Source organism: Pelobates fuscus, chromosome 11 (assembly GCF_036172605.1).
Source record: "Pelobates fuscus isolate aPelFus1 chromosome 11, aPelFus1.pri, whole genome shotgun sequence".
Lineage (NCBI taxonomy): Eukaryota > Metazoa > Chordata > Amphibia > Anura > Pelobatidae > Pelobates > Pelobates fuscus.
The window spans coordinates 135,171,548-135,315,726 of record NC_086327.1 but is presented as its reverse complement, the minus strand read 5'-3'; the positions used below and the strand labels follow the sequence as shown (position 1 = coordinate 135,315,726).

The window sequence follows — 144,179 nt, the reverse complement described above, 5'->3', positions numbered from 1 at the left end:
GGGAAACGGCTGTATCTACCCTCGGGATTGCTATATCACAATACTCCTCTTGGTTATAATCACTTGCTCTTGTAAGAGCAGCCTGCTACACTCTCTGGAGTTGGTGAGGTCTGTCCACTGGAAGCTGGATCCTGGTCTTAGGTCCAGGGTGGGTGGAGGACGGCGAGACCCCAGCCAAGCTGTATCACTGGAAGCGGGCACTACAGTGCTGATGGTGCCTGGTGGAATGCTTGGAAGTACTCGGAGGTACCAGGAAGCAGTAATTGGCGGAGGCACCAAGTCAGGGTGCCAGGTAGTCCGCCACACACACACACTGCTACAGATCGTACTACTCCCACTGATACACACACTACTACACATCGTACTACTCCCTCTGATATACACACTATTACACATTGTACTACTCCCACTGATACACACACTTCTACACATCGTGCTACTCACACTGATACACACACTCTTACATCGTACTACTCACACTGATACATACACTACTACACATCGTACTACTCACACTGCTACAAATTGTACTACTCACACTGATACACACACTACTCACATCGCTCTACTCCCACTGATGCACACACTACTCACATCGTACTACTCACACTGATACACACAGTACTCACAAAGTACTACTCACACTGCTACACATCGTATTACTCACACTGATACACACACTACTCACATCGTACTACTCACACTGATACACACACTGCTACACATTGTATTACTCAAACTGATACACACACTACTCACATAGTACTACTCCCACTGATACACACACTACTCACATCATACTACTCACACTGATACACACACTACTACACATTGTACTACTCACACTGATACACACACTACTACACATTGTACTACTCACACTCATACACACACTTCTACACATCGTACTACTCACACTGATACACACACTACTACACATCGTACTACTCCCTCTGATACACACACTATTACACATTGTACTACTCCCACTGATACACACACTATTACACATTGTACTACTCCCACTGATACACACACTTCTACACATCGTGCTACTCACAATGAGACAGCCACTAGAGGCTCTGGAGGCTGGCTTAACCCTCAGTATAAACATAGCAGTTTCTCTGAAACTGCTATGTTTATAAAAAAAAAGGGTAAAAGCTAGCTGGACCTGGCACCCAGACCACTTCATTAAGCTGAAGTGGTCTGGGTGCCTAGAGTGGTCCTTTAATTACACTCAACAAGCTGCTGCAGGGTCTAGCACACTATAAACACAGCAGGCGATAATACATTCTAAATTAAGCAGAATGTGCAATAAAGGCAGGCTAAACATTAGATTTCTCGTTACAGGAAGTGTTTAGGAAAGACTATGATGGTCACATGCAAGGAGGTGTGACTAGGGCTGTATAAACAAAGTGATTTAACTTCGAAATGGCAGAGAATTGAGCAGTGAGACTGCAGTGGCATGATCTATACACCAAAACTGCTTCATTAAGCTAAACTTGTTTTAGTAACTATAGTGACCTTTTAGAAAAAAATAAATATGTTAACTAGACTTGTGCACAGCAAAAAAAGTCACATATATTGCTACACACTCCGCTACACATACAACTACACATCGTACTATTCCCACTGATACACATTGTGGTGAACAGAACCTCGTCACGGGCTTTTGGAGAAGCCTGCTTGCCAGCCTCCTGCCAAAAGACTATGGGCCAGGTCAACGACTGTAAAGACCCATATTGGATTTTCCCTGGTTCCCCTGGTTTGGCTCTTTCCATAGAACCAAACGCTAGCTCACTGGCAGGCATTTGCATGGACCAAAACTGCAAGTAGACTTCAGGGGGACTTAGTGCTACTCACACTGATACACACACTCTTACATCGTACTACTCACACTGATACATACACTACTACACATCGTACTACTCACACTGCTACAAATTGTACTACTCACACTGATACACACACTACTCACATCGCTCTACTCCCACTGATGCACACACTACTCACATCGTACTACTCACACTGATACACACAGTACTCACAAAGTACTACTCACACTGCTACACATCGTATTACTCACACTGATACACACACTACTCACATCGTACTACTCACACTGATACACAAACTGCTACACATCGTATTACTCAAACTGATACACACACTACTCACATAGTACTACTCACACTGATACACACACTACTCACATCGTACTACTCACACTGATACACACACTACTCACATCATACTACTCACACTGATACATACACTACTCACATCGTACTACTCACACTGATACACACACTACTACACATTGTACTACTCACACTGATACACACACTACTACACATCGTACTACTCCCTCTGATGCACACACTATTACACATTGTACTACTCCCACTGATACACACACTTCTACACATCGTGCTACTCACACTGATACACACACTCTCACATCGTACTACTCACACTGATACATACACTACTATACATCGTACTACTCACACTGCTACAAATTGTACTACTCACACTGATACACACACTACTCACATCGCTCTACTCCCACTGATGCACACACTACTCACATCGTACTACTCACACTGATACACACAGTACTCACAAAGTACTACTCACACTGCTACACATCGTATTACTCACACTGATACACACACTACTCACATCGTACTACTCACACTGATACACACACTGCTACACATCGTATTACTCACACTGATACACACACTACTCACATAGTACTACTCCCACTGATACACACACTACTCACATCGTACTACTCACACTGATACACACACTACTCACATCATACTACTCACACTGATACACACACTTCTACACATCGTACTACTCACACTGATACACACACTGCTACACATCGTACTACTCACACTGATACACACACTGCTACACATCATACTACTCACACTGATACACACACTACTACACATCGTACTACTCCCACTGATACACACACTACTACACATCGTACTACTCACACTGATACACACACTACTCACATCGTACTACTCACACTGATACACACACTGCTACACATACATTACTGCATTAACACTAATAAACATGCTTCCACTCACACTATTACATACACAAACACGCACAAACTGCTACCAACACTGTACACACACTTCTACACATGCTACCCACACTGTACACACACACAGAACTGCACAAACACGCTCTACACAAACACACTCACACACACAGAAAAACAAACATATACATTCACTCAGCCATTTACACACACTGCACACACACACTCAATCTATACAACGTTTTCATCCTATTTAAATGATTCAGCCTTTTTCTCAGTTTAGGGGAGGATTGGGGGATGCGTGAGAATTTTGTGCCTGCAAGCATTTGTGATGTAGCTTTATTACTATTTGTGGCCAGAACAAATTTCAGGTTTGTTCAAAATAGTTAAGTGGAAAGATTCTCTAAGTCGGCTATATTTGACATTTGCCTGTTTTGTGCAAAATAAAAAATAAAAACCACTGGGAATTTTCAATAATTCACACCCCAGAAAAAAAACCCAGTCTGTCGAGAATTGACTCCAAACTCAGCTCCAGGATTATTAACCCATCAAATTCTGAGGAGTTTAACTAAAACCCGAAGCTTAGTGGACTATAACCAGCAGGTTTAAAGAAGAAATGAAACCATTCCGTGCCACTGACTATAATAGAGCCTTTTCTGCCACGGATTTCCCAATTTCTCTCCTCCGTCCGTAGCTCGAGCAGTTTATGAAATTACAAAGCGTCTGATAACGGGGTTTGCCCTGCTGCTTGTATGGAGTGCGATGTTATATGAACTCCCTCCTATCAAGGTACCGGGGCAGGTAACACATTGCGTGGCTTATTCCGTAGTAAATGAGGGTGTTAGGGTGTTTTCAGCATTCCTGCCAAAAACGTTTTATTCCAAGTATACAATTACACTCCTCACACCTCTTAATACACAGGTGCAGGATGCACCCCGAGCTCACTGGGGAAATGGGGAGTCTCACTGCAAAAATATTTCCAACCATTAACCCTGTCTGTGCTGGAGGGAGTGTGCACTGCGATGCCTTCTGAAAGGAATTCATTTATTTAATGATTGGCCAAAAGAAGAAGAAATTAAAAAGAGAAACGGAACGATTAAGCTGACTAGAGAGCAATTAATTTTCCGCAGATTAGTATGCAATTATGTAATGCAGGGCCGGATTAACATTCGGGCTGGTGGAGCTGCCCACTGAGCTGATGGAATAAGCCCATTAATTAAAAAATATATATATATTTTTATTTTTTTTACATGCTCTTGCTTAAGTATGGAAACTTAAGAGGGATGTAGGGGAACAAAACTAGTGTTGACTGGCTGACAATGAAATGAGTTAATGTAAAGCTGACTTTGCACACTATGCAAATGTTACATAGTTACATAGTTACATAGTTACATAGTTACATAGCTGAAAAGAGACTGGCGTCCATCAAGTTCAGCCTTCCTCACATATGTTCTCTACCGTTAATCCAAAAGAAGGCAAAAAAACCCAGTTTGAAGCACTTCCAATTTTGCAACAAGCTAGGGAAAAAAAATCCTTCTTGACCCCAGAATGGCAGTCAGATTTATCCTTGGATCAAGCAGTTATTATCCTACATTGAAATATTCTGTTTTTGCAAGTATGCATCTAGTAGCTGTTTGAACATCTGTATGGACTCTGATAAAACCACTTCTGCAGGCAGAGAATTCCACATCCTGATTGTTCTTACAGTAAAAAAACCTTTCCTTTGCCTTAGACGAAATCTTCTTTCTTCTAGTCTAAACGCATGACCTCATGTCCTATGTAAAGTCCGGTTTGTGAATAGATTTCCACACAATGGTTTGTATTGGCCTTGAATATATTTGTATAATGTTATCATATCCCCTCTCAGGCGACGTTTTTCTAAACTAAATAGGTTTAAATTTGTTAACCTTTCTTCATAGAACATATGTTCCATTCCTTTTATTAATTTTGTAGTCCGCCTCTGCACTTTTTCTAGTTCTTGCCGCTTCAGTCTTTCTGTTCCCTTACTTCTACACTCACTACAACCACCTTTTCTCAGTCCCAGACTGTATAACAGGAGCGTCTACTTGCTAGTAAGAAGGTAAGGAAAGGAGCAGACAAGAGAGTGCTGGGGGACAGTCCTTAGAAAGCATGGAGTGAGCTCATCATTAGACGTATTTATGCCAAGCTCAGGGTGCTGTCTGCATAGTATGCCCTTGGTTGGTCATCCTGCATGATTGGCGTGCATTCTAATTCTTCGTGAAGACATACCTCCCTTTTGGGCATGTTTGTCCCTTTGGGCTGTCCTGTTTACGTGATTCACATCAGTAGCCCATTCTTTTACCCCGCCCACCGAAATCATGCTTCACAGGACTCTGCTCGGAGGTATGGATTTACTTGAAAAATGAATGCCAGACAGCATAGGGTATGTGTTTTCTGATAGTTATATCCTATAACCACCACCAGATACATGATTCTTGGGAGCTATAACTGGTTTAGTGTTTTCTGTCGCTAAGATTTTGTAATTAGACCCTTCATAATTGTCAGCACCAGGCCCAATGGGTTCTTAATCCAGCCCTGATGTAATGTCTAAACCTGATACCTTTCGTCCTTGATTTAATCAAACATAAATAATGCTCTGATTTCACAGAAACAGGAAAACGATATCCTCATGGTCTGCTTAGTGAGAGGATTCAAGTTTATTTGGTTCTGCTGGATCCAGCCTGGGTGGAGAAGAAGGTAAATGAAGTTATGAGTATTATCAGTAATTTTATGGATCAGTGAAGATCTGAAAGAGAATATATGACATCAAAAGATGCACTTCGTAATAGTAGTGCTGCCGTAAAGACCAAAATATACGCAAAATGCACATTTATGGAACTGCGCACACAGAAATATAGTTTGAAATCTTACAAGGCTATGTAAAATCACCTACCTTGGCGAATAGATGCCATACTATGTTTAAGCCAACCATTACTTCAAAGTACCCCAGTAGTGGGTCCTACGCTAATCTTAACCTCGGGAGGTAAACATGCTAATTGCAATACTTACTGCTTAAACTGCTTCAATAGTTTGAAAAAGATCTCAGTGGAGATCGAAACATTGCACTCTGATTCTGTTTTCCAATGAAACTGCTGCACAAGAACCTGAGTGCATGGACCATACTTCTCATCATTGGACTAAGGGGGAACCATTACCAGGTCTGGAAGCACCAGGACCACTATATGAGTCCAATGATTCCTCTTTTTATTTAAATTGCTCCAATAGACTTTTCTCAGATTTATACTTTCTTGTGGTCAGGTTGCCTGTAATGTGCCTAAATTCCATATTTATTTCCCAGGTTAATTGGCCTAGTTTCATAGAGTTTGACTTTGTGCAACGACACTGGACTTCCTCACGCTTTGAATGAGGATATCCAGCATCAAGCAAAACCCCCTTAGCTAAACCCAATCGTACACATTAGGTTTAGTCCTGACTGAATCCATTGAGTCAATGCTGTCCAATGGGGAAGGCCTAATGCGAGTGCATGCGCATTAGGTTGCCCCATCGGTTGAGGTCGGTGGAAGAGGAACAGAATACAGTGCCAAGGGTCATCGGCGCTGGACTCAGGTAAGTGAAAGAAAGGATTTTTTTTCCTCTTTCATGAACGATGGGAGGGACCATAGGGCTGCGGGGGCAAAGGGACACTTAAGTGTTAGGAATACATCTTTATATTACTCACACAAAAGTGTCAATTTAATGTGTTTACAGACAGAGAGAACTGGCCCATTAGTAATACCAAAATGTGTATTTTATTTAACTGGATCTCTTCTCCTGAATGGGTGTTTGTTGAAAGGAACACAAATTGAATACTGAAACTATTGCTTTCATTAAGGGAGGAAAATGTAGATTTACCTCAAAGAGAAATCTAGACACATTAGCTAATTATACTCATTATTGTTCAGTTTTCTACCCTGTATGAAATATAATATAATCTGCAGAAACATAAAGGGTGTAATCCCTAGCAATCTCTGAGCTAATCCACACATTGCTGGCCTTTACCAACTCCCATAGTTACTTTTTTTAGTTAAATTATGAGCTTCTGTAGCATTATCATCACAATATTGACTTATCTGTGCGTTGTTCCAATGACATCAAGGTCCTGCCTTGCAGTTAACCTCACACGATGCAGTTACCACCACTGTGACACAATGTTTGACCTAGATCCTCCTGTGCTGTGTGTTTCCCCAAAACATCTTCAGCTTTAGGACAAGGACCTTCATTTTACTTTGTCTCAATCCACAAAATATTTTGTTATATGCCTCGAGAATCTTCCTAATACAGTGATTTATATTTCGAAGGAGGTCCAAATAAATTTCATGAAAAATATGGTCCTGCTCCCAATTCCTCTGAAAGATTCTCCGGATTAGCCTATAACATTTTCAGGTTTTTACAAAATTCAAATTTTTTGTAAATTAAATCTGAATGGAAAAACTGAGGCAAAAAATGCTGGAAAAGTGTAAAAAGTCTCCAATTCGCATTCGCCATAGTCACATTGATATTTTTGGATTTAAATTGCCAAATGTCAGCGTTTAGTGAAGAACCCTGACTGTCTTCATCTCAACTGTCTCTGAGTTCATGGAAGTTTTCAGCCTGTTTTCAGAGGTTCAAAGTTTAACCTCATGCTGAAACCGACATTATAAATGATACACCACCATCACCTACCAACCCACATACCAGAAAAAAAACAAAACAAAACAAAATAAAAATAAAACCCCCAAATCTTATATTACATTATGTTAGCATGATATTTTAGTAGGATCTTTTAGATTAGTGTTCTTTAGATTTATTTGACAATGTTTTCATTCAATGTTTCGTTAGTGATGACAGATTGACACTATGTTATTTACCTGATTTTTCTTTAATAGATTGTGGGGATTGAGTGTCATGTTTGCCTTCCTGCAATTATTTCAAAATGCCCCTGTCATCTTTCCATCCTGAAGAAGGCCTCTTAATGATACTGCCGGCTCACACCTAAGCCATTTTGTAGTCAGTGTCTCCAATCTGGATCCATTGAGTTAGCCTCATTGTAATGTTGACAGTTCTATTCATGAGTCCTCGTCAGCGAGCCGACTTATGTCAACATCTGCTAAATAATAGATTCTCAAATTTAGAATCTTCGCAGGAATACATTTTAAAGCCAGTCTGATATCACCTCCACATCCATCTGTCATGAACACAACTTCCATCATTCAACACACCTTGCAGCCTCCGATTTTAATCTCACAATCCTCACCTTCTGTGTTAATCCATGTCGAGAAGGTGTTGTCACTGTTTTTACTGAGTTCAAGTTGTTTGTATTCTTGCTTAGTTGTATGATCAAACTTCATATGATTTGTGTGTGTAGATTTGCACAATCTACCTGTCATGAACCGTGGGCTCACTAAATAAATAAAAGGGCCTGACATTCAACGAATAACCCAAGCTACAATCTTACACATTAGGTTTAGTCCTGACTGAATCCAGGCTCACTAATGGTAGAGGTGATGGGGGGCAAGAGCCCAATATGGAATCAGTGGCCACAAAGGCACTATAAACATTTCATCTCATTTAAGTGGTTATAGTGCTTGGACTCCACTGGTGATGTCCCTCCATTCAGTGTGAAACCATTTCCAAGCAGTTTATTGCTAAATAAGGGTGCCTGGCTTCCCATAGCTCCTCCCACACTGGAGGCGTGGCTAAGACAGCGATTACACACTTCCTTCTATCCATTCCAAATCTCATCACAATGGGTGCTGTGATAGGCTCAAAACAGTCAGCTGACACTGGAGGCCAATCACAGCCATCCATTGCTGCTCATTCTAATACTTCCTCGTTGGCATCACAGAGAGGGATGGGCTACTGTGACGTTTTGTTTAACATTAAAACATTAACAGTGGTGTTCCCTAATATGATGAAGGACATTTATAGAATTATAATCCATATGTTAATGGATACGAAGAACATGATTGCCAAGTAACGGAACAGAGAAAAGGGTATAGCAAGGTATACACATTCTATGAATAAAAACATAGAAAAATGGGAACACTGGATTAGAAAAATAATTTATAACAGTGGTTGAAATGTTAATGTTATATTGTTTAGGTTTTATGTAATATGGGTACTGTATGTAAATTTTTAATTGGCATGAGCAAAATATAAACTACCTGCAAACCACAACTACAACTCGAGTCAGACATTCAAAGCATTGATCTCGGACTAGAGATGAGCGGATGGGAACAGATACAGTTAAATTAGGACATTGACATTTCCTGCAGCCATTTATTCCTAACACTTAGTATTATGAACATTCCCCTAAAACATGAGAAACCTTCGGGACTGGAAAAGTCAGTGAATCACATTTCCTCTCAAGGCGGTCTGAGGATTGTGGGAATTGAAGTTCACAATCATTTACAGGGCCGAGGGTAGATTCACTGCCTCAAACTATTAAAATGTAAGTGTTTACACCTGCAGGGCTGAGCTTTGTTTTTTTAAAAAACTATAAAACCACAAGATCGTTATCCCAGATAAGGCATCATCTTATATCACACCCCACCCTTGCAGAGAAAGATGGACGGGTACGTCAGGAGAAAATGTGTTAAACCACAAGATGAAACAGATTTGCTGAATTTTCCTGGCTCTGGGAAAGCTAACCATTTGGGAAATTACTGAACTGATTAGGGGTTCCTGCCCCCCCTTCCGCCCCCTCCAAAGTAATCTGCCTCATAACAGCTGGAAAAATAAAGAGAGCAGAGTGATGTGGGGTGTTATCTGTACCGGATCCCAGGGGTGGGGGCTTGGATTGTCAAAGTAGAATCAGCTGGTTTTAAACATTTAGCCAATTTGCCGCTAGCGCTAGATAATCTGCCCTGAGGATGACTATATGCTGCCAGTACGGTCAGAGATAGAGCAGTGCGTATTTAACCCTTTCATGACAAAAAAATAGGCAAGCCCCATTGCATCATGGCAGCTCTGGCCAATCCCCCAGTGATGTAAGGGTTAACACGATCTATATTACGCTGTCATTGAAGTGAACATTACTTAAACGTTTTATTTTCTCACTAACAGTTTATAGAGAGAGAATTATTGGGTGTTAGGAAATGGCTCATTATCTATTTAACTCACTCATTTAATATCTTAATATTATTTATACAACACCATTTGCCATAGAGCACTTGGTGGGGGGGGGGGGGAGGGGGATTACTGAAATGCACCTGCTGTTAAGCATTCCCATGGAGACATTGACAATAATTTCGATCTCTGTGTAGCCTTGGTGGAATTTTTTATGTAGTCATCTTGTCACTAACATTTAATTCACACAAATAGATCTAACTCACATACAGGTATTGGGCCAGTGTGTAGTTGGGCACAGGACTAGATTAAGAGCCCATTGGGTCTGGTGCTAAGAATTATGATGTCCCTAACTACAGAATCTTATCGATAGAAAACACTAAAACAGTTATACCTCCCGGGGGTCCTGTATCTGGTGGAGGTGGTGCTGTAGGTAGACTAACAGGATGCAGCTATAAGAAAACACATACCCTATGCTAAACCCTCACTTCCATCTGTCAGCCAAATCCATACCCCCTAACATCAGCGTATGGTAAAGCAGGATGTCAAGCGCAGGGTAAAATGGTAGAACACTGACACGAATCATGTACCAACCCAGAAAGGTGGAGAGTCTGCCCGAAGAATTGAAATGTCAGCCGGGCGTGAATGCATGTCAGCCGGGCGTGAATGCATGTCAGCCTGGCAGCCAATTATAAAGTCTGGCTAACTAAGGATATACTGTGCAGACAGCGCTGTGAGCTTGGCGTAAATGCGTCCAATGATGCGCTCGCTCCACGCTTTCTGGTTCACTCCTCTCCTTACTAGCAGGCAGAAGCTCCTGTTATACAGTCTGGGACAGATAAAATGTGTATGCAGTGAGCGTAGAAGAAAGAGGACATGTCACAGTGTTAGACAGACTGAAGCAGCAAGAACATTTGCATAGTGCGCAAATTACCTTAACTAATTCCATTGTCAGCCAGTCCACACAAATTGTATCCCCCTGTAGGCCTCCTGAGTTCCCATAAGTAATTCCCTCTGCACAAAGCAGGAGCATAAAAATAATAGTAAAGAAAAGAAAAAAAAAACATTCTATGTATTTTTATCAATGTGTCGGTTTTGAGGGGGTGGGCCTGGAGCTTCATCCCCATCAGCCCTTGTTGGATATACATAATAATCATGGATTCTGTAGTCCAAAGACTTCATACAGGCAGCCTATAATAAGCTTTAGGGATGTGCATGGGGAAAACATTTGGTTTGGTTTGGAAATTTGGGTAAGTAAAAAAATTTGTCTGCTTCGGCAATTCGAACCAATGGCATTCGGTTTGGTTTGGTTCGGCACTTCCGAAACCGAACATCGGCAATTTGGAACTTTGGCAATTCGGAACTTCGTAAGCATATGAATGTCCGAATTGCATGACATGAATCACACATGTCTAGTAAGTGATTGTGGTGGCAGTACTGACCCTGGGAGGCAGGAGCCCTATAGATGTGTAAGTGGTTGAGGTGGCAGTCTGGGCACGGGGTGCCCTAAAGATGTGTAAGGGGTTGTGGTAGCAGTCCTGGCACTGGGAGGCTCCCAGTGCCAGGACTGCAACCACAACAACTTACACATCTGTAGGGCTCCCAGTGCCATGATTGCCACCACAACAACTTACACATCTATAGGGCTCCCAGTGCCAGGACGGCAACCACAACCACTTACACATCTACAAGGCTCGCAGTGCCAGGAATTAGCGTATTGGTCAAGATTCCTGTCATCATTCATGTAATTTTCCTTCCCTCTCTCTTGTTTTGCCCCTTTTCAGAAATCTGAAGCACTTCGCAACTTTGGCACTTTGGTCATTCGTGAGCATCCGAATGTCTAAATTGCAGAAAATGTGTCCGAAAGTACATTCGGAACGAAACAAATTGCACATGTCTTATGAGTTTATTCCTTAGCATGACGTACATATATACTGCTTTCCTAAACTGCATTGAAGCAAATACCTCCAGCGTTTCTGTTTTAGCTCAAAGTAATGCTGCCACAATGTGACTGGGGTAGGGCAAGGGTAAAGGATTTCATAGCCAGCCACCCCCTATCCACACTCTCGCTGCTCGAGTCACCATCAGGGACTGGCTACCTGTCTAACATAAGTAATAGGTTCACCTCCTGCAGACACAATGTTACATTTTAACAGACTCACTGGAGACATGTCACTGAAGTTATATTGTCTGTAATAGGTCCTATTTAGAAAGCCCCTTATCAGAGAGACAGATTGCTGATGGCTATTGTGGCGTCATCCTCTATCAGGTAACTTCAAGCCCACACTGAGTATGTGTAGATACATTATTCTTTCAGTCTCAACAGAGTGCAAACAAAAATGATATGCTAATTAAAAAAGACAAGTATTTTGTCTTAACGGAGGAAGAATAAAGTTTCTCCTCTGCCGGCAACAGGGTTTGGTTCTGGGTCACCATCAGCTTCAGAATATACAATCGGTATCCACTGATTGCATCGGGCAGCGAATGCTACACGTTGCTGTGTGTGGATCGTCTCAGTATGGTGCACATTCTCCGCATTATTTTTTTTATTTTTTTTTTTTAATAGAAAATATATTGAAAATGTTGTTACTATGGTATAAAAAAAAACATAAAGTATAACAATGTATTTTCTACTAAACATTATTATTAATTCACTAAACTGAGAATTCAAAGGGAATAGTTTTGTCCTTAAATTTGAAATTCAGACAATATACCCCGAGTATATATTTAACAGATAGAAAATAGAATAACACTTGTTTACACTAGTGATAGCCGGGTGTATACTTGGGCAGTTAATTATCGCTACATACTGAGCTAACACAAACTGACACAAAAAGTGTGACACAAACCTAATGGGAGGGTAGAGAGGGCAGTTGGACAAACCAATAAGATCTGCTTGGGTAGAGGTGGCACGCTATGTGTAGGCTGCGATTCTTCTTTGTCTTACTAGAAACGTTTCTTATGCAGACCATGAAAATCCCCTTCCTCTAGGTAACAGCTATATTTAGAGATCTAAAAGGATATTTAACACCGTACGTCCTCATACGAACTCATAAACAGTGAAAATAACAGGACTTTGCGTCGCTCAGGCACAGCACTTGGAAGGTTCATTTGCTATTATTTACCAAGCTAGTCCAGGCATAGGGAGGGTTTTGAGTTCATTCCATTTTGTTGTATCCATTGACGTTGATGTAAGTGAGCTCCAATAAGAGTCCAACGTGTCGGCTTAACATACAGTTACCAAACCATAGTTTTATAGCACATTCACACAGTCCCACATCGATAATTCTAACCCCACGTAGATTTACTGGCAAGCCTGATATTATTTACCATATCGCTGACATTAAATAATAAACCTGCTGATACGGATTAGATAAAATGTCAGTTATTGATAAAAATCATGCAAAGCACCTGTCAGTCAGTGCTGCTAATTCACCTAGGACCTAGGATAAAAAAATAAAAATATATAATGTCATAATGAAAGAAATCACAGCTGTTTCCTGGATCTTATACGTGTAATATAACGATATATCCCAGGACCCACAGATAGCTGGAAGGCTTGTTAATGCTCTCTATAGACGTGTATTATTGTATTATATACGTGGGTTTCATTGTTTGATACATACTGCAGTTTCAGGCCAGTTTACAGCTCTTCCGATGCCTAAATGATGATTGATTCTGCTTTGGAACGCTAAAATGAATGTATTAAATCAGAACTATCTGAATATATCGTGTTGGAATTTCACTGAAATTCTGTTTCCACTAACGAAAAACGGGCTATGCGTGTCTTATTTATGCTTCCAAATAATGTCAGTAAAGAGTAAAATTAGAATATATTGGGCTCTGCTGTCACTAGGATCAGCTGATGGGTGCAGGCCCTCTGCTCATGACCAGAACATCGTATTTATCCACGGTGTAAGATGCTGCAGTGCTCCATCCGCCATACATGACTCTCCCAGGCCAACCATCCAACAGACAAGTCAGCCTGGGGGAGATCTCTGCAAAAAAGCATTGTTCCGATAATTGACAGATCTGCTTATCAGGTGATTCCAATGTGATGTTAAATCTTTAACAGAAAAACTATGAAAGAAACATTGCATTGTGGATCTGTCATGTTTCGTATAACGCGTGTTTAATTCAGTCAGAATTCAGGCACTCTGTGCGGTTTTGAAAAGAAAGAGAGAGAGAAAGAAAGAGAGAGAGAGCGAGAGAGAGAGAGAGAAATAAAGAAAGAGATAGAGATAATTAATTTTCCCCAGCAGTTACTTTCAGGACTAGATGATAACATTCTCAGCCTAGTATAAAAGCATCGCGGAGTCGGTGACGCAGGGTTACATTAAGCTGTCAGTCCTCGCAGCCCGCAGCACATTATTTAGCATTACCTTGTATGGAGAGAGATAATTGATTTGCTGCCGGCTAAACATGACTTTTGTTCATAGACAGAAAGGTAAAGAAACAGGCAGATTGTAAACAGAACAGGACGTTCAACTTCCCAACGAGAGACATGTTTTAAAGCGTGAACAGGTGATTTACAGGATTTACAGTGCCTAAAACGAAGAGAGATTCTTCCCGGAATGTTCCAGGATCTGTACCGTAATAACATGATAATGTGTCACCATACAGCCACACGCACAGCACCATCGGAGACAGGCAGAGTACATCTAGGCCAAAATCTGCACCATCTAGCTCAAGGGTGGCCAAAAGCTGGATCACCAGTAACTGCAGGATTACAACTCCCATAATACTTTGCCGGCCTTAAAGACATTGCTTTTAATTGCAAGTATTGGCAGCTCTCCTGAGTAGTTATAGGAACATTATGGGGTCAGACATGTAAATGTGTATTCCTGACCCTATAGTGTTAAAAACACATGTTAGGGGCCCGCCCCTCCTTACCCTCCATGAAAAATGGTAAAAACTCACCTTTATTCCAGCCCCGCACAGGTCCACCAGTGGTGGCTCCACCCCTGCTCTTTCCTGGCTGAGATAATCAGCATTGAATAGTCAAGCCAAAGCTTTCGAAAACCAATAGAATGTCCTTATAGTTTTTCCAGATTCCGTATGACACCCCTGCTTGGTATTGCCTTTAAACATATAGTGCAGGTATAAGGTATAAGGTGACAAACTTGGCTGAATGGGCATGTATTTAGAGATGAAAGTTTAGACAAAGTCAACTATGCATAGATACTCAGCGTGCAAATTAATAAATATATTTTTCTATCTATAAATACAACAGAAGGTGTAGCGCTACATACAGGTAGAAAATTGTCCAAAATCTTAATGGTTGTCACTCCTAAAAAAATCCCAGAGTTGATGATATAAGGGCCATATTCTGAAAGAGAGATTAAATGTTCATAGTGCAAAACTGTAATTCAATATTAAAGATATTACTCTATATAAGGAACCACTCACATATTACTGAGCTTACAACCAAGCTCAGGGATAAACGCTCTCAGGTCCGTAAAGGCGACCTTTCCCCTTCTTCAATCCAATACGTATCCCAGGATGTGCCTAGAGCTCAAACAGAAATATATATGGTGCAATATAGTCTGGAATCCGTATTTGCGTAAGAAATATAAATATTTATACTCACAAGTATGGAGCCACTCTTTAGACTCTTTACCGACACGTTGTGTAGTTAAGGACTACACTCCTATATAGCAGGAACCAATAGCCCAATATGGAAAATCCAAATATTTTATTAACCCCTTCAGGACCGAGGACGGTTCAGGACCGTCATCGGCATTTTTGCATTGCCGACCGGTGACGGTCCTGAACCGTCCTAACGGTCTTAGTTACTTACCCGATCGCCGTCGTTCCCCCGGTGGCGATCGGCGTTGCTCCTGGTGTGGGGAGTGTGCCTGCAGCCCAGACAGTCTCCCCATGGCGGATTAGGACCCCTGGGGCCATGTGATCGCTCAACAGAGCGACCACATGGTCACAATAGATGTCCTAGTGTCTGCCTGCACGTCGACTGTCTGTGCTGACAAGCAGTCTCCCTGCTAGTGTAAAATCAAAGAAAAAATCAAGTTAATGTTAATTAAAAAAATAATAATATTATATATGTGTATATATATGATATATAGACATATATTATACCTATATAATATATGTCTATATATCATATATATAATGTCATGCTAAGTGTATTTTTATATTAATATGTACATATATTAATATAAAAATACACTTATAATTAAATTACACACATATATATATAATATATATATAATAACTATATATATTGTATATATATATATATTATAAAATTCAAATAATAAGTAAATTAAATTAAATAAATAAATAATAATAATATTTTTTTTACAAAAATTACATATCTATATGAAATTTTATTCTAACTGTATCAAAATACACTTAGAATGAAATTGTATATATATCTATGTATATATAAATAAATAAAAATAATACGAAATATACATATGTCCATATACAAAATTACATAAATAATTATATAAATATACACGTAGACTTCAAATATATAAATATGCATATATATTTAAATTCTACGTGCGTATTTATGTAATATTTTTACATAATTAAGTCATTTTATTAATTGCAATTTGAGGGACCTGCCTGCCAACGCAGGCCGAAATTCCAGAGAATTTAATTTGCTAGCACTGTATTTTACCCTGTAACTTTCTATGACACCCTAAAACCTGTACATGGTGGGTACCGTTTTACTCGGGAGACTTCACTGAACACAAATATTAGTGATTCAAAACAGTAAAACCTATCACAGCGATGATATTGTCAGTGAAAGTGACTTTTTGTTGCATTTTTCACACACAAACAGCACTTTTAATGATGATATAATTGTTGTGATATGTTTTCCTGTTTTGAAACACTAATATTTGTGTTCAACAAAGTCTTCCGAGTATAACAGTACCCCCCATGTACAGATTTTATAGCGTTTTTAAAAGTTACAGGGTCAAATATATGGGTCAAATATTTTTACATTGAAAATGGCCAGGTTGGTTACGTTGCCTTTGAGAGAGTATGGTAGCCCAGGAATGAGAATTACCCCCATGATGGCATACCATTTGCAAAAGAAAACAACCCAAGGTATTGCAAATGGTGTATGTCCAGTCTTTTTTAGTAGCCACTTAGTCACAAACACTGGCCAAAATTAGCATTCAATTTAGTTTTTTACTTTTTTCACACACAAACAAATATGAACGCTAACTTTGGCCAGAATTTGCGACTAGGTGACTACTAAAAAAAGTTACAATTTCACTATTGATAAATTTGAAAAAATGTATGTTTTGAAACCGCAATATCCTACTTGTACCTATAGCCCTATAACTTGCAAAAAAAAAGCAAAAAAGCATGTAAACACTGGGTATTTTAAAACTCAGGACAACATTTTGAATCTATTTAGCAGTTTTTTTTATTTGCTTTTGTAGATGAGTAAAAGATTTTTCAAGTAAAAGTAAAAAAAACATGTATTTTTTAACATTTTTCATCAAATTTTTATTTATTTTTTAAATTAAATAACATGAGATTATATAAATAATGGTATGTAAAGAAAGCCTTTTTTGTCCTGAAAAAAACAATATATAATTTGTATAGGAACAGTAATTGAGAGAGCGGAAAATTACAGCTGAACACAAACACCACAAAAGTGTCAAAAGAGGCCTGGTTGCAAATGTACAACATTGCAAAAACAGTCCAGTCCTTAAGGGGTTAAGGTATTCTGAATCTAACATTCTAATGGCCAATTAGAATATATAATAACAAATATACTTCAAAACAATTTAAAAAGAATTGGATAAAAAAGGGCATAAAGGTGATTACAATGTAATCTTCACTATTCTTGCAACATTGTTTCTATAAAGATATAATATATAATATATCTTTATAGAAATAATGTTGCGAGAATACTGAATATTACTTTGTAAATCCTTGCTATATGAAAAAGATATTACTTATTATTATTGTATTCTATGTTTGTAATTACGGCATATTGTTTTTTTACAGTGGTTTTTTTTACAGTGTCTTTTTCCAAATAGTTGCAATGAGGACTCTTTTTGTTTTTGATTTTGATTTTTATTATTTTTTTCTGCCCTTTAAATTGTGTTGTGGACCCAAGCGAACACTCGATGTGGGAGATCGAGGTTCGGGGAGACTGCAGGGCTAATAGAGTTAAATTTGGATGACGTTGTAATGGATCGCCTGGCAACCCGACTGGGTACCTCCGTTAAAGGATGCTCCTAGCGCTCCTGAGGACTTCAAGCACTGCAGCAGACACCACAACCACCGAATATGAGAAGCATAGGAATCCTCTCTAGCATATGAATGCTGTATACAGCCGAATAGGAAAAACCATGTGAATAGGTTTACACTCCTAGCAGTCAAACTGGAACAGCATACAATAAATCCTCCCCCAATAATGAGACGACACTTCACTTTGAGGGTTAAACAGGAACTCCAGATTTATTCACACACTGTCTTATAAAGGATTCTCCCATGCAAGGGAGGGATTTACAATACACCAATCACACAATGGTTACATCCCACATATTCCCTCCCCTTAGCCTGGGAGGTAATCCAATTATACATACATTTTAAAACATACTTTTTAACCAACATTCATAACTCTAAAACCATACATCCAATTCACATAAAAATTACATATTCACAATCAATCCATTCAGGGGAACATATCAAAAAATGGCATGAATCAGACCAGGGGTTCAGAAGTTAGTAAAATATCTTTTGGGCCTGGCTGGCACATGGCTATCTGGGCCAGACCGGTTTCAGAGTCTTCTATCCTGGAGATAATTGAGAAGTAATTCAATTATCTCCCAGGACAGAGACAAGACTCCATTATGCACATGGTGAGCACAAAGCATTAAAATACTATAAAATACACAAAGTCACATTTTATACATAAAACACAGACATGTCACATATCCCCAGATAGCTGCGATCTGAAAGCACAAAACTACCGAATAGCGCTCAGATCCTATTCACACAGTTCAATTGCCATGGAGCCGAAGTCTTTAACTACACGAATGGGCTCCATGGCATAGCTATCTGGGTTAACACATTCACATAAAGTCGGGTCCATAGTCCAAAGGCAAGAGGCGGGCAAGCAGCCCCCTCCAAGGACACGTGGCGAGGTCGGTTTCGCCACAGACGTCATATGCAGAAGTAAATCGCAATGAGAGGGAGGCTTGGAACGCATACAGTAACAGCCGAGGAAGAAGGAACATCAGCACGCCAAAAGACAGCTGAACGCCATGTTCAAAATTATGGACAAGGTATAATAGCAGGACTCCAGATAGAAGGAGGAACGTATTGTGATTTTTACCTAGCTGAGGAAGCCGATAGAATTTTGGCGAAACGCGTCCTGGGGACTTCAATACTATCACCTTTATGCCCTTTTTTATACAATTATTTTAAAATTGTTTTGAAGCAGCGGTTGATATACCTCTTAGTTTCGGGTGGGCTCGATCACCTTACTCCCCCCGTTTGAGGTTAACGCCCGCTTCCTTGTATACGTACTTTTATGTGTGTATGTCGTATGTACTCCCCTTCTGTTTGGGGATACTCTTTATGTAGTACACGGTATTAGTCACATCTTCTGCCTCAGCTATTGCCCGTTGAGACATCAGCACCTTGAGACATTAGTACCTAGTGACTTATTATCAGTTTGTGTTTTAGTTTATTAATAAAGTATTTACTGTTCCCTCTTTGTTGAACATTGGGACAGACTCCTTAGTACCATATTGGGACAGATTCGTTTCGTTTTTTTTTTTCTCTTTTCATTTATCTACCTAGGGTTATACCCTTATCTGCTCCCTACCTAATTTCTCTTAAGATCTTAAGGGCTAACTCCTCTCTTTCTGTTTTGAAGTATATTTGTTTTTATATATTCTAATTGGCCATTAGAATTTTTGATTCAAAATACCTTAATAAAATATTTGGATTTTCCATATTGGGCTATTGGTTCCTGCTATATAGGAGTGTAGTCCTTAACTACACAACGTGTTGGTAAAGAGCCTAAAGAGTGGCTCCATACTTGTGAGTATAAATATTTATATTTCTTACGCAAATACGGATTCCAGACTATATTGCACCATATATATTTCTGTTTGAGCTCTAGCCACATCATGGGATATGATTTGGATTGAAGAAGGGGAAAGGTCGCCTTTACGGACCTGAGAGCGTTTATCCCTGAGCTTGGTTGTAAGCTCAGTAATATGTGAGTGGTTCCTTATATAGAGTAAAAACTTTAATATTGAATTACAGTTTTGCACTATGAGCATTTAATCTCTCTTTCAGAATATGGTCATTATATCATCAACTCTTAAATTTTTTCGGGAGTGCAACCATTGAGATTTTGGACAATTTTCTACCTGTATGTAGCGCTACACCTTCTGTTGTATTTATGTTTTTGTGATTAGTGTATGAGGAAAGATTGCACTTGGTGGTACAGCAGCTATTATAAAGTTCTTCTTTGTATATTTTGTTTAATTAAGGTGTCTATAGAGCGCCAGTATATATTTCTATATTTTTCTATCTGTATGTCTGTCTGTCCATATTTCCATACATCTATCTGTCTCTCTCTGTCTGTCTATAACACACACAGAGTCAGATTTGTGTAAACTCACATTCACCCAGGAATGTTGGATATCTGCACTACATTCCTATATTCTGTCCCCTCGGGCAGCGTACGTTTTGTTGCTTGTTAAATTACATTTGCTGTATCTAAATTGAGTGCAATCAGTGTGTTGTGTTTGAGAGGTTTATTTCTCATGCTTGTTACAACCAGTTTACGTCCCCACAGAATACATTTCATTTCACTCTCCTTTTTCACACTTTGTGTTACAGTGTGTCCAAGCAGACCGTGTTCTCAATCTAGAACAGACGAGTGTATCGTGTCCTTGGTTTGGGGGTTCCCTGGCTGCCAGAACGTTCTGTATAAAGTAAAACAGTTTCTGGTGTGCGGTTTATTTCCCAGGATATGTACAGACTCCCAGTGCTTCCTAAACATGATACAGCACATTATGGATGATACAATAAACCAGGAAATGTGGGAAATAGGGGATATTAAATATTAGGGCCTGAAGAATCGTGAAATAGAGACACTGACAATAAAGAAACCGTATGGTCTGGTTTTACTCCTAGGATTAGTAAATAGACCCACTTTATTTGAATTCTGTGCAATAACGATCATGGAAATATGCAACAGATCGCAAAAATGAGAGTCCTCAAAAATGGAAGAGGAGCATTATAAGCGGAACAATTTAATTTAATGAAAAAATGTTAAATTGTTTCCACTTGAAAGAAATATGTATTTGAGAGAATATGGTGATATATATATCAAGAAAATAACAATAGAAAGTGGTCAGCACTAATCAAAAGAAATTAAACAGTGTGGGTTAGGCAGCAACCCAATGCAAGGGTTTCCCTCAAAATACCCTTGGAGACAATAGAAGACAGGAATACAAAAAGTAGGGTAGGGCTGCACCACAATATATCTCTATATAATCCACAAAGTCTTATGTCAAATGCTTGAGACCAATAAGGTTTAGGAATCAGACGAGGATATTCTTTTTGCTTCACCAGTGTCCATATATGCAGAGAACGGCAATAAGAAAATAAAAAAGCCAATAGTGCATTAAATCTCAATGAGTATAGGTAAAATAAAAAATAAATGGGGTTGCACTCACATTTGGTAGAGCTTAAGCCAGCTCTGGTGAGTATAGCATACAGAGTGGTATAATCCCAGTTTAAAGGATATAGAGTGAGTGGTCTTGGTGGTTGAAGAATCAGGAACCCAAAACGAAAAAAATAAAAGGCAACAATAGTGCTCTCAATAAAATAGTGAATAAAATATAATAAGAGTAATATTCACAAACATAGAGCAGGCTAACTGCTCTATGACGACATCATAGGTGGTATGACCCCCACCTAGAATTCTTTGGAGTAGAACAGGGTAAAAGTTGTAGATGCCAGGTTGACAAAAAAATGTATAAAATTATAAAAGATAGTGGCACAAGTGGTAAAGTGACCAAAGTCTATTTATTAATTAAAAAGCAAATATATCATACATCCAAACGCGTTCCACCATAAAGGCTTTATCAACGGAGTAAAAGAGAGTAAGCCTGGTGATAGGCAATGATAACATAGTAACATAGTGAATATCTAAGGGAAGGGATATGATTTATATTAAGATATAAGGTTAGGAGACAGCATAACGTTTCTAATATTAGGACAGTGGCACTTAGTTATCAAAATAAAGCTAAAATAGAATAAGATTAAATAGAATTAAAGATAGTATGTGTGTGGAAATGTTTTTGTGGAAAACATAAGCCGAGAGGGTTATAAACATATAATATATAAAAAGTAAATATTAAGAAGCAATTATTAAAAGACAGAAAAAACACTAAAATCGGGTAGTACCCCTTTAAGGAGTGCTCCCAATTAACTGGTATAGATGTTAGTGGACATGCCTAAAACAGACAGGAAAAAATAATAAAAAGATATACCAGTGAGCTTGATATGAGAAAAATAGGAAATAGAGGAGTGGGTGTTAGCAACTATCAAAACAAGGTACACTGAGTGTACGATAAGCTACCAAGTATCATGGCCAAACAAATGTTACAATTAAACTTTATTAGCTGTTGCCCAAATGATACAGTTTTCTCAGTGTACTTTTACAGATATTGCTGCTAATCCCTATAACGTTACTGGGAGACTGCTTCGAGGGCTATAAAACAGCGAAATTAATTGTCCTTGATATTGGAGCGATTTTACAGCCGAAATAAATATTATGACCCTATTGGAGCAGACATGCCAGTAATACAGGTGTAGTAAAGGGGGGGGGGGAGAATAAGGTAATGTTGCCTCCCCTGCAGACACCTATAATGAATATGCAGGCAGATAAAGGGAGAAAAGGGGAAAAGTTTTCAACTCCGAAACGCGCGTCGGGTCTTTTCCTCAGGATATCCCTACACCTCACTAGAGCACTCACCGTGCACTCACTATGCACCTAAGGGAATCCGTCATTGCACTTATGTTTTGTATTACTTTGTAAGCCGATCATATAATTTCTTTACTGAGAATAGGAATTTCAACAGGTAGTTCATTCTTATAGGGACTTTTACTCCTAGCGCTAGTCTTAGCACAGAAAACCCACGAAGGTGTTATAAGGAGTTTGCAGGGAACTAGCATAGTAGTGCTTTCAGCCTATATAGGACTCAGATAGATACTCCTTGGCTTTTGAGTTAGCACCTTTAGCTGCCCTCAACGACTAGGGGAGAATCTCACACAGGTTCCCCTTTTCTCCCTTTATCTACCTGCATATTCATTATAGGTGTCTGCAGGGGAGGCAACATTACCTTATTCTCCCCCCTTTACTACACCTGTATTACTGGCATGTCTGCTCCAATAGGGTCATAATATTTATTTCGGCTGTAAAATCGCTCCAATATCAAGGACAATTAATTTCGCCGTTTTATAGCCCTCGAAGCAGTCTCCCAGTAACGTTATAGGGATTAGCAGCAATATCTGTAAAAGTACACTGAGGCAACTGTATCATTTGGGCAACAGCTAATAAAGTTTAATTGTAACATTTGTTTGGCCATGATACTTGGTAGCTTATCGTACACTCAGTGTACCTTGTTTTGATAGTTGCTAACACCCTCTCCTCTATTTCCTATTTTTCTCATATCAAGCTCCCTGGTATATCTTTTTATTATTTTTTCCTGTCTGTTTTAGGCATGTCCACTAACATCTATACCAGTTAATTGGGAGCACTCCTTAAAGGGGTACTACCCGATTTTAGTGTTTTTTCTGTATTTACATTTTCCGGGTTCAAGCCCATATTAGGTGGAACTGGTACCACCTCCCTGACCTCTTTCCCTGACTCTAGACCTCCTTTGATGGTTGGGCATAGAATCCAGGGAAATATTTATCTCTTATCAAAATTATTAAAAGACATATTATTAAAATATATTATTAAATAACATATTATTTTAAAAAAACATATTGTTAAAACATATGACAGGAGAGAATGCATAGGTCAAATAAAGTTAAACAGATCAAAGTCTGTATTGAGACCATTAGGAGTAAGGGTCTGTAAATTAAAAACCCACTCCATTTCTCATTTTCCTAGGATATTTTTCATGTTACCACCTCTCCACGGAGTAATACATTTTTTATACCAATACATTTTAGGTACCTAGGATATTTGTTGTGTATAATGAAATGGTTAGAGACCGAGTGGTTGAGGTACCCATTTGAAATGTTGCGGCACTGTTCTCCTAGTTGTATCTCAAGGCTCCTTGTGGTCATTCCAACGTATTGGAGACCACAAGGACATTCTAAAAGATTAATTACTTTTTTGGAATTACAGCAGATGAAGTCTTTAATGGGGTATTTTTTTGAGTTCTGTTTGATTTGAACTGGGTGCTTTTGGATATTGATGTATCAGTACTTGTACATACTTTGCATTTCTTACATTTGTGAAAACCTTTAATTTTAGATAAAAAAAAAACCAGGGAGATGGTTGGTGCCTATGGATTTTCTCTTTAGTAAAATTAGAAGTTAAAATAGATTTGAGGTTTGGGGCTCCTCTGAATACAATATTTGGATGATTGGGTATTATTTCTTTCAGGGTATCATCTTGTTTTAAAAGATGCCAGTGTTTCTTAACTATTTTCTTGATTATAGTGTTATTGTTATTAAAACCAAAGATAATAGGAAGGGTAGGTTGATTGTCTTTGAGGCTCCCTTTGTAGTTTAAAAGGTCAGTTCTTTCTTTGTTTTTTATAATGTCTATTGTGAAGTTGAGATTAGCTGGTGAATAGTGTTTTTCAATAAATTTGTTTTTTAAATAATCCGCCTGTTGGTTAAAATCCTCGATCTGAGAGCAGTTTCTATGTAGTCTTAGGAATTAGCTATTTGGTGCACTCTCTATCCATGGTTTATAGTGACAACTGGCTTGATCGATGGCTGTGTTTGTGCATACTTAAAAAAAAAAAAAATGTTTTAGTGTTGATAAGTCCATCTCTGATAAAAATGTCCAAGTCTAAAAAATGAATAGCTGTTTTACTAAATTCACTTGTTAAAATATTACCTCTGTCGTTGGTGTTTAAATTATTTTAAAAAGAGTTAAGTGAATCCTCTGAACCTTCCCATATAAAAAAGAGGTCGTCGATATATCTTAAATAGGTAACCAGGTTTGCCCCCCAGGTATGCTCCCCCCAAATGGCAATGGATTCCCAATCTACCATAAAGAGGTTAGCCTAGCTGGGGGCAAACCTAGTTCCCATGGCTGTACCTCTCTTCTGGAGATAAAAACAATTAAAAAAAAGAAGTATTTGTTTTTTTAAAATAATCTCTATGCCTTATAAAATAAAATTAATTTGAATTTCTGGCATTCTTTTTTCACTTATTAAAATATTTCTTGACAGCCTGACACCCTATGTCATGTAGAATTATGGTTAGGTTGCCAATTAGGTTGCCAAATAAAACTTTGTACAAATCTAAAAAGGGACATGGAGTCATTTAGATAAGACTTCATCTGCTGGACAGATGGTTGGAGGAGGATCTCAATATATTGGGACAAATTGCATAAAATGGAGCCAATGCCTGATACAATTGGTCTCCCTGGCGTTTTTTTTTGTTTTTCGTTTTAATGAATTTTTGGTAAAAAGTAAATCACAGGAATTTTCAGATACTTTATATCTAGATAGTTTGTTTCATGTTTATTAAAATTTTTAAAATCCACGCCTTTCTTTAAAAAAGAAGATAAAACAGCTTGGATTCGGGGTGTGGGGTCTGCTGTTAATTTTTCATATACATTGATGTCATTCAACTGTCTGTACAATGAGCTGCCTGGTGACCTGTTCTTCATAGGTACTATGACATTTTAATACTTTTAATAATCATCAGCAACAGAAGTGAAAGGATAAACACAATGGATTTTAATGGATTTTCTTTTCAAAATTACTCTGTTACAATGACAATTGCATCCACACCGAGACTGTAAAACGGCAGTTAAAAAAACCTTAACTCATGCCACATCACACCGTGTCACGTGATTCATCTTGCCCCATTCATGAAGAAGACTACAATGTGTCACTGAAATGGTAAAAAGTTACAAAATACCCAACTGTCGTGTTCCATGACTCGGTATATCCACCATCCCTGTCTCTTTCTACGGAAGTAGTACTCTTAGAATGTTTAATATATTGTATACTGACACGGTTAACTCCTGTTTCCTTCAACAACAACAAAAAAGGGCAACTCATCAACATAATGATGTAACTTGTTTAATTTCCTTGTGCCGAACTGTCATTTGTGCAATCTAATGGCAAACAAAAATAAAGAATGAAAAAAAACAAAAAGTTACAAAACACTTAAGAAATGATTTTTTTCAATGATCTGTTATTAATGCATTGTTATTGAAACCCAGGAAAGCCTGATGTTCGTGCTCTGTGGAATTTGACAGACAATGCGCGGTATTGATGGCTGATCTTACTCATTAAGATGTCAGTTTTGTGGAATGGCACCCTTTATACAACACTATGTGTTTCAGAAATGCATCTATAAGCACTGGGATTATCAGTAACTAAGAATGTCTCTTCACTGACATAACAGTCTCATTCATAGGATCGTGTGTGTCATAGCTCAGTAATGTCGTCTATAAGCCAGTCGCATTAACGGCTCTCATACACTGGGTCCCAAAACAAAAGTATCTCTATGTGTGTAATCAATATTTTATTGAACTATTACTATTATTATATTTACTCTATCATCAGTTCAATTATTATCCTTTGGGTCAGCTGTTATATCCAAGTCATGCTCGCTTTAGTTCAGTTGGTTTTAAATGGACTGTAGAAAGAATCTCCATTTACTTTACCCGGTTAATCCATTTAGAGTTATTCACTAAAGTAAGAATTCAAAATGAATTGAAACTGAATATCACATTTAAGGTAAAAAAAAAGCTGTACTGGAAGAATTATCTACGTTGCCTATGATTGTGGGCTCTAGCATGCTACAAACAGAGCAGGACATATAAAAAGATTCTAAATTAAAGGTGCAATCAAGGAAGCTAAAAGAAAACTTAGCTTTTTTTCAGGAAGTGTTTAGGAAGGCTAGATAAGTCACATGAAAGGAGGTGTGGCTAGGGCTGCATAAACAAAGGGATTTAGCTCATAAATAGCAGAAAAATGAGCAGTGATACTGCAGGGGCATGATCTATTCACCAAAACTGCTTCATTAAGCTAAAATTGTTTTGGTGCTTAGAGAGTGTATTTAAATTAAATAACCGTGTATTGGGTCGCATTCAATGCTTGTAATGTGAAAATTTTTTGAAACATACGTAAAATAATAATGATGATAATATATCCTAAAGTACCGACTCCAGAACTTTTTATTACACTTGTGTCCCCGATATTGGGGGTCTATAAAGACTATTTGATGACGGTCGATTCACATTTCAAGGGCTTAATGTCTAGCGAGCGGATTAATTATTGTTTCAGTTCAGTTACAGTAACACGTCTAGAAATCAAAAGATCATGTGTTTCCAACTTTTCTGCCAAAACCAAGCCATGATTGAAGTTGTAAGGTGATCGGAAAATTAAATTTTAGCTTCGTTTTCAATTCACACACCCACACACCCATTTCTGTCTCCTAAAAATTTGGTGGCCAAAGACTCATCTTGGATTGTCTGCGTCACCGGTCTCTATAACGCACTTTATTTATAAGGCTGCCAAGACACTGTCTGAGACTCTTTTGTCCCTGCTTGAATGGGAAGGGGTACTCGATACATTGTAAGGGCTCGGTGTCAACATAAACAATGTTATAAATAAAACAAAGCAAAAGCTACATGATGATACATAATATCATATTCAAATTAGCCAGTTCTCACCTATTGTAAGAAAACTGTCTTTAACTTTGTCTTTTATCTATGAGCCATTGGTGTCCCCTGTGTGAACTGTCTCTGAATAAACATCTCTCAGTAAACTGATAACAGCTTTATCATTGTGATGTCACCGTGTGCTGATGACCTCACAGGCATCTTGATAATGCTGTCCTTGCAACAATGTATTAGCTCATTATGATGTCATCAGATTTTTATCCCATTATGAAGCATTCTAGACAACAGGTGTGTACGTTCGTTTTCTGTACAAAGCTGTTCATTAAAATCTCTTATAGAAATGATATAATATTACAGAATAAAGCTATAGGCAGCATGACAACTCACAGACAAAATACCCGAGTGCAGCTGTCGACTTGAATCAACGCATCTTCCCTGAGCTCTGTGAAGGATATCCTGAAAAAGCTGTCATTCAGAGTGAAAAAACAGCAAAACAGAAGGAAAAGAGTACTCACCTACTTGGGAAAACCAACATGGGAAGGAAAAATAAGAACTCGGAGCTGACAGTCAGATCCCCAACACCACCGAGATTTACTCTCTTATACCACTAGTTCTTTTGATTCTTTAGTTTGCCTTATTACGTTTATCTTTTCTCACACAGCTGACAGCAGCTTTTTACTTCGTTAAACACTACCATGTTCTCAACGCCTTGTGAGATAGACACACGAGGATCCTTCACTCCTATAACGCTTCTGACACCATTATACACACATAGGGTTACGCCTGGCTGGGCCTCTCACTATGCCAGACTATGCCAGACCATTGCTTTGTACCTAGCACACAGTAGATTTACCACTATACCTCCCCCGTCCTTCCCCGTCTTGTATGCCATTACCTACTTGTCTACACACCAGAGCACGGCTCAGGAGGGGGATTCCACACTGACACCACTACAGTTTGTTTAACATGACAGTTTTATGTGGACTCCACCTATATTATTGGGTACTTCTTTGCTACCTTACTTTTACAAAACATAAAAAGGGGCAGAACATCTGGGGCATTGGTGCTACATGTTAGCTATTTGTGTGTACTAACCTCAAACTTTCTGATCCTGTAATGCCGAAATCTTGCCTCAGCTATGAGATATGTCAGCACTTAAAAATGTGCTATTTCCTATGCCACTGTTTCACCTGTATGTCTACATATACGCTGTTGTGGCGTTTGTTGCTGTTATGTATTCATCTGCACGATAAAAAAATAAATACCTGAGTGTTCCCTGATGGCGCCATAAGTATCGTTTTATGGCGACCTTTGGAATCATCGTTTTGGTTTTTAATTCATTACAATTTGGCGGTTAGTTGATAAAACACTGTGAACATGATGAAAGTGTGATTTTTTTTATTTTTATATTCTTTATTTGTATGGTTTTGCATGAATTCAGGTAAAAGGGGAGAGGGGTACAAAAGGGATAAAAAAGGAGGGATACGGGTGGGTTGGTACAATGCATTTCAGTGAAATTAGTACCATCGCTTTCAGACATAGTGTTACATGTGCTTGTATTGGTAGTGGTTACGTGAGTTGTCCATTGTCGTTGTGCTTCCTATGTCTGTGTGCGCTGTATTGAAAGCATGAATTTTAAAGTATAATTTATTTTTAGTTCGATTCTTCATGTGCAGAATTATATTTAAATGAAAAGAAATGATTAAAGAAAATAACTGCATTCATAAAAAGGAGTATTTTACATATCTCAAGAATTCTTCAGTTACATAACTGAGTTAGCCATTACTGCTTTCACTAGAAGGCTATTCCAGGTATCTACTACCCTTTCTAAATCACTGTTACTGCTCTCGCTGGAAGGCTATTCCAGGTATCTACTACCCTTTCTATATCACTGTTACTGCTCCCACTGGAAGGCTATTCCAGGTATCTACTACCCTTTCTATATCACTGTTACTGCTCCCACTGGAGGGCTATTCCAGGTATCTACTACCCTTTCTAAATCACTGTTACTGCTCTCGCTGGAAGGCTATTCCAGGTATCTACTACCCTTTCTATATCACTGTTAGTCTTTACTGCTCCCACTGGAAGGCTATTCCAGGTATCTACTACCCTCTCTATATCACTGTTACTGCTCCCACTGGAAGACTATTCCAGGTATCTACTACCCTTTCTATATCACTTTTACTGCTCCCACAGGAAGGCTATTCCAAGTATCTAGTACCCTTTCTATATCACTGTTACTGCTCCCACTGGAAGGCTATTCCATGTATCTACTACCCTTTCTATATCACTGTTACTCCTCCCACTGGAAGGCTATTCCAGGTACCTACTACCCTTTCTATATCACTCTTATTGCTTCTACTGGAAGGCTATTCCAGGTATCTACTACCCTTTCTATATCACTGCTACTGCTTCCACTGGAAGGCTATTCCAGGTACCTACTACCCTTTCTATATCACTGTTACTGCTTCCACTGGAAGGCTATTCCAGGTATCTACTACCCTTTATATATATATTGTAAAGCGCTACGGAATCTGTTGGAGCTATATAAATGGCAATAATAATAATAATAAAAATAACAACACTGTTAGCCTTGACTGCTCCCAACTGGAAGGCTATTCCAGCAATCTCCTAACAATTCTATATCACTGTTACTGCTCCCACTGGAAGGCTATTCCAGCTATCTCCTAACCATTCTATATCACTGTTACTGCTTCCTCAGGAAGGCTATTCCAGGTATTTTCTACCCTTTCTATATAACTGTATTGAAAGGATTTTATATCACTGTTACTGCTTCCTCCGGAAGGCTATTCCAAGTACCTACTACGCTTTCTATATCACTAGTAGCCTTTACCACGTCCACTGGAAGGCCATTCCAGGTATCTACTTCCAATTCTATATCACTATAACCGTTACTTCTTCCATTAGGAGGCGAGTTCAAGTAGCAACTACCCTTTCTATCTCACCTTTAGCCTGGAAATCGAGCCAAGCAGGGTAATTATCAGGGCATCGCAAGGGACTAGCAGATTTCAGGGTAAAACAAGCTTAGTTTGAAACATTCCCCATTTTGCCAGCTCAGCTGGTTTGGCATTACATTTCCTTTTCTCTGGTGGGTTCCTGACAATTCTATTTAGTAAATAACCTTTCAGATATCCTCTACCGCTTTAATTTTGCACACTAGAGAGGGCAATATGAACACCAGTAATTAATAGTAAGCTCCTAGGACAAGGCATGATTGGTAAAGAAAAGTGATGACAATAATTGCAGGGGAATGGACAGTTGGGCCTGTGGCTGAACCTGCTGTCATGCAGTTTGGGCAAACATTCCGCTCTCATGTGGTTTAGTTTAAATCCCCTGATTTTGATACAATTAGACAATCTTGTTTTCTTTTTGAAGGAAGAGTGCGTAATCCAGCAAGAGTCTGCTAAGCACAAACTGAAAAAATATGTACAATTCTATTTAAAAGGCATGTAGCGGCTGCTTCCAATCTAGTAAATAGGGCTTTGTGATTGTTTGGGGGGGATTTTTGTAAGACATGCAGTGTGGCAGGGCAGTGTCAGTTATAAATGGTGGCAGAAATGGGATTGCCATCAGCAGAACTTTCATCCTTGTTTATTAGAGATTATATTGTAATTCAGGTTCATAACATTATAGCTGACACCAATGCTGCTTACCCAGCCCCTCTCCAATTACTTATCTGAGTAAATTAGAGTTGTAAAAGTTAATGTGATAAAAATATATTATATATTAATCAAGTCCAACTATATAACCAGGGAGGCCGCGTTCAGTTTTTATTAGTTTTTTAAATTAGTTTTCCAGTTTTTCCAGCGGTCTCCATGTTATTATTACCTAACTAAATATCATTTTTCTTATTGACCTGGCAAAGATGGATGCATAGCCCTAATCACTGAGCTAACTCACGTGGTCCAAGATTAGATTAAATTATTATGATATTATTATATTATATAGATTAATATACATCACAATTAATACGTAAGTAACAGATAAAGTTATTTGTATATTGCTGTATTCATAAAACCCGTTAATTTGATCAGTATTTTCTCGTTACCTTTGTGATATGGCTAGTTGCCCTGTTACATAATAACTACAAAAAATATATATATTTTTTCTAAATACTGTAGACTTCTAGTCCACTAGAGTATATCACGCCTGACTCCTCTCTTTGTGCAAGCATTAAAGAAGTCTTTCTTTATAAACATAATGAACCATAATTACTACCCAGCACATAATGTGTCCATGTTTACTGAGAAAAATCATTGTGATCAGAGTATCTGTGTCAACAGACACCGAGCAGGTATCTCTATACTCCTAACAGAGCTGTTATCTGTTATTGGAAAACAGGATGGAGGCATTTCAAAAATATTTTTCTGAAGATCTTAAGATGAAGTGTTGTTTTGTACATAGCAATTATCCTTTCAGTAATTTTACAAAAATGTTGTGGTAGCCCTATGATTTGGGAAAAATGTTCACTCCGATGTATAATGTTTATCTCATAGAAAAGGTGTTAAATGATTTAAACGTACCTGTATCAAAAAAGGGATTGTTTATCTGGGACTAGTGACAGTCCAGTATCTAGGAGGCTAGGAGTTATTTAATGTGGATCCTCGATAGATAGAAATGAATCACTGTTCATCTTCGAAGACTGTTTTGAGAAGGTCCAAGAAGGTCTGGTGTTGATTTCCAACAATCAGTAATGGACAAAAGCCCTCAAAGACACAATTGTTTCCAATTGTAGCTCCCTGTATGGTCTGCTAAACAGCGCACATTGCGCACATTGCTGTATTGTTCTGTGTCCCGAGACATTGTATTTCCAGCTGTGACTGCAACAGAAAACACAGCAACATAAAAGCACAAAATGAATACATGCAGGATATTTACCAATACAGTGTATTCCCATATATAAGAAGTAAATAATCAGGGAATTAAGGCACTTTTATTCCAGGTTATAGAAATATTAACAAGAAATAGTGATTGTAAAATTGATTTGCCACAAGATGTAGAGATTGATCAGAGCCACACGTTCGTTTCCTGTAAGGCCAACGCAGTCTTTCTTCTTTCCGAGATTGATAAGCGCCAATTAGAAAGCAGGATTAACATGTAAACTAGTGACCTGCCAAACAAACCCTTCCTGGATAAACACGTATTATTATATTATCACAGATCCTGATCTCCCTGGTAGTTATATAGGTAACTGAATAATATTTAACCCTATGAGTGTCAGAGCAGTCTATTGCTTTTTGTTAGAGTTCCCAGGAGTTAAAGTCCTCTCCGCCTCTCACTGATCTGAGAATTGGTTAATACAGATTATTGCTTTTTGTTAGAGTTCCCAGGAGTTAAAGTCCTCTCCGCCTCTCACTGATCTGAGAATTGGTTAATACAGATTATTGCTTTTTGTTAGAGTTCCCAGGAGTTAAAGTCCTCTCCGCCTCTCACTGATCTGAGAATTGGTTAATACAGATTATTGCTTTTTGTTAGAGTTCCCAGGAGTTAAAGTCCTCTCCGCCTCTCACTGATCTGAGAATTGGTTAATACAGATTATTGCTTTTTGTTAGAGTTCCCCGGAGTTAAAGTCCTCTCCGCCTCTCAATGATCTGAGAATTGGTTAATACAGATTATTGCTTTTTGTTGGAGTTACCAGGAGTTAAAGTCCTCTCTGCCTCTCACTGATCTGAGAATAGGTTAATACAGATTATTGCTGTTTGTTAGAGTTCCCAGGAGTTAAAGTCCTCTCCGCCTCTTACTGATCTGAGAATTGGTTAATATAGATTATTGCTTTTTGTTAGAGTTCCCAGGAGTTAAAGTCCTCTCCGCCTCTCACTGATCTGAGAATAGGTTAATACAGATTATTGCTTTTTGTTAGAGTTCCCAGGAGTTAAAGTCCTCTCCTCCTCTCACTGATCTGACAATTGGTTAATACAGATTATTGCTTTTTGTTAGAGTTCCCAGGAGTTAAAGTCCTCTCCGCTTCTCACTGATCTGAGAATTGGTTAATACAGATTATTGCTTTTTGTTAGAGTACCCAGGAGTTAAAGTCCTCTCCGCCTCTCACTGATCTGAGAATTGGTTAATACAGATTATTGCTTTTTGTTAGAGTTCCCAGGAGTTAAAGTCCTCTCCGCCTCTCACTGATCTGAGAATTGGTTAATACAGATTATTGCTTTTTGTTAGAGTTCCCAGGAGTTAAAGTCCTCTCCGCCTCTCACTGATCTGAGAATTGGTTAATACAGATTATTGCTTTTTGTTAGAGTTCCCAGGAGTTAAAGTCCTCTCCGCTTCTCACTGATCTGAGAATTGGTTAATACAGATTATTGCTTTTTGTTAGAGTTCCCAGGAGTTAAAGTCCTCTCCGCCTCTCACTGATCTGAGAATTGGTTAATACAGATTATTGCTTTTTGTTAGAGTTCCCAGGAGTTAAAGTCCTCTCCGCCTCTCACTGATCTGAGAATTGGTTAATACAGATTATTGCTTTTTGTTAGAGTTCCCAGGAGTTAAAGTCCTCTCCGCCTCTCACTGATCTGAGAATTGGTTAATACAGATTATTGCTTTTTGTTAGAGTTCCCAGGAGTTAAAGTCCTCTCCGCCTCTCACTGATCTGAGAATTGGTTAATACAGATTATTGCTTTTTGTTAGAGTTCCCAGGAGTTAAAGTCCTCTCCGCCTCTCACTGATCTGAGAATAGGTTAATACAGATTATTGCTTTTTGTTAGAGTTCCCAGGAGTTAAAGTCCTCTCCGCCTCTCACTGATCTGAGAATTGGTTAATACAGATTATTGCTTTTTGTTAGAGTTCCCAGGAGTTAAAGTCCTCTCCGCCTCTCACTGATCTGAGAATTGGTTAATACAGATTATTGCTTTTTGTTAGAGTTCCCAGGAGTTAAAGTCCTCTCCGCCTCTCACTGATCTGAGAATTGGTTAATACAGATTATTGCTTTTTGTTAGAGTTCCCAGGAGTTAAAGTCCTCTCCGCCTCTCACTGATCTGAGAATTGGTTAATACAGATTATTGCTTTTTGTTAGAGTTCCCCGGAGTTAAAGTCCTCTCCGCCTCTCAATGATCTGAGAATTGGTTAATACAGATTATTGCTTTTTGTTAGAGTTCCCAGGAGTTAAAGTCCTCTCCGCCTCTCACTGATCTGAGAATTGGTTAATACAGATTATTGCTTTTTGTTAGAGTTCCCAGGAGTTAAAGTCCTCTCTGCCTCTCACTGATCTGAGAATTGGTTAATACAGATTATTGCTTTTTGTTAGAGTTCCCAGGAGTTAAAGTCCTCTCCGCCTCTCACTGATCTGAGAATAGGTTAATACAGATTATTGCTTTTTGTTAGAGTTCCCAGGAGTTAAAGTCCTCTCCGCCTCTCACTGATCTGAGAATTGGTTAATACAGATTATTGCTTTTTGTTAGAGTTCCCAGGAGTTAAAGTCCTCTCCGCCTCTCACTGATCTGAGAATAGGTTAATACAGATTATTGCTTTTTGTTAGAGTTCCCAGGAGTTAAAGTCCTCTCCGCCTCTCACTGATCTGAGAATTGGTTAATACAGATTATTGCTTTTTGTTAGAGTTCCCAGGAGTTAAAGTCCTCTCTGTCTCTCACTGATCTGAGAATTGGTTAATACAGATTATTGCTTTTTGTTAGAGTTCCCAGGAGTTAAAGTCCTCTCCGCCTCTCACTGATCTGAGAATTGGTTAATACAGATTATTGCTTTTTGTTAGAGTTCCCAGGAGTTAAGTCCTCTCCGCCTCTCACTGATCTGAGAATTGGTTAATACAGATTATTGCTTTTTGTTAGAGTTCCCAGGAGTTAAAGTCCTCTCCGCCTCTCACTGATCTGAGAATTGGTTAATACAGATTATTGCTTTTTGTTAGAGTTCCCAGGAGTTAAAGTCCTCTCCGCCTCTCACTGATCTGAGAATTGGTTAATACAGATTATTGCTTTTTGTTAGAGTTCCCAGGAGTTAAAGTCCTCTCCGCTTCTCACTGATCTGAGAATTGGTTAATACAGATTATTGCTTTTTGTTAGAGTTCCCAGGAGTTAAAGTCCTCTCTGCCTCTCACTGATCTGAGAATTGGTTAATACAGATTATTGCTTTTTGTTAGAGTTCCCAGGAGTTAAGTCCTCTCCGCCTCTCACTGATCTGAGAATTGGTTAATATAGATTATTGCTGTTTGTTAGAGTTCCCAGGAGTTAAAGTCCTCTCCGCTTCTCACTGATCTGAGAATTGGTTAATACAGATTATTGCTTTTTGTTAGAGTTCCCCGGAGTTAAAGTCCTCTCTGCCTCTCACTGATCTGAGAATTGGTTAATACAGATTATTGCTTTTTGTTAGAGTTCCCAGGAGTTAAAGTCCTCTCCGCCTCTCACTGATCTGAGAATTGGTTAATACAGATTATTGCTTTTTGTTAGAGTTCCCAGGAGTTAAAGTCCTCTCCGCCTCTCACTGATCTGAGAATTGGTTAATACAGATTATTGCTTTTTGTTAGAGTTCCCCGGAGTTAAAGTCCTCTCTGCCTCTCACTGATCTGAGAATTGGTTAATATAGATTATTGCTTTTTGTTAGAGTTCCCAGGAGTTAAAGTCCTCTCCGCCTCTCACTGATCTGAGAATTGGTTAATACAGATTATTGCTTTTTGTTAGAGTTCCCAGGAGTTAAAGTCCTCTCCGCCTCTCACTGATCTGAGAATTGGTTAATACAGATTATTGCTTTTTGTTAGAGTTCCCAGGAGTTAAAGTCCTCTCCGCCTCTCACTGATCTGAGAATAGGTTAATACAGATTATTGCTTTTTGTTAGAGTTCCCAGGAGTTAAAGTCCTCTCCGCCTCTCACTGATCTGAGAATTGGTTAATACAGATAATTGCTTTTTGTTAGAGTTCCCAGGAGTTAAAGTCCTCTCCGCCTCTCACTGATCTGAGAATAGGTTAATACAGATTATTGCTTTTTGTTAGAGTTCCCAGGAGTTAAAGTCCTCTCCGCCTCTCACTGATCTGAGAATTGGTTAATACAGATTATTGCTTTTTGTTAGAGTTCCCAGGAGTTAAAGTCCTCTCCGCCTCTCACTGATCTGAGAATAGGTTAATACAGATTATTGCTTTTTGTTAGAGTTCCCAGGAGTTAAAGACCTCTCCGCCTCTCACTGATATGAGAATTGGTTAATACAGATTATTGCTTTTTGTTAGAGTTCCCAGGAGTTAAAGTCCTCTCCGCCTCTCACTGATCTGAGAATTGGTTAATACAGATTATTGCTTTTTGTTAGAGTTCCCAGGAGTTAAAGTCCTCTCAGCCTCTCACTGATCTGAGAATTGGTTAATACAGATTATTGCTTTTTGTTAGAGTTCCCAGGAGTTAAAGTCCTCTCAGCCTCTCAATGATCTGAGAATTGGTTAATACAGATTATTGCTTTTTGTTAGAGTTCCCAGGAGTTAAAGTCCTCTCCGCCTCTCACTGATCTGAGAATTGGTTAATACAGATTATTGCTTTTTGTTAGAGTTCCCAGGAGTTAAAGACCTCTCCGCCTCTCACTGATATGAGAATTGGTTAATACAGATTATTGCTTTTTGTTAGAGTTCCCAGGAGTTAAAGTCCTCTCCGCCTCTCACTGATCTGAGAATAGGTTAATACAGATTATTGCTTTTTGTTAGAGTTCCCAGGAGTTAAAGTCCTCTCAGCCTCTCACTGATCTGAGAATTGGTTAATACAGATTATTGCTTTTTGTTAGAGTTCCCAGGAGTTAAAGTCCTCTCTGCCTCTCACTGATCTGAGAATAGGTTAATATAGATTATTGCTTTTTGTTAGAGTTCCCAGGAGTTAAAGTCCTCTCTGCCTTTTACTGATCTGAGAATTGGTTAATACAGATTATTGCTTTTTGTTAGAGTTCCCAGGAGTTAAAGTCCTCTCCGCCTCTCACTGATCTGAGAATTGGTTAATACAGATTATTGCTTTTTGTTAGAGTTCCCCGGAGTTAAAGTCCTCTCCGCCTCTCAATGATCTGAGAATTGGTTAATACAGATTATTGCTTTTTGTTAGAGTTCCCAGGAGTTAAAGTCCTCTCCGCCTCTCACTGATCTGAGAATTGGTTAATACAGATTATTGCTTTTTGTTAGAGTTCCCAGGAGTTAAAGTCCTCTCTGCCTCTCACTGATCTGAGAATTGGTTAATACAGATTATTGCTTTTTGTTAGAGTTCCCCGGAGTTAAAGTCCTCTCTGCCTCTCACTGATCTGAGAATTGGTTAATACAGATTATTGCTTTTTGTTAGAGTTCCCAGGAGTTAAAGTCCTCTCCGCCTCTCACTGATCTGAGAATTGGTTAATACAGATTATTGCTTTTTGTTAGAGTTCCCAGGAGTTAAAGTCCTCTCCGCCTCTCACTGATCTGAGAATTGGTTAATACAGATTATTGCTTTTTGTTAGAGTTCCCAGGAGTTAAAGTCCTCTCCGCCTCTCACTGATCTGAGAATTGGTTAATACAGATTATTGCTTTTTGTTAGAGTTCCCAGGAGTTAAAGTCCTCTCCGCCTCTCACTGATCTGAGAATTGGTTAATACAGATTATTGCTTTTTGTTAGAGTTCCCAGGAGTTAAGTCCTCTCCGCCTCTCACTGATCTGAGAATTGGTTAATACAGATTATTGCTTTTTGTTAGAGTACCCAGGAGTTAAAGTCCTCTCTGCCTCTCACTGATCTGAGAATTGGTTAATACAGATTATTGCTTTTTGTTAGAGTTCCCAGGAGTTAAAGTCCTCTCCGCCTCTCACTGATCTGAGAATTGGTTAATACAGATTATTGCTTTTTGTTAGAGTTCCCAGGAGTTAAGTCCTCTCCGCCTCTCACTGATCTGAGAATTGGTTAATACAGATTATTGCTTTTTGTTAGAGTTCCCAGGAGTTAAAGTCCTCTCTGCCTCTCACTGATCTGAGAATTGGTTAATACAGATTATTGCTTTTTGTTAGAGTTCCCAGGAGTTAAAGTCCTCTCCGCCTCTCACTGATCTGAGAATAGGTTAATACAGATTATTGCTTTTTGTTAGAGTTCCCAGGAGTTAAAGCCTCTCCGCCTCTCACTGATCTGAGAATTGGTTAATACAGATTATTGCTTTTTGTTAGAGTTCCCAGGAGTTAAAGTCCTCTCTGCCTCTCACTGATCTGAGAATTGGTTAATACAGATTATTGCTTTTTGTTAGAGTTCCCAGGAGTTAAAGTCCTCTCCGCCTCTCACTGATCTGAGAATTGGTTAATACAGATTATTGCTTTTTGTTAGAGTTCCCAGGAGTTAAAGTCCTCTCCGCCTCTCACTGATCTGAGAATTGGTTAATACAGATTATTGCTTTTTGTTGGAGTTACCAGGAGTTAAAGTCCTCTCCGCCTTTCACTGATCTGAGAATTGGTTAATATAGATTATTGCTTTTTGTTAGAGTTCCCAGGAGTTAAAGTCCTCTCCGCCTCTCACTGATCTGAGAATTGGTTAATACAGATTATTGCTTTTTGTTAGAGTTCCCAGGAGTTAAAGTCCTCTCCGCCTCTTACTGATCTGAGAATTGGTTAATACAGATTATTGCTTTTTGTTGGAGTTACCAGGAGTTAAAGCCTCTCCGCCTCTCACTGATCTGAGAATTGGTTAATACAGATTATTGCTTTTTGTTAGAGTTCCCAGGAGTTAAAGTCCTCTCCGCCTCTCACTGATCTGAGAATTGGTTAATACAGATTATTGCTTTTTGTTAGAGTTCCCCGGAGTTAAAGTCCTCTCTGCCTCTCACTGATCTGAGAATTGGTTAATATAGATTATTGCTTTTTGTTAGAGTTCCCAGGAGTTAAAGTCCTCTCCGCCTCTCACTGATCTGAGAATTGGTTAATACAGATTATTGCTTTTTGTTAGAGTTCCCAGGAGTTAAAGTCCTCTCCGCCTCTCACTGATCTGAGAATTGGTTAATATAGATTATTGCTCTTTTGGCAAGTGAACGCAGCTTCAGTTGTTGGAACATACGGTTTCGTGGGAAGGGTTTTTATTTCCCCCGTTTTGTCTCCATCAAGCTGCCTGTATTTCTGGCATGTCTCCTGGCACGCGTTTTTGTCTCACGGGATCTCTCAGTCCTATGTAGGTGGCGATCTCTCCATTCTAGACTCCTCTTCATTCCTTGGAGGTGGGGGGAGGGCAGGTGTTGGGAGATAAAGTTTGAACTCAAGCACTTCTCACTGTATGATGTGAGATCTCTCTCTGGAAGTTTACAGAAAACGAATGTCTTCAATGCCTCAAATGACTGTCACACACAGCTTACTTGGTTTAACTATGGCGATTTGTCACTTACTGTCACTCTCTGATATGTGGCACTATGCGGTCTCTTTGGCACTCTCTCTCGTTCTCTCTTAGGTGCAGTATATGCCGGCTACTCTGTCACTTTCTGTCACATTCTCTCAGTGACTTTTTGTCACTCTGTCTGTCCCACATCCTCTGTCGCACTCAATGTTCCTGTCTCTGTGACACACTGTCCTTCTGTCTCTCTGTCTGTTTAGCACTCTGTCTCTCTGACTCTGTCCATTTCTCTCACACTCTCATTCTGTCTCTACCATTATTTCAAAACTAAAACAAAAACACATTTTGATCTGACACCTTTAATTCACCCCAGAAGACGTGTCTGTACAATGCTGCAGAATAGGATTGCATTTTATACAAAACAAACACAGGATCGAATTTTGTTTTGGAAAGCATGTGAACATCTACTGAGAGGTGTGGATAATAAACGAGATCAACAATAAAACCATAGCCTTGTAGAATTTAAACATTTACTGCCAAGCCTAGACTTAACCAGGAGCTCTTTGATCCCAGAAAAAACAACATCACAAAATGAAATGTTATGTTGGGAAGCGCATGGGTGGGACGTCATTATTACAGATTGTGTCTGGTATTTAGCCTCACCCCTAGCTTTTCTCACCATTCTTAATTATTATGGCAAGTCTGTCATGATTTAAACTGCCCCATAAGTGATAGGATGATATATTCCTCAAGACCCACAGGCACGACCCTTTGTTCTCCAGCAGATTTTTCTGAATCTTCACTTGCTTGTAAAGATAAATTGATAATGCTTGAAATATACACTTTAGAAATGCGCATGAGATGGTTTTAAATATGGTTGCAGAGTCTCATTGTGGACAGAGGTCAGACTAATGATCTGTCAAGAATAGAGTTTCCCTAACACGCAAACCTAAAGGTAACAGTAAAGATACACATACCGGACCTTAGAGTTGCCGGGTTAGTGCCTGACACCAAAAGAGGGACACCAGAGAACCAAGTCGGGAGAGCAGGACAGATCCCGAAAAAGAGGGACTGTCCTGCCGAAATCAGGTCGGCTGGGAGGTGTGCATATCCAGATTTCATTAGCAGGCCCACAGTAATTATCAGCTGCAGGCCCATGAAGTAACCCAGCTGCAGCAGAAAAAGAAGAACAGACCAACTCAGAAAGGGAACTTCCAGACATACAAATAATTCTAATGGAGTCAAGGCACCTCAACAATCACTCATTCATCACAAGAGCATCCTATAAACAAGACAATCAAATACTATAGAATAGCTCAGCATCATTAGTTAAATTGACCTGTGCCCCTTGTGAAGTTTTTAGTTGCTGGGATTAAAGATTTAATCCCTATAGGCTCCTCTCCGCACTTGAGGACTCACTCTGGCGTGTAGTGTCTTTGTATGGCAGTTTGTCGATTTGCACACACAGAGCACTAAGAGATGAACAGTGTGCGGCCAGCTCATCGGTCCTAAATAGACATGTGGATGGAGTCACTGGAACCACTGGGTTATTAACCGTTAAACTGCCCATTGGATGTGAAGTCTCAGCTGTAAACCTATTCCAGTAACTCATACACGGAATATAGTGCCCTGAGCAGGACTCTCGCAGACTGTATCACAGCCTCCTGTTTCTAAAACCAGAATGTTACAGACATTAGTATCACCACAGTTACATGAAATGTCTATATCTGCTTCACATTTCTTAGTATAAGGTTCCCTGTAAAGTACTCTCTCGCCTCTTCTTCCTGCCGTCCCATTCCTTCTATCAGAAGTGGAGAAATAGTTTGTCAATTGTTAAAGCACCTTTCCAACCTTAAAGGGACACTCTAAGCACTTCATTGTATTATTGCAGCTTATTATATTGTTACAGCTTATTATATTATACCAGCTCATTGTAACGTTACAGCTTATTACATTATTAAATCTGCATTGTATTATTACAGAGTATTATATTATTACATCCTATTGTATTATAACAGCTTATTATATTATTACATGGTATTGTATTATAACAGCTTATTATATTATTACAGCTTCATTGTATTATTCCAGCTTACTGTATTACTACAGCTTATTATATTATTACAGATCATTGTATTATTACAGCGTATTGTATTATTACATCGTATTGTATTATAACAGCTCATTATATTATTACAGCTTATTGTATCATTACAGCGTATTGTATTATTACATCTTATTGTATTATAACAGCTTATTATATTATTACAGCTTATTGTATTATTACAGCTTATTGTAGTATAACATATTATTGTATTATTACAGCGTATTGTATTATTACATCTCATTGTATTATAACAGCTTATTATATTATTACAGCTTATTGTATTATTACAGTTTATTATATTATTACAGCTTATTGTGTTATAACAGTGTATTGTATTATTACAGCGCATTTTATTATTACAGCTTATTGTATTATTACAGTTCATTGTATTATTGCAGCTTATTGTAATATAACAGCTTTGTTGTATTATTACATCTTATTGTATTATTACATCATCTTATTGTATTATTACAGCTCATTATATTAGTACAGCTTATTGTATTATAACAGGTTATTGTATTATTATATATTATTGTATTCTAAGAGCATATTGTATTTTTACGGCTCATTGTATTATAACAGCTTATTGGACTATTACAGCTGATTGTATTATTGCAGCTTATTGTATTATAGCAGCTTACTTTATTATTACAGCCTATTGTATTTAATATGTTATTGTATTATGGAAGCTTATTGTACTATTACAGCTTGGTGTCTAGTTAGTCAACTATAACATGGCTTATTGTACTATAGCTGATTGTATTATTACAGCTTATTGTATTATTACAGCTCATTGTAATATTACAGTGTATTATATCATTACACTTTACTGTGCTATTATTATTATGATTATTGGTATTTATATGTCAATGTATTGTGCTCGCTTTACAATCTTAAAATATGGATTTAACAGCAAATTAGGCAAACTATTACAAAAACAAAATGTTAAATATACCATATTGTATGATTATAGTTTATTGTGTTATTACAGTTTATGGTATTACTATAGCTCATTGTATGATTACAGCTAACTGTATTATTACCGCATATAATATTATTAAAGTTCTGTGTATTATTGCAGTTTATTGTATTATTACAGATTTTATTCCATTACTACAGTGCATTGCATTATCACAGCTCATTGTATTGTTACAGCTCAATGTATTATTACAGCTTATTATATTGTTACAACTTGTAGCATTATTACAGCTCATTGTATTATTACAGCCCATTGTTTTATTATAGCTCATTGTAATATTACAGCTTATTGTATTATAACAGTTTATTGGATTATTACAGCTTATTGTATTATTGCATCGTATAACATTATTACAGCTCATTGTATTATTGCAGCTTATTGTATTATTACAGCTTATAACATTATTACAGCCCATTGTAGTATTACAGCTTATTGTATTGTTACAACTTGTACCATTGTTACAGCTTATTGTATTATTACAGCCCATTGTTTTATTATAGCTCATTGTTTTATTATAGCTCATTGTGTTATTACAGCTTATTGGATTATTACAGTTTATTGGATTATTACAGCTCATTATATTAAAGCAGTTTATTGTATTATTACATCTTATAACATTATTACAGCTCATTGTATTATTAGAGGTTATTGTATTATACAGCGTATTGTATTGTTACATCTTAATATTATTATAGCTTATTGTATTGTTACATCTTAATATATTACAGCTCATTGTATTATTACAGTTTATTGTATTATTGCAGCTTATAACATTATTACAGCTCAATATATTATTACAGCTTATTGTATTATAACATATTCTTGTATTGTTACATCTAAATATATTATTACAGCTCATTGTATTATACAGCTTATTGTATTATAACAGCTTATTGTATTGTTATATCTTAATATATTATTACAGCCCATTGTATTATTACAGCACATTATTGTATCACAGCTCATCTTATTATTACAGTTTATAGTATTATTACAGCTTATAACATTATTACAGCTCATTATATTATTACATCTTATTGTATTATACAGCTTATTGTATTGTTAATATTTTATTGCAGCCCATTATTTTATTATAGCTCATTGTGTTATTACAGTTTATTGTATTATAACAGCCCCTCCCCCCTTTGGTTACTTACCCCCAGATAACATGCATCTTACACTTTTGAGTTGCATTTGGAATCCAACATGATAATGGATATGCACTTTACAATGAAGAAATTAAAATTGCCGCTTCAGAGAGGAGAACACTGGGAGCCACGGAGAGGAGAGCACTGGGAGTCACAGAGAGGAGGGCACTGGGAGCCATAGAGAGGAGGACACTGGGAGCTACGGAGAGGAGAGCTCTTGGAGCCACAGAGAGGAGGGCACTGGGAGCCACAGAGAGGAGGACACTGGGAACCACAGAGAGGAGAGCACTTGAAGCCACAGAGAGGAGAGCACTGGGAGCCACAGAGAGGAGGACATTGGGAGCCACAGAGAGGAGGACATTGGGAGCCACGGAGAGGAGGACACTGGGAGCCATGGAGAGGAGAGCACTAGGAGCCATGGAGAGGAGAGCACTAGGAGCCATGGAGAGGAGGACACTGGGAGCCACAGAGAGGAGGACACTGGGAGCCACAGAAAGGAGAGCACTGGGAGCCATGGAGAGGAGGACACTGGGAGCCACAGAGAGAAGGGCACTGGGAGCCACAGAGAGAAGGGCACTGGGAGCCACAGAGAGAAGAGCACTGGGAGCCACAGAGAGGAGAGCACTGGGAGCCACAGAGAGGAGAGCACTGGGAGCCACAGAGAGGAGAGCACTGGGAGTCACAGAGAGGAGGACACTGGGAGCCACAGAGAGGAGGACACTGGGAGCCACAGAGAGGAGAGCAATAGGAGCCACAGAGAGGAGAGCAATAGGAGCCACGGAGAGGAGGACACTGGGCGCCACAGAGAGGAGGACACTGGGAGCCACAGAAAGGAGAGTACTGGGAGCCACGGAGAGGAGAGTACTGGGGGCCACAGAGAGATTAGTTTTGCCTAACTGTTCTAAAATTATTTGACAGAAAACACCGGCGAAGCACCTATAATCTCACAGCACCATAGCTTCACAATGCATTATGGGATTATAATGGTGTTGGGGGGATCGAGTTCTTCTGGCAGGTTTGAGGTTAATATTCGGAGCTGCAATAATCCCCCATGAAACCCCTGTATTAAGTGTTCAACCCTAAATTACCACATTCCACTCATAACAGACAATACTGCTTATAAGTGATAGTCTGTTATGTATTTGGTTTATGATGCTGATTTACAACCTGTTGCTTAAACAGGACATTTTGCTTCTAACAATCCTCGCTAATAAAACACTCTCTTATAGAATACTCTTTTGACACAAGCACATTTTTTGGCAAAGATTCACAGAGGAGAGAGAGTTGGAACCGCGCTGTGTGATCGTTACATGACCCCTTTTGAAATGCTCTGGAAAAATCCATACTTCTTAAAGCCTCTGTGAAAAAAACACATTTCGATAAAATCTGAATTAATTTTATATTAAATGCATTTTTCCTATTGCTGCTTTCAAGGACTAACTGGATGGCTTTAGAATTTAATTTGAGTTTAGTCGCCCAGATATCATGCAGTTCGGAATCGGAGTGAGCCAAAATGTCAGGGCGGAGGAATCTAGATCCCAGTTGTTAAAAGAGCTCACTGGCCGATAATACATTAGTAAGGAAATATTTTTAAGGGTCGTTTACACTAAGGCAGAAGGTCCCTAAGTGCACCCAAACGTTAAGGGACCGTGGGAGCCAATCGCAGGCCAGTTTTAAGTTGTTTGCTGAAACGTGGTAAATTTGCTTAGAAATTATACAAAGTAACAAATAACAAAATAAACACCATAACCTCACACAGTGGGAAAATGGTGCTCAAAAGTGGAGCGCTAAAATCGTGCACTTACCCCTCGAGGTTATAAAGAGGAGTGTACAACTGTGATGGAATCCTAAATGGGTATATAAGGTAAAAAATATAGGGTAGTACTGTATAACAGATGTACTTATAGAATATTTAACAAGAACGCACTCACGTGGTTCAGAGCCTATGAATGACCGGCTCTGATCTTGTATGCAGACGTGTACTCTAAGGCGACACACACCTTTCTTGTATAGAACACAACCTCAGAAAGGGGAACAAAAGCGGAGAGAGCAGGGAAGCCGGACCAACCCTGGTGTAGATACCTTTGATATATTCAATTCACAAATTGCTAATGCAAATAGTTGCTCACCTTCTAAAGAGCCTGTAACTCGGCTCCCAGCGTGTGCATAGGTATATCAATAAAGGGTGATATTAGCCCTTCTTAGTAGCAGAGAGTGGAGTTCCTTCAAACCGGCTCGTAATAAAATATTTATTCAAGTATAAAATACATACAAATAATGCCGGTGTCGGTCCTCCGTCCAATTGGACGGAGGACCGACACCGGCATTATTTGTATGTATTTTATACTTGAATAAATATTTTATTACGAGCCGGTTTGAAGGAACTCCACTCTCTGCTACTAAGAAGGGCTAATATCACCCTTTATTGATATACCTATGCACACGCTGGGAGCCGAGTTACAGGCTCTTTAGAAGGTGAGCAACTATTTGCATTAGCAATTTGTGAATTGAATATATCAAAGGTATCTACACCAGGGTTGGTCCGGCTTCCCTGCTCTCTCCGCTTTTGTTCCCCTTTCTGAGGTTGTGTTCTATACAAGAAAGGTGTGTGTCGCCTTAGAGTACACGTCTGCATACAAGATCAGAGCCGGTCATTCATAGGCTCTGAACCACGTGAGTGCGTTCTTGTTAAATATTCTATAAGTACATCTGTTATACAGTACTACCCTATATTTTTTACCTTATATACCCATTTAGGATTCCATCACAGTTGTACACTCCTCTTTATAACCTCGAGGGGTAAGTGCACGATTTTAGCGCTCCACTTTTGAGCACCATTTTCCCACTGTGTGAGGTTATGGTGTTTATTTTGTTATTTGTTACTTTGTATTAGGACGAAGGGTTCCTATTTTGGTGGTAGCTGCTACTGTACTACTGTTGTTTCTAAATTGTATAAGCGCCTACTTCACAGATATCCACACATTAGAAATTATACAGTTGTATGTTTTACAGAACTTCGAAACAATGTTATTCTGGGAAACCTTTTGCTTTTTGGCAAGCGTGGAAGGGTGGGGATCGCCTGGCTGTCATTCCCCATGTCTAAAAGTGGCATTGAAGTTTGAGCACCATAGGCTGGAAAGCATGATATCATCGTGATGTCACTTCCAGCCCATCACAGCTGTGCACCTCAGCCTAGTTTCTGATTTGTTGTAGTTTACTCCTCGAGGCACATTACCACTAATCTCTACTCTGGCATTCACAGGCAGGTGTCTTTTAAGCACAAAGTCACTTTTTTTGTGGTTTCCACTTCGGGATCCTAATTCAATTTTCTATCTGCAAAAATAAGTAAAAGATTAGGAGTCGCTGGGACAGCATCAAAATCTGTGGCTCAGAAAGAGCTGGGTTTCTACCAAAACATCTGGGGAAGATCTAGCATTGCCAACTAAAGCAGAGCTCAGCGCTGAAAACGGCGTGTCTGTGTAATTTGTCCCATATGCTGCAGGACGAGAGTTTCAGGGCATGTACACACTATCCATGGAACTGTCAGCTGAAATGAAATATACTGTACAACGTCTTGGGCAGGCCAGAGGACGGAGATAGGACTCACAATTCCTAACAGTTTCACTGAATCAAAGAGGTAAACAAACCAATTAGGATTTACTAAAAGAATATAAAGGACCAATAATTAATACTCCCCAAAAAAGCAACCACTGACCCAAAAACTGAGCCTGCCTTCCTCACATCCCAGGAAAAACAATTCAAATAAATAGTCAATCCAACGTGATGGACAACACGTAGACGTGTACCAGTTCAGCACTGGAAATATATGAAAAAAAGGAGATAGCTGCACAATAACACATTTACTGCAGACGTATAGTAAAATTAGCCACTGGTCCTAGAAAAAACAGTACTATATCAGACATCAACAGCATCAAACACAGAATGGAAGCTCTGTACATCAAATACAAAATGGAAGCTATGTAAATCAAACACAAAATGGAAACTGAATTATGTCTTCTGTAAATAAAAACTTGTTACATCAGGAATGTAGCCCCATGTAACAAAAGTACAGCATCGTGGAAAGGGGCCTTGACAGGGGTAGGAAGCGGGCATTAGGAGGAAGCTATGTAGGAATTGGTGGTTTAGAGGTTTATATTGGGCTATATAAATAGGCAACTATCTTAGGAAATTCACTTTTAACTTGCCTACCTGGCTGAGTTTGTGCGCACCTTGTGTGTTCAATTATTGGGCTCCGTAGGTGTCTCTCTTTTGTGTTTTGCTGCCGGATGGACGAGGTGGAGAGGATGCTGGGGATCAGGACGGCGGCGAGAGATCATAGGGCAGACTAGATGCGGGCCCAGCTCAATTCCATGCTGGCTGCAGTGGCATCTCAAAATGGCAGCGGCTGGAGGCGTCCGGCACAGGCCAGAAGTCTCCTATGTCAGCTGAGCCTGGGCCAGGTCTCGAGTGCACGTGAATGGGCGGATCATGAGGTGGCCGGAGCGGGCTGGGAGGCAGACGCGGGTGCTGCATGGTCGAGGCTCCGCCTTCAGGCAGGCCAACATTGCCTTGGGGGGATCTGATGCGGCAGGTGGCTGCCCGGAGGTCCAGCAGCGTGGCCCCCATACAGGAGAGGGCCTCGCTTGGAGCGGGGGGCGCTGCGGTCGGCAGCGAGCCCTCAGGAGCTGGGTAAGTGACGGGGCTGGGAGGGCAGCCCCCACCAAGAGCACAGTACATGGAGGTCAGGCCTGCTCCAGGGCCACACGGAGCAAGCAGTGCACATCACAGGAGCAGGCAAGTGCAGGGGGTCAGGCTATTCTGGGAGGGGGGGGCTTCCTGGGACCCTTTATCAGGCAGTGGGCCTCTCCAGTGGCTGGGGTGCTGCTGGGTTTGCGAGGGGACCCCCTTGCTAGCTCCACAGTTTCTGGGTCCAGCGCCCCATGTAGGCAGCCTGCTGGGGGGGGCGCAAGACATAATGGACTTGCTGCAGCCAGGCGTTCTGGTTTGGTGCAGGGAGCTAGCAGCCCCTTTGGAGGGGTGGGGGCCACGCCGGGCAAGCTTGCCCCCCTTCCTAACACGGATTTGCCCGTGGTTAGCCTGCGTGGGGATTCAGGCCACGGGGCATATGGAACGGTGCAGCTGTGGGCTGGGCGAGGTTCTGCTGGATAGCGTACTTGGGCCCATGGCGAGTGGCGAAAGAAGGGTAGCAGGCAGGTGGGTCAGTCAGACCACGCCTCGGGGGGATCCTGGTAGGGCCGGAAGGCAAGGGTCGAGCGATCTCCTGGAAGGCATTGGCAGGGGAGGCGTAGTTCATGCGGCAGGTCACGTGGGTCCTGGAACACCAGGTCCCCTCATGGTTTGCCAAGTGGCAGTTCAGATGGCGCTGGAGACAGGAGTGGATGGGCTTCATCTGCATATCAGCGGGGGATCTTTCTGTGAGCCCCAGGCGAAAATGGCAGGGCTGGTCACCTAATTGGGATGGCAGGAGCCGGAGCCCATGGGGCAGGGTATCAAGGCCCCCAGGGAGAGGAGGACAGTCGGGTAGCAGCAGGAGTCCTTGAAGTCAGGCAGATGCTCCCAGGGAGAGGACAGGAGGGTAGCGCGGGTACAGTGCACTCTGCCCAGGATTTCTCATTCTCGTTACAGGTCTTGGAGCCGTTCCTCTTCTGGGCGTTCTCAGCATCGGGTGGGCAGGGGGCTCCCTGGTTGGCATGAAGGCGGCGGATGTCGAGCATCCTGGATCCATTGGACTGTGTGGAGCAGCCCCGGGGCCGGCCATGGATGGAGGCTTGACCAGTGAGTGTGACATGGCACGACACTCTCACACGTGATGAGCACTTTGCAGTTATTGCTTAACTCATTAAGGGCAGGGGGTGAACAGGGGACAAATGTAGGCCAGGTTTGGGCACATGTGGCAGGTGTCATGGCAATTGCGGAGTCAGGAGCAGGTGACACTCCGGGGGGCAGCTCAAGGACAACGGAGAGGGCGTTGGAGGCTAGGAGCGAGAGGTTGTGGTGTTCCGGATGCCGCCAGGCAACACGTTTAATTTTCTTTTACAGGGCCATTAGGGGTACATCTCAAGCTGGACGTGAAGGAGAACTTGAGGAGGGGTGAGTTTTGCGAAAATTTCTTGCTTCTTCCATTGGAGGGCTTTATAGACTTCAAGGGCGAAGACCATGAAGACGAGAAGGAGAACTAGGACAAACTAAAGAGATATCGTAAGATACCAAAATTTGTGATTGGTTGTGGGTATTCTGCATCCTGGCTGGTGTACTCGATGAGAAGTCGCCGGCGCTGTGAACATCAGTTTCGGATGGTGAATCCCGGAGCGCAGGAGGTTAGGCACATGTGCTCGGACAAGATGTTGCAGCTCGGGGCGTCCTGCTTGGGGGATACCTGAGAGCTTCATTGGCACTGGGCACGTTGGCTGCATAGTAATGTCTGGGAAGCATGGGAGAGCTTGTGGGCTGGCATGGATCAGGTGCTGGTGGGGGATTGGCAACTAGATGCCCTGCTGTGGTTTACATTCAGGCTGTTGGCTGGGGGGGACTTCCCCGGTGGTGGTGGATAGGAATATAGCGGTGCTAGCCATTTGGTTCAAGCTGCACGGGTGGGAAGACCTAACAAAAACTTTCATGATTTGCCAGGCGCTCAAGGGGCATCGGAAGGCCAGTGTCTGTGAGGGTGTTGGAGGATCTTATTTGAGTGGTACTTGAGGTTTGTTTTGGTGGTTTTCAAGGGCTGTTTGTAACGGAATGCGATAGTATAGTCCACGATTTCCGTTGGTATCACAGGTAATCCACAGTCAGAGTTAGAAAGCACGGCAATATTCCCAATCCTCCCAATAACCGGACGAAACACAGTTTGGGAGTCAACTAACTGGCTTTATTCACAGCTGGCATATTTATACAATTCCCCATGCAAGGGGTCTCCATACAGTGAATCCAGGGGATTTCTCCCATCATGCAATATACTTTTCCCAACAGGCTTTGCTGCACGAGAGGGATACTCCCACTAAAATGGACGATTAAGTGGATTATCCCCTCGTGCAGCAGAACTGACAATTTGTATTAAAATATGGCTTTTACGTTTTATTCGGCAGATTTATGGGACCGAACGTTCGGTAGATAGCTGGGATCTGAGCGCATCTTTTGGGAGAATACCGATCAGCTCCCAGCTGAATTGACCGAACGCCGCACGAAATACGTTTAACCATCGAGTTCGGTTTAAAACTACCGAACACCGATGGGGAACACAATGTGATGAAAGCGGAACTCCCGAACGCTCTGGAAGTCCAGCGGTGTTCGTATCATTGAGTAACCGTTTTTAGTACCAGGCGCTCGACGACCGAACACCGCTGGAGAGACAAAGGATCCAAGATGGCCGACCGCCGCATGGTCGGTAGTCGAACGACGGCCACCTAGGAGAGCCTTTAATTACTGATTGCAGCATTGTTGCAATCGGTTAATGAGTGCCACACGACTCTAAGCGTGTGGTCTACCTGGGGAGCCCGTATTCGGTTGGCGAACGGCCCGGATAACCGCAATTCGTCAACCGAAGGGTTTGCATGCTGGTAGCTTAGGGCTGCCAGCATGCGAACGGTCAGAGAGAATACACACACAATATAAAATATACAGTCCCCCCTTTCAGCCTATGGACAACCTTGCTATATCACAGTCCAGAAGTGGCTAGGTTTGCCACACTGTTGTTTAGTGCATCATTTCTATTGGTGTTTTTTGGGGCATTCTGGACCGGGGAATTGGTGAGCACTAATCGGGGGACGATGGGGGGTATGCAGGTTTCAGGTGTGTGCATGCAGGTGCAGAGACTCGTTCTTCACTTGGCCTGGTCCAAGACCGAGGTCAAGGGTTTGGGCAAGGACGTGACGCTGTGTCCCCTTCCGGGATCACCGTTGTGTCCAGTTGCCACGGCATCGCAGTATCTGGCAAGGAGGCCGACGTTTGGGGTCGGAACATACTCCCCCTACCTTGCACTAGTAGCAATTTCCTAAACATGCAAAACATCAATTTCTGACCCTTAGAGGACAAGCCTAGCTTGCCTTCATTTACCTTCATCGTCGTCAGATGAAAAGAGTAAATATAAACTGCCAAGTGTAGGAGGAAAAGACTCACCGAATGGCACAGCCACCTGAAAACCCATGTCCGGAGGAACAGTAACACCCATCTGATACAATCTAGCCACTGGAGGAACGGGGCCAGTTGTCTCTTTCCTCTGTGGTAACTGAACTTGACCTACTGACCCTTTGGATAAGGTGCGAGCGAAGGGACGTTCCATGTTTCTCAGCACCTCCTGCAAAACAAAAGATAAGATGGGAGCACTGAGGGCAGAAGCCATGTATGTACATAGTGGGCATTGGATAGCATTCCATTCACCCCCAAAACCCGTAACTTACCCCATCAAATAACAACAGACAACTTCTTGGGAAAAACAGGCCACAGCATTTATTAACATAACCAAATACTGTATAACTCCTTAAATGTATAACATAATAATAAATATCATAAATTAACATAAACACTTTTCATCCAGTCATACAGTAACCAAAGAAAGAAACCGTCCTTGCCAATCTAACTTCCCCAAGGCTCTCACATCCCCCCCTCGGCATAATAAAACATCTTCCTTTTCAGGGCTCCCCACCAGATGGTTTTCCACTTGGTGGGGCCCAACCATAATGCTCCCCACCGGTCGACTTACAACCCAGTGGGGACACGTCCAACCTGGTACCTCCTCCAGGTTCACCATAGGAGACAGGGGGAGGATGAGACCCGGCCATTACCCCCCTTTTCATCTAATCTAACAAACCATCCCTTATTGGCAAGGACATGCCCCCGCCGCGCTGTGACAACCCCCCCTGGGCCCAAAGCAGCAAAGAGGGGGTGGGCGGGAAACTTGTTGCTGGCCCGGCTCCTAAGTGGCACTGAGGTCAGTCTACTTTATCACCACCCACTTCCTCACATCTCACACTCCCACACGTAGCACATAGCCAATCATACATCATCCATCCCACACTCATACATGTGCCCCTGTCCGCTAAGCTGCGAACTCTCCCTGGGGCCTCGACAGCCGCTGGATAAGCATAAGTAGAGACATGAGAAGGGGCGGATAAGCAGTGGATGTAGGGTTAACAGTGTTAATAGAAGACACAGCAGAAGCGCTACCTTTCGCTTCTACCCCAAGCGGAGCGTGCATGGTACTGCTGTTATACCCTGCTACGTGGGTGACAACCCATGCCAGCAGGCAAAAACAGTGGTGGCATTGAACCCACAAACAGTCTTTTGAGTAAGGGAGAATGGAGCAAGCGAAGGTAAATTAACAGAAGACGTACACCCACTAGACACTGCTGAATAAACTGGCAATGCCAGCCCTGGCATGCCCCCCCAAAATTACAGGACTCCCTTAGGCCCAGATCCAAAGTCAATGGAGAGTTAGTGAACACCACAGCCATGTGACCCTGTAGGCAGCAAAACCTGTGATAGAGAGGCCTGGGTAATTCTGGACCCAGTAAAGGTAAGTTTAGGTTTTACTCGCGGCAGCTGCTGGACATTGCCCCCCCCCCACTTCCTTCCTTCCCAGGAGCTCCCAACTTACCCTTCTTGGGCCTGGAATATAGCGGAGGACTTTCTTGCAGCTGTCCGGATGTGAGGGGCGCGCGACCAGAAGTGACGCCCGCGTCACTTCCTGCATGTCTGGTGGCGCCATTAATTAATTAATGGCGCCCGCGGAGGTGCCACGTGGTACTGCTGGAGTTGACTGAAGCACTCCGGCGGCCACAGACAGTGGGGGAGTTGAGGGGGCAGCAGTTCCCTGAAGAACCCCAGGAGCCTCATGGGTTGCGAGCTGCCTGGGGTCTGCCACATCCAAGCAGCTAGGAGGCTGTTGAAGAGGAATTCACCAGGAGAGAACTTCAGGAGCCAGCAGGAATCAAAAGGAGGAACAGGAAACGGAGGAGCCTCTTAAAAGGCAAGTTGAGCCCCTCCCACCACGCTGCAACATTTCCTGCCTAACTCCAGTCCCATTAGAAGACCCATTACTTACATGTCAGGCCCTCTAGGGGGCCCTACACTCTCAGAACTGAGCAAAAAGCTTTAGCAGGTTATGTTTCTGCATTCCCAATTATCTGGGTCAATGGGTTTTTAAAAGCAAGTGTCCTAGAGTGTTGTTACTCAGAGACAGAGAGAAAGAACACTAGACGGAAATCATTTAGAGAGCATTTTCCGGGTTCTACACATGTTGACCTTGTTGCCTCCTGTGCCTGTGCAACATTATCCTGGCTTTCATATTGCAAGGGAGTACTCTACAGGACTTACAACTGGCACACATACAGAATGCTACCACTTAGCATAGGAAAGCTCTAGAACAGGCTTCCCTAAACTCCGGCTTTCCAGATGTTGCTGAACTACAACTCCCATGATTCACAGCCTATCTATTTCATTCATAGAGTAATGGGAGTTGTAGTTCAGCAACATCTGGGGGGAAGGAGTTTGGGTAAGCCTGCTCTAGAACATTAATATCTCAAAATAAGGTCCTGCCTTGACTCAATTATCTCCCAACTGATATTAAAATGTAATATTAATAAAATGACCACAAACATTCTAATATTTTTGCATTTTGTTATAATCCTTCCTGTGTAACAATTCACGTTTTTTGTGCTGCTTCCATTTTTGTGCACATGACAGCAAGATTCAAGCCACTCCATCCTATGCGCAGATACCTACGGGACGCCATATTGAAATAAATTTAATTGTTATTTATTCTGCCTCCCCCACATTGATTAGTCAGAATCAGGGACGGATTTTCCTATAGGCTAACTAGGCTTCAGCCTAGGGCCTCAAGATCAAGAGGGGCCTACATTCAAATTATTAGCAAAATTAAAATTACACTATTCTAAAAACAGTGAACACTAAAACACTGAACCGAAAATGAGGAGAAATTCTACGCATATGATATGACTAGTGGTGTGCTAAGGAAGGGGCGGGGGGGGGCGGTCCGCTCCGGGTGCCACTTACTAGGGGGGTGCCCGGGGCAGACTGCAATGCCCCTTCTGCCGCGATCCCTGAGACCGGCGGTCTGCAGCTCCGCAATGTGCAGAGCTGCAGACCATGGATCTCGCGTGCACTGCCCAATCAGAGCGTTGCCGCGGGTTACCACGGCAACGCTCTGATTGGGTCTCGCGAGATCCATGGTCTGCAGCTCTGTGGAGCTGCAGACCGGAAATGAGGGCCACCGGACCACCAGGTACCCCACCGGACCACCAGGCAGCCCCCACTGGACCACCGGGGATTTAAGGTAATTTTTTTAGTCACCCCCCCCCTCTCCTCATCACCCCCCCTCCCTCTCCTCATCTCGACTTTTTTTTTTTTATTTATTATCCGTGCCACATTTTTTATAAAGGTTAGTACCAATCACAACATGTTTCATTTAACATATTGATATCTATCACAGAAATTATGTATTTTATTGTCTCTCATGTAATTTACAAACTTAAAAATGGGAGGTGAAAGGGCCTCATAAGTGGAATACCCTAGGGCCTCTTTTCATCTAAATCCGGCCCTGGTCAGAATACAAACAATGGTGAAGGTTTGCAGCAGAAGAAACAGGAAAGAGTTGTGCATAAGTGAATCCCTAAATGATAGCTGTAAAGGATTACTCAGTGATTTGAAGTGGTCATGGTGCTTGAAGAATGTATGTACAGCGTTTCGCCATAGAAAGCTGTACATGTGGAGTTTAACCTCTATGCTGCCAGAGGTGCAACTCCACCTCCAGTAGCGCCAAAAGAGTTCCAGGCTGGCGAAAGTTAATTCCGTGCATAACGTCATCTGGAGCTTGCAGCCAATCAATGAGCAGCAGGATTGGCCAAACAATGAGAGGCAGGATCGGCCAATCAATGAGGGGCAATATTAGCCAATCAATGAGCGGCACGAGCGGCCAATCAATGAGCAGCAAGACCCAAGTAAGAATCAAAATGGTTTGCCCCATTACCAGGATCGGGGTCAGGACAGAGCCCACTAGTGCAGGCTGTGGTGGTTATAATAATAATTCGAGTAACCCTTTAATGTCTTCAAACTTTTACATAGTTTTAAAAACTAAAGAAAACATTTGTAAATTTTGTCTTCAAGTGCACTTCAAAAGGATTAAACGTATGTGATCTAAACAATGTAGACATAAATAAACAATGCATTCAAATACATAGAAAAACCTACAATGTGAAGTGCACGCTTTGTGAAAAAGGGAATGTAGGAAAAGTGAAAACAATAGTACAATAGCAGTAATAAAGAAATCTGTCTGGAGAGTGACTCACGTTCACATGATGGGATATATTTCTGCAAAGTGAAGCAAATGAGGTTTTGTTTCTGCACATGAAAAAAACCCATTTGATGTCTCTAATAGCCGCAGCGAGGTAAACAGTGAGTAAGCCAAGGATCCATGCGTAAGTGGTTCTGATTTGTCTTGTGGGTAGATTAAAAGAAAAACAAAGATCAGCTATTTGCAGAAGGTGATTCAGAGGGCAGAGTAAACTACTTTATTCTGTATAATGCCCATTACGTCTGCAAAGTCCTCCTTACAGTGCATCAGAACAAGCTGGCTATTTATTATAATAACTATACAATATTATACAAACAGTAATGACAATGCACCAAAAGTCCAGGACCTCACGCATTTAGAGGTTTGACATGACTTAAAGCCCTAGTTAGAGGTTCCTAGAACAAAGCTTAAAGTCTTTACTATTTCACGGAACCTCTACAGACACATTTGGGTTCGGTTGACCCAAGACAAGCTGCTGTCCAGGTCCACGAACAAAAGGTTTCCACTTCCCCTGTTTATGTCAAAAAGCCAATGCACAAACCCTAACTTTAATATTCCTATCCACACATGAATATACTACTCACACAAACAGCAAACCTACACACACACACACACACACATTTATATAGGCAAACACATATGTACACACACTTATATTTCTTAGCGGTTTGCAGCTGAATTTGTTGTTCCCTTAATGCCTGATGTGCTGCCCCTTTCAAAGTGTTGCCTGTGTTCCATGAACCCAGCCACACACCTCTAGGGCCTGTCCTGTTTCCAGTGGAGAAGAAGTGTTTAAGCAGACAATGATGGTGAGTTTGTGGTAGCCACATCCTTCTGGTAGATATGTTGTGTGTGTTTGAGTCATTCATCTATTGAAGAAATTATGAAATTGCTTTCACTGAAATTAAAGTCTGATCTGACCTAAACTCATTTATCTCACCAATATATTGATGTTAACATCATGGTGAAGGAAAGGGTTGGTCACAAGTGACTCGTCAAACATTTCCTGGTGTGTGTTTTGGGCCCTAGTGTGGTTCTTTTGCCCTTGATATGTTTTATGGGCCCTTTGTGTGGTTGTTGGGCCCCTGGTATGATAGTGTGGCTCTTTGGCTTCTGGTATGGTGCTTAAGCCCTCCAGCATTTCTAACACCAAATTCAGATATATGTTTTGGTCTTTGATCTGAAATAGCCTGTAAACAGTGCTATCCGTGGAGGCTGGTCCACATTGCAGGTCGGACAGTAATGTTCAGTTTCTGTTGCAATAAAAAATCTACTGGCATGGTAAGTGTGACAAGTTCCTTATTTCAAGTGAGTTTGCCATGAGTTCCTGGAGGAGTCTGCTTGCCAGCCTTCTGCTCACAGACTATAGACCCTGTAAAATGTGATGTAAAAGTCTCCTTTGTGTATTTGGACTATATGGTTCGGGAACCAAACAGCCGCATGAACCGGAGACCACCCTGGAGCTTGTTAAGTCTAATTGATACTTTGTAGCAATTTACTTTGTAGCAGTGTTCTAAGTGTTAATCTTGGTGGCCGCAATTCCTATGGACAACCACGAGGTGGTGGCCATCTTGTTCGCAAGAACACAGGTAGTATTGTTTGGTCGTCGAGTTCATGGAACCATTTTCGGACACTGAAACTCCCGAACACTGCTGGACTTCAAAAATCGCCTGTGTTCGGTTTTATAACACTTAGGAAGACACTGTTCGGTGGAAACATTCCCACGAACCAGGGGATCAAGCTCCAGGGTAAGACTATTGACGATGTTTGGTAGTTTGTTCGTTTTTAAACTACCGAACTAGACCGACCATAAGCCCTGTGTCACGGCTTACCTTGGTGGGAGTCCAGTATGCAGAGATATGCTCACCCTTACAATTAAACACAGGCCAAGGTGGTCAAGGAAGAACTCACCTGGCCTGTGAGTCTGTGCACGGGGGCTGTTCAGGATAACCAGGTCGAAGTACAGACAAGGACTAGAGCAGGAGAATCGTCGTGGGTAAGCCAGTGGTCACAGGGTGCCAGAAATCAGGATAAACGAGTAGAGAGCCGAGGTCAGAGGATGCCAGAGGTCAGGGTACAAAGAAATAACAATCCAAGGTCAGGAGAACACTGGAACACGGAACAGCAATACTCGAACCAGAGTCAAGAACTGACACTGCCCTTAGGGAGGGGCAGTGTCTTATACCTTGTTAATTAGGTATCAGATTCAGCTGGAGAGTTACTGACAGGTCTGAGCCTTGTGAAGTCTAGCCCCCTAGTGCTGCAGGCAATTCAAGAATAAACAGGAGTTATCCAAAGTCCTGAAATGGCTCAGAGGTAACATAGCAGGATACAGTCCAGAAGAACCACGGTTCAAGTCCCGTGTTGGCCGCTTCTGGGGTGACCACATCTGGCAGTCGGGATGTCACGGTGGCGATCATGACACCCTGATTCTCTGGAACTGTTTTGGGCATGGGACAATGCGAGCGGTCGGTCAAATTCTGATTTCTAGGAAATTCCTGAACCCCTGAACTAATCTGGATGAGTTTTGGATATGTTGGCCACCCAGATCAGGGCTATCAGGGGATGTACCTTTTGTGGGGTTTTATGTATTTTTAAGGTGGGGCATTTGGGAACAGTGTGTTTTTTGTACCTGGAGATAATTGAGTTTAATACAGTGCTTGACTCAATTATCTCCCAGGCACAGGGGAGGGATTATCTTGCTATGTGTGGGAGTGTCCTGGATCTGAGAGCCAATGTAATTGTGTATTTGTTTTTACTGTGGTTTACTCTCAGGCCCAGGGGGGAGTGCCCCTTGCATGGGGACCTGCATATAAGGCCAGTTATGGCTGCCAATAAAGGTATTCCAGCTTGTACTCCCAGAACTATGTGTCGTCTGGTTACTGGTAGGGGAAATGGCTATTCAAGGTTCCAGCGTGGAGGATTCAACATGGAAAGTCCTTGTAAGGACTGGAGCTCCCAAGACTGAGTGTCGTCCAGTGCCTGGGGTTGTCTAGAGCGAATTCCCCATTCGGCTCCAGGAGGGAGCGGTTCCAGGACCCCAGTCAAGCCACGGCGACTGAGGGTTAGAGTGCTGAGGTTTGTCCCCTGTTCCAGCTAGGAAGCGGTCCTTTGGTGGAGGCACCCAGTCAGGGAACAGGGAGCTCCGTTGCAGTAAGAACTAATGATAAATGTGTGTTATGTTTAGTTCTGCAGCTTCTTCCCATCTTATTAGTGGCTGAAGATCTGCTGAGAGACTGAACAACTAATCATGTCAAGATGTTAAGGGTATTATTTTATTATAAACCCCCTTTTCTGAGTAAAAATCCATCAGGCATGTTTGGTCTGTTCTTTGCATTGGGCCGCCAGATCCTGGATGTCCTAAAAGCTCAGCCTGTGTATAGTCCTGTTTTCTAGTGCTGTTATTCGATAACAACATCAAGTGGTGGAGACCAACCTCTATAGAGTGGTTATTATTTCTAAATAAGTATCTCTATAGATTTATGCTGTTAAATACGACATAGCCTCTCATAGGGTCAGGGAGTGAGTACATGGAATTAAATGTGTCCAATAAATCACTTGGCAAAGTCAAATATTAAGGACACAGTCTTCCATCCCCATTATACCTAATGTTCACTAGTCACCTCTGCGAATAATATGTGTAAATATGTGACACATGATGAAGTAGGTGGAAGAATCTTTAAAAAGAACAGGATATCCATCTTACGAGATATGCTTTAGACACGATCTTCCCACCATATGTGACCTTTATAACCAGAAAATCACTGCAGCGAAAAGTATCAATGATCAATGACAGCAATGATTGCCAAACATATTCTTCAAGAACAAAGGTCTACAAGTTTGACCCCCTGTAGTTCTGGACTATGCTTCCCAAAATCTTGGGGATTGTAATCAACAACAGCTGAAAGACTAAGCATGCAGAGCCCTGCTGGTGGGCCAAGAACATCTATCAAAGATATCGTTTATAATTTTACAGTTACTTTAAGGCTCCGTCATGGTATTTTTTCTACTTACAGTTTTCTTTTCTCTATGCCTCTTGTATCTTAATGATAATACCCCCCTCTTTGCCTCTTGCCTTTATTTATATTTATTATTTATTATGTTTTCTTCCTTGCACCGCATCCCCATACCAAGGAGCTGCCATTTTGTTTTCCTCTGTTAATGATGTCAACAATATTAATCTATAGGATTAATTTTACAGATGGATTGTGGGTAAATTAGCAACTGAAATGGAACCTTCATTAAGTTCCGCAAATTGCCAACATTTGCCAAAGATCACACTCCCTATGAGAAAAAGTAGTTCCCACTTTATCTTAAAGGACCACTATAGGCACCCAGACAACTTCAGCTCAATGAAGTGGTCTGGGTGTCAGGTCCATCTAGTTTTAACCCTGCAGCATTAAACATAGCAGTTTCAGAGAAACTGCTATGTTTACATTGAGGGCTAGTCCAGCCTCTAGGGCAGGGGTTCTCAACCTTGTCCTCAGGACCCCCTATCAGTCCAGGATTTGGGGATTACCTGGGTGTGTCTAAGGTGTTTAGAAAAAGGGGGAAAAAACACCTTAGACTCTATGGTGTTTCTTTTTTCTTTTTCTAAACACCTTAGACACACCCAGGTAATCCCTAAACCCTGGACTGGTAGGGGGTCATTGAGGACAAGGTTGAGAACCCCTGCTCTAGGGGCTGTCTCACTGACAACCACTAGACACCGCTTCTGCGGTCCTCAATGCGAAAATCGCATTGAACTCACGCTGGACGTCCATTGAGTAATGATTTCCTATGGGCCGTTTGAATGCGCGCGCGGCTCTGGGAGAGAGGGCCCGAGGGAGGGGGGACCTAATAACCCTATAGTGCCAGGAAAAATAGTGGACCTTTAAGTATAACCAAACAACTAAGGTGAATTTAAAATAAAATTATAAGGTGAATTTAAAATAAAATAAAAACAAGGGAAAGTATAGTGACAACAAAGGATTCATTGAAAAGCCAAACCTGCAAAGTGACAGAGCCTCTTTAAATTGCTCAAGTAGTGCAAAACCCTAAACCTCACATTTTAGAGAAGGATAAATTTACAAAATACATGGCAGCTAAAAAGGGTGTCCTTTATCTTGTAAAAACAATGATCAAAGTAAAATGGCTGGATCTCTTCCTTGCCTGAGTGCCTGAGCGATTTCTTCCATGACACATATATCTAGATTGCTAAATTGGAAACTTCAAGGGCAGAGCTCTCCACAAAACAACACATTTATGTCGAAATTTGTAACTCTGTTCTATATGCATCAAGCTGCTGAAATGTTTGTATAAATAATATCATCTAAAATAGACCTGCTCCTACAAATATCATTTATATTAAAACCAACTGTCTGTCTCTTTGATATTAGACATGTGGGGGGCACATGCTAACCTAATCGCAATAAGTAAAATAACAACATGAAGAGCAGTTGCAGTAATGAATTCTACTATTTTGCTCATTTTCTTCTTAAGTGAAAAGTGTGAAGGGTCCTACTTTTTATTTTATTTCACATAAAGTGAAGGTTTAAATAGAAATTGACACTCTTATAAATTAAACTGGTTACACCCCCCTGACTTTCAATCAGACAGCCGGTCCTGTTACTTCCTGGTTTATTTAGCTCAGTGGAGCTAAACTCAAGAGGCACCAATTGTTCAGAGCACCTGCCTTGCAAAGACTTCTCATTGAGCTGCATAGGGAGTCTGTGATTGGACAGCCACAGAGATTGGTGCAGCTAGAAGGGAAGGGCCTGTAAAGGCTGCAGAAAAGAGCAAGAGATCTGCAGCTTTTTCAAATTGTTTTTAGATGTGCCCCCAAAATAATGATTACAGGGATAATGTAGTCACTAAAACAACTTAATTCATGAAGCATTCTCACTTCTCAATTATCTTCAATTTAGGAGTTAAATCACTTTGTTTATGCAGCCCTAGTCACACCTCCCTGCATGTGACATACACAGTCTTCAAAACACTTCCTGTAAAGAGTCAGCTAATGTTTACACTTCCTTTATTGCTTTATTACAAATTCTGTTTAATTTAGAATGTATTATCTCCTGCTCTGTTAATAGCTTTCTAGACCCTGCAGGAGCCTCCTTTATGTAATTAAAGTTCAATTTACAGAGCAGGAGATACAAACTTTTAAAGTAAGTTACATCTGATTGAAAGTGAAAACATTTTTTTTTGTCTTGCAGTCTGTATCAGTCACAGCCAGGGGAGTTGTTATCACAGCTAGGGCTGAATAAACAGCAACAAAAGTAATGTAACTCATAAATGACTGCGAATTGAGCAGTGAAACCTCAGAGGCATGATCTATACACCAAAATGCTTCATTAAGCTTTATGTTTTAATTAAAGAGACACTATAATCAATCCTAGTTGTTTTGGTGACTATAGTGTCCCTTTAGTTAAATCTGGCATGTTTTCATTTTTTGGTATATCTACTAAACAGTGAATTTTTTTTTATTTTTTTTTTTTTATTTTGGCAATGGAGTCTTTCTAAACATCACAAAGCAAGATTGCTATTCAATAAAATATTATATATTTATAAACAGTAAAAACGCATGATAACTAAAAGACTATATAATTATCTAAGTAATGTTTAACTTGCCAGAATAGCTTTAATTTGTGAATATATTTGTGCATTTCTGAAATTTACTAACAATTCACTTTATGAATCATGAATACTGCTAATGCTACATTTACTGACATTTTGATTTGCGGTTTATTTATCTGTGATATTCCCACCGCTATCTTCTCTGGCGTTTTGTTTTCTTGTTACTATGTATAGCATACTGTGTATCATCCAATAACCAGTCATAGTAGAGTGTACATTATAGTAATTGGCTATTGTATGGGGGAAAAAATGTGCCCATAAAAATTCTACCAGAGGCAATAAGTGTACGTTTTCGCACATTGCAGAACATTTGTAGAACCATAAAGGAGAATTCAGTTTGGATGGTATTATCTGTGGGGTTTTTTTTTTTTTTGGGGGGGTGGGGGGGGGGGGAGTGGGTTGGATAAATGTTGAATTTTCACAGGAAATCCATCAATTTGTACTAAATGCATGAACCTTGTCTCATATTATTAATTTTATACCATCTATTCTAATTTGTTATATTTCTGAGCGCGGATGTCTCTCCAAGTCTGGGTTTTATCGGCTGTCTGTTCCACTCTACTGAAAGGATGACGTCCACCAGGTAAGCTACGGTTTATAAACAGAATATTATATATTATTGAATATTAAATGTAAGAACTGTGTTATACAGGAAGAACATGGAGTGCGCAACAAGACCTCGAACCACATAGGAATCTTTTAGGCAGTGATACAGTATGAGTGAGATAAAGACTTATCCCCATCATCCAAAACGACCATCACATAGCAATAGATGTGGAACGCAGCACAGAGACGATACCATCACAATAATACAAATTAGGTTCCCAGGATTCATCACTCCCATGTGCCGATCAATAAGTACTGCATGGGTAAGACTCATGTGTACAGACAGGTACATGGAGATTGTGGCATTTAGACAGGAAGTGCTGGCAGGGGGGTGGGGAGTATTTGCCTTTTGGGCGGCCACTAGTATGGAGAGAATTGTGAGATACTGACACACAGCACAAAGTAAACTATTATTGTAACTGTTATTATTATTTCCTTTTAGTGTTGGTATAAAACTTTGTTTAAAATGTAAGAAAGAGAGTGGAGTTTGCTGGTTTTGCCCCAAATTGGGCTATTTGTTTGTAGTTGCCTCCAAGCTAAATGTAGCCAGTCCTTCCCTGCGATAGACCCCTCAAAGCAAATTTAAGCCCCCATAGGTCCTACGCTCTGACACTTTATTCTTCATTTCATTCGCCTTTACCTCCTCGTCCTAGATTGCAAGCTCACCTCTTTGCTTCTGTATCTCTCGACAATATTTTGTTGGAAGAGAAAATAAACTGAACCAGATACTCAAGGATAAAAGCCAAAATAGCAGCTTTATTTAGAGCAAAACAACAGCAACGTTTCGACCCAGCAGGGTCTTTGTCAAGCTTGAGTGGGTGGATCTATTATTATTATTATTATTGTCATTTATATAGTGCCAAAAGATTCCGTAGCGCTTTTCAATATTATAAGAGGGGGGATTTAACTATACATAGGACAATTACAAGAAAACTTACAGGAACGATAGGTTGAAGAGGACCCTGCTCAAACAAGCTTACAGTCTATAGGAGGAGCTTGCAGTCTATAGGATGAGCTTACAGCCTATAGGACGAGCTTACAGTCTATAGGACAAGCTTACATTCTATAGGACGAGCTTGCAGTCTATAGGACAAGCTTACAGCCTATAGGACGAGCGTACAGTCTACAGGACGAGCTTACAATCTATAGGATCTACATTTATTTTCTATGTCTCGAAGTGAGACCTGGCCGTCCTCAGGTCCTGTGCACCCTGGAGAGTGCGATATCCATTATCTTTTCGACAATATTTTGTTGGTCAGTTACTTGCTGTTATATATTTGTGATTGCACTTTATTTCACCAAGTCCCTGAGGAAGTCCAGTCTAAGGACGAAACGCGTAGGACGTCTTATGGTGACATGCTGTTTATTTTATACCTGAATGTAAGTTATTAAAACTTTTTTTACTATACTCTGGAAGTGCACTACAATTTTTGTATATATTTTTTTCTTCTGAGATATATACACCCATTCGTTGATGAATAGGTGAGGAGGGACAACACATTGGATATTGAAGGAAAAGATACCTTTCAAGGCTGTTTTAACTCCAACAATTTGTGAGTGACCAATTGTAATTGCATATTAACACTAGTCCCCACACAGTTATACGCTATGTTTCTTTATTTTGCTTGTGTTTAGCAGATTTTCCCCTACCCTATTTGCACTTGCTGTTATATATCTGTAAGGCTCTACAGACTATGTTGGTGCCATAGAATTCCTAATAATAATAATATGTTTCTGTTTTAATGCTGTGTAAATTCTGCTATCCTCTCGAACTTGCCTTCCTCTTCACAAAGAGTAACGAGAACACAGGGAAACTAAACCAACAAACTGGTAATTGGAAAAATATTGAAAGGCTTAAAGAGCAATGAAGAATTTTAATCCTACCTCTTATCTAAAAAAAAAAAAAAAATAATCAGACATTTAACCACCTTCCCCCAGACAAACAATGAATTAATCCGTCATTGCCCTGCAATTCATCTTGTCTAGTATGTTTCACTTTTTTTTTCCTTTTTACTTGTGTAATCAGCAATTCATCCTAAAAACAGATCCTTTACTAGTAATTGGAATATAGAGGGGCAGAAAAGAATTAGTTATCCTTGTGATTGGGCTTAATGAAGAGAATTAACCTTATCACCAGGGATCAGCATTCCAAGATGCTTGGCTTAAATGTACTTGAGGTCCTATCTGTCCCATAATAGTAGATTAACCTGTGACAGGGGAGAGACCACCCAAAAATAGACGACACTATTCTATCTGGAGTTGCAAGCTGTGCCGTTGACAAGCACTGGTGATAGACTGTCTGGGATAGGACTTGCCACTTAGTAAACATTTAATGTATAGAGTAAAGGTTCCTGGATAGTAAGGAAGGAGATAAGAGATTAAGAAAGAAAGGTGAAACAAAATACAATTTATTTATACGGTATATGTACCAGGAAGGAGCGCACTCACTGGTCTAGGCCCAGGGGAGATAGCGCAGCTAAGCGGACAAGGGCACATGTAGGAGTGTGGGGATAGATGCATGGGATTGGTTGGGAAAGAGTGTGTGGGTGGGATTATGTTCTGTGTAAGTTAGTGTGGGGGAGGTCTTACCTCAGTGCCACTTGGGATTCGGGCCAGCAAACAGCCCGCCCGCCCTATTGGTATATTTAGTCACAGCTAGCCGGGGGTATGTCCTTGCCAATTGAGTTTGAGGGGTTACGTTTAATTATATGGAATGAGATGAACAAGTTTTTAAGGTCTTAACCTCTCCTGCTTCAAAGGGTTAACCTTAGGTTACCTGGGGTGTCGTGCCCATCGAGCGTGGATAAGGTCGGCTGATGGCAGGCATTGGAAGGAAATGATTTAGTTTGTGATAATAAATGCTGTGGCTGTTTCATCCATACTAAGTGGTCTGTCGTTATTGGGGGGTTTAATGGGGTTCGTTTTTGTTCTAGGCTGCATCGCGATTCCCCACTACGTACATACATGTTTCTGAATAATTCCGTTTTTTATTAAATGAGGTTACAGGATACATAATGGATTCTGGATTCTCTTCTGCAAATCTGTAGGTTCTCACAAAGCAGGTAGTTTCCTAATCTCTGTCCCTGGACCTGCCATCGTTTGAGACGTAAAATGAATGGAATGGATTATGAGGGCCACAGTCAGTTTTTTAAATAGTCACCAATTATGTTTGGTTTTCAATCCATAGGACTCGGGTAGATGGAGGAGATTGTGATTCAGATCTTCCAGCACGTGGGACATAGGCCTTGATTTAATTAGTCTGAATCAGAAAAGATTCCAATCTGGAGCAAGAAAAACCTTTTCAAATGATTTATCTTCAGACGTGACCAAAAAAATTGGATTTTTGTAGAGAAATCATTTGAAAAGTTATTTTTTTCTAAATATTTGTAATTTTTTTCTGTTTCTGATTCAAATAAATTAAAATCAAGACCACAGCAGTCTCACGTTGGACACATACTAAACAGGATCTGAGGGTTGGGGTAACCCCAAAAATACGCTGCATCGTCTGATATTAACGATCTACTTAAATAACTGCGTGGCCCTTTATCAGCATGTAAAGCAGCAAGTGTGAGCCTTAGAACTCAACCAGAAATCCTCGTGTTTCATACAAATTGGCATCGTCCAACTTAATGGTCTTCGTTTATTGATCCAAGAACAATGAAAGGCTGCGCTGATCCTAGCTAGGATCTATCTCACAAACTAATCGTTATTTTTTTTTTTTTAACAATTCTGCATCTCGGCGTATTAATTGTATGAATTTCCTGAATAGCAAAACCATCATGCTTCTTTATTTTGCTATAGCATTGACTGCAATCTTTTTCATATGTTGGTTTATGGAATGCAGATAATGTTTTTTAATACACATGGGAACGTGGCTGCCTGTTTCATAGTTTGTGGTTGTAAAATTAATTGCCGTACTTTTTTTAAAAGTCCCCGCAAAATGTATTTCACCAGTATCGGCAACGCTGACTAACTAGGAATAGAGTCAACCTGTAACAAAGCAGGGTCTGACATGCCCATGTTCATTTTAAGGAACCAGTAGGCACCTCAGTTGGCAAACTACCATTCCAACGATGCTCGTGGAAAATCATTAACAGACATATGGGGTCCAGAGGTTGACTACCATTCAACTCTGCTTCTAGGCCATAATAAGCTGGAGATCTGGACCCATTGCATATGGTTAGTTTAACCAATTATACATAGTTTAATATTACTAGCAACAATCATTTTTAACATTAAAATTATTTTATATAAAAATAATTCATTTGTTGATTTGGATTGTCATTCCACAACACCAGCATCATTGGATTTTTTTTAAAAGTTATACTTTTTCACATTTATTTATAGTATTTTATGTTCGCTTTTTATTTCTTGGTGGGGGGGGGGGTTGTTTGTTTTTATTACCAGGGCAGAGCCCCTCTCTTTAGTAATTATTTGCTGACCCTTTAAGTAACAAGCAGTTACTGTGCCTTTAAGAAGACTTACTGGCACTGTGTATTCCCAGAGAATGTTACAGATTGACAAGGAAGCAATGAATGAAACAGTGTGTTCTATGCAGTACATATACCAAGATTTGACTTGGATTTGTACAAGTTTATTGTATCCTTGCACATGTCTACAGAGAGTATACACAGTATACATACATATATACATACAGCCCATAACTTGGCTTTTAAAACTCCTTTTGCTACATCACAAACAATGCAAAAGAAATGTATAAAATATAAAACTAAAGAACATAGAAATGGAATAAACACACTTTCTGCTTTTTTTTTTCAATGTTAGTCACATTTTCCGTGTCGTGGATTTGGTGTCCATATTCACTATATCTTAAAATGAAAGTAGAATGATCCAGAATTGGGCATGCGTCAAATTGGGATAATGAGAAAATAACCTTTATAATAGATTTCATTTTTTAATAATATAATAGAACCGTTACTATAGAAAAAAATAGTTTCTGCCAAATTTGAAAAAAGCTCTGAAAAAAAAAAAGGAAAATTAAAGTTTACAATTTGTGATGTTTACTATTTACTTATAATTCCAAGAAACCTTCTAGAGATGGCAGCTAAATTTAGTAATTTCAGTCTTTGATATTTGTGGCATTACATGGGGGATTTGTGATTTCAAATCCACCTGATACAAAAAAATCTACTCGTTCTCATGTGGAAATCACATGTTGTATTCACAAGGTGTTAAAACATGAACAACAAAATGCATAGGGCTTACCATCTAAACACAGAACTGTGGAGGTACGACAACTGAATCACATATAGGACAAAATAGCTACATTGTGAAAACAGTTTACAAAAACAGCTATTAATCTTACATTTTTTACATTTGTCAAATTCACTAATTAGTGAATTAAAACTATCGTTAGAAAAGTGCATGTTTCCTATCACTAGAAATGGCAAGTAATGTGTGTAATATATAACATACATTTACTATGAACTATGTCAAACAAGCACAAAAGCACCAACAGGTGACTCCGAGACGTGACAGTTCAGTGTGTCACAAGGCTGGAACTCAAAGGGTTACATTTTAACTCCTTGCATCCTTAGATGCTGCATGGTAGGTATGTTGTAGCTATGTTTTCTACAGTACAGGTAAGTTCTCTGTGTCAGCGATAGCCCGACATGGTAACAGAAGTGGAGATTAGACTTTAGCACCTTAAAACAAGAAACTCCAAATTTGTATTAAAAAAGAAGGCTCTGTACGTATTAAGCTTTGTACCATCTGCTGGAATGCAAATATGAGACAGGTTGTATGAAATACTATTGATATATTATATCACAGCCCTTTTAATTACAGTAAAGAGGCACTGTAACCGCTTCATCTCGTGTTTATAGCGTCTCCAGCACCACCCTTCCATTCAGCGTTAAACTGTTTTCAATGTTATAATTCAAAAAGAGAGGAATCATTGGCCTGAGCAGCAATGTGCGGCTTTGATTGGCTGAGAGTGTCAGCTGACTGCTTTCAGCCTATCGCAACTCCAATTTCTGGTATGAATTGGTATGACTAGAAGGAAGTGCATGATTTCTGCCGTATTCACACCTCCAGTGGGGCCTGGACTTATTTAGTGCTAAACTGCTAAAAATGATTTAACACTGATTAAAGGGACAGAGCCAGGGGTCTCCAGGCACTATGAATGACTCAATATGATTAAATGGATATAGTGCCTATAATGTCCCTTTAAGTCATGTGAGAGTTATTTGGGGGTTACTAATGCTGAGTGCCACAATTAAATGTAAATTAAATGTCTTAATCTCAGCATGTATAAACACAATAAAGCCTCTCTCTTCTCTCTATCATCCTATTTATGAGGTACACGGAGGTAGATTAAGAAGGAGATTTGTATATCCCTGCACTTACCATAAAGCTTTGTAATAATCCATTTAATAATTCACATATGCTACATAATGATAGGCTGAACATATCATCATAAAGTACACAATAATCCTATCTATTCCAACATATCAGACTGGAATTATCTGCTGGGTCATGTTTCAAACACAACAAATCGGTCTGATTCTTTGGGGGGTACAATAGAAGGTCTATGTCTTTTTTGGTTGAATTCGGGATTTCTCCATCAACCTTATTACATTTAATTGTTCTTATACTTTATTTCAAAATATTTTCAGACGGCGAGCTAGTATTGCTTCTCTACACTGCGCACTTAGTTAAGTCGTATATTTTTTTTACAAAATGACTCATATTATGTTCTATCTTTACCATTGTATCGTTTCAAACATTTTTCAGTAAATTAAAATTGGATAATAAGAGAGTAATAGTACTTCTACTTTTCAATTAAAGATGTAAGGACACCTAGAACTTTGAAGTGTCTCTAAGATTTTGAGACTGGACTGGATCATTAACATATACCTGAGATAATTTGGCTGATTCCATGTGCACAAAAGTGTTGACAAAACAATGGTACCGGTACCGGTCCCTATATCGGGTAAATTCTTCACAAAACCATGTGGATCATTACAACCTCCCCAGAGTTTTTATTTTAAACTCTAGGAAAGTCTCAGATATATAGACCTTAGTATAAGATATTTACAATGCGGGATTGTCCAGCATCAACGTTAAAAAAACAATTGTAGTAACAAAACACACTAGTAAGAAGTGCAAAGCGATAGCCTGGTCTTCATCTACATTTTCCCTCACTTGTTTACAATTATCCTTCTGCTTTGGAGTTAAAAATGCAAAATGTGTTTCTTTGGTCACAGTACATGGAGCGACGTCAAATCTAAACCTTTTAATTGTGTCACTTCTCCATTGCACGTTAATTCAGTGCTGAAATCTGGGTGACGAACACCTCTCCTACTGAGCACCACAGTTTAATTAAGCTGCCTTTTGTCTCCTTTCAAAGGAGTCAGCATCGATGAAGATTGCAAAAGTCCAATTCCTGAGGCTTCCTCTTCAAGTGACAATGCTCTCTGGGTAAGGTTACCCCTCCACCTGCGCTACATCTCAGTTGCCGTCTTTTAAACCCTCGACCACAGCTTTTGGAGCAGGGTGTCCATGCCCCAGCCTCCCACATTGGACATGGGTCACCACACATTCTCATGTCCGTTGGCCGCAGAGCTGCCAGGCAATCAGATGCAAGTTGTTCCCAAGGGTCACGGCACTCAACTGATCTGGTCTGTTGGCCATTGCCGCATGTAACTGAGCAGAGACCCCAGTTACCTGATGTCCATTGTGACTGAGGTTTGACTCTTTGAGAAGGAGGGGGTAGACCTTCCAAGCTATTGCTTATTGACTGTCCGACTTTCCCATCTCTTTTTTCCCTGGGGATATAAAAGGAATATCTCAACCGCGGAGGAGTCATTTTACCGACACATAACACTTCTATTGTGAGTGGCTCCTGAATGACATTGGTAGCCTGTAATACTTCCACTGCAGTACCCGTACCACTGTATTTCAGCAGGCTCCCTTTAATAGGGATATCACGCTCCACCGCCGATACAATGTAATTTCCGTTCAACAGATAACGACTCTGGCCATTCTTTACTGCGAGATAATTGTCATCATTTATCAATCCTTTATACCCCCGCTGACGTACATCCACATTACTGGCACCAGCCGGGACGGTCACCACAAAGTTATAGCCATGTCTGCAAAGAAATATATAGGGAAATATTTTAAAATTAAACTTGGAGATGAAATACATGAGAAATAATGAATCAAAAATATAAAAGACACTTTTGACAGCCAAGACAGAGTGAGTTCAATACAAGGTGTCTGCAGAATGGTCAAGTCTAAATTCAGCAGATCAGAGAACAGTGGTTTTGCAGACCATATATAAGTTGCGAAGACAAGTACCCCAAAGGAGTCACATTTAATCTACAAAGCACTGGATATGAAGGGTATTTGCCGAGTAGTACTCTGAATTTTAACTACAGAGCTAATGTCTGAACATCCGCTGCAGAGTAATCACTATTTTAGGTCGCAGAGTTGTACCCCGAATGTTACCAATGGTGCCTCCACCAATGTTACCAATGGTGGAGGCACTATAACATACTCAGCATTTTACTTACAATGAACTACTCATAAAATCTATTTACAGACTGGTGGTCCAAATTATAACTTCAAAACTACCCCATGAGGATTAAAGGGACACTATAGTCACCAAAACAACATTGGCTTAATGAAGCAGTTTTGGTGTATAGATTATGCCCCTGCAGTCTCACTGCTCAATTCTCCGCCATTTAGGAGTAAAATAACTTTGTTAATACAGCCCTGGACACACCTCCCCTGCCTGTGACTTATGCAGCCCTCTAAAACACTTCCTGCAAAGAGTCATCTAATGTTTACACTTCCTTTGTTGCAAATTCAGTTTACTTTAGAATTTCGTATCTCCTACACTGTTAATAACTTGCTAGAGCTTGCATTAGCCTCCCATATGTAATTAAAGTCCAATTTACAGAGCAGGAGATAAAAAAAAATTTTTTTATTATCTACCCTTACTAATGTACGCACAGACAGAACAATCTTGATTTCTAACCACAGACCCACGCTTTGCATATCACATCTGTTTTACAAGATATAAAAATGTGCAGGTATATTGCTTGCCATGTTCGAAAATGTTTGTTTGAATATGCGTGAAGTTGCTGTTGTGGCAACGCACGTACGTTGTTAAAGTATGCACAACAAAAATAAAGAATTTCAAAAAAAACTTTTAAAATAAGTGACATCTGATGGAAAATAAAACCGGGCAGAGGAGGTGTGGCGAGGGCTGCATAAACAGAAACAAAAGTGGTTTAACTCCTAAATGGCAGTGAATTGACCAGTGAAACATCAGAGACATGATCTATTAACAAAAAAAAACGCTTTGTTAAGCTAAAGTTGCTTTGTTGACTATAGTGTCCCTTTAACTGTTTAGAGTTACTCTCAAGGTTAAGGCCAGACTAGCTGAACTAAAAGCATAACTGACTTAGAGAACTCTCCCATTTTTTTTTTTCACCTGGAGTTTGAAATTTAAGTTGAATTTTCACTTTAGTGAGTAAGCCTGTCCTGGGTTTTGGCTACAGAAAGCAGCCTCATGCTTTGCATTCACCAAGCTTCCTCTGAGGTTTTATACAGAGTCACCCCGCAATGGTTAGCTGCACAGGGATACCCAGAGTCTTAGGTCAGAGAGTTGTCACAAGGTCAGTTTGTTTTTACTCAATACACAAAACAGAGACGTTTACTATTAACAGATAGCTACTTCAATATGAATACGCCGTGTGCCCTTACTTGATCTCCAGGTTAAATTGGATAGAAACTCTCAGAGAGTCTGCTAGACATTTTTCCCATATGATATATGCTCCAAATCCTTGGCCTTGCTTCCATTTAGGAAAAGGACGGTGTAGCTCTCCAGAGCCTTATACTATGGAACATTTTATTGCCAAGATATAGTTTATTAAAGTTTTTCGACTATAGATTAATCTTGTGTCTCCAGAAAAGGAATTCTGCAGCATTCACAAACACATAAGTAAAAAAATGTTTTTTTTTTGGCAAAATACAAGATATTTGGACGTGTGTGCGTGTACGACTGTTTGTGTGTGGATTCTTGTGAGCCTGTCTGTGAGGTTTATTCACTAAACACCAAATTGTACTGAATTGATAACAGAATTGCAAAATTTAGGCAAAAAAATGTTTATTTGGAAAGATTATAAAACGTAGGCTTTAGTCATAGCTTTGCTTTTATAGCCTCAGTTGTTTATTTTATTTTTCCGTTTATTTTATTTTAATGTTTTGTGAATGAACGCATGTGTGTGCTTCTTTGTGTGTTTACACATTTGTTTGCATATCAATGTGTGTATATGTATTCCTGTGTGTGAATTAGTTTGTTCATGTCTTTTTGGTTGTGTGTGCATACCTGTGTGTGCCAAATTGTCGGTGAATTGTATGTGTATGAATTCGCGCCTGCTTGTGTAATAGTGTGTATTTCTGTGTTCTATGCATGAGGACCTCCAGCTTCGCTGGAATCCCCATAGGAAAGCATTAAATAATGCTTTCCTATGGGGAGGTCTAATGCGTGCACGCGGCCATTGCCACGCATGCGCATTAGGTCTCCCCCGCCGGCTGACATCGGCGGGGGAGGAGCGTGGGCGAAACCTGACTCAGCGCCGAGGGACATCAGCGCTGGATTCAGGTAAGTCACTGAAGGGTTTTAGGAAGGAGGGGGGCACTACAGGGTCCTGCAGTGCCAGGAAAACCGATATGTTTTCCTGGCACTGGAGAATCCCTTTAAGTTCTGGCTCAGAAATAAACATATTATTGATTTCGGTTTAGAATGTATAGTAAAATTGTAAATGTCTTAGGTCTGAGACGACTGCTGAGGTGGATTAACCCGGTAGGGTTGACAGATATTGGCAATTTATGAGAGAACCTTTGCATGTGAAAGGTGGAGATATAATACAAAATTCAATTTAATGTTGGTCAGTTAGTAAATCATAATCTACACATCACTTTAAATATCACGGATTCACAAGAAAAGTTTGTAAATATTTTTCTTGACAATTGAGTTGATATAGCTTTTATATGGATACGGATATCCATTGATGCTAAATTCTGCTCTGCGCGGGTGGGTCTTATTCCATTGATTTAGATCAGTAGATACAATATGACGACAGTATCTAAAGTAAGAACGGACACATATGTACTCTAGTTAGCTCCTCTCTGTGATGTCTGTTTCTCGTGGGTGGGTTTAACATTTAGCTCCACCCTTCACCCTTCACTTCACTATATTCAGATTATCTTTATCACCAGGCTATATTCTGTCCTGATTTATAAACATTCAATGATCCAGTTATTAGTCAGAGCAGAGTTTTTGTAGTAAACAATGCAAAACATAAGTACCTGTACTTCCCATTTGAGGATTATGATTTGTGTACTTTACATTTCAGCACAATGAACTATCATTGTTTGTTAATGTAATACAGGAATGTGCTTGTAATTGAATTACTGAGTCTCAAAGAGAAAGCCCAAATCACGCACGGAGGGATGTTTGAGCTTTAGAAGATAGATTGAGGATCTTGTTCACTCACATGGGTTTGGTGAAGAGGCCAGAGACCTTCTTGCAGCTCTTATTGTCTCCTCCGCAAACTCGACATTTATCAAACTTCTTCTTAGAGCCAAGTTGTCCGTCGCAGCCAGCCTTGATGCATTTTCCCTGCACACAGACCGACGTGGAGTCTGGGGTACATGGAGTTCCATCGACAACCTGAAACAAGAGTAATAATCAGCCCCCATAGTAAATCTGCCTAATACAATAAACCTGTTATATTGCTGCCGGCAGAGCAAGAGAGCAGAAGATCAAACCTGGGTAGACTCATGGGGAATTGATCAGTGACTTACAATTTTAGATTTTCTTTCAGTCTGACTCTGACTATATTAATAACCATGAAGCGGCACTGTCCCCTTCCATCCAAAGGGAGTATTTCAGAAATATTAATTTAATTAGTAGGTTATGGCATGGTATTTCTTGGATTGTCAGTTTGCCCACATACCGTGTTTTTCCATGTATAAGTCTATATTTTTTTCTAAAATTGGGGGTAATCTTATACATGGAATGTCACTGCAGGGGTTAAAAAACAAACACTTGTGTGAGGGGCCTAAGTTAAGATAGCCCCTGCCGCGTTTTAATGTGCCACGGCCCACACACATACCTGGCATCCCTCCCACCGATCCACTTCTGACATGCCACACCATAAAAGGAGTAGCCATATTAAGGTTTGCTCCACCTCAGCTAGGTCTTGCTTTCTAATTGGTGGAGGAAATGGGGATCAGGGAGCAGAGGGAATGCTACTGTGATGTCCCAGCATGCCCTCACACCACCTGCTGTATTGTGGGAGCTGTAGTATACCAGTATGCACTATAGAGCCAATAACTTCACAGAGTACCGTAGCACAAGGAAGGCATGAGAATCAGAAGTGTGTTGTTCTCCTCAGAAGTCACCTCTAAAATATCCAAGTTGTTCCGGCCATGAGAAACAGGTTCAGGTCAGTTTAACTCACCTTCCCTGCACCCCTCAGCCACCGCACTACCAGCAGAGCAGTCACCGTCGGAGGTCTTTGCAAATTATACAAAACCCCAGCCGGTGACAGAGCCGCTTTAATAGGGTTTCCTTACTAAACTAGGAATTGTTGTTAAATGTACAAGTTAGAGGACAGAATAATTTGCAATTTAGTAAATAAATTCTTATAGAAAAGCCTGATATAACTGTATATACTGATATAACTGTATATACTGATATAACTGTATACCAATGTCAAAAAAATGTATCTCGCCTTAAATATCCTTCTCTAGAAGTGACCCACAAAGAGAAAGCCATTCATGGTACAGGATTTGTCTGGGAGTTTAATTAAGCTTGTCGCTACAGGATTGCATGTTCCTTTCTATCCTCGTAATCATAATTGAGCCTAATTAATTGTGTGGAATTGTTAGGATAACCTGACCATGGAAACACAATGCAGCTGATATGATCCCCTGTAATGTCAGCGGGATGCCTGTTAATCCATCTTGTTATATTGTGCAGCATTTTCCCCCTGTGCTCTTAGTGATCAGCTTACCAGGGTCATCATAGAAAAATAAAGAAAAACCCCACTAAATTACCTGTTAATTCTTCCACAATGCCAAGGAACAGACACAAGTAAAACAATTAAAAATGTAATAAAAGTAAAACGCGCTGTTATATACAAAAAATTATCTGCTCGTATCACTGCTTTGTCCCAGTGCCGAGAGTATGTCTTGGATCCTTCTCCGTGTCCTCTGACGTACGTTAATCCTTAATCATCTCCATGCTTCATTTTACAAGCATTGCATAGGACGCAAATGAACTAAAATCACTTAAAGCTACCCAATAAAAATTCTATAAATCAATATGTAACTATAAAAATTTTAGTACAATTTCTACTTATTTTTCCATCTCTTCATTTGTTCTCCAGTTTCTGTTCTAGTCTGTCGATCTGTTTACGACATTGTTGCTCATAATGTCAACTGCAAAATTTACAGTTCTATTATTTGTCTGTTTCTTTATTGCAGTTTCTCCTGGTCTTTTGTATTGTTTGTCGTGTTTTTTGTTGTTGTTGTTTCTTTTACATTTTTCCCTTAATTATTTTGTTTTTCTTATTGATTTGTGTGTAGAGGGTTCAAATCCACTTCTAAACACTTTGAGAACTCCACCCATGTCTCTTAAACATTAAGCCAGTAGACAGCTGCTTAGAGGTCAATTCATCCCTTAGCTCAAACATTGTGTGGACTACAAATGTCCAAACCTTATCCTGCAGACTATAATTCCCATAATTCTGTATCAGCCAATAAAAATTAACCAAAAAGAACCATAAAAGAATAAGGATGGCTCCCTCATAAACCATAAATGACTGACGTTGAAGATAGAATTGGCTCAGTATAGAGCAGAATTAGTTATATACACTCACCTTGGGAGCCAACACATAGAAGTACCCTGTGCCATTGGCTCGACAGATCAGCTTGCATTTATCCCTTGGTGACACTCCTGAATATTTCGGAACCCACCCTACAGTCGTCGTTAATCGATTAGTACTTTGGTTGAAACCATTGAAAGTTTCACATTGCTCTTCACGAAAACTTTTACCTGTAGAACAAGACAAATGGAGAGGAAGAAATATTTTAATATTGTTATTATTTACATTTAATAAAAGGCAAGGGATGAATTTAATCCTTAAGACGCCGGGCACATGGAGAATAATAAATCGATAGTGTTGTATGTTGGGATTGTAGCGTTTGTATTGTGTGTATGTGGGTACTGCTCTCTCCGTTATATAAGTGCAAAGACGGATTCCGAGTTATCGTGATGGTCTAGCTGTTACAAACATATGCTTTCGCTTTTAAGCAAATGAGAAAAACCAAAACCTATTTGAAAGCTTTAAACAACGACCTTTGGCAATGACGACAATGACAAAATAAATCAGTGGATAAAGAGAAATATATAGCATATATTTACTTGATAATTTCTGTCAGATAAATGTTTATTTTTGTGTGGAAATACATATTTATAAAGAGTGAGGTCAGAAAATTATGAAAAATCAATATCCTAACTTTCCAAACTCCTAAAAACTTCTCTATACAGTGAAAAAGAAACTTAATCTCATAACTGGTAACACAAAAACCTATTAAACACTCGATTGGCTTACATAATACTATTTGCATTCTCCCTGTTGATAGGGTTTCATTTTGGCATGAATTAAAAGGTGCCACTGGATTTCCATAATAAAAGCATATCCCCCAGATTTTGTGGTGTCTACGTCTATGCGTTTTGTGTCACTCACCAATGTCAGGACAGGGATCCAATGAACAGGATCTATACTTGACTCGCACGCCTTCACAAAATGATCCCCCGTGGGAAGGTTCAGGATTGTTACACTCTCGTTTAGCTAACTGAACGCCTCCACCACATGTCCGGGAACACTGGCCGTACGGACTCCATTTTCCCCAACCACCATCCATCTGGGAAAAAAAAAATGAAAAATCAGAGGAAAAATTAATATTATAGAAAACTGGCAAATGTAATAGTCATTGTAAAAATATTTCTTGTTCGCTCAGAAATAAAAAATCACTGTTGCATGAATGTGTGTCAGGATCTCAAACAATGTTACATGATCCAAATGCAATGTATACATGACATCACCCACAGGACTGCATTGAATTCCTAACCTAACAGTAAGACAACATATGATGTCATACACTGCAATCATGAGCTCTTGGCATGCTATTTAAGAATATATTGTATAGATGGTATATCCCAATGTGTGTTATACCGTAACCAATATAAAATGTTCCTCCACACCACATTCGAAATGTATCAAGCAAATTCTGCTCCGACTTCCCGGTACCGAAGACAGAAGATCATAAAGTTGTCTAAATAATAATTGCTGAATTTATAATGTATTCATATAGAACTAACTAGTTCCTTATTATGGTATTCATATCCAGATAAACGATTTTGTTAGGAACAACAAGCTGATAATATTATGGGAGTCCTGCTCTCGAAATTGTGGTTGAGAGGAATGGGTTTCACTGTCGCCACAACTGACCACTTGCAGTTCAAGGTTTAAAAACGTTCTTTATTCTTTGTTGGGAGATATAAATAAAACCAATTATACAAACTATCTCCTGTTGTGTTTTTGGAAAACTTCGCTATAGGTACAATGGAAAAGGAGTTATGCATGGTGAAATGGTTTTCCGGAATGAATTGGTGGTTTGGGCAGGGTGTTTTTAAACAATTTAGATGGAGGACCAAACAACAAATTTTCGGAGATATGAGACCGCTCAAAAAATGCAAATGCATTACAGACAGTTCATATATCCAAATACATAAAGATTGAGTCTGCAGGCAACACACAGTCTACTCCTGGCTCTAATGCAATGAAATCTGTTTTTAAAAAAAAATGGAAAAAACAGCAAAACATATAAATCATCTACATGTGACATAAAATGGAAAGAACAGTAGTTGAAACTTTTGATGTTTGAGAAAAAGGAGGATGATAGACATCGTATGCACTTAACTATCCCATAACTTATCTTAATGACTCTCTAAAGGAGTGCAAACAGATGGGATGTGCTAGCTGGGATACTGCATTGGTAGTTCTAGAGTGGGGATATTTTAATAGCTTTCTGTAATGATCAGAAAATGACAATAAATAACTGAGCAATATGGCAGGAATAAACAGCTCAGCATTAATTAACCCTCTGTGTTTCAAACAGTCACAGCTGCACAGGCGGGAGTTTGCACATTACAAAGAATGTTAAATAATAATACAAAATCACATTATTAATTATATTATATTAAAATCGATTCAGAAAAGAATACAATGACATCGGTTTCCCTTGATTTCTTTAACCCATTGTCTCCCTAGCTTGGTACCAGGGACAAGAAATCGCAGTGGAGGGTGAGAGGATACATTAATATGTATAGTGACTATAGTGTCCCTTTAACTATAATTGTAGATACTATATTAATTCACGGGCAACTCTGTAGACGGTGTTTGTACTTGTAACTATCTAAAATGCTGGCATTTTTCAAGAAATAGCAAGCATTTTGGTGTTCCGGTTTTCTTTCAGTAAATAACTGGCATTTAAGGGGTTAACCCGCTGAAAGACTCAGGTGTGTCTCCGGCTGACTTGGAGCCAAGTAAAATTCACTGAATACTTTTATTATAATTATCTGATCTTCTCCCAAGATGTATTGTGTAAAGTCCTCTTTGTGTCAGAGATACAGACGATGGCTTTGTAATTAGAAATCACTGGATCTTGTGAAAACAATGGGTTTAGTTACTAAACACAATATTGTAGCAAACTGAAAACTGTTGGAACATCAAATGGCCACTCCACACACATAAAGCACATCACATTACTGTACTGTGTACTTCTCTTTTTTATTTTATAAAACCTACAGATTTCAAAAGATATTGTCACTTTTATAAAATATAACCTGGTAACACCTCCCTGGCTGCCAATCCTGGTTTGATTAGCTCAGTGGAACAAAACACGGGAGGCAGCAATTGCCCAGAGCACCTGCCTCTCAGAGACTTCTCATTGAGCTGCATTGGGAAGTCTGTGATTGGACACACACAGAAAGTATGGGCGGGGTTAGAAGGGGAGGGCTTGTAAAGGCTGCAGAACAGAGATCTGCAGCTATTGCAAGCTGTTTTTAGATATAGGAGACATTTCTACCGAATAGTGATTTATTTTTATTCATTTATTTTTTTGGTAGTGAAGTAGTGGAGTGTCCTAAAAACGTGCTGATTTGGAAAGATTTTACAACTCAGTAATAATGGCAGTTTAGCTATTTTAGCCTGAATTTGTCAATGCTGGATTTCCATTAACAATAATGCAGTGCTTAGTGAATTAATACCATTGTCCTTTTTTTCTGTTTCTTACCTTATAGCGATTAATATTGTGCTTTTCTACGCAAGTTCCACTCAAACAAAACCTTCCTTCACCACAGCTGGTGCCATCTGCCCAGGGGAAATGACGGGTCTGGCACACCAGTTGCCCCCGTGCCCTGCCCGTGCACCAGAGCTTGGAGCAGTATTGCATGTATGGGCAAGGTTTGGAACCCAGGCCAAATGCCAGTTCGCACTGCCGGCTGAGAGTGTAGCGCACACCAGGGAGCTCCTCAGGTAAGGTGATTGGCTTTGCCGGTTCGTCCAGAAGACACTCACCTGTTTAAATAATAAAATAATACAAGTAGTTACACATTGCGTATTGTATCGCTAGGAATATAACTAAGAAAAAATCACAGCGAGTATAGTATCATTAATGTCAGCCTAATAGCTTTAAAAATAATGAGGTTTATTAAATTGAATCTATAGTCACCAAAACAACTTTAGCTTAATAAAGCAGTATTGGTGTATAGAACATGCCCCTGCAGCCTCACTGCTCAATTCTCTGCCATTTAGGAGTTAAATCACTTTGTTTGTGCAGCCCGAACCTTACTACCCCTGGTTGTGCAGAGTTTTAAAAGCCAAATAATGTTGAAATCAATTTACGTCAGTAGAGAAGAAGTATTGAAATACAATTCTAGTTTCACTCTGAGGATTAAATTAAGTGCCATCACCTCACTTCTTCGGTCCTACACATGAATTCCATCGTCTCGTACCACCAATCCGCTGATAAACCCTTTCATTATCTTCTAACGCTGACTTTGTCCCACAATCCCAGCAGCAAACACTGTTATTTTCAGAGATGCTTCCATACTCTTTATTTATGTATTTTGGAGTCTCAGCACAGAGCCAGATTTCGTGTTAAGTTTACAAATGTGACCGGATGCCAAGTATAAACTGTATAAAGACACATCAAGCCTGAGCCAGGACTAAACTGTTCAGCTGGTGAAATCGTTAGGGACTAGAGCCATCTGTCAGGCCATGTCTCCCGCATCCTGCAGGGACCACGCTCACAGCTGTCAGTTTACCCCAGGGTGAAACGCAGGCTGCGCATTTCCTATCAACTTGACTACAGCCAGCAGAGAGTGCAAAACATTCTACTGTTAAGCAGTCACGGCTGCATTGCTGTGAAATAACCAAGGCTTGAATCTGATCGCCATGCGTGTGGATGGGTCAAGTAAGTTTCTAGAAGGTTACTATTAAAATAATTCATTTAATTTTACTAAATACCGGTCCAGCCACAACGGTTCCAAATTTGTGGGTTTTGCAACCATCCATTCCCTTCAATCGCCTCCCAACTCATATCCGATTGGCCAGTCACCTCCTCTATCACACCAACAGTCTGGATTCATTGCCAGTGCATTGATGTGTGGATGATGTGCAGCCATGCATTGTAACCAATGAGTAGGGGAGCAGGAGCACCGCTGGGGTGAGGGTTCTGCTCTTGGGTTCTCCTGCTCTCATCTGTCAGTCAGTGCTTAGTAAGTACACTGATTGAAAGGTGAGTAGACATTTATTTATTTAGATTTTTTTTGTTTTTCACTGTGAAGGTAATAATGTACTAGCCAAAATGTGCAGCGTTAGCCAGATTAAATGCTAATTCTGGTTTGGGTACAAGCTCCGGAACTTGACTAAAGTATAGATCCCTTTTCTGAATCACTGCAGGGTTATTGACCATGGTTTTAATTACTGAGAATGTAAAAATAATTTCATATTTTAGGACCAACTAAACCAAGCTGCTAACATTTTTTTTTTTTTTTTTAGATGTTTTGTTATTTTGGCCCAACATTTAAAACTCCCTATACTTTGAAATCCTGACAATGTAACACTTCAAATTTTACTCTAAGCACCATGAACACATCAGTGATTTGAAGTAGTCCTGGTGCTCGGAGCCTGAATGAGATGTGATTCTGTTGCTGGATGTGTAACTCCACCTCTAGCTGCATTACTGGGCGTCATTAGTCAGCCCAGAATGTCAATTCTATGCATATACCTATCCCATAGAATTGCATTCATTGGCTGAGAGAGGTCAGCTGATGCTCTCAGCCAATGAATAAAGACATCCTCGATATCTGGCTTATGCAGTCTCAGTTTGTATTTTGGAATTTGGAAAGGGTTCCCGATGCACCATGCAGATGAGCCACAGCATTCACCAGCAAATTCAAATTCTACCCCTCACTAAAGCAATTCTGACCTCATGGCAAAAATTAATTCCCCCTGAGTAAAATGGCCGGGGACGGCAACGACTTTGTGCTGGATCTCGTGCATGCTAGTGTGAGGTAGACAGGACAGGATGCATTCCATGTATTTTAAAGTCATCAGACATTTGGGAGAATTCAGCCACAATATTACAAGACCCCATGGTGGGGTTTCTGCCGATCTGTTCTTGTTCAAATCAAAACAAAATCTTTACCAGACATCAATAACGGGGGTTGGGAGTTAATAGGAACCACTGGTTCTTCATTACAGAACATTGTCCTAGCAATCTTTAATGTTTTTAAACATTTAAACCATCTACATAAGGTTTTTGTTCCACATGAATTATATGTGTTGGATTTTTTTTTCTCCCTGAAACTACAAAGACATGTATTTTATTAATGTGTTTTCTTATGAGCAGAGGCTTTATCCAAGTAAGTCAACGGGCTGAATGTCCACCTCAATTGCTCACCGTATCCATTATCCAGGAAGTCGGTTATGATGGCGGCACTGCAGCCGGACCACGGATTGGTTCGATCGATCTGTATCAGGGTTGGTGACATCATGTGATTTTCCTTCAGCTTCCCGAATACCTCCTCACAGGCTTTCACGTTGTCATGGGGCATGTTAAAAACATGACCTAAGAGGATAAGAGGAAACGGTTAAAGAAGGGGTCCACAAAATCCGAGTTTGAAGCATTTATAAAAACATTATTTTTGACACTGGAAATTTGACATGCTGAATTACTGAGCAATTTTGATTTACTTCGTCTCTCCCCTGGGTTTCTACTTAAATCATACAAACATGTGTAATACATTTCATGAGGAAGAAGGGGGGGAGAGCCGTATTTTTGCTAATCTATGAGAAGCCATTTGGAATTTTAGAGCGTGGTGAAAGCCAGGGCCCTGACAGGTCTCATGGACCATCCATTACATCAAAAGTCACACATTACATCGTTTAATAACTCGGCTGAAAAAAAACCCAAAACCCTACCACTTCTTTAACACTGTGCAACTCTTTACGAATGAGGTGGGAAACATGGAAAGGCTAGAAATCAGTCACTAATAATTCACATACAGACATTATTTATACTTTCATGAAATGGAGGAGCTATTTTACTTTGCAAATTACAATCTGATTATCCATAAATCAACTCATACGACTCCTGGATAATAGAACTTCTTCATTAACAGATGTAGAGTCAAAAAATTATTTTCCTTCACTAAGTGAGTTAAACCTCAGAGTAATTTCCAGTTTATCACAGAGCTCCACATCAATAAAGCTCACAGTAATGGGCGGTGTAAATACGTATATCACAGAGCTCCACAGCAATAAAACTCACAGTAATGGGCGGTGTAAATAAGTATATCACAGAGCTCCACATCAATAAACTCAAAGTAATATGCAATGCATTTGAGTTTATCACAGAGCTCCACAGCAATACAACTCACAGTAATGGGCGGTGTAAATACGTATATCACAGAGCTCCACATCAATAAACTCAAAGTAATATGCAATGCATTTGAGTTTATCACAGAGCTCCACAGCAATACAACTCACAGTAGTGTACAGTGAGAGCATATGATCTTAAATTGTGGGCTTGTTTGGGCATGACCCTCTTCACCTGTTGCTCCTGCATGTCATACGTGTTCTGTTAGAAATAAATGGTTTTCTTGTTTGCTATTGTACATCTCTGTGGAATATATTGAAGCTATATAAATAATTTTAATTAATTGTTGAGAAATATACCACGTAGCAGTCTATATTTGTATGTCTTTTTCACTCTGTATATCTGTTGCATGAAGGCATCGAGCCCCCGTGATATATAATTTTAGAGTGTTTTTCATTACTTTGTTTTAATCGATGAGTGACTCTTGACTCTGGAAAACATTCCATTTGAGTTAAGAAATCCAGGATGATTATACAGGAATTTATGGCTAGGATGAGATGTGCCATTCTAACATGTAAATTATACAGTAAACTAGCCTGACCTTGTCACAGCTATTCTAACAAAGCAGAGAGCAGGTATGGAACAAATAAACTCAATTTTCTAGCAGGGAAGAGCTTAGCCAATTCTAACGGGTTTGAATTGTTCTTAAAACGGATCCATTAGTGTTTTGAAAATTACAATTGCTCCTTCATCCACCCCTATAAACTCTACTGAAGCATTTAAACAGTGCATCCAGGGCCAGACACCATACAACAAATTTGTTAACGATGACTCATTATCGACTGCATGCTCAAATAAAGTCAACTAGTTAAAAGTCCCCTTATAATCGAACCTGCCATTTTGAACACTTGACCGAGTAACCTCTACTAGGTCATCTCTGCTCATGACACACTCTTCCAGAAGATCCTCGGTGCAGATGGAACCCTGCTTGGCTTTCATTAATACATTGATGAGCTCATATAATCATACAACAGGTTAGTAAGCCATTTATATACCACGGTACTTTAATACATTTCTTCCAGAGAACACTAAATGTCTAGAAGACACTCAAAGCATCCATAGTTGCATTGGATGCCAATGTAGGGGCTGGTTATCACTAAGTTTCAGAAGAAGGTGAGCAAGATCTTCGTAGTGTGGAGGATCTTTTTATGTTTGTAATAGCAATACTGCACAATAACATGTGTTTTGGGTCTTCTAGAAATGAAGGACTGTGTGGTGGATCTCGGACTCAGGAAGAAGTTTATTAGAGTATACTTTATACGAATCCATAAGACGTACTCACTGGCCATGTCTGCCTGTTAGTATGGCTTTGTAAGGAAATCAATGAGTTCATACTTTTATTTTAAATTTGAGCAATTTGGCCATTGCAATTTTTGTTTTTCTAATGCGCAAGTCTTACTAATTAACAAAAAAATAACACATTATATTATTATTTCAAACATTGTCTAATAGCTCCTGGGGAGCTTGTCAGTCAGTAAATAGCTAATCCCAGACATTAATCATGAAAATAAATTCCATGAAATCAGAAAAGTGTCCAGAGTGTGAAAAACAGAGTTTCTGTAATCCCGCTCCGAATAATGAGTCATTACACCCTATGGTATGACATTGATGTCATATTATTAAATTATACAGAAATGATTCGGTGAAAATAAATGGCACAATGACCTCGTCATAAAGTATTTTTATCTTTGTGCTTCCGCCAAATTAGCGATACTTTCATTCATCACTTGACTTGAACAGCGGTCATGTGACCCGTCGCTGCATTTACTAACATCACGCCGGGCAGAGCTGGTTCTTAAAACTCTAAATGTAGTTTTTGTTTATGAGTCACCTTTTAACAAAACAAGATAATTACGGACAGAGAATCGCAGCCAAACCATAGGAATCCAAACTACATACAAAAATAAAAAGCAAATGTGTAAATTAACTGTTTCTAAATCCATTTTGCTTTGTTTGTTTTTTTCTGGATTCTATTCTGGAATGTTCACTAGTTTCCAGTTTTTATTTTGTGCCACGTGTTTTGGTGTTTAGTGGCAAAGTGGCCGAGGTGTGACTTTTTAAGTAATCTTGTAAACTAACACAGGTTATTTTAGGGATGAGGTGACTGGGGGCATCTGGTGTCCATAGGTGCTTGAATAGTACACCTGGCCCCATTTAACCCCGTTTTCAGTTGGCTGCATTCAGTATTCACTGACCGAGTTCATGTGCTGTGGTAAACGCAGAAGGAAGGCCATCATCTTCTATTACTGAACAGCTGCGCTTGGGATCACACATCGTACCCACATCGGCCATCCCCAGAGTGTCGCAAGTGGAGGCACCGCAGAGATCCTATAGGAAACATATACAAGTATTAGCATATGGAGTATTTAGCAAGAGTACGCACAAGATTAATTGCCCTGTACTGTGCCATAGCCTTTCTTTACTCCATTATATTCTTACTTACCCTTAAAATATTTGGTACACAATGTATTACAAATTAGTCATCCCTTTACCTTAACCCCTTAACCCCTAAAGGACCAAACTTCTGGAATAAAAGGGAATCATGACATGTCACACATGTCATGTGTCCTTAAGGGGTTAAGGACCAAACTTCAGGAATAATAGGGAATCATGACATGTCACACATGTCATGTGTCCTTAAGGGGTTAAAAGGACACTATAGTCACCAAAACAACTTTAGCTTAATGAAGCAGTTTTGGTGTATAGATCATGCCCCTGCATTCTCACTGCTCAATTGTCTGAAATTTAGGAGTTAAATCCATTTTGTTTGTGCTTATGCAGCCTTAGCCACACCTCCCTGCATGTGACTTGAACAACCTTCCTAAACACTTCCTGTAGAGTTTAAACTTCCTTTATTGCAAATTCTGTTTGATTTAGAATTTATTATCTCCTGCTCTGTTAATAGCTTGGTGGATCCTGCAGTAGCCTCCTGTGTGTGATTACAGATCAGTTTGCAGAGCAAGAGATAAAACCTTTTACAGTAACATCTGATTGATTTTTTGCTCCCATGCAGACTGTGTCAGTCACAGCCAGGGAAGGTGTGAATAGAAACAAAAGTCAATTAACTCCTAAATGGCAGTGAATTGAGCAGTAAAACTTCAGAGGCATGATTTATACACCAACACTGCTTCATGAAGTTGTTTTGGTGACTATAGTCTCCCTTTAAATATATGAACATTTATTGCAAAATGTCAGAGATATGTCTGTTTGATTGTTGTTTGGATACATCCAAGTTTTAAACAATAGATTCATCCAGGTCACCAAAGCAAACATTTTATCTCCACCCCATCTCATCCCACACACAAATCAGTAATAGATGAGAGAACAATCACCCATCATTGGGAGCTAGTACTAGTATAATACTGCACCCAGATTTACCTCACATTTGCAACTTGCATGCCTTGCACATGCCCATTATAGAGACAATCCACAGCCTAAATATAAAAGCATTATTTAGTATGCATATCCCCATTAAAAACATGCACCCATCTAATTATGTATTCTTCCATTGTGGTTATATTTCAAAACAGCTTGCAAAAACTGAAGATCTCTTGTCTGCAGCCTTTGCAAGCCCCCCTCTTCTAACCCCGCCCAGACTCTCTGTAGCTGTCCAATCACAGACTTCCCAATGCAGAAGGCCACCCTATGGCAGGTGTATGCAACCTTTGGCATGTCAAAACCTGTGGACAACATCTCCCCTAATGCTCTGCCAATAATTGGGCTATAAGAGCATGATGGCATATGTAGTCCACAAAATCTGGAGTGCCAAAGGTTGCCGACCCTGCCTTTTAGTATGATATATTACATAATATAATAAATGATCCCCTGATACTTTCTATTATGTGTTTAATTCACACCAAAATGTGTTTATTTAGAATGGGTTATATGAAAACAAACCGATACATATAAGTTAAATATAATAATCAACATTGCAAGAAAGGCTTTTACAATCGTGCCTGGAATATATAATGTATAACCATTTTAAAATGTATTAAAGTATAAAGGCAGGGGCTATGCAACGGTATAAAGGAAATGAGAAATATGAAACACAGAAGTGCAATCAATATTGTATAACATACAAGTGATATTAAAACAAGCTTTCCATCTTTTAGGGACATCTATTCCAAACGAGAGTCATGTTTTATAGGCTATATTTTCATTACAGCACAGAAGAACAAGCAGATGGTTTCTATCACGTTTATAGGATGGAGTTTCTATTCAACATATGCTGATCACGCTTTAGACATTTAAAGGGATACACCAGCGCTCCTGGTTGCAGTATCGAGCAGCACATACTTCCCCTACTACGACAATTGTAGGACTACAACTCCCATAATGCTCTGTAACCATTTTAGACTTCAGGGAATTGTAGTCCAACAATATTTGGGGGGCTGCAGCTCAGCATCCACAAATTATGGAACTAATACAGACAGAACAAGAGATGGAGAGAAAACTACAAATAAGCACCCCTGAATCGCTCTCTTACTACAAATCCAAAGTTTCTCCAGAGACCAGGATGTGTCAAACAATTCTCAGCCAAGCCCGGCGCTCCCATTGTTCTCAATGAGAGAGCAATGCATATGCCAGAAACATCTGCACAGTACAGGTTCATAGCATGGGTAGATATGTTCTAGTCAGTAGTTTCATTCATGAATGGACATGACATGAATGAAACCACTGCACAAGTCATTACACAGCATCTATTAGTTTGCTAAACAGCTACACTGTTAAGAAAGTCATGAACCTGGAATGAAACATCAACTGTGGTCATGTTAACACCAATAAGGATATTTATTAAAAATGGGAATTCGAACAGAATATAAGAATTTACTTCCAAGTATCCAAACCGGAAAAAATGTTCAACTTTATATGTCCAGTTTGGCTCTCTTGGTTAAAGTTTGAAATTCACTTTGAATTCCGATCAATTCACATATTGATTATACCGTTCGTCGTCTGGAAATAATAGTTATATCCCATTGTACAGCGCTACGGAATTTGATGGCGCTATATAAATAATAAAATAATAATAATATCAAGGCGCTGCACTGACCAAGACAGGTTTGTGGCCATGGGCACAGAATAAATCAAACACATTCTTTTATATCATTTTCTTTTTCGCAGCTGTTCTATAAATTTCGCCCCATTTTTGTTTTGTTTCGTTGTGGATAAATAAATAATAAATAAATCTGGGATGTCGTGGAGCTATTCGGGGTGATTTGGGAGCAAACTAGTTTTAACATCACTCTGTTTACATTACTTTATTATGTATGGCACAGATATTCTGCAGGTGTAATGTAATATAACTTTAATGTCATATAACATTTGATTTACGACATAAGGGAAGTGGCCACAAAACATGAAGCCACTTGGACGTTATTTTAATTAACACTGCCTTGGTTAAAGTGATGGAGAGCGGTGGGACATTTTAAAGAAGTGGTGGGATTCGGGGTTTAGATCCTGGACACATATCATCTATTCATGCTAATGTACCACGTAGTGCGTCATACAAATATCAGAGACTGGAATATCTGAAAAATAAGGTAAAGCGAGGACATTGTGACTAGACATGAGCAAAAATTAATTTTAAGTGATTCATCCCAATAAAAAGCGGGGTAATCATCGAATGAATTGATTCTGAAATTTGATTCATAAATAAATGAGCCAAATTGCTCAAATCAAAATTATTTTCGGGTATGGATTTAAAGGGTCTTCATTTGGACAAATTGGTTCGCTTATAAATTAACTGAATGTTGGAATCGAGTGGTTCCACGATTACCAGGCATTTTATTCGGATGAATCACATAAAGCAAATTGATGCACATGTCTAATTGTGACCTGTATGTGGTTTATACTGAACGTAAGGACAAAGCGGAAAGTTCAGTGACACCAAACCCATCACACTTCTGTCCCAGCGCACACACACAATCCAACAACAGAGTAAAGACAGAAAGGTGCACACAACAAAGCTAGTGTATAAAAATAAAATATATTCTACATCACGCATGACACATTGACATGTTTATAGCGGATTCATTAGCAAATGCTTCAATAAACATAACTTTCAATAATAGATTTTACTGACATTTGCCTTCATCATTAATTTAAGTTAGTCCAATTTTAGCCAGTATAAAAGGGGATTTGAAGAATAAAAAAAAAAAAATAAGTACTAGATGAGATCACTTGCACCCTAAAAGCTGATTTAGATGTGATATCACAATAATGTCACATAACTGATATTCCCTCTTAGTTGTCCTATAATATTTTGCACCAAGTGTTGCAGGTTTGAGAGCTCATTACTTGGTCTGAATGTTGCAGCGTGTTCTTGGTGATTGTATAATACCACTGACATAACTGGATAGAGCAGTCATAATGTCATGACCTTAGAACTGGTTCGAATCCTGGTCAGACCACTTTATCAGTAGAGTCCCAGGAGCCAAACTATCAATATTTGCAATTAGCATCAGACAATTGAAGCCTAAACATACTACATAATGAATCCTTTTCTCTGAAGGTGGTGAAATCTCATGTTTTCAAGTCTCAATACATTATCTAGTTTCATGGTTGTTACAAACTACAAATTATGTTGGCTTGTTCTATATTTAATTTGTAGAAGGTTAGATAATTGAAACAGTTAATGTAATTAATTATATATCTCTCAATATATATTTTCTCATTAGCAGTTGAATAGGGTTGTATATCATTTTCTAATGTATATTTCTATATTCTATCCTCTCCGTGTTATATGATATCTCTATGTATCCTATATTGCCGATTAGGCTGCTTAATGACTCCCTTCCCAGAACCTGTGCCCTCAGGCAGTGTAATGTACCTTTACACCGCTCAATTCCTTCCTCATTTAGAAGTGTCCTTTGAGTAACCTTCCTGACCCAACTTATAGCCCCCCCCTTCCCCCATATAGTGCATTCCTCTTACTATACAGGAGCAAGTCCTGGCGTCCCCCTATAGAAACAGGATAGGACAAGGCAGGGCAAACCGATCCCTTGCAATAAGCTGGGAGCATTATTTCTACATGTTTTTGTAAAGGGGCAATTGCTAGCAATAGGAAATTAAATTCCTTTCGGAGGCATTTTTAACCAATCGTGTGCCGGACAGTTAAAGCTATGATCTGTGATGCACATTTGTCAGGCAATTAAACATTATAGCATGGCTTTTCTATATTTGCAATACAGATTTTTTTATTGAGTAGAAAGTCACCCGTAGGTATATAAAGAGTTTTTTTAAATGGGAACTAATAAGGGGAAGAGTGAGCAATGGTCACCTGCACAATAAGCAGATTGTGTGTGATTGTACAGGTGATCATTTCTCATTCTTCCCCTTATAAGTTCTCTTCAAAGAGTGTAACTCTCGAATTTGGAACGTTTCAGCCTGACTGTTTGATATGTTTTTTTCTAAGCCAAAAGTGATTCAAATTTGTGATATCAATTTGTTTGCAGAGGGTTAATTCCTGAATGTATTTCTGTCTATAAGAATGATTTCTGGGTTTTGGGGTTCGGTAAATAAAAAAAGAACGTCCAAGTCCATGGGTTCAAATCATTGAAAGACATTCAACATAAGGTGCAATTCACTTTCAAAATAGTGCGGCAATGATGGATACAGCAGTGTTCCCCAAGATATACATTTAGGGGTGTATAGGTTTAGGGGGTTTAGGAGCAAGATGTTTTTAGGGTAGGGAAGGACTTCGGGTAAGGTAGCATAAGGGGAATTAGGGATGACCTGCTTTCAAGATACCAATGACTAGAACTTTGCCTAAGATTTGTGGTAGTTACAGTCCACTAAATCTTAAAGGCAGGAACCTGCTACCCCTTAACCCTAGACCACTATACAATAATCATCAGATTGGAAAATTATCTAAATTGGCTCAACTATTTTAATCGAAAGTGTGATATTCCCTTGTGAAGTCTCCATAATCCCTGATTAAATGAATAAGCTCACGCTTGCTTGTCTCGGAGAGCCAGGTGAGACTGAAGACAGTGGGCTTCACCTGTAATAAAGGTTGTCCCTGGGGTTAAAGACAGAACTAGTTTATAAAGAGTCAGACTAGAGTGTGAATGGCTAGCAATCTCTAAATGGCTCAGTGTACTAAGAGGAAGCACCAAGGGGTCAAGCAGGGAATTGAATGGGAAGCAGAACCAATGTCAAGAGCAAAGGTCAGTTCCCAGGTGAACCAGGTAAGTTTTATTGAAATGAAAAGGAAATGTAAATGACAATAGAGCTGCCTAGGAATAGTGTGTATGGCTACGGATGCACTTAGTGAACTGGGTAATTATAGGGTAGGTCTAAGTCCTGGAATTACAGGCTTGTGGTGTGCATATCCTAACTATAAGGTCACATGTGTCAGATCCTATTATCCTGTGCCGCATCATAGTTACATTAATAAACCAAACTGTTACAATAAAACTCAACATACAATCTTCCCGGTTATAATATTTAAAGTTCACTAACACACTGATAACCTTCTGGCCTGCACACGTTTAGATAAATGAACTCATGTTTACAAAGCCCCTCTCATGCAAAACTCACTTATATTGGACGGAAAATGAAAACAATATCATAGTGTGTTAGCAAATGAAAACAATATCATAGTGTGTTAGCAAATGAAAACAATATCATAGTGTGTTAGCAAATGTGCGGTTTAAAGCAGAATTGAAATTTGCGAGAGTAGACTAAAAATGATATGTGGGTCTTTTTTTCAATTGTCGACAATTATCATGTTTTACTAATTTGCCATTTTAGAACTGAGCTAGATGTATTACGAGAAGGGGTGAGCCGCCGTTCATGTTCCAGAGATCGAATCTATAAATGTGTTGGTAATAACACAATGTACAGATTCTTCCTCAATACTTACCTCGAGAGTATGCTAGATCCACACATCGCACGGATGGGATTTTTCAATGTATTTATGTATTCCGCACCGTGGTGTGTTATTATGCTGTCAGTATAACATTCTGAATGGACAAAATGTCTGCTTATTTCTGTCTGAACATGGATTTATCCATCGTGGGTGTTAAAGGAATCCTAGCCTGAAATGCTTGTGTAATTTACATTTAAACACAGTATGAGCAATGTCCTTCTTCTCTAAAGTAAATATAACATTCTTTGTTTATTTTTATTTTGTATATTTGGACAAAAGTTGACTTTTCTATGCACTTTGTAATTTTTTTTCCCATTGATCGCATTTAAAAACATCCAATTCAAGCTTCAGGTAATCTCAGGTTACACAATTAAAGAAGATTGGTAGCGCAGGTATATAGTAACACAGTAATACTGTTTGAAAAAACACAGCATTCCACTCCTTTCAGCCGTTTACACATCTCCCTTCCTGTCACTCATATTCACAATGCTTAATTCTTCTTCTTCAAAATTCACGTGTCGGAAACCAATCAATCCATGCAACTCAGCCAGGTATAGCCTGATTTAGATATTTAGGGAACTACCTCTAGATCGTTTAAAGTAATATATCTTAATTCAAACCTGAAATCGGTTCCTTTTTTTAATGGTAATTCCTTTGTAAATAAGCCAAAAGAGAAAAAGGCAAAAATATAACAGCTACAAGTTTAATATCCTGTGCTATTGCCAGTTCTCACTGCGAGGTGTAATTATATAAAGTATTGTATATTAATAACATATCAAATCGCTCCCAAGTACATGGCAGTCCGGACCCTGGGAGCCAAGCAGATCCCCTCTACATGCTGGATTAAGAAATCTCATAGTATAATTTGGCCTGTTATAGGTGCCATTAACAAAGTGTGGCTGGTACCTCCCTCTGGGGGCTGGTACCTCTCTCTAGTGGCTGGTTCCTCCCTCTGGGGGCTGGTACCATTCTCTGGTAGCTGGTACCTCCCTCTGGGGGCTGGTACCTCTCTCTGGTGGCTGGTTCCTCCCTCTGGGGGCTGGTACCTCTCTCTGGTGGCTGGTTCCTCCCTCTGGGGGCTGGTATCATTCTCTGGTAGCTGGTACCTCCCTCTGGGGGCTGGTACCTCTCTCTGGGGGCTGGTACCTCTCTCTGATGGCTGGTTCCTCCATCTGGGGGCTGGTACTATTCTCTGGTAGCTGGTACCTCCCTCTGGGAGCTGGTACCTCTCTCTGGTGGCTGGTTCCTCCCTCTGGGGGCTGGTACCATTCTCTGGTAGCTGGTACCTCCCTCTGGGAGCTGGTACCTCTCTCTTGTGGCTGGTTCCTCTCTCTGGGGGCTGGTACCATTCTCTGGTAGCTGGTACCTCCCTCTGGGGGCTGGTACCTCTCTCTGGTGGCTGGTTCCTCCCTCTGGGGGCTGGTACCATTCTCTGGTAGCTGGTACCTTCCTCTGGGGGTTGGTACCACTCTCTGGTGGCTGGTACCATTCTGTGCACAGAGAAGAAGGGGCCCCCCATTAAAATTATCCCAAAGTAAGACAGACATGTATGACAAATGGACTAGAGATTATTAGTTTGTCCAATGGGTTGTCCCTACTCAGAAGGTCTGAAATGAGTGTTAGCTTCACTTGTATAACATATTCTGCAGATTTGTACAATATAGAAAATAAGGACCAGTCCAGACACATAAAGAACCTCGGCTTGCTGAAGTGCTTTGTGTGTCTGGAGTCGGTCATTTTATGACAGTTTGTAAAAGTGCTGATTTAAATAGATATAGTCACTTTTATTAAAATCCACCAAAACAGCTGTGACTCAGACTTGTCAGGGGCGTTTTCTTCAGTTTTCGTGGACGCGGCAGGCATGTTGGGCTAAATCGTGCCTGCCTTCCCTACTTCTCAATAAACTGTACTATCTAGCTTATCGAGAAGCACAGGAAATCCACCACAACAGACAGAGGGCTAGCAACGGCTGCAGACAGCAGGTGTGTAGCTTCTCCAAGCTGTTTTTCATATGCCTCCAAAGCAAACATACAGATAAAAATACATACCTTCTTTGGGAGTATATATACTAAATAGCTAAAAAAATAAAATAAAAAAAAATTCAGTGAAGTGTCCCTTTATTTAATGCAGATCTTCATTGTCAGAAATTGAATCCCTAGAAGCAGAGGTCTGTCAGTGGGTGACAGCGATGTCCTTGGTTGGAACTGATAGAACATCATCACCGGGAAACCTAAAAGGTGATGATTTAAGGCAAACGCCCAAATAGATGTTTTGGTCTAAAATGTGAAATTATTTTGTAAATTTTCCATAATTCCTGGTTTAGTTAAAAATTGAGCTCTTAGTTCTGACAATAAGTTGCGAATAATAAATCATTATAACTGCAGTGATATCTTTATCTCTAATTAGTTTTATGATCTATAAGTATCACTTCATTTATGTTCCGTGCAGAATGTGAGGTATGTCAATAAATTTTCTGACAATCCACTTTATCGGTTTTATGATCTCCTGTTTGCTTTCTTGTACGGCCAAGTCTAAAGCAAAGCAAAATGTGTTGGCAAAATGTCTTCAGCAGATGGAAGAAATGCTTTCTTGTATTTAGCAGAGAAAACGAGTGTGCTTTCACAGAGAGCAGAAACATTGCGGTGCCCATAGTTTGTTAGTCAGGAATTGATATCAAGAAGTATTCCATGATGCTGAGTTCAGATGAGACCACTAACGCATTCGCAATCAGTAACATTTTATCACAGCGAGGTGGTGTAACAAATCCCTTGTGGTCTTGTCGTTTGCCACGAGCTCCTGGAGGAGCATGTTAGCCAGCCTCCTGCCCCAGGATTATGGTCCATACAAGATACCCTGCAAACTACTCTGTTCGTGTAATCTAGGTCATGTTGTTCGGGAACCGAACAACAGCATTAACCAGAGACCACCCACCGCAGTGTTCTAATTGTTCATCTGGGTAGCTGCAATTCGTATGAACGACTACGAGGTGGCGGCCATCTTGTTCGCATAAACGCAGGCAGTGGTGTTTGGTCGTCGAGTTAATGGAATTAAAATCGGACACAGAAACTCCCAAACACCACTGGACTTCCATCATCGCCTGCGTTCTGTTCTATGTGACTGAGAAGGGCACTGTTCGGTGGGAACCTTCCCACAAAAAAGGTGGACAAGCTCCAGGGTAGAACTATGGATTCCGTTTGTAGTTTGTTCATTTTTAAACTAGTCAAATGACTTCCAGGGAAATTCCGAACCCCTGAACCGATCTGGGTGAATTTTGGATATGTTGGTCACCCAGATCAGGGTTTTTATGTGTTTTAAAGGCATTTTGGGGGTTTGTAATATTGTATGTTTTTCTGTGCCTGGAGATAATTGAGTTAGTTCAGTTCCTGACTCAATAATCTCTCAGGCACAGAAGAGGAGTTTGTAACATGTAACTAGTCTCCTCTCAGGTCCAGGGGAGGGATTATCCTGTTTGTGTGGGAGTGTTATGGGCGTGTTTGACTGTGTCTAAACCAGGGCCAGCGCTTCCTATAAGGCGAACTAGGTAGCCGCCTAGGGCGCCATATAGGAGGGGGCGCCCTGCGCCCCCATCATCGGCCCTTTAAATGCCACAGCCGCCTGAGCGCTCTAGAGAGAGCGCTCAGGCAGCTGCCGCACTGCCTCACCTCCCTTCCCTGTAGCGTGGCCGAGCTCCTCTCCGGTCCGCGACCCGGCCGGACTGACAGGAAGTGCACACTCAGTGTGCACTTCCTGTCAGTCCGGCCGGGTCGCGGACCGGAGAGGAGCTCGGCCACGCTACAGGGGAGGTGAGGAGAAGATTGGAGGGAGAGGGGGGGAGAATATTACAGGGAGGGGGGGAGAATATTACAGGGAGGGAGGGGGGAATATTACAGGGGGGAGAATATTACAGGGAGGGAGGGGGGAATATTACAGGGAGGGGGGTAATATTACAGGGGGGGAGAATATTACAGGGAGAGGGGGGGAGAATATTACAGGGAGGGAGGTGAGGAGAAGATTGGAGGGGAGAGGGGGGAGAGATTACAGGGAGGGAGGGGGGAAATATTACATGGAGGGAGGGGGGATATTAGAGGGAGGGGGGAGATTACAGGGAGGCAGGGGGGGGAGATTACAGGGAGGGAGGGGGGAGAATATTACAGGGAGGGAGGGGGGAGATTAGAGGGAGGGAGGGTGGGAATATTACAGGGAGGGAGTGAAGACAATTACAGGGAGGGGGGAGAATATTACAGGGAGGGAGGGGGAGAATATTACAGGGAGGGAGGGGGAGAATATTACAGGGAGGGAGTGAAGAACATTACAGGGAGGGGGGAGAGAAGATTACAGGGAGGGAAGGGGGGAATATTACAGGGAGGGAGGGGGGAGTGAAGAAAATTACAGGGAGGAAGGGGAGAGAAGATTACAGAGAGGGAGGGGGAGTGGAGAAGATTGGAGGGAGAAGAAGAGAAGATTACAGGGAATGAGGGGGGAGTGGAGAAGTTTGGAGAGGGGGGGAGAAGAAGAGAAGATTACGGGGAAGGAGGGGGGAGAAGAAGAGAAGATTACAGGGGTGGAGAAGAAGAGAAGATTACCGGGAGGGGGGGAGAATAAGAGAAGATTACAGTGGGGTGGAAGATTACAGGGGGGGGGGGAGAAGAAGAGAAGATTACAGGGGGGAGAAGAAGAGATTACAGGGACGGGGGGAGATGAAGAGGAGAACACTGGGAGGGGGGGAAGAAGTGGAGAACAAAGGGAGGGGAGAATAAGAGCAGAAAACGGGGGAGAAGAAGAGGATAACACTGGGGGAGATGAGAACACAGGGAGGGGGGGTTGAGGAGAACGTGGGGGAGGGAGAGACCACTAAAGGAGGGAGGGGTGGTGGAGATACCACTAGGGGAGTGGGGTGAGGAGAGACCGCTAAGGGAGGGGGGGTGGAGAGGATGGGGAGGGTGGGGGGAGAGGAAAGACCACTTATGGAAAGGGGGGGCAGAGGAGAGCAGAGACCACTAAGGGGAAGACGAGAGATCACTAATGGAAAGTCGGGGAGAAAAGGAGACCACTAAGGGAGGTGGGGGGAGAGGAGAGACCACTAAGGGGCAGGGGAGATCTCTAAGGGATGGAAGGGAGAGCTCTATAGGACAGGGGGCAGGACAGGGAGCTCTTTCACACTACGCACACACACACACACACACACACACACAATGCATCCCTATACACACAGAAACACAACATGCTTCCCTTACACACAGAGAAACACACAATGCATCCATTACACACACACAATGCAACCCTTACATATAAAGACAATGCATCCTTTGCACATATACACAGAAACACACAATGCATCCCTTACACACACATGCAAACACACACTGCTTCTCTTACACAGACACATCTTTCTTTTGCCTAGGGCGGCAAAAATCCTTGCACCGGCCCTGGTCTAAACTGTATAAAAGCAGGCCATCTGGCCAGATTAAAGCATTCCATTTCATACTCCCAGAACTATGTGTCGTCTGGTTACTGGGAGGGGAAAGGGCTAATCACTAATCACTGTTCCAGTGTGGAATTTGCAACATTGTGATCAACTCAGAAAATGTTCCAAAAAAAAAAAGCTCAGACCAGGAAAACCCAAAGATGAATTTGTACCATGAAATTTCAAGCTGAGTTTAATTCAGGAGAAACCAATCTTTCCATAATAGCTCATTATCTAGGGCAGTGCGATCACACCTAGTCCTTAAGGCACCCCAGCAACCCAGCCAGTAGGTGTATAATGCTTAGTAAATACAGAATAGAAACAGAAACATCCATTATGTCACATCTGCATTTTAACAATAAACCTATATTAACAAATGCAAACCCAAACTTCAGCCACAATATTTAAACCACTGACAGGTGAACTGAATAACATTGATTATAATGTTACAATGGCACCTGTCAGGGGGTGGGATGTATCAGGCAGCAAGTGGACATTCAGTGCTTGAACTTCATGTATTGGAAGCAGGAGAAACAGTCAAGCGAAAAGATCTGAGTGACTTTGACAAGGGCCAAATAGTGATGGTTAGACGACCTACGATGGTTCAGAGCATCTGCTAAACAGCAAGTCTTGGTGCTGTTCCTGCTCTGCAGTGGTTGGTACCTACCAAAAGTAGTGCAAGAAAGGAAAACCGGCATCAGGCCAAGGCTAATTGATGCATGGGGGAAAGTAGGCTATCTTGTCTGGTCCTATCACACAGAAAAGCTACTGTAGCTCAAATTGCTGAAAAACATAATGCTGGCCATGATAGAAAGGTGTCAGAACACACAGGAAACCGCAGTGTGTTCCATATGGGGCTGTGTAGAAGCAGACCAGTCGAAGTGCCCATGATAACTCCTGCCTACCACCGAAAGCACCTTCAATGGAGAAGTAAGCATCATAACTGGAAAATGGAGTAATGGAATACGGTTTGTCATTTTTTTCTTCTATTTTATCTTTTTTCCCCTTTTTTTTTATCTTTTTCTCATTTTTTCAGTTTTTTTGTCTTTTTGCCTTTTTTTTGACCAATTTTTATTTGTTACGGTTACAGAATATCAATTAGTGGTGGATCCACCTGAATATTTAAGAACTTTCAGCTTCATTCATATGATGTTTATGGACTGTATATAGTTGTAAATAATTTCGATGTACATACTATGAAATGTTGTTACATGCATTATAGATGAATTCATAGAGGGATCATCAATCTGTATATTTGGCAATAGTGATCCTTTTTTTAAATTTAGTTCTATCTTTATGAATTTGGTGTATCTAGTGTACAATAAATGAACGTTTGCAGACTTACATATCGATTCTTTTTTGGATGCATATTTTTATGCATGTGAGTGTGGTATTAACAGATCTATTTCTTTCTATATAAAATTGAGGTCCTTTTGGGGATTACCTCTAACACCTGCACCATTACGTAATGGAGTGCCAACACAATAAATATTGATCAATGGAAGAAGGTTGCCTGGTCTGATGAATCATGTTTTATTTTAGACCAAGTGGGTGCAGGGTGCATGTGCGTCGATTTCCGGGGGAAGAGATGGCAGCAGGATGCATTATGGGAAAAAGGCAGGTAGGTGGAGGCAGTGTTATGCTCTGGGCAATGTTCTTCTGGGAAGTCTTGGGTCCTGGCATTCATGTGGATGTCCCTTTGACACATACTACCTACCTAGAGATTGTTGCAGACCACATACACCCCCTCATAGCAATAGTGTTCTCTGATGGCAGTAGCCCCTTTCAACAGAATATTGCACCCTGTCACACTGCAAAAATTGATCAGGAATGGTTCAAGGAACATGACAAACAATTCAAGGTGTTGTCTTGGCCTCCAAATTCCCCAGATCTCAATCTGATTGAGAAACAGACAATAGACCAGCTGGTGGGAATGAAGAAATGGAGAAGAACCGTTTTTTATTTTTCTTCTTCTTCGCAAGAGGACAACTAAGCAGCTTAGTTTGCCATGCTGGACAAGAGGTTCTGCCCAATGATATGGTCTGTATCTACTGCCCAATCAAATGGAGGAAACAAAAGATGATTGATAGAAAAAAATGATGATTGTCGTTTAGGAGGGCAGTCATGAAATGTGGATTTTATTCACTGATCAACTGAAAAGTTACCAATAGTGGGGAAAAGAAGAAGCTATACGAAATCTATTTATTTCCATGAAGAATTCTTCCAGACACTTTGACAAATAGGCACATGTTTGCATCATTTTGGATTCATCTGAATCATTTTTGTCTGAACCAAAATGCCACGTGGACGAAACTCAATATTTTTAAACAAAAAAAAAAAAACTTTTTTTTTTAGACAAACCTATTTTTGTTTGCCATGCACAAGTCTATGTATGATCACTTACCCGGCTCTGTTAGGTGCACGCAGTACGTTCAGCCTGGGCTAACACACTAAAGTTCAGTCTACTGTATAAACAGACCCACTTTGGACATCCCGCATTGGCTGAGACCTGTCAGTATATCAGATAGACTGTGGGTACCTAACAGAGCCAGGTATGTGTCAAACTATTTGGAAAACAGGGGATTCCTGTGACCATAACACCATAACCACTACAGAGTGGTATTTATACTTTAATAAGTCATTGAGCAGAAAATTAAGATCATAAATGAAGATATGAAATGAAGATTGAAATGTCATTGAGATTTTGTATCAGGATTCTTTCTCACGTAAATGTCAGTGGTGTCTGTGCTCTGCGTGCCTCGGAGGGTTAAACTAATGTTGTTGATCTGAAAGACAGATAGAAATACACAGAATGAGGGCGGGTAGCTGTGACCCTTGTCTGACTAGGGGGCCTTTATCTATATTTATTTTCCCTTTGAGTTATCCAATGAAATATGCATCATTCTGACAGTAAGACCTGCAGAGAGCAGGTTGGAACAGAGCTTCCTCGCCAGGCTGTCACTCAGCTCAGCCGAGAGATCACCAGCACTGTCAGCTCATTCTGTGTCCCAGTCCGCAGTTTGAAATCTGGGTGGATCGGACAGAAAAATGTACTGTGTAACAACGCACACGTTATTCAAAGTTTACATTGTGTCATTGTGAACAATTAATGGAACAGCGATTTGTTATCTAATCCGGGAGTTTTAGTACTTAATGAATGAACTGGGATATAACCGAGTTAAAGAATGTTTCCAAATCCGCTATTTTAATAAACATTTTGACATTCTACATTTTAGAATTCTAAATTCACTGCCATTAACCGTTTTTGGAATAAACCTCTAGTATTAGACCTACTTGTAGTTAATGCTCCCACTCCAAACTAAATGATATATTCTGCCAATAAAAGTATATTTAAATGAATGGGTTGAAAAATTCCCCATTTACACTCGAGATATATAGAATCATCAGAAGAGAGATGCATAAGGTAAAGTATTCCTTGAACAAAATCGGAACAGTCTGCAACAACAAAAACATTCTACAGACATATTTCATTAAAGAATCCTTCGTCCAAAAAAAAAATATTTAAAATGCCAGATCAACATTAAAATGAATAAAAGAGCATTTAGAGTTTGACAATTAACAACCAGGAGATTGCAGGGAAAAAACATTGTGGATGATTGGAGTTGTAGTGCATGTAACCGGAGAATCATGCTCGCCCAGGCCTATCTAAATACCGTCACTACTTAAGATATGGCCAAGTGTAAGTGATATATTAGCTGTGTCCTGTAACAGACTAGCAATCAGAGTTTGCCGATGACAGTAACTGGCTGGGATCCCAACACCTGCAGCTATACAGCGACCCAAATCCAATTAACTGTAAGACACGGAGTACAGAATACCTGGCAGAGGCAAAATCTGGTCTCCTGCCCTTATTCTCTCCGCAACAAATATTAATTCCTAATATTAATCTTTAAATAAAATGAACACTTCCCTTAGAAAACACAAAGGAATTCTGTATAAGGAACAATTCTGGGGTCAAATTTTAAAAGCGCTGCTATCAGAAGAACATTTCACTGGTTTCCATGGTGACTGCTTCACTTTCAATTGTTCTTTTTTGAGAACCCATTAAGTTTAAACAATGTAGGTTTATGGTGTGTTTTCGGAAGCAGTTTACATTGACACACGCTACTTCCCTTATTACACGTGACAGAGACATATAAAAGTGTGCCCAGGAAATGTTAAAAGGGCCGGTGTAACTAGAAATAGCCTCCCTCAAGTCTGAATGAACAGAGCAATTTAAAGGAACACTATAGTCACTAAAGCAACTTTAGCTTAATGAAGCAGTTTTGGTGTATAGATCATGCTCCTGTAGCTTCACTGCTTAATTCTCTGCCCTTTAGGAGTTAAATCACTTTTGTTTCTGTTTATGCAGCACACCTCCTCTGGCTGTGGCTTACAGAGCCTGCATAAAAATAAATGTTTTCACTTTCAATCAGATGTAACTTACTTTAAATGTTTTTTTCTCCTGCTCTGTAAATTGAACTTTAATTACATGCAGGAGGCTCTTGCAATGTCTAGAAGGCTATTAAAGAGCAGGAGTTAAGAAATTCTAAATGAAACAGTATGTTAAATGCAGGAAGTGTAAACATTAGATGACTCTTTACAGGAAGTGTTTGGTAGGCTGTGTAAGTCACATGGAGGGAGGTGTGACTAGGGCTGCATAAACAAAGCGATTTTACTCCAAAATGGCAGAGTTTTGAGCAGTGAGACTGAAGGGGTATGATCTATACACCAAAATTGCTTCATTAAGCTAATGTTGTTTTGGTGACTATAGTGTCCCTTTAGCCCCTTGAGCACCGATGACAGTTCAGGACCGTCATCAGAAACAAACAATCAAACTGCATTTTAAATAGTGTGCATTCTGATAAATTCATGTTAGGGAAACTAGATGTAGTAATGATAACTATGGACACAATTTAACATTTTCTGACATGTTTAACTAATTAGGAAAATTTGCTATAGTAAATGTACCTGATGTCAGTGACTCCCAGTTCTCATTGCTGAGGATGATAGGAGTTACATAAAGTCATTTATTCACTAAACAGAAAATTCTAGAGAACGGACAATGAGAATTGCGAGTGTTGTTGTTTTTTATTCCAGATTAAACCATTAATCTGTGGATCCTAAGAAAGAGTATTAAAGTATTTAAAATATAATAAAAAGAGTCTGTCTCGTGTTCAGTGCCTGGAACTATAGGGGTTAAATCTCTGCATGTTTCTCTAATGTGGAAAGACTTCAAAGAGAAGCCATAAAATATATATTTATCATTGAGTTTTAAGTGACTGGAGTGTAACCTCTTCTGTTTTAGTTTGTTCAACCGCAGCCCCAGAGGTATTCATAAGGACTTAAATAGCCAGCTCTTAAAACTAAACAGCCGATATGCTTGAAGAAGAGTCAAGTTTATGGGTCAATCTTTCATGAAGGAGCCCCCTAGCATTCAGAAAGGGCCGAGCACAAAGCTCAGCAATGCTATTATGTATTTCAATTCACCGAACATGGAATCAGAGCAAATTAAAATCCCAATTGCAACATTGATTTTCAAAATGTTTCCAGCTCTGTTATAGGCAGAGTTTGGATATTTTAACCTGAGTATAAGAATATAAATTATATTTCACTAGAATTAAGTGTTTGGTGAATAAGGCTCAATTTGAAAAAAACAGATGAAAAATAGGGGGGGGGGAGGGGGAGGGAGAGTGTTTTCTTAATCATTCTCTATAGAGAAGGAATTCAGATGAATGTTCCTTATCATTGTCTAGGAGTTAGTATTACATTAACCAATAATGCTGCCAAGTTACAATCTGCAGAACATTCAGCTCAGCGCCCTCTGGCTCCTAAATATTAACCCTTTCAGAACTACGGGGGAGGGCAATGGGAAAGTGATTGCTTTCAAAGTCTTATTCCTCCAGAAATAACGTTTGCCAAAATTCAATCCATATTGCCACTTATGGGCCCATGTTAAAGGACACTCCAGACCCTTTAAGCACTTCAGCGTTTTAGAATGTTTTATGTGTAAAAAGTGTGTTTTTTTTTATCTTAAAGAAAGTGCAGATTTCAATAGAAATGGGAAGAAATGTACACTTTGTAAATGTCAATCGCATACCTTCCAGCTCCAGTGTCCTGGAGGGGGCACACGGGGTGGGTCAATGATGCGATAGTGTCAATAACTCTGCCCAAAGGTGTGGACCTGCCATAGAAAAGGGGTTGAATCACCCAAATTACTGGCAGGTCAGTCTGGCGTCTGCCCACAGTGGACAGAATCTGACTGCAGGGAGCACTGTTTCAAGGCTCCATGCAGGGTCCTACTGCCCTGAACATAGTGCGAGGGGGGTCTAATATTGCACATGTGCAATGTTTAATAGGGATCGTTCCTTTTTGCCCTAAAAGCAATAGACTAGGGAACTAAGTCATGTAGAATATTTCATTACAATCAGGACGGTGGGACAGGACCTGAAAATTCTGCCGAAAAAGGAATTGTTGGGAGGCCTGCAATCAGACAGCCGGTCCTGTTACTTCCTGGTTTATTTAGCTCAGTGGAGACAAACTCGAGAGGCAGCAATTGGCAAAAGCACCTGCCTTGCAAAGACTTCTTATTGAGATGCATTGGGAAGTCTGTGATTGGACAGCCACAGAAAGTCTGGGCGGGGTTAGAAGAGGAGGGCTTGTAAAGGCTGCAGACAAGAAAACTGTAGCTTTTGCAAGATGTTTTTATATATAACTCCAAATGAAAAAAAAAATGCAGAATTAACACTTGCATGTTTTCATTGGTGTATGTCTGCTGAACAGTATCCCTTTAACTTGAGAATTGCATCCCATTTCCATGAAATCGAGACAGAGATAGTCTTTCCGTGGTCAGTAACTGAAGGATTAATGTGAGCTACCTGTGTGTCAGAATAGACAACACAACCAACAAATGAGGTTACATTCATTAGGGAGAGTCATTCGAAAAGGAAAGAATGTGATGGAAATGAAGTCTCCAAATAAGTGAGTTTCAGATAAACAACGGATCCAATAGATAATAGATATTTCTGTTTCTCTGTTTCCTTCTGCTTCTATGCATCTAATGTTACCATTCCAGCAAAGTTCATACTATATAAATATATTCTGATTAATCTGAATCAATGTTAGAGTAACGGAACACAAGGGTGATCTAAGGTAACTGACGGGAACTATCTGATGGATAACACGACGCAAGCTGTATACATAGACAAGTGATAAATAACTCCATGTAAACACAGCCCAGAGAACTCTGACAACCTACTGTCCATACAACCTACTGACACACAGTGCAGACACTGTTAGTCCATACAACCTACTGACACACAGTGCAGACACTGTTAGTCCATACAACTTACTGACACACAGGGCAGACACTGTTAGTCCATACAACCTACTGACACACAGTGCAGATACTGTTAGTCCATACAACCTACTGACACACAGTGCAGACACTGTTAGTCCATACAACCTACTGACACACAGTGCAGACACTGTTAGTCCATACAACCTACTGGCACATAGTGCAGATTCTGTTAGTCCATACAACCTACTGACACACAGTGCAGACACTGTTAGTCCATACAACCTACTGACACATTGTGCAGACACTGTTAGTCCATACAACCTACTGACACACAGTGCAGACACTGTTAGTCCATACAACCTACTGACACACAGGGCAGACACTGTTAGTCCATACAACCTACAGACACACAGTGCAGACACTGTTAGTCCATACAACCTACTGACACACAGGGCAGACACTGTTAGTCCATACAACCTACTGACACACAGTGCAGATACTGTTAGTCCATACAACCTACTGACACACAGTGCAGACACTGTTAGTCCACACAACCTACTGACACACAGGGCAGACACTGTTAGTCCATACAACCTACTGACACATGGTATAGGGCAGATACTGTTAGTCAATACAACCTACTGACACACGGTGCAGACACTGTTAGTCAATACAACCTACTGACACACAGTGCAGACACTGTTAGTCCATACAACCTACTGACACATAGTGCAGACACTGTTAGTCCATACAACCTACTGACACACAGTGCAGACACTGTTAGTCCATACAACCTACTGACACATGGTGCAGACACTGTTAGTCCATACAACCTACTGACACACAGTGCAGACACTGTTAGTCCATACAACCTACTGGCACATAGTGCAGACACTGTTAGTCCATACAACCTACTGACACCTAGTGCAGACACTGTTAGTCCATACAACCTACTGACACACAGTGCAGATACTGTTAGTCCATACAACCTACTGACACATAGTGCAGACACTGTTAGTACATACAACCTACTGACACACAGTGCAGACACTGTTAGTCCATACAACCTACTGACACATGGTGCAGATACTGTTAGTCAATACAACCTACTGACACACAGTGCAGATACTGTTAGTCAATACAACCTACTGACACACAGTGCAGACACTGTTAGTCCATACAACCTACTGGCACATAGTGCAGACACTGTTAGTCCATACAACCTACTGACACCTAGTGCAGACACTGTTAGTCCATACAACCTACTGACACATGGTATAGTGCAAACACTGTTAGTCCATACAACCTACTGACACATAGTGCAGATACTGTTAGTCCATACAATCTACTGACACATAGTGCAGATACTGTTAGTCCATACAACCTACTGACACACAGTGCAGACACTGTTAGTCCATACAACCTACTGACACACAGTGCAGACACTGTTAGTCCATACAACCTACTGGCACATAGTGCAGATTCTGTTAGTCCATACAACCTACTGACACACAGTGCAGACACTGTTAGTCCATACAACCTACTGACACATTGTGCAGACACTGTTAGTCCATACAACCTACTGACACACAGTGCAGACACTGTTAGTCCATACAACCTACTGACACATGGTATAGGGCAGATACTGTTAGTCAATACAGCCTACTGACACACAGTGCAGGCCAGACACTGTTAGTCCCTACAACATACTGACACATAGTGCAGACACTGTTAGTCCATGTAACCTACTGACACATAGTGCAGACACTGTTAGTCCATGTAACCTACTGACACATAGTGCAGACACTGTTAGTCCATACAACTTACTGACACACAGTGCAGACACTGTTAGTCCATACAACATACTGACACATGGTATAGGGCAGATACTGTTAGTCCATACAACCTACTGACACACAGTGCAGACACTGTTAGTCCATACAACCTACTGACACACAGTGCAGACACTGTTAGTCCATACAACTTACTGACACACAGTGCAGACACTGTTAGTCCATGTAACCTACTGACACACAGGGCAGACACTGTTAGTCCATACAACCTACTGACACATAGTTAGTCCATACAACCTACTGACACATAGTGCGGACACTGTTAGGATTTTCATGAAAGTTTTAATTGCTGGGAATTAAAAGTGAATTTAAAATCTAAGGCCACAATAGCCTGACTGAAACATTTCTCAGCTATGTTATTAATTCAGCTGCTTTGGATGACATAAAAATCACTTTTCAGCTGCTTTGGATGACATAAAAATCACTTTGAATTCCTGACAACGCACACTTTAGTGAATAAGCCCCTATTTGAGTGATGAATTCTTGCACTGGCTTTAATACACCGTTTCTAGTTACAGACTGGTTTTAGAGTTGGGAAGCCAGCCATATTCTTTGTCTTGTGTTATTAAGTCAGATCAGGACAGCTTAAGACAGCAATCAAAAATGCCATCCTCTTTTACCCAGATACATTGTTACAGTCTATTCTCTAGGTTCAACAAAAAATATAACTGTTAATGTCCTGAAAAATTTATCAAACTGCGAGGTGCAGCAAATTATGTTGTTGCTATATAAATAATAATAGTAATCAAGATATATGTCCCTTCTCCACTAAGTGGGGATCAAGAGACATAAAGTGACAATGGGGAGAAGAATAACACCGTTACTGTATAGTGTATTCATAAATCAGCAAGCTGGTCTGAAACTGAAAATGTTGGAAGTGATGTCATATGATGTCATAACCCACGTTCTTTGTCACTGTGACCTGTAAGGATTCCTGAGAAGGAAGAGATCTGCTCTCCTGGAAACGGCAAATATTATAAAAAATGTAATTATCCGAATATGTTGTTATTGATATATAGCTGTGGATACTGAATAAACAAAATGCTTTGCACAAGCGTTACTCGTCCCAGTCATTCAGCGGTACCTTGTCCCCCTTAGTAAATAAGGACGTGATGCACAATGAGTTATAATTAAAGGAGAACTATCACTTTTCTGAAACATTTTTTTTATATTTTCATTCCAATTAATATTATTGAATAACACCTTTGCGGTTATTGCTCATAGGGTACAACTGGAAGAGAGGGAGGTCAAGACAAAAATTCCTACAGCTTACACGAAAGTCCAGGGGGTTCTGGCAGTACCAAACTTCAAACTGTACTATTACGCTGGTCATCTCCTGAGGGTGGTTGAGAGGGTGAAGGAGGGGACAAAAGCACACTGGGAAGAAATATATGTCCTGATGGGTAGGCCCAAGCAGGCATTGCTACATTTGTATAGTGTATAAGGGTAGTTCCTCTAAAAAAACGAAAAGCATAACATACTGCAATGTTGTACGCAATCGCCACTCGGAGCAAATTCCAACTGGCCAATCACTATTATGCAGAATAAATGAAGCCTTCAAATTATCCATGGCAGGAAGTATTTCTTCACATTTCCTACTTTGCTTTCCACTCGGTATCGTATACAATGGAACATAAAAGAATAAAATAAAAAGTGTGAAACAAGGATCGAGTAAAGTGCAAAAATAGTCTTTATTACTTACACATAGGTAAGGGAGAGCAAATATAACAGTCCTAAGCGTTTTGTCACCTCCAGGCAATTCCTCATGTACACAATGAAATAAGGAATATCTACAGTTAGACAAGCAGTCGAGTAGACGCTTAGAAAAGGTTGTTATTATAAATGGGCCATGAGTATACGATCTGACATGCCCTTGCGCAACCCATAGACCTATCTTCCTTTCCCTCAGTGTTACCTCCATTGGTTTTCAATCCCTCCTTCCCTTCTGACGTACCGAGCATGAGATCTCTTTTCTATACACCCTTCAATGGCAAAGTAAATTCCCACCTCTGACCTTTTTTGGCTGCTAGGATAGCCTTACAAACGACTTTTTTTTTTTAAATAATTCTTTATTTTTAATTGTGCATATATATAACAATACAAGCTTTCATTGCCACAACAGCGTCAGCACGCAAAAGTAAAACACATAATAGAAATAGAAATATAATAGAAAACATTAGTGTTGCTTCCACAAACCTGCACAATGTTTATATTTTGAGCACGAGAGGATGTATGAATGTGAGTCAGGTGAGGAGTTAGAAAGATGTCTGCTAGGAATGACATCTGACGTTACTTGTAATAAAACATGAGGAGAAAGAAACAGGTCTAGTTACTTAGTTTGAAATAGTAAGAGAAACAAGCTAGACGCATGATATATGCTAGGTGTAAAATAGCTAACGTGACATTACTGTAGAGCACGTGTGTTTAATAATGCCACTGGATACTTGTCACATATAAGAGTCTAGGAGAGAAGAAAAATAGATGAGTCCCTGCACTGTGAACTGGATGAACTGTGAGTGAGCAGGACCACTATCACCAGGCATTCATCACACGCCACACATTGTCCACACTAAACACTCCAGCGCCAGTCTAGGCAGGATGCCATTGCTTTTCCTTATGCTGTGCTTGGGAGGTAGTTGGACTCCAGGTATGTAAGCTGTAGGTGAACCACCACACCAGGGTTCTTCACCCCCCATGCCAAGAGGAGCCGGAGCCGCATGTCCACAGACCCTCCAGCACCTCCCCGAGCCCAAAAGATGAGCATAGGTTGGGGAACCCGCTGGGTATGTGGGCATCTGGTAGAAGTTCCCTCCGCATGAACCCCCAGCTTGGAGTGGGATAGCTGCTTTGTCACACAGCACGAGGTTCGGGCAGTTCAATTGGAGTGATGATGTGAGGTTTGCCGTAGATGCATTCCCAGATCTTCTGACATATTTGATCGAAATGGGCATTAAAACACTATCCGGGTCAGGATGCATGTATGGCCTTGGTGTCGTGAGGGTTGCAATGCAGCTGCCATCTTGGGAGCGTCATGCGGTCGGCTTTTCAGCCTTGGGTTCAGTTAGGTGAGTTTATCCAGTGTGGACCGGGATATCTCCCACAGGTTGAAGCTAGGCCTCAGTGTTGGATGACTCCAGTTCGCTGTATTTCTGGTCAACTCAAGTAACCCTGTGTTCCCACTCAGTGTTAATAAGTGCACAGGTCATGTGAAGCGGCATCCAGAGTGGTTTTCAGCAGAAAAGACTTATTACAAGCTCGAGTATTCCAGAGCTATCACAGAACATGTCCGGCCATCTTGGTTGTCAGGCCCCTCCCCCCATAAACTACTTTTTAAGAACCACACAAAGAAAACGTGTAACTTTATTTACCAGTGTTCCCTGTCTAGCAGAACACATGAATCTGCGTATATGTTACTTTGCATGTGGTACATATCTCTGCAGATTCTAAGCAGATTTGATCCCTCTGAGGATGGTGAATGATACGCGGGGCACTTATCAACATATCCAATAGGATTGTCCATGGATAACTGTTTTGTAAGCAGATATATGACATAATTAATCTATTTATGGACCAGCCTCCACCAATTTATTAGGAATCGCTCCTCCTCCACCTCAGTGGTGACTTCTATTTACAAATAAATAACTGACCATCTTGAATGTTGCTATACATCTAATTCCCCTAATGTGGTGCAAACCTTACACACCCTCAATACAGTTCTGGTTCTCCAGGGTGAAGGATCTCAGGGCAATAGAGGTACTTACCTTTAGGGCTTCGAGACATACACACACATGTATATGTCTATCTGGACACACTAGATCATGATCACAATAACCACTGAATTTCAGACACTCCTTCAAGGACCACAGCCACCATGTGGGACAGAGGGCAGGTGTCAAGTAGCCTAAAGGGCAGGTGGGGACGACCATGGGAAACCTTTCTTCTTTCGACTTTCCCTCTCTTTACTGACTTTCTTTTACTTATACATCGAACTCCACTCTCTGCTTTTCCACACACACTTAAGTCCATATACACTGATAGGAATAAATTCAAATATAGTGCGCTAACTGAAGAATTGCACTATTTAAGGTCTATTGCTGAATCATTATGCTCCTACAATTTTAAGTCAAACTTCACTAATGTTACCTGTCTTGAAACGATAGAGATATGTCAGCCTCATAGTTTATGTTTATGCAACTTGGATCTGTTACCTTCTTGGTGCCTACGTGATCCGATCTAACTGTTGTTCTTTCGTCTTTGAAGAAAAAAAGCCTAAACAAATATTTACACTAAAAAAAACAAACACACTTACCTCCACAACACACACAAATGTTTGCTTCTAATGAAGTGAACATGCGTGTGCATGCATTGGCATGCAAGCAAATGCCCTCTTACCGTGCCCACATACAGCATCATTCAGGTCAGGGATATTTGTATCACATGCCCAGCTATGCCATGATGACAGCCTGGCATGTGATTTAAGTTGACTAAAATAAAAATGTGTGTATATATTCTAAATAGCACAACTCATGTATAACATTTAGCAAGTGACAGGGGTCCTTTGATGCATTGCTTGGGAGCTCTCTCTCATGGTTAGTCTGCTGTTCAGAGGATTCCTGAAATTCCTCTTTCTTTATACACTGTATCCCTGCAGCTATTTGGAGAAGAATTTAATTTGTTATCTTTCCTCTCCCATGTTCCCAGAAGCCTGGTACGAACCCTTGAAGCAATACATGATACAAGAAAGCGATTTCAAAGTCCCAATATTACAAGGTACATAAAAGCAATTAGCCAGTTATATAAACTATAAACATCCCTTGTCGAAAAACTGCACGCATCTCAGTCCTGACAGCCCACCTTTCTCACCTGTTGGAACTGCAATTGGACAGTCAGTTATTCTGTACAGAACTATTAGGAAATTATATTATGATCAAAATGTGTAACACATACTTTCTTTTTTGGAATCGAGAATGACTGAATACCGAACAGGTCTATCTACAAATGTCATTTATAGATGTTAAAGTTACTGGGTTCTCCGGTGCAAGAAACTCCTAATAAATCGTGGTTAGTTTAAATTTTTGCTTTGGAATTCAGCAAATAAATTAACTATGAATGTATTTTTATGTAGATGAATCAAGGATCCTTTTTATATAAATTCAGTTATTTTACATTTTATGAAAGAATGGATCTCCATTTGACAGACATAAATACATGGTAGAGTAGACTAAATACTGTAGACAATACCTATGGGCAGTGGTTGGGCTTAGTGACGTATGATGGGCAGATTTATGTAAGTAACAAATTATATAAAGTATTGCAATATAATAATAATACTAAAGGAATTTAAGAATGGGAGAATAAGTGCATGGGACATTGTCTGGGAAGATTTTGTGACGAGGGAAGAGATATAAGAGATTAAAAATGAAAAGTACTTCTGGAATGATGAGCAGAATTTAGGAATCAGAATTGTATTCTCAATGAAATGAGAAGCCAGGAGAGGGTTTTTCGAACATGCAGCAGCAAATAAGGAATAGTGGGTGAGGACAATTAGTGATGAAGATAGGTAAGGTTGATGAGTAATGAAGATTTTTGAGGACAATGAGTGATGAAAATAGGTGAGGATGGTTACTGATGAATGAGGGTGAGGTTGGTGAGTGATGAAGGATAGTGAGGATGAAAGGTGATGAAGTTGGGTAAGTAGATGAGTGATAAAGGTGGTTGAAGACTATAAGTGATGAAGATGGATGAGAAAGAAGACTGATGAAGGTGGGTGAGGACAGTAGGTGATGAAGGTGGGTGAGTACAATGGGTGATGTAGGTGGGTGATGACGATGGGTGATGAAGGTGAATGTAGACAATGGGTGATGTAGGTGAGTGATGGAAGTGGATGAGGATGATGGGTGATGAATGTAAGGGATGAAGGTAGGTGAGGACGATAGGTGAGTTTGATTGAGTGATGAAGGTGGGTGAGGACGATGGGTGAGTTTGATTGGATGAGGAAGGTGGGTGAGGATGATGGGTGAGTGTCATTAGGTGATGAAGGTGGGTGAGGACGATGGATGAATTTGATTGGGTGATGAAGGTGTTTGAAGATAATCATTACAATTACTTTACATTCCATCAGCGATGGTGGACAGGAGACACAACACTTAAACTGATAAATGTTGTTATTGTGTTTTTAGGATAAAGGGAGTGGATGAGACCCCCTCATTTGAAGCTGCTCCATTAATCTTCGTCTATTTACTAGGAAATTTCTAGCAATGTCTGAATCAGGAGTATTGTTTGGTAGCAGAAATTCCTTCATCTGTGTGTCTGGTGCCATCAGCATCTATTGGTCTCGATAGAATACCATCAATAGTGTTAGAAATGAAAGGAGTGTCAGATTTATCGCAGAGAGCACAAATCCTCCATCCATAAGGAAGGCCTCCTGTCTTGCGGACCATGCGCAATACTCATAACTCACCCTGTGATTGCATTCTATCACATCACAAAAGACAGGCAGGCGTGACGGACAGCTCACCGAAATGACTTAGTGCCTCTATACAGAACTCACATTGGCTTTGCTTTCCTACCAGAGTTCAAGAGCAGATGGCTGCTTCCCGGGCTCAGCTACCTCTCTGTGCTGTGATCAATAAATTAATAAATTATGCTTCAAATGAAAACATGTGCCAGTGTTTGGTAAAATGAATCACTTAGCCACATGATGAAAAATGAAAAACAACTTGCATATCTCACAAGCTCAGTTCATCATCTCTCGGCACCTTTTTATATCCAAAATGTAGGCACAATTAAAGAAGGTAAATAATAAAAAAATCTAATTCAATAAATATTTTACGCTCTATCTCTGGAGAAACATTGTAAAATGCAAACTTGTTTCACTACGTCATCATTTCCAGAGGTGGAAACCCAAACCCGTACACTGCCCATCAATCTAAGCCACACAACCTCAAACTCGTCTACCGATAACTAAAAAGCTATTGTTTAATACAGAAATGTCATTGCACCAACGACTTATTGTTAGTGAAGTTGTTATGGTTCTTGCAGTGTCCTTTTAGTGATGTCATTAAGATATATTATTATGACATGTTGTAATTGTAATCGGCCAGATGTTATATATATATATATATATAGTAAATTGTTTGATGTCATTGAGGTAGATTGTGAGGACATACTCTAACCAGTCAATACGAATGAAGGAACATTTCAGAGGCAGTGTCCCCATCCTTTGCATGGAGGCGCTGAACGTTCACCATATGCATGGATTCTATGTATCTCTTTGAGGAGATGCGGATTAGCACAGCGAGGTGTTTTGCATTGGATTGGCTGAGGTTGTGAAATTTGATGATCTCAGCCATGGAGGCGAGACTAGTGCAACGTGGGAGAAAAGGTGAGTACAATCACCTAAATAGTTATTTTACCACTAAAGTGTCAGGAATACATGTTTGTGTTCCTGACACTATAGTGTTCTTTTAAATGTCAAATTCACTTCGAATTCAACTAGTGAATATTAACACTGAGAGTGTCATGGGTGAGGGGATCACAGAAGCTGGGAAAATTATCCAAGAAGACTCCGAGTACACCTTTAACAGGAGACATTGAACTCTGATACTCTGATGTATCTATTATTTTAATGTGTGTTACATCAGGGCCTACACTAATAGCCAGGACTTAAAAGTAACTCGCCACTGCAAACATGGATAGTCCATAACATAGTCCATGAGTCTTGTTGCCAATTCAGGACAATCCACTTTTTACTGAAAAACATGGCAATAATGATTTCTAGGCTGCTTGCAGGAGTTCATTGTCTGAGCATCACAGCAAGAGCGGAAGCAGGTGGAGTTACATCCTTGGAGAGCAAAAAACGGGGCGCAAGAGAATACTGAGAACGGGCAGCAGCTGAAATAGCCTGCCCTTCGGTGGGTCCCCGCTCAGTTCTCAAGCTGGTTTTAGCTCATATTTTGCCATTACAGAGAGAACATCTCTGAAACATATAAGACTGGTCCCACCCATATGGGCAATCCAGATCCGAAATGCCAGCAAGTTCCCACTGCACGAGAGATACAGCAACCCCAGACGATCGTTTCAGCCTTGTTAGGCATCATCAGTGAGGCATAGCTGATATCTCTCTAGGCACCGTGAGCAAGGGGTCCACATCTGGATTATCCTTTCTCTTGTGAACCGTTTTTTGCTCTCCACAAGTTTAAAGGGTAATCCAGACGTGGACCCTTTGCTCACGGTGCCTAGAGAGATATCAGCTATTCCTCACTGATGATGCCTAACAAGGCTGAAACGATTGTCTGGGGTTGCTGTATCTCTCGTGCAGAGGGAACTTGCTGGCATTTCGGATCTGGACTGCCTTATGGGTGAGACCAGTCTCATATGTTTCAGAGATGTTCTCTCTGTAATGGCACAAGATGCGCTAAAACCAGCTTGAGAACTGAGCGGGGACCCACCGAAGGGCAGGCTATTTCAACTGCTGCCCGTTCTCAGTATTCTCTTGTGCCCCGTTTTTTGCTCTCCAGGAGTTACATCCTTTCCCCAATGTACACAGAATGTGTCAGTGCTGGCTGCAGAGAGTGCCCAATATACACAGAATGCATTGGGACTGGCTGCAGAGAGTGCCAATATACATAGAATGCATTGGGGCTGTCTGCAGAGAGTGCCCAATGTACATAGAATGCATTGGGGCTGGCTGCAGAGAGTGCCCAATGTACATAGAATGCATTGGGGCTGTCTGCAGAGAGTGCCCAATGTACATAGAATGCATTGGGGCTGGCTGCAGAGAGTGCCCAATGTACATAGAATGCATTGGGGCTGGCTGCAGAGAGTGCCCAATATACACAGAATGCATTGGGACTGGCTGCAGAGAGTGCCCAATGTACATAGAATGCATTGGGGCTGTCTGCAGAAAGTGCCCAATATACACAGAATGTATTGGGGCTGGCGGCAGAGAGTGCCCAATATACACAGAATGCATTGGGACTGGCTGCAGAGAGTGCCCAATGTACATAGAATGCATTGGGGCTGTCTGCAGAAAGTGCCCAATATACACAGAATGTATTGGGGCTGGCGGCAGAGAGTGCCCAATATACACAGAATGCATTGGGACTGGCTGCAGAGAGTGCCCAATATACACAGAATGCATTGGGACTGGCTGCAGAGAGTGCCCAATGTACATAGAATGCATTGGGGCTGGCTGCAGAGAGTGCCCAATATACACAGAATGCATTGGGGCTGGCTGCAGAGAGTGAACAAATGTACACAGAATGCGTCCGGACATTTATACCTTTTTAAACAATATATTAATAAAGTACTTTTAATTTATATACAAGTTAATTTTTATTGTTTTATCATCTCATACCTGTCATCGTATTTTCTGGTACATCCTGCATATCCCAGGTGTGGATAATACCACCAACGCTCTCCAAACCAGAGCAAGTCATTGATCTGTATATTGTAAGTAGGATACCACTTATTTACTACCTACCTTGTGTATAGACATACTACACCATAAGCCTTCTTTTGCTTTATTTTACGTATAGATACTGGATGGCAAGCACAACAAAGCTCCACATATCCTAAGACAGGGATTGTACCATCCAGGCGATTTACAGCAGAGCTCTTAGTAGCTCAGTAAAGTGTGAGTTGGCCCTCTATGCACTTTATACAAAACATTGCATATATTGTTACATATTGCACTATTTGCTGTTCTTTTTTTCTTCCTTTTGAGGCTACTAAAAGTCGCTCAATACCTGTATACATCGATCTCATAGAAGTATATGTAAATATATGCATTTATATTAGCACAAGGGTGCTGTACATTTCTACTACACCTTTTTGGGCTCGGTTTGTCACTTTGTTTGTTATAATAAACACAGAATGCCTCAGTGCTGGCTGCAAAGTGTGCACAATATACACAGAATGCCTCCATGCTGGCTGCAAAGAGTGCCCAATGTCCATAGAAAGCATTGGGGCTGGCTGCAGAGTGTGCACAATATACACAGAATGCCTCCGTGCTGGCTGCAAAGAGTGCCCAATGTACATAGAAAGCATTGGGGCTGGCTGCAAGGTGCCAGCCATTGTCATTGATAGGGCTATGAAAGCCAGGTGCCCCCAAGTACACACAATCAGATGGGCAGCAGGTAACCTAGTTCCCTACTCCCCGACGTCTAGGTAGATGCTTAGTGCTGGGGAATAATGGAAATATCAAGTAAAAGGTTTAGATTTTGCCATTTGATTTCCAAAGATCCCTCAGTAAAGTTTGTTTATTTTAATTCTGAGGACCCTGCCTCTCAAAGTCCTGCTCCCCAGCCTCTGGCAATCCCCTTCTAATCTCAGGAAGGCTTAATACTCAGTGGCATCCGTATCACAGGGGTTGAACATCAGTGCTGGTGACTCTTCACATGCAGCGCATAAACATATGTCTGAGTTGCTGGGGGTAAAGGAGGCAAAAATAATGCCAGATGTCGGAATGCAGAAAGCGTAATGTCTGGCTCGTTTAGATCCAAGAGTCAAATTCTCCCAAAAAAATGAGGGTAAAGACCACATGGAAGGTAAGACATTACAAATCAGCATACATATGTTGGTGTCAATACAAACACATGTACCGGACCAACTCCAGGTGCGGCTAAGGAATCTCCCATAACATTGACAAAGTGAGAGATTTATTTATTAAAATGAGGAATTGCAGTGAACAATCACATTTCAGCGTGTTAGCGAACATAGCCTGGGCGATTAGTGAGGGTTACAATGTGTACCTGCTGGTCCCCTCACACCGCACATCTGTTGGTGATCATGACACTAGGTTCCTGTGTAATTTAGGGTTGCATTGTAAATCCTACAAATCACCCTGTGGCTGCACCCTGATCTACTTGTGCTCATCGAGAACACAATCCGTCCATCAGTATTCTGCCAGCAACCATTCTCCTGCCATGACACAAACTCTTGCTAACAAGATGTTTCCATGTCCCTGGCTTGCAACACATGCCTTACTTAATTGGACCTTTCCCCCGACTTGCAGGATTTACTAAAATCCTAATTATCATTATAATAATAACCCAATAACTAATAAACCAATAATCGAACTTTGATTGACTGATTGTGGTGGTGTCCCCAACATGCCCAGTGTTTCTCTAGAAGAAGAGTCACCCATTAGGGCAATCACGTAGGAGGAACATCTGCCTAATGGAGAAGCCCCCTCACTGTAGGAGGAGCCCCTAATGGAAAAGCCCCCTTACTGTAGGAGGAACCACTTATGGAGAAGCCCCCTCACTGTAGGAGGAGCCACTACTGGAGAATCCCCCCCCCCCCCGTAGGACTAGTCCCTTATGGAGAAGCCCTCTCATTGTAGAAGGAGCCCTCTAATGGAGAAGCCCCCTCACTGTAGAAGGAGCCCTCTAATGGAGAAGCCCCCTCACTCTAGGAGAAGCCCCTAATTGAGAACCCCCCTCACTGTAGGAGGAGCTGCTAATGGAGAAGCACCCTCATTGTAGGAGGAGCCCCCTAATGGAGAAGCTCCTCACTGTAGGAAGAGCCCCTAATGGAGAAGTTCCTCACTGTAGGAAGAGCCCCTAATGGAGAAGCCCCTTACTGTAGGAAGAGCCCCTAATGGAGAAGCCACCATCACTGTAGGAGGAGCCCCTAATGGAGAAGTCTCTCACTGTAGGAAGAGCCCCTAATGGAGAAGCCCCCATCACTGTAGGAGGAGCCCCTAATAGAGAAGCCCCCTCACTGTAGGAGGAGCCCCTAACGGAGAAGCACCCTCATTGTAGGAGGAGCCCCCTAATGGAGAAGCCCCTCATTGTAGGAAGAGCCCCTAATGGAGAAGTTCCTCACTGTAGGAAGAGCCCCTAATGGAGAAGCCCCTTACTGTAGGAAGAGTCCCTAATAGAGAAGCCCCCTCACTGTAGGAGGAGACCCTAATGGAGAAGCCCCTCACTGTAGGACTAGCCCCTAATGGTAAGTCCCCTCACTGTAGGAGGAGCCCTTTATGGAGATTGGTTTGCTGATTTTTTTTTTTATATAATGGATGGGGGCATGCAAAACATATTGACATGTTACAAGGTTTCATTAAGGCAGAATTTGCCTACCTTTTTATGTCACAGTTATCAATGTATTGTTTATCCACTGTACATCATTGTATATCATATTCTGACCCTTTATAAATAAAAACGAATAACATTTCCAGCGGAACTGATTTGGTTTAAATGTTACAAGTCACTTGTTAATTCACCAAAACTCATGGTTAAATTATGCAGCATTCCTAATTTCCTGTGCATATTAATGAATCTTTCACCGGATCCGCACCAACTGACCAGCATCTCCTGGATTACAAGTTGCAGATTGACCCCATAAACCCGTTAGATAAAATAGAATTGAGAAAGCTGCCTCTCCCAATAGACATCCCTGACAATATTTAATAGAGGAATCTGCCCCAGCCGAAATAATGTTCAAAGAATATTCTCAGCAATGTATAATCCCAGAAGGACCAAGAACATCTGATTCAATCCAGGACTTGGGTTAAAAATATAACATACCTTGTTATTCTCATGGCTCGTGCCAAGTGCGATTATGTCCAATTTAATTATTTTCCAGTTGAATTTTCCCAGAATAAATGCTAGATTTCTTTTTTTAGGGTGGTTGATATCACTGCAACCAATAGAAGGAATTTCTTAAAACTTCAGCGAGATCAAGAGTCCTGGATTCAGAACAAAACATTTAAATTCCATCGTGTTCAGAGTTTTTTCCCACAACTATAAAATACAAGATTTTACATTGAATCCCCAGTTTATCTATTTTTTTTTTTTAATTCTTTATTTTTGACTCAGGTCATGGTTATAGCATTTTAGGTTTGCATTTCAAAAGAAAAAATTAACAGATAACATGCATGTAACATAGATACGTCCTTCACGCGGGGTTTGCTAGTCAGGGGCCATGAGCTGAGGGAATGTAATTTTTGGTAGTGTGGGTCGCTGTGGCCGTGAAGCCTAGGTGGTCTACAGGAATAATTATGTAGCCGGTTTAACCAACGATGCTATGTGCTGTCAGGCTGGTTTGAGCGGATTGGTCTCGTTGTCATGCTGGGTCAGATAGGGAGCTATGACTGGAATGCGTGTTAGTGATCTGCATTCTCCCGCTGTAAAGGTAAGGGTAATAGTGTGTCCCTTTAACCCGGGGAAGGGGGGGGGGGGTGAACCTGAGAGTGGTCTCCGTGGGCGATGTAGGGAAGAGTGGGCCGTGGGGTCTTGAGTCTATGTGTAGTTATGCGGTAGGAAATAATAATAATAAGTCCCGAAGTTGTTTCAGGTGCCCGTCTGTGCCATTGATGGGCCTTTTCTTGCGTAACGGGAAGCGGGCGGCTTTGCTGTCGTAGTATCCCTCTCTGCTGGCCTTGTCTCCGGTTGGGTCAGACCAATGGTTTCTTGTGGCAATCCCAGGGTCGGTAGTAGGTCTCTGGCACTCTGTAGGTCTCTGGCACTCTGTAGGTCGTGGACTGTATACGATGTGTCGCTGTGGTGGATCACTAGAGCCCAGGGTCGTCTCCACTGGTAAGCGATTTCATGAAGGCGGAGGAGGGCCGTGAAGGGTTTTAAGGTGCAGCGCCATGCTAGTGTTGGCCCCGATAGGTCCACGTAGAAAGAGAGCTGTCTGTCTTCAAATATGTACGGCGTCCTTGTTCTAGTTGCTTGGAGGACCGCAGCTCTGTCTCCGTGGCTTATGAAGCGCACTAGGAGATCTCTTCATGCCGTAGCTGGGGCTTTCGGTGGTTGTGGGAGGCGAAACATCCCCCCCTCCAGAGTTACTTGTTTGGCCTGTTTGGTGGGTATTAGATCCGCCAGCAGGCGCCGTATTAAGTGGGGCACTTCCGCTTCTGGGATCTCCTCTCCGAGTCTGCAAATCATTGGTCTGTTTTGTGGGACAGTTGTTGCAGCTCCTGTACTGCTCTGTGTAACTGCACTGTGTCCTGCTGGTTTCGGCGGGAGTCTGCCTCCAGCGTGGTCAGGCGGCCTGTTAGGCCTATCCGGGCCATATCTGCCTGTATTGTAAGTTGTAGTCCGGCCAGCAGTTCCCTCATCACTGGGGAGTTTTCCGTTTGCGGGCTTGTTTGTGTGAGAGCGGTCGCTACGGGCGGGCAGTGATCAGCTTCGCTCGTGAAGTCGTCTGACAGCTCAGAGTAATGGTCGGCATAGTCAGCCATGCTTGAACCCGTGTTGCTGCAGGCCTGCCGCCACAGGTCGCCGATATTGCCGCCCAGCCGGGGTTTGTCGGGTTTGACTTTTTTAGTTTTCCGGCCCATCTCCTCTTCTCTAGTTGTTGGTGTCTTTTGGCACTTTTTGTGCAGTATCCGAGGGTGTTTTGCTGTGGCTTGGTCCGGAGCATCGGTAGCATGCGGCCATTCAGGTCCGTGGTTAGGCTCCCCCCCAGTTTATCTATTAATGTTATCTAGTGATGTTTGCAGTTGTCTGGCTAAGGGAAGCTATTTGTACATGATCAGTCTTACCAGCAGTTTCCTTCAGATCAAAAGAAAATCACTTAGATTACATTGGGATTTGGAAATAAAGGCTAGAGGAAATGGAGAGGGGCTGAAATTATTGGGTGCAGGAGCATGCAGTATTGGAGGAAGAAAGAGGAGAGAGAAGGACTTGGAGAGAGAGGGTGGAGGGGAATAAATAAAGTCAGAATGCAGGAGAAGGGGACAGGGTTTTTTTTAGTCTCTGTGATGGACTGAAGATGCCATCCTTCTCAAATGTCAGATGGTAAATAAAAAAGTACTGTCCAGCAGCTTGGGATATTCATACTTTCTTCCACCACCCATACACTGATGTAATTTAACATCTAAAGACTACATAGTGGTCTCACTCACTGCCCAATAAAGAACCAGTAGTTTCCAGGACAAGACCTAACAACAGTTAAGTATTAGAACTCAGGTATGTTCTTTGAACCTGTCATTTGCTGTAATTTTTTAAACAATGCTGGGAACGTGCCAAATACTACCCTTTACAGCTCTCAGATCAGATTCCTCCTCCTGCTGAACCGTGAGAGTCTGGTGACCACGAAGGGCATTTATCGCTGGCATGTCTATCTGCCACTCTTCACCTCATCGCTAGTCTGTAATCTTCTGAAGACAACATGTATCTCTGCACTACAAGGCACTCATCAAACACCTAATGGCACTTCACACCTTCTGCCACAGACATTTGCAGAGCCAGCTTGGTCACTATGTAATACTGGGTGGGGGCCAAGTGGCTCTAGGGGATTTGATTGTGAGTGTAAAAAGCTGTGCAATAAAAAGGCCCATCAACTTTCTAAAACCTCTCTTTTGCCCTGTTCTTTTATCTAATGGCAATACTGATATTACTGTCCCTGTTAATCTCATCTCCTCGTACCATGGCAAATTCCCACATATATTACTTATAGCTGAAATAATCAGCCCACCACTGGGAACCGTGGGATTTCTGCATGTGATCAACCAGGAATAGATGTTGTATACACTGTTACAGTATCAGGTGAGACTTAAATGGCAACACAGCAGATTTATATCCACCTAATGGTTGATCGAATCTCCCGTTGGCTGGTTGGCCATTCTGAAACAAATATTTGAAAATTATAGGTTTCCCAAACATGTGCCATTCGTAAAGATATCAGTCATTTCTAGCCAAGCTACAGGAGTCACAGAGAAACTGGAGAAGGTGTTTGGAAGGAGGCAGCGTTGAGAAGTCTGGGATTTGAAGGCTCTTAATGTCTTTACAGGAATATTCTCTGTCTGCCTCAGCCAGCTGGGGATGAATGCCTCGGCCAGTCGTTCAGTGTGCTTGTCTCTCCTAAAGGGCTTGTGGGACAGAGTCGTCATTGTAAAAAAAAAGAGAAAGAAAAAAACTGCCGACGTACTTGTCAATGTTATATCCTGGATTCTCTCATACACACAGGGCTAGATACATCCCTGAGGTGCCCTAAGCTCACATACCCACAGTTATATCCAAGATGTTCCTCAGCAATAAAGTTCAGATTAATTTCCCAAAAAACCATAACTACACAAGAGCAGATTTATGTAGCAAACGCCCATAGGCCCACAAGGCTAGACTATTGACCTGAAGCCATTGCGCACATAGGTTTAGATCCACATGGGTTTATTTCTATGCCAAGAGCCCATAGTCTCACAAGGTTAGATTTATAGCCCAGAAACCTCTAGGCATGTCCAGTCATATTCATACTCTAGAAGATTATAGGCACACCAGGTAAGATTTATATCCCAGAAGCCCACAGGCAAACAGCGTGAGAATTATACCTCAGGAGCCCATTGAAACCATTAAGTTTACACGTTCAGATGTATATCTTGGGAGCGGATCCATTTTGTACATAGGCCCAGCAATGCACTCCAGTTCTAGTAAACTGTATTTATTATGATATTAACAATACTACAAAAGCATTGAGCTGACACTAATGGGATGAGGTGCCTATGCAGCCCAAGTAAGTAATTTGCCATTCAAATCAGACAGAAGTAGGCTGTGCGGCAGAATGTGCGTTTTACAGCAGACAGACAAGGTTGGAGAGAGTTTGCAGAGTAAAGGACAGATGTGGAAAGAAGACAATAAGAAAGAAAGTTAAACTTAATGAAAGGTTTACCAATTCCTGCTAAAAACAAAAGCCATTTAATAGATCAGCAGAGGTTAATTAGAAAGAAAAGATGAGTATTAAAGGATTATTTTCCTTTAGTAGAATCAATAATTAGACCTCACAATAAACCGATCTATTTCCTTCCATGTAAGTTATTCTAACTTGCCATAATAACGGCCTATCCTTCGTTCCTCATTTTATTTACTTCTTGGCTTTGTTGATAAAACCCATGTGTTGTTCTTGGCTTTGAACAGTAAACTGACATAGTCGGGCAACTCACAGATTACATCTTAAGCAATTACGAAGAATGCTTGCCTGGCCTTTTCAAGAGCCAGATGTAGATGACCATAACAATGCATTGAGTAACGGGAGTCGAACAGACATGCATTGCAAGAGTTAAATAGCATTGTGTAAGTACAGTATGTTATTGGGCGGTTATCTGCTCCCCTAGGGGAAAACATTCAATAGTACATAAAATCTCATTCCTGCTTATCTCCAGCTGGCAACATATGACTTCAATTGAGGACACTTACAAAAAGATACAACATTTTCCAAATAAATGTAAAGTCCCACGTCAATATATTTACTTTGTGATGTTATATGGGCTTGATCACTATTGCTTAATTCCCAAAAAACAGACTTAAAGGTACACTATAGTCCCGTAGACCACTTCAGCTCAATGGAGTGGTCTGGGTGACAGGTCCCCCAGGTTTTAACCCTTCAGATGTAAACATAGAAGTTTCGGAGAAACTGCTATGTTTACATTGCAGGGTTAATCCAGCCTCTAGTGGCTGTCTTCCTGACAGCCGCTAGAGGCACTTCTGCGACACTGGATGCGAAAATCGCATTGAGCACGCAGAACATCCATAGGAAAGCACTGAAGCACTCGCTGGATTAAAGTAAGTACCTGAAGGTGTTTAACCTCTTTAGCGCCACATGAGGGGGCCCTGAGGGTGGGGGGGACCTAAGGGTTATATAGTGTCAGGAAAACACGCTTGTTTTCCTGACACTATAGTGATCCTTTAAAGAAACACTCCTAGCACCATAACTACCACAGCTCATGGTAGTGGTTATGGTGCCAGGAGCTCCCCGACTATCCACCCCATTGTAAGTAGGGTTTCATTGGCTGAGAAAATCAGCTGATCACTTTCAGCCAGTGAGCTAAGCCCTGCAGAGCTTTAGATCAGACAACCCACTTCTGACTCTTCTTCATTTGTATTTGAGGCTGGGAACAGTGTCTAGTGGACCACAGGTAAGAAGTCAAACTGGTCGACTACGTACAATGGAGGCACCATAAACACTACAGTGAGCTGTCTTTGTTATGGTGCTTGAATTGTTCCTTTAACCCCTTAGGGACACATGACATGTGTGACATGTCATGATTCCCTTTTATTCCAGAAGTTTGGTCCTTAAGGGGTTAAGCCTTCCACTGAATAGGGGTGATGTAAAATAAGAGGAGGAAAATAAATAAGAGGAGGAAAATAAGAGTGAGAAATTGTATGTGGAGGAGAATGGTGGAGGTGTTGTGTTATAGAATGGTGGAAATGCGGAGGAGAATGATGTGGAGGAGAAATGTGGAGGAGAATGGTGGAAATGCTTTGGTGGAGGAGAATGATGGCTATGTTATTGAGGAGAATGGTGGAGATGTTATGAGGTAGGAGAATGATGCAGATGTTATGGATGAGGAGAATAATGGAAATGTTATGAATAAGGAGAATGGTGGAGGAGAATGGTGAAGATATTATGAAGCGGAATGGTGGCAATGTTAAGATAGAAGATAATGGTGGAGATAATACAAAGGAGTAGAATGGTGGAGATGTTTTGATGGAGGAGAATAGAGAATAGAGAAAAATGGTGGACATGACTTGTGGGAATGCGAATTGGTATAAAGGAGGAGACTGGTGAAGATGTTGGGTAGAATATTTGATTGCTGCATGTTTTATAGTAAGAGGAATTATGGAGATGAAAAAGGGGCATAATTGTGAGACTATTTTGGTAGAACAATGGTGGAGAATGTATAAAAGCACAGGAGAGGGCTAGTATGAGGGAAGGATGTGCAAGAGGTGGGATGCATGTAAATAGGTGAGATGATGCAGTGAGAGAAAATAGCATGGTGGAGAGAGAAAGACAGGATAATGAGATTAATGATCAATTATATGGGGGGTTTAGAATGGCAGATATGACATGGTGGGTTGAGGGGTGAGATGGTATGGCAACTGTGCTGCGGGTAAAATGGTATGGGCCATGTGTTGGGTGAGATGGTGTGGACAATGTATTAGGTGATATTGTATGAGAAGTATGTTGCATGAGAAGTCACAGGCAGTATGTTGGGCAAGATGGTGTGAGTGCTGACCTGGGCTCTAGATGAGATGGTACGGGCAATGTGTTGTTTGGGATGGTGTGAGTACTGGGTCTGGGTGAGATGGTTTAAACTATGTGTTGGATGAGAAGGCAGAGGCAGTATGTTGGGCAAAATGGTGTGATTACTGGGCTATGGGTGATTTGGTACAGGCAGTGTTTCGGGATGGTGTAGGCATTGTTTTGGTTGAGATTGAGTGAGTACTAGGCTATGGGTGAGATGTGTGGGCATTGTGTATGGTGATATGGCATGAGTACTGGGCTATGGGTGTGATGGTTTGGGCTATGTGTTGGGTGAGAAGCCTAGGCAGTATGTTGGGTAAGATGGTGTGGATACTGTACTATTTGTGAGATGGTATGGTCATTGTGTTAGTTGATATGGTGTGAGTATTAGGCGCTGGGTGAGATGGTGTGAGCACTGGGCTCTGGATGAGATGGTAGAGATGTTGTGTGAGTACTGGGCTTTGGATGAGATGGTAGAAACATTGTGTGAGTACTGGGCTCTGGATGAGATGGTAGAGACGTTGTGTGAGTACTGGGCTTTGGATGAGATGGCAGAAACATTGTGTGAGTACTGGGCTTTGGATGAGATGGTAGAGGCATTGTGTGAGTACTGGGCTTTGGATGAGATGGTAGAAACATTGTGTGAGTACTGGGCTTTGGATGAGATGGCAGAAACATTGTGTGAGTACTGGGCTTTGGATGAGATGGTAGAAACATTGTGTGAGTACTGGGCTTTGGATGAGATGGCAGAAACATTGTGTGAGTACTGTGCTTTGGATGAGATGGTAGAGACATTGTGTGAGTACTGGGCTCTGGATGAGATGGTAGAGACATTGTGTGAGTACTAGGCTCTGGATGAGATGGTAGAGACATTGTGTGAGTACTGGGCTCTGGGTGAGATGGCAGAAACATTGTGTGAGTACTGGGCTTTGGATGAGATGGTAGAAACATTGTGTGAGTACTGGGCTTTGGATGAGATAGTAGAGACATTGTGTGAGTACTGGGCTCTGGATGAGATGGTAGAGACATTGTGTGAGTACTGGGCTCTGGATGAGATGGCAGAAACATTGTGTGAGTACTGAGCTCTGGATGAGATGGTAGAAACATTGTGTGAGTACTGGGCTTTGGATGAGATGACAGAAACATTGTGTGAGTACTGGGCTTTGGATGAGATGGCAGAAACATTGTGTGAGTACTGTGCTTTGGATGAGATGGTAGAGACATTGTGTGAGTACTGGGCTCTGGATAAGATGGTAGAGACATTGTGTGAGTACTGGGCTCTGGATGAGATGACAGAAACATTGTGTGAGTACTGGGCTTTGGATGAGATGGTAGAGACATTGTGTGAGTACTAGGCTCTGGATGAGATGGTAGAGACATTGTGTGAGTACTGGGCTTTGGATGAGATGGCAGAAACATTGTGTGAGTACTGGGCTTTGGATGAGATGACAGAAACATTGTGTGAGTAGTGGGCTTTGGATGAGATGGCAGAAACATTGTGTGAGTACTGGGCTTTGGATGAGATGGTAAAGACATTGTGTGAGTACTGGGCTTTGGATGAGATGGTAGAGACATTGTGTGAGTACTAGGCTCTGGATGAGATGGTAGAGACATTGTGTGAGTACTTAGATGGTGTGGGCATTGTGTTAGGTGAAATAGTCAGAGTGGTAGAGTTGGGTGAAACGTTTACAATTCTGCTACCTGTCAGCCCATATAAGCTTACTGTTTAGTGAATAAACCATTTACTGACTTGGGGAAATATGTAAAACTTAACATGTAATATTGATAGAGCACTTGGAAGTATTACGATGTATATATAATTTCTGTCACCTTGGTTCCATTAATTTCTTAATAAACATTATCTCTTTTTTCCCCACAAGTTTTGAACATGTCTGTTGGTGCTTTCAAAAGAAATGCCAACACCAGCCTGAGATTTTCATTCTGCGGTAATATTACACACACAAAAAAAAGAGAGAGGCTGCGGCCAAAATAAACAATCTTTAAAAGCAGGTTTGAATGTGATTTCAGGTTTATCTACCGACGTGCTGTTAAACTTGACTTCTTTCTGTCTTCGCACTGATATGATAACACAAAGGATAACTCAGAATTCTCCTCTATACCCCTGGACCCTATTACTGCTTCATTTCATGTTATCGTCCTTATGTAATCCATGTAAGTACAGTATCATGCAGTTTATATGTTTCTGTGATTAGAGAGCGCTGTTTCTTTAATTCACCGACACCACGCATTACCCACCTGAAGAGTAATAACCTTCTTTGGACACGTTTTACCTCTAATCACCCAATATCCATCATGTTGTGCAGCTAAAAGCCATACAGATCCCCCTTCTCTAATCTGCAGTTTGTTCTTCACCCATTTCCTCCAGAGAGATATGATGTTATTAATGAATCTCCTAGGAGCATAGTGTTACTTGTAACATTCTTAAAGAACTCATTCCTTCCAAAACAAACACAACAGGAATCCCAAAATCTGCTGGAGCCATGGGAAGGCTGATTAACCCTTTGCGTCCCACAATTATTTATTGATTACCGTTGCCGCTTATAAAAATCCCCAGAAATCTACTCTGATTGGTTAAATTGTTAATACAGGCCCCCAGCACACAATACCAAATATCTGATTCATTTAATGAAATGGCTGTAAATAGGCTGTCACATTTCCAAATCACCCGCCGTACGTCTGTTATTTTTGCATTGAAATGTAATTACAGTAAAAAAAAATCAGTTTCAATGTATTTTCCCTGAACATACTTCCACATAAAGTGATTGGAAATTATAATGTTTTTTTCTTGTTTATTACTTACTGACGCGAGTAATCCACGGGCATAATATGTGTATCGTCTTATTTTGTTCAATAATTATATATATTTTTTTAAAGTTATAAATAAAAATAATTTTATTTAAAAATAATTCATTATAAAAAAATTTTTACAAATGAAATTGCACTTATTATTTAGCTTATGAAATGAACTAAAACATATAACATTTTTTCTGAGCCATTAAAATATTATGAGTTCAGACAGGACAAGGCAGCCACAGAAACAAGCTCCTCTAAATGATTACACTGAAAGGCATCACAACCTGCTAGCTAGCTATGAATGGATGTATATTGGAATAACTCTCTGATAAAGAACTTTATATGTGATTTAATCATTTTATTACATTTGTATTAATTACAATTTCATGGCTTTCAAAGTACTTTTAGACATGGATTATAACTATATTCACTGAGATACAAATCACAAGTTTAGACATCATTCCTGCCAGCTCTGATTGTTGCAATATGTCATCTAGCGCCCCCTAATGGCTCACCTGTTTAGTGAAGAGGATGGCTGTGTCCCAGTATTCGGGGTGCTTGTCACTCACTTTGTTCCATTTCTTTTGCCAGCTGCAGAAGCTTCTCAGGGTCATGGCTGCATTGGTCGTGACTTTGGGTCCCTTACCGTCATCTGTCAGCACCATAAACTTTACCACCGCAATGTTAATGGGGTTCTGGATACTGGGGTGTTTGTACAAACGAGCTGCGGTGGCCATCAAGGTGAGCAAGTAAAGCTGAAGGTCATCCCCGTGAAATTTGAGCATTGTTTCATCAGCCACAATCAAGGTCTCTACGTACCTTGTGATGGATGCAAATCTCCTGGACCTCTGGCCACCGCCTGTCCTGGTCCCATTTGATGGTCTTTTGTTGTGGCGGGAGCCTTTGTATCTCTCTAGAGCTTCCATGATACCATGGTTCAACCCTGATCCCACACCACATCGGGAGGTGCCACCTGTTGAAGGACTATTGTTTTTTGTGCGCTGCAGAAGATGTGGCCTCTGCAGAATGCCTTGCACCTGTTTCAATGTACTATTTTTTAGAGGGCTGATGACATATTCCACTCCTTGGTATCCAAAAGCTCCTCTTAGTCCCCCACAAAGACTCAGAGCGGCAAAGGAATCTCGGTCAGAATTGACATCTCCAGAGTAGAAACAGTGTTTCAGATGTGTTCCCTGTTTAGGAACCGAGCCAGGAAAATGCATCGAAAACGCCGGGGCTATAAACTGGGCATCGGGTCGCAGGTTCAGGTAGAAATCCTCTTGAAAAGCTGTAATAAGGAAAATGACTCCTGAATCTTCATTGTCTGTTCTGAAATAGTGCCGTCCATTTAAGTCTGGATCTAACATCTTAGGGGTAACCAACACCCCATCCAAAGATGAGGACAGAGATGGGCTGAGAAGGAGTAGGTCCAACGCAAGCAGAGAGGTGACTGCAGCCAGATGTGTGGGCATAGTGAAGGTGACTCAGCCACAAGTCATCCAACAACTGCAAAATTAAATATACTGCAGAGCGAGAGGGGAAAAACAATGCGAGTACTTCCAATCATATATTCCTAGGGAACTATTTGGGGAGACGGGAGAATTTAATTAAAAATCTGATACTTCTGCATACTGAGTCACAGGCGGGAAATTATTTTGTGTTTTGTATTTTGTTTATATAACGAATCATTTAGAGAGAAATCATAAGGGTTTTAAAAAAAAAATGAATTGAAAAGGAATATATCCAAAAGGTTACAATGAATGTAGAGAAATTAAACTGGTCATTCTCTCTTCCAATAAAGCTGGGCTAGTGACGGTTTGCAGCCAGAGAGACAGATGTTTCTGTAGAGCTACGGTCACGTTCTGTGCTGTAAGGTACCTGCTTACAGGCAACATCAGCCTTTACTACGGCTTTATATACATTTCTGTTCTGTGCAGATTGAGGTTTTTTTCTGGGAGGTGCTGGGAACGTTTATTGGGCCTGCCTTTGCCACTTGGAGCTTATTATCACACACAGAGTCACAACCTCCCTCTTATTGCCGGCAGGCTTAAAGAGACAGTTTTCTTTAGCCAGTAAATTCATGCATCTGTTACAAACAGCTGGGATTTTTTTTTTCCTTGCTGCATAAACTTTTCCTCTCCGCGAAATGTTTGCAAACTGTTAGATTTTAAAGGCAATTAATAACTGCGTTCTCCCAGGATTTCTCCTTTACTGTCAGTGACTTAGCTGATAGAAATGTTTTCTTTGTGGGTTTTTATTTTTTGACATTTTGAAACTTTGTTTTTTTCAAGCCTGAGAGAAAGAACCCAAAGCAAAGAGTTTTTATTCTCCCCCCCCCCCCCTTTTAAAAGATTTTTAAAGATTTTATTATGAATCCATTTTCTGTATTAGCAGAACATTTTTAAAAGTTTATTTTTCAGTCTTTTCGGCTTTCATTCTGATTTTTATGGATTTTTAAGAAATTTTGGAGGTAAATCGCCGGTAATAAGCATTTTCCATTTTGTGAAACATATTAATTTTCTTAATAAGGGATTTACACATCAAACATATACATGTGTTAAACAGATTGCAAAGTGAAGGGCAAAGAAGCCAAGTTTGAGAATAATTTACTATTTGTAAAATATTGCTATAAATGAACATCTTGCATAAATCTGTGTTTTTTGCTTTCAGCTCTGATGAGAGCCGATGCAAAATAATGAAGTATTGCAGTTTCTTTTAATACATTTTCTTTTTGTAGTAGCAAGCTAATAATACCTGTGGCATGTTGTAATAAACTACATATCCCATAATGCTTAGACAGATCAAGTGTAATTCCCATGTTGAAAACATCTGCGGTGCACGGTTACCTGCCAGTGATTTAAGAATTTATGATTAATTGCTATATTGTGCGAAGAGCTCTAGACATGAGCGGCAAATAAAGGCAGGTAACCCCTTAAGGACCAAACTTCTGGAATAAAAAGGGAATCATGACATGTCACACATGTCATGTGTCTTAAAGGAGTCAATGAATCAATGTAATCACGTTATTTAGCACTGCTCTGTTTGGACAGCAGGGGTCTCCCTGTAAATAAAACCTATCCTTGTCACTGTCACCCCTCTGAGATTGGGCGGGGGGCTATTTAATTTTGGCAGCTTACAGTAACTAGTCCCTCCTAGTAAGTGGGTAGGGTGACCTCTTAAATACAGGGTTTCCTAATGCCTTGGGACCTATCCAAAAACTCATTAGCCCAGTTGAATGGATGCTATGACTGCGATGATGGGACAGAGCATAGCAGCAGTATTGAGGGGGGAGGAGGGGGGTTCTACTGACATAACGAGGGCAATATAACAAGATCTAGTGACTAGCAATGTTTACAGTGCACCAGATCGGGCTAATTACCACATTTACTAGAAGCTGGTTAAATGAAGTCAGCCTCTATTTTAAGCCTGTTGGATAAAGTTTCCACTAAACTGGTGCTTTAATGTACAGTTACATTCTAGCTTTGCTCTCATACTCTGCCAGCCTAGAATAGCGTGTGTTCTGTATTTATTTCCATAAAGCCTCAGCGTTACTCATTACAGCAGCAAAAGTAAAACACACATTACTGAAACACGGGCAATAAATGGCATTGCCCTCAAACCGCCGCTAGCTCAGATCCGAATGCAGTCATGGATAACCTTGGGAGCCCGTACTGGCTAGCTGAGCATCATGGGACATGGAGTTCAAAAACATTTGGAGTGTCAAAGTTGTCCATCGCTGGCATGGAAGCCGCGGCACGGGTGTTTACTCAGAAAGGCATTTCCTCTCTTTATTAGTATCCTGTTTGTGCGTCGAGCTGTGTGAAGCGGTTTGTAAGCAATGTATCTTTCATTAACTCTGGTATCAGCGGTTTATGTTTTAATTGGCTATCAGTTCCAGCAATCCTGCACTGCTAGCTCAATCACTCCCTGCCTTCATTTCCTCTCAGGTCATGGGAACACGCCAGGTTTTGAGAAAAATAAAGGATGCGGTAACAATGCTCTGCAACTGTCCATTAAATTGGCTTGGTGTCCTCGGCACTAGGATTCCAGATCCGTTATGTTGTAATGTTCTACCAGCACTATGAATGAATCAGTATGTCCCAAGTGTCCCGAATTCAGCAGGACTGAATCTCAATTTATGACCACTATCTAGCCATCCCTGGTTGGCAGAAAGAGCAGGTCAGGCAATTTCATTAAACAAGAGTGATGCAGCTGTACTCTGCATACTGACAGCTGGGATGGACGGCAGCTGAGCAGGTTATCAATGTGCCAGCAACCAAGGGCACATACGTACCAGCTGACATGCCACATTTGTGGATCATGCGCGCCATCTGTGTCACAATGTGCCTCACTAACACACTTCCATTACGGCAGAACTCTGATTACATGCCTCTGACCATAAGGTTGTAAAACCAGTTTAATGATTTAATCAAAGTGGGATCAACCTTGAAATTACCATTTGTAGAAATACGGGCAGAGTTTGCTCAGCTTCACGCTGGGCAAAATATCCTTAGGAACAAGAGTCCCACGAATATTATTCCAGCTGTATTTTTCCACGCACCGTTCATTTTTAGGATTTTTTTTTTCTCCCAAAAACAGAGCTCGTTAGTTTGTGTGTTACTTTTTAGTAAATATTAGATAAACCTGAATGATTTCTGCAAATTCCTGAAATACCGTAAATTCTCCAGGTTAAAAACCACAACAATCGCAGATATTCCCGGCCCTGCAGCGATTGCATCTCACCATGTGTTGTTGGTTCCTGCAGCCTTAAATGGGTTAAGAGATCTTACTACAAACCAAACAGCCCCCTCCGATTTCCATAAAATGCCTTGTATCCTCAGGGCTTAAATAGAGGACCAGTGATTTAAAGCGCAGGGCGAAGACGGTGCAGAGTGCTGTCTGATTTTCCTGCCAGGATGCAGTGTGAGATTCTATCCAATATTACATATAGAAAGTTTAAAGACAGATGTTGAGCTGAGTACCTGAAAAAATAACTGTATTATAGTATAGTTAGGTTTTTGTTAACACTTTGTTTCCATGTCAATATCAGTTACAACATTCGTGATAACAAGTCTTCCATCTGTTAATCAATGAAGGGATTTCCAGCCCAATGGGGCAATTAAAAGATAGCGGAGATCTGGGTAAAATCACCCCTACAGTGCGGGTTATTAGTTTTATTAAAGGGACACTACAGCACCAGAACTAACAGCTTAAAGTAGAGATTCTGGGACATACGTATAGCATGTCCGTGCAGCCTCTGAGAAGAGGTAGTGTTTACATTGCTGTCTAACTTCAGCTTAATTGACTGTCACTCAGACCATCAATCACTTGGACAGCCACTAGAGCAGGGGTTCTCAACCTTTTCCTCAAGGACCCCCTACCAGTCCAGGGTTTAGGGATTACCTGGGTGTGTCTAAGGTGTTTAGAAAAAGAAAAAAAAAACACCTTCGAGTCTAAGGTGTTTTTTTCCCCCTTTTCTAAACACCTTAGACACACCCAGGTAATCCCCAAATCCTGGACTGGTAGGGGGTCCTGAGGACTGGGTTGAGAACCCCTGCACTAGAGGGACTCTCTGAATGAAGTCCTGCACAAATTGTGTCTAAACGTTCTGCATGGAGACACTGGATACTTCCCATAGAGATGCGTTGTGTCACTGAATCTCTCGGAGGAGATACAAATTGTATGGCGATGTATTGCGCATGCTCACTGGCCTCCTAATTGTTTCCTATGGGATTTTAGGAAGCTATGGGTTGCCTGAAATTTCAGGGTTGATTATCTGAGCGACGTGAGGTGTACAACTGGCGAGCAGCGGATAACGTTCCTTATATAAAGCAGTAACGCTCCTTATATAAAGCAATAATGTTCCTTATATAAAGCAGTAACGTTCCTTATATAAAGCAGTAACATTCCTTATATAAAGCGGTAACGCACCTTATATAAAGCAGTAACGCTCCTTATATAAAGCAGTAACGCTCCTTATATAAAGCAGTAACGCTCCCTATATAAAGCAGTAACGCTCCCTATATAAAGCAGTAACGCTCCTTATATAAAGCAGTAACGCTCCCTATATAAAGCAGTAACGCTCCTTATATAAAGCAGTAACGTTCCTTATATAAAGCAGTAACGTTCCTTATATAAAGCAGTAACGTTCCTTATATAAAGCGGCAACGCTCCTTATATAAAGCAGTAACATTTCTTATATAAAGCGGTAACGCTCCTAATATAAAGCAGTAATGTTCCTTATATAAAGCGATAACGCTACTTATATAAAGCGATAACGCTCCTTATATAAAGCAGTAACGCTGCATATATAAAGCAGTAACGCTGCATATATAAAGCGGTAACATTCCTTATATAAAGCGGTAACGTTCCTTATATAAAGCTGTAACGTTCCTTATATAAAGCAGTAACGTTCCTTATATAAAGCAGTAACGCTCCTTATATAAAACGGTAACGTTCCTTATATAAAGCAGTAACATTCCTTATATAAAGCTGTAACATTCCTTATATAAAGCTGTAACGTTCCTTATATAAAGCGGTAACGTTCCTTATATAAAGCAGTAACGTTCCTTATATAAAGCAGTAACGTTCCTTATATAAACCGGTAATGTTCCTTATATAAAGCAGTAACGCTCCTTATATAAAGCAGTAACGCTCCTTATATAAAGCAGTAACGCTCCTTATATAAAGCAGTAACGCAGTAACGCTCCTTATATAAAGCAGTAACGTTCCTTATATAAAGCAGTAACGCTCCTTATATAAAGCAGTAACGCTCCTTATATAAAGCAGTAACGCTCCTTATATAAAGCAGTAACGCTCCTTATATAAAGCAGTAACGTTCCTTATATAAAGCGGTAACGTTTCTTATATAAAGCGGTAACGTTCCTTATATAAAGCGGTAACGTTCCTTATATAAAGCGGTAACGTTCCTTATATAAAGCGGTAACGTTGCATATATAAAGCAGTTATGTTCCTTAGCTGCAGTCACTATGGTCACTTGCTATGTTGTCCTAATTTTGCGGTCTAGGTATCAATTCAATACATTTTGGCATTTAGTGAATGAATCCCTTGATACATTGTGTGCATTCCTGCAAGGACAAAATCTGACTTTTTGCCACCCCCAGTTAGGACCAGAACCATCAGCATACAGGCACACACCCCAACGTACAGAGTTTATGTATATAATCAGTTTGAGGTGAAATTTAATGACCTACAAAGCGCCACCATGTGAATTGAGCCCGGCAGGTGCCTCTATTAAACGCTAGGCTGTATGAGCTGCGCTGGGTGTGCCCCATGACATAGTCCCAGAAGCCTCCAGGTCTGTGTGATGTGAGGTCTGACCTCAGCCAGAGTTTTTCATGTCAGGCCAAGGTTTGCAGGCCGGATTGTGAAACTGGCTCTTACTCACTAAGCAAAGTTTAACTGTTCTCCATTATCCCAGCTCCCAGCCCAAATCTATAAGAATGACATCTTCAATAAAACTCTGAAAGGGGAATCATTGTCTCCTCCGTTTATTGTGTTCTAATTAAACACCAGAACTTTACGCAGGGATGGGTAATAAGATACAGTGTGTTTCAAATTTCACTGTGTTTTATTCCCATCGAAGAGTTAATGCAGGAACAGACAGGAGAATGGCAGAGATATTGCTAGACAGCCTTTGTATGCCGTCTGCCGGTTTGGGATTTCACGTCACATGACATGCGCACAGTCGTTATTCGGCAGGTGCGATATTTACCCCAACACCCCAATAACTACAGACACCATATTTCTGTTGGAAACATAAAAGTCCACAGCTTTATTTATTATAATAAACAAGGTAACAAATGGGGGTCATTGCCACATAATGTAAATTTACCCACCATCCCCCACCGTACATAAATTACCCCCGGCAATGACCCCGGCCAATAACAATACATAACATTATAAATAACAAATAACACATAACACATGGCCTACCAAAGAGGCCCCATATCCATAACTTTATTAACTGTAGGGGTGTACCGAGACCCCCCTACACCACCTGGTTCGGAGCCACCGATGAGCTCGAACCTACAAACCACTTAACACTCCGGTCTAATCCAGCCTAACTTTAGCCTAACCACTTGATACTCCTCCTACCTTCCAATTACCCAAGCCCTATCCCGCCACAGCAAGAGACTTGATACCTTAATGTCTCGAGCGCCCCCCACCACACATGAATAGGGCTCTAGCAATGCCGTCCTGGAAACCCAAATTCAATAAATCGCACCCTACCTCCGACAGGTGCACCCCATCTTTCCGGTAGTAACCGGGTAACATCCCTTCCAGTTCCCTATGTCGTACCAGAACCCCCCCTATCCTCCGAATAAAAACTGCCATGACTTTATCAACTTTTCCCCAGCAACGTGCCACCGCAGCCGAGTCCCTGGCGTGCCTCCAGTTAAGCCGCGGCACCATCTCCGACCATACTACCACCACGCCAGGGACCAGCTCCCGCAGCCTATCTACGTCCCGCTTCATCCTCCTGATTAATTCCCTTTGGGGAACCAAACCCAAATCATTACCCCCTCCATGAATTAACATTATGTCCGGGGGGGGCCCTTCCAATAACCTCCTGAAAATCTCTCCTCTTATGCTCTGCCAACTAAAACCCCGAAAGCCAAACCACTGTAGGTCCACCGTGTCCAGAAGAAAACCCAGTTGTGTGCCTTGTCTCCGAACTGCGGCCCTCTTCTGCGCCCAATAGACATACGAGTTACCCACCAACCATGCGACCAAGCCTGAAAATAAACAAAATCAGTGTGGCGAAACCGATCTCGCCACGTGTCCTTGGAGGGGGCTGCTTGCCCGCCTCTTGCCTTTGGACTATGGCCCTGCAGGTTAAACTGTTTATTTTCCCTGCAGAAAGGCTTATTCGTGTGATCTGAGTGCCATTCATCTAATAATGTGCAGTCAGATCAAAGCTATCTGGGGATATGTAGAAATGTGTGTTTTATGTACTAAATGTATCAGTATGTAATTTTATGTCTTTTACTGTCTTTTTGTCTGCCATGTGGGTAATGGAGTTTGGCTCTGTCTTTGGAGATAATTAGATTCCTTCTCCAATTATCTCCAGGGCAGAAGGGAGGAAGCCAGGATGCATTGTGGGGATGTTTTACTTTTACTGTTTGAGCCAGGGGGAACAAAAGATACTTTTACTAACTTTTGAACCCCTGGTCTGATTCATGCCATTTTTTTATATGTTATTCCCCTGAATGGATTGTTTGTGAATATGTATTTTTATGCGAATGTGATGTATATTTTGGGAGTTATGAATGTTGTGTAAAAACGGTATTTTCCCTACCTATGATAATTGTATTTTCCTGTGTGTACAGATAATTAGTTTACAGGTAGAGGGGAGGGCTATGTGTGGGATGTAACTATTGTGTGATTGGTTAATGTACGTTACTGTGTGTGTCTCTCCCCTTCATGGGAGCACCTAATAAAAAGGGCTGCAAGCTAGCAGCCAGAGAGTTCCTGTTTTACCCTCAAAGTGATGTGTCGTCTCATTATTGGGGGGAAGGATTTATTGCATGCTGTTCCAGTTGACTGCTAGGAGTACAAGCCTATTCGTATGGTTCCTATTCAATGGTCTACAGCATTCATATGCTTGGGAGAATTTAAAGGTTTCTCGGATTCGGTGATTGTGGTGTCTGCCAGAGTGCTTGGAGTCCTCAGGAAGCGCTAGGAGCATCCATTAACGGAGGTACCAAGTCGGGGTGCCAGGCGATCCGTTACAATCAGTTATCCGGCAGAGTACCTGTATCCCATAACCATACCCGTTCCCTTCACACTAACCTATCCGGCCTCACATATGAACGGAACCGGATGGACTCCCACCTACCAATCCTTTTTATCCGTTCCTCTCCCAACCCGAGGCGCGCCGCCTCAGTCGCAGCCCCTATACGGAATGAGTGCGTCCCAAATTGCCCGGGTTGCAGGCCCAGCTTCGCAAGCCCCATGCGCAAAAACCCGCAAAAACTGAAAACGCGACAGCGCCCGTCCGTCCTCATGTATCAGGAAGCAACCACCCACCCCAGGGCGAATTTGCAAAAACTTGCCCCCACACAACACCGGACACACCTCGGACCCCGGTAGAGAGAACAAGACGATCTTCTTACTCTTCCCGAAAACGTCCGTCTTCGAGCGCCGCAACCGAATCTCAACTTTGTCCTGCTCAACCACCACGTCCTCAAACCGGAGCCCAGTAGTCCCCGTCCTATTGGCGCTTACCAATTCGCCGATGCAAAATGCTCCAAAGAAAGCCCATACGAAGGCCACGGAAAACAAGATTACTTCGAATGACGACACGCATGTATCGTTCAAAATACCTACCAGCCCTTGAAGGACAGCAAAAGACACAGGCCTCCTCATATCCACCGACTTCCTCCCCTTCCGGAAACCCCGCAGGGTTTGTTTCACCAAGAAGTGCTTAGTAAGGTCCTCCCACCCATTAAACTTAAACATAAACGCCAGAGCCGACATATAACGCTCGACCCTGGATGGGGACGACCCTCCCGCCACCAACCTGCATAGAAGCCATAACAACGTATCCAACCTACCCGCTGCGGAGTTACCCACTCCTGCCTGTCCCATCATCTCCTCCCATTCGTTCCAAACCTTCGTATAGGCAGCCCATGTCCCCGGTGCTAACAAACTCCTTATGTATCGCCCAAGCACGATGTCCCGAGCCACCACATCTCTTCTGGGCACGCCTGCCCTGTCGTCTGTGCCTCCGGCGCCGCTTACCGAAACCGCTCCCACTGCGAACGAGACAGCGCGTCAGCAACAACGTTCAACAGACCTGGCACATGCCGGGCCCTAAAGACAATATTCCAAGACATACACAGGAGAACTAGATGCCTTAATAACTTTACCACAGGGAGTGACAATGCCGAGAGACTATTAATCACCTGTACCACTGCCATATTATCGGAGTGGAATATAACCTTTTTGTTCCTGAGCTCCCCGCCCCACAGCGACACCGCTACTACTATGGGAAAAAGCTCCAAAAACGCCAGGTTCCTAATCAAGGGGCTCTCCGTCCATGCTTCAGGCCAAACCTCGGCACACCACTTACCCCCCAGGTATGCCCCGAAGCCAACGCTCCCCGAGGCGTCCGTAAACAGCCCGGCGTCACCCGACACCGCCGCCGTATCCCTAAAAGTCACCCGCCCGTTAAACTCCTTTAGGAAATGGTCCCAAACGTCCAAGTCCTCTCTCATGCCCACCGACACCCTGATGTAGTGACTCGGCAACCGGACTCCGCAAGTCGCCCGGGCCAGCAGTCTACAAAAGACCCTCCCCATGGGAATCACCTTACAAGCGAAGTTAAGGCTACCCAACAATGACTGCAGCCCCCGCAGGGTAACCTTCCTAGCGCCCTTCACTTCGCCCACCCGCTGGCAGAGCTCCCTCAACTTCGCCACTGGTAGCCGACATTCCCCCCGGACCGAGTCGATTTCCAATCCCAGGAAACTCAGGCACCCGGTCGGGCCCACCGTCTTATCCTCTGCCAACGGGATCCCGAACTTCTGTGCTACCCCTGTGAAGACTCGTAGTATCTGGGCGCATCTGTCGGACCCCGCCGGACCCACGCAAAAGAAGTCGTCCAGGTAATGTCAGGGGTCCGCGGGCGGCTAGGAGGGGAGGCTGCTCACAACTTGCAGCACTCACCCTCAGTCCATCGCGGTCTCCCCTCCTCCTACCTGTCGGCGAGCGGCGTCTCCTCTCCGCCGCTCGCCGCTCGCATCCTTCACGCCTCCCAGCAGCAGCATGTATAACGCTGCACGCTGGAAGGTCGTTAATTTATGCAAACGCCGGGGTCACGTGAGTGACCCGGCGTTAAAGCAACAGTACCACAATCACAGTGGGAGGCTTAGATATCTCCCACGTGTGATTGTTAATTCTGATTGGAAGTTATCCAATCAGAATTAAACCTAGGGTATATATACTTACCTTTCCTGTTCCTCCCTGCCCTGTTGTGGTCTTTGCTGTATAGTATTGATTCTGAACTTGTGATTTCTGGTTACGTACTCTCTGGCTTGTTAAACTGACTTTGTGACTTTCTCCTACCCCTTTGACCTCGGCTTGTTTATTGTTATCCTGTCTTCTGGTTCCCCTGACTCGGCTTGTCTCCTTACTGTTCTGTGTGTGCTTAGCCCGGCCACTCTAAGCCTTTTCTGGGTGTGTGTGTCTGTTAGCGTGTTGGGTTCCCGGAATCGTGACAGGTAATGGACCACTGTACCCCCACCAGTTTCCCACCGCACTACCCACTCTAAAAACGTGCTGAACTTCTTTTGCCCAGCCGATGCAGATCCCCCAGGGACCTCACCGGCCGACCCTTGAAAGGGCGCAGCCTTCTGCGCCATCATGAGCCGCATCCAGAGGGGAAGGTCCATTTGGTCCCACCTCATACTGGGATTCGCCGCTAACCGTTGGCGGAATTGCTCGTCGTACCTCCACCACGCTACGCCTTCGTAAGTCCGGTACGCGTCCCCAATCCCATCCAGATAACAGAAGAGTTGTGAGCATAGGACTTTTCCCCTATCACGCTGGCCAGGATACAAAAAGCCCGTAGCCAATTCCCGAATGTCTTGGGGATCTTTCGATACCTAAGTTTTTTTCTCTTCCTCTTCCCTCTTCGCATCCTTTTTATCCTCCTCCTTCAAGTCAAAAACTCTTCCAGCAGGAGGAGGGAAAAAACCTCCACAAACTCACCCTTCCAAATCCTCTCCTTGACTTCCAACTTCAAATGACAACCTAAGGGGCCCGCAAACGACACATGCACGTTTTGACGCGCTGCGTCGGGAATCTCCCCACCTGCCTCAGCTTTCTCCCCCGGCTCCTTTACCGATTCGGACACTGATAACCCAGGATCGCCACCCTGCGCTGGTCCCTCTGCCCTAACCGACAATCCATGTCCCTTCTCACATGCCCACACTTTCCCAAACTGTGGTGAGGATGCTTCCCCGCCCGCCCATGAGTCTAAAAAGGATTTTAAACAGTACAACAGTGTTCCTGCGTGTGGTGCATGAGTTGACTCACCGCCCGAGCCCGTGGCCGCGGAAGGCCGCGGGTCTGTCTCCCTTCCGTCCGCCACGCCTGGCTCCGGAGTATCCAATAGGCGCCGACTCCTGTCAGCCTGGCCCGCCTCGGGACCGTAGGTGTGGTGCTTCGTGACCTGTAAGGAGAACGACACCTGGGTAGTCTGTCCACACGCTCACATACCCCGCCCTTCCTCCTTACGCTCCCGACCATTATACCTAACCGTGTCCTGCTCCACTGCCTGACCCTCCCAGTTGTATGCGCTGCGCCGCTGACCTGGCGAGCTCCTGCCTGAGGACCCAGACGCGCTGCGCCGTACCCTCCTCCTCCTGTCGCCAGAAACTGATCTCCTCCTACTACGCCTGCTTGTGGACCGGCTCCTCTCCCTGCCACTCCACCCTTCCGTTTGCCTCCTGTCACGCCTGGCACTGTAGCCGCGCTGATCCCTGCTGAGATGCATTCTAGGGTCATGGGTATAGACCAGCTGCCCCTGGGAGCTGCCCCTGCGGCCCTCCCGCCCTCTCCTAACCCCTCCTTCATCCATGCCCCAGTCTGACCCCTGTGACAGGTCCCTGTGTGCTGCCCCTGGCCCCCTCTGGGCCGCCATGTTAATAGGGGATTCCCCCTGCCGTTCCTGGCGCCCCAAGTCCCCCACAGCCGTGGGCCCCGCTTGCCCAGGGGTACCTGGCTGGGTGGACCCCCCGTCTTTGACCAGAGTGCTGCGCCACTATTGGCCGCCCCCAGT

At 41.2% G+C, this 144,179-nt stretch overlaps 1 protein-coding gene across 1 annotated transcript; it reads right to left on the bottom strand.

The window, feature by feature from the left end:
- Window positions 1–68,585: 68,585 nt before the first annotated feature.
- On the bottom strand, window positions 68,586–132,256 carry ADAMTS15 (ADAM metallopeptidase with thrombospondin type 1 motif 15). The gene is made up of 8 exons (XM_063436665.1): window positions 130,885–132,256; window positions 87,290–87,422; window positions 84,117–84,284; window positions 81,444–81,727; window positions 78,833–79,010; window positions 77,963–78,138; window positions 75,572–75,747; window positions 68,586–72,154 (listed from the first exon to the last, which is right to left on the bottom strand). The coding sequence occupies exons 1-8, from the start codon at window positions 131,839–131,841 to the stop codon at window positions 71,413–71,415; spliced, it is 2,814 nt and encodes a 937-aa protein (XP_063292735.1). The 5' UTR covers window positions 131,842–132,256; the 3' UTR covers window positions 68,586–71,412.
- Window positions 132,257–144,179: the final 11,923 nt, after the last annotated feature.

What these genes read in the sequence shown, in the direction of transcription:
- ADAMTS15 (XM_063436665.1), bottom strand. Translation starts at nt 131,841, where the DNA reads ATGCCCACACATCTGGCTGCAGTCACCTCTCTGCTTGCGTTGGACCTA. An exon ending in TCTATGTGTTGGCTCCCAAG is followed by an intron (nt 75,748 to 77,962) that starts GTGAGTGTATAT and finishes CTCTTGTTTCAG; the next exon opens with GTTGTCGATGGAACTCCATG. An exon ending in GGCCTCTTCACCAAACCCAT is followed by an intron (nt 72,155 to 75,571) that starts GTGAGTGAACAA and finishes ATTTCTTTGCAG; the next exon opens with ACATGGCTATAACTTTGTGG.